This window comes from Echeneis naucrates, chromosome 6 (assembly GCF_900963305.1).
Source record: "Echeneis naucrates chromosome 6, fEcheNa1.1, whole genome shotgun sequence".
Classification (NCBI taxonomy): Eukaryota; Metazoa; Chordata; class Actinopteri; order Carangiformes; family Echeneidae; genus Echeneis; species Echeneis naucrates.
The window spans coordinates 24,298,100-24,425,276 of record NC_042516.1 but is presented as its reverse complement, the minus strand read 5'-3'; the positions used below and the strand labels follow the sequence as shown (position 1 = coordinate 24,425,276).

The 127,177-nt window shown below is 45.9% G+C and overlaps 13 protein-coding genes across 21 annotated transcripts in view; 6 read left to right on the top strand and 7 right to left on the bottom strand.

Moving 5' to 3' along the window:
* Positions 1-12,384: 12,384 nt before the first annotated feature.
* On the bottom strand, positions 12,385-16,822 carry cmtm7 (CKLF-like MARVEL transmembrane domain containing 7). The gene is made up of 5 exons (XM_029504350.1): positions 16,583-16,822; positions 16,088-16,264; positions 15,604-15,702; positions 15,147-15,228; positions 12,385-14,660 (listed from the first exon to the last, which is right to left on the bottom strand). The coding sequence occupies exons 1-5, from the start codon at positions 16,700-16,702 to the stop codon at positions 14,647-14,649; spliced, it is 492 nt and encodes a 163-aa protein (XP_029360210.1). The 5' UTR covers positions 16,703-16,822; the 3' UTR covers positions 12,385-14,646.
* On the top strand, positions 16,701-21,784 carry LOC115044709 (uncharacterized). The gene is made up of 3 exons (XM_029503875.1): positions 16,701-17,331; positions 20,559-20,948; positions 21,225-21,784. Exons 1-3 carry the CDS (start codon positions 16,701-16,703, stop codon positions 21,635-21,637), a joined length of 1,434 nt encoding a protein of 477 aa, XP_029359735.1. The 3' UTR covers positions 21,638-21,784.
* A 212-nt stretch (positions 21,785-21,996) lies between these two features.
* LOC115045379 (IgGFc-binding protein-like) lies at positions 21,997-25,418 on the bottom strand. 2 transcript variants are annotated; one of them, XM_029505028.1, is made up of 4 exons: positions 25,287-25,418; positions 25,035-25,139; positions 23,259-24,374; positions 21,997-22,901 (listed from the first exon to the last, which is right to left on the bottom strand). In XM_029505028.1, exons 2-4 carry the CDS (start codon positions 25,126-25,128, stop codon positions 22,492-22,494), a joined length of 1,620 nt encoding a protein of 539 aa, XP_029360888.1. In that variant the 5' UTR covers positions 25,129-25,139; positions 25,287-25,418; the 3' UTR covers positions 21,997-22,491. The 2 variants fall into 2 exon arrangements, with proteins under 2 accessions (XP_029360888.1, XP_029360886.1); XM_029505026.1 differs by having other exon boundaries at positions 25,035-25,148; positions 25,287-25,398.
* Positions 25,419-31,904: 6,486 nt separating this feature from the next.
* On the top strand, positions 31,905-54,530 carry LOC115045573 (sodium bicarbonate cotransporter 3). 3 transcript variants are annotated; one of them, XM_029505331.1, is made up of 25 exons: positions 31,905-32,107; positions 37,979-38,060; positions 38,277-38,417; positions 38,513-38,651; positions 38,998-39,158; positions 39,229-39,378; positions 42,297-42,406; positions 44,201-44,358; positions 44,491-44,578; positions 44,758-44,904; positions 44,982-45,085; positions 45,261-45,435; positions 45,734-45,867; positions 50,055-50,300; positions 50,373-50,478; positions 50,580-50,741; positions 50,949-51,062; positions 51,367-51,528; positions 51,614-51,865; positions 52,214-52,282; positions 52,360-52,533; positions 52,614-52,745; positions 52,817-52,908; positions 52,982-53,089; positions 53,562-54,530. In XM_029505331.1, the coding sequence occupies exons 1-25, from the start codon at positions 32,063-32,065 to the stop codon at positions 53,641-53,643; spliced, it is 3,333 nt and encodes a 1,110-aa protein (XP_029361191.1). In that variant the 5' UTR covers positions 31,905-32,062; the 3' UTR covers positions 53,644-54,530. The 3 variants fall into 3 exon arrangements, with proteins under 3 accessions (XP_029361191.1, XP_029361190.1, XP_029361189.1); XM_029505330.1 differs by having other exon boundaries at positions 32,063-32,107; positions 39,229-39,417; positions 53,562-53,643; XM_029505329.1 differs by lacking the exon at positions 31,905-32,107 and adding an exon at positions 37,108-37,306 and having other exon boundaries at positions 39,229-39,417.
* A 218-nt stretch (positions 54,531-54,748) lies between these two features.
* Positions 54,749-57,951, bottom strand: LOC115044708 (ectonucleotide pyrophosphatase/phosphodiesterase family member 7). The gene is made up of 5 exons (XM_029503874.1): positions 57,708-57,951; positions 56,617-56,762; positions 55,311-55,934; positions 54,883-55,105; positions 54,749-54,819 (listed from the first exon to the last, which is right to left on the bottom strand). The coding sequence occupies exons 1-5, from the start codon at positions 57,949-57,951 to the stop codon at positions 54,749-54,751; spliced, it is 1,308 nt and encodes a 435-aa protein (XP_029359734.1).
* Positions 57,952-59,011: 1,060 nt separating this feature from the next.
* Positions 59,012-60,221, top strand: mrps12 (mitochondrial ribosomal protein S12). The gene is made up of 3 exons (XM_029504602.1): positions 59,012-59,172; positions 59,313-59,391; positions 59,485-60,221. Exons 2-3 carry the CDS (start codon positions 59,343-59,345, stop codon positions 59,865-59,867), a joined length of 432 nt encoding a protein of 143 aa, XP_029360462.1. The 5' UTR covers positions 59,012-59,172; positions 59,313-59,342; the 3' UTR covers positions 59,868-60,221.
* A 265-nt stretch (positions 60,222-60,486) lies between these two features.
* Positions 60,487-66,527, top strand: LOC115045099 (zinc finger protein 2-like). Of its 3 annotated transcripts, none has more exons than XM_029504598.1 (9): positions 60,487-60,943; positions 61,518-61,627; positions 62,340-63,043; positions 63,270-63,563; positions 63,955-64,012; positions 64,247-64,449; positions 64,521-64,610; positions 64,880-65,006; positions 65,085-66,527. In XM_029504598.1, the coding sequence occupies exons 2-9, from the start codon at positions 61,564-61,566 to the stop codon at positions 65,705-65,707; spliced, it is 2,163 nt and encodes a 720-aa protein (XP_029360458.1). In that variant the 5' UTR covers positions 60,487-60,943; positions 61,518-61,563; the 3' UTR covers positions 65,708-66,527. The 3 variants fall into 3 exon arrangements, with proteins under 3 accessions (XP_029360458.1, XP_029360459.1, XP_029360456.1); XM_029504599.1 differs by having other exon boundaries at positions 60,493-60,943; positions 61,766-63,043; positions 64,850-65,006; positions 65,085-66,526; XM_029504596.1 differs by having other exon boundaries at positions 60,495-60,943; positions 64,850-65,006; positions 65,085-66,524.
* A 4-nt stretch (positions 66,528-66,531) lies between these two features.
* Positions 66,532-70,935, top strand: tmem116 (transmembrane protein 116). 2 transcript variants are annotated; one of them, XM_029504600.1, is made up of 11 exons: positions 66,532-66,667; positions 67,111-67,157; positions 67,271-67,334; positions 67,438-67,569; positions 68,418-68,522; positions 68,598-68,647; positions 68,735-68,818; positions 68,886-69,021; positions 69,100-69,244; positions 69,352-69,431; positions 69,824-70,935. In XM_029504600.1, exons 1-11 carry the CDS (start codon positions 66,587-66,589, stop codon positions 69,992-69,994), a joined length of 1,095 nt encoding a protein of 364 aa, XP_029360460.1. In that variant the 5' UTR covers positions 66,532-66,586; the 3' UTR covers positions 69,995-70,935. The 2 variants fall into 2 exon arrangements, with proteins under 2 accessions (XP_029360460.1, XP_029360461.1); XM_029504601.1 differs by lacking the exon at positions 67,438-67,569.
* A 7,143-nt stretch (positions 70,936-78,078) lies between these two features.
* Positions 78,079-78,940, bottom strand: LOC115044704 (gamma-aminobutyric acid type B receptor subunit 2-like). Its single transcript, XM_029503869.1, has 4 exons — positions 78,824-78,940; positions 78,453-78,543; positions 78,293-78,383; positions 78,079-78,208 (listed from the first exon to the last, which is right to left on the bottom strand). Exons 1-4 carry the CDS (start codon positions 78,938-78,940, stop codon positions 78,079-78,081), a joined length of 429 nt encoding a protein of 142 aa, XP_029359729.1.
* Positions 78,941-79,048: 108 nt separating this feature from the next.
* Positions 79,049-80,841, bottom strand: LOC115045608 (gamma-aminobutyric acid type B receptor subunit 2-like). Its single transcript, XM_029505388.1, has 4 exons — positions 80,764-80,841; positions 79,848-79,973; positions 79,583-79,693; positions 79,049-79,148 (listed from the first exon to the last, which is right to left on the bottom strand). The coding sequence occupies exons 1-4, from the start codon at positions 80,833-80,835 to the stop codon at positions 79,113-79,115; spliced, it is 345 nt and encodes a 114-aa protein (XP_029361248.1). The 5' UTR covers positions 80,836-80,841; the 3' UTR covers positions 79,049-79,112.
* Positions 80,842-84,929: 4,088 nt separating this feature from the next.
* rpp25l (ribonuclease P/MRP 25 subunit-like) lies at positions 84,930-88,003 on the bottom strand. 3 transcript variants are annotated; one of them, XM_029504812.1, is made up of 3 exons: positions 87,928-88,003; positions 86,666-86,728; positions 84,930-86,058 (listed from the first exon to the last, which is right to left on the bottom strand). In XM_029504812.1, exon 3 carries the CDS (start codon positions 86,056-86,058, stop codon positions 85,399-85,401), a length of 660 nt encoding a protein of 219 aa, XP_029360672.1. In that variant the 5' UTR covers positions 86,666-86,728; positions 87,928-88,003; the 3' UTR covers positions 84,930-85,398. The 3 variants fall into 3 exon arrangements, with proteins under 3 accessions (XP_029360672.1, XP_029360670.1, XP_029360671.1); XM_029504810.1 differs by lacking the exon at positions 87,928-88,003 and adding an exon at positions 87,591-87,901; XM_029504811.1 differs by lacking the exons at positions 86,666-86,728; positions 87,928-88,003 and adding an exon at positions 87,591-87,902.
* A 2,487-nt stretch (positions 88,004-90,490) lies between these two features.
* Positions 90,491-110,217, top strand: LOC115044702 (collagen alpha-6(VI) chain-like). The gene is made up of 39 exons (XM_029503868.1): positions 90,491-90,614; positions 90,959-91,534; positions 91,879-92,430; positions 93,391-93,996; positions 94,285-94,845; positions 95,517-96,068; positions 96,379-96,957; positions 97,264-97,827; positions 97,920-98,275; positions 98,368-98,446; positions 100,367-100,512; positions 100,634-100,726; positions 100,894-100,947; positions 101,128-101,199; positions 101,291-101,317; positions 101,409-101,453; positions 101,865-101,918; positions 102,010-102,072; positions 102,615-102,680; positions 103,051-103,104; positions 103,323-103,358; positions 103,434-103,496; positions 104,771-104,833; positions 105,290-105,352; positions 106,026-106,088; positions 106,169-106,219; positions 106,350-106,385; positions 106,487-106,549; positions 106,627-106,689; positions 106,775-106,810; positions 106,893-106,929; positions 107,064-107,075; positions 107,312-107,805; positions 108,249-108,339; positions 108,432-109,085; positions 109,170-109,257; positions 109,433-109,581; positions 109,660-109,719; positions 109,986-110,217. Exons 1-39 carry the CDS (start codon positions 90,491-90,493, stop codon positions 110,204-110,206), a joined length of 7,566 nt encoding a protein of 2,521 aa, XP_029359728.1. The 3' UTR covers positions 110,207-110,217.
* Positions 110,218-116,416: 6,199 nt separating this feature from the next.
* Positions 116,417-127,177, bottom strand: part of kcnv1 (potassium voltage-gated channel modifier subfamily V member 1) — a 15,030-nt gene continuing 4,269 nt past the window's right edge. Inside the window, 1 exon segment of the mRNA XM_029503867.1 lies at positions 116,417-116,943. Coding sequence (XP_029359727.1) covers positions 116,417-116,943 — 527 coding nt within the window.

The following is a 127,177-nucleotide window of genomic DNA, read 5'->3' as shown; positions in this document are numbered from 1 at the left end:
TATTACAGAGATGTGGGACCTGAACCAGTTCAGGGAGATCTGGACTCCAGGTCTGGTCCTGTGCTCGGTGCAGGAGGACCAGCTCCTCTTCTCAGATCAGCTGATCTGAGCAGTTTGTGTGTTTGATGGTTTGATGTGACAAATGATTGAAACCTGTCTGTGAAAATGAGTCAAATAAAGGTGGCTTAGAAATCAAACATCTCTCTCTCCCTCTGTCTGTCTGACCTGCTGTCTCCTGTTTCTGGTTCCTGTGGGCTGGTCCTTATGGCAGTCTGTCGTGGATCCGGTTTGGTCGGATCCTCGTCCCTGATGAACGAGGTTTTGGTGTCGGCATTAATTTGTTTAATCCATCACAGGGAAGCACAGAGATGACCGCCCAGACGTCCTGATGGGGACTAAACTGATGATGAGGATGATAGCTCTTCATACTTTACGCCGCCACCGCCATCCTGTCTGAGCTTTGAAAACAACTCACAGCATCTTCATGCTGCTTTTTTATTCTTTCTACCCAAATTCATGAGAGCAGCTTCAGACAGTGTGGTGATGTAACAAGAGAGCAATGAGGAGCACAGACACACACACACACACTGAGGTCAGATCAGACTGAACCTGATTCCATCAGTGGGACAAACTGAAGATCTATGGAGACAATAATCTTTAATAGACGTGTAAAATCAGGGAGTGATGTATGTGGTAATAAAGTTCAGTCTTCATCCTTCACGTCTCCGTTTCATAAAGATGCAGCAGGGAATATTTTTCACGGCGTAACAGGCTGATGAGACTGAATAAGAGCTGTGATTAAACTTATGAAGAGGTGAAATAATGAAGTTAGCAGTCTGTTGGCAGGCTTTTATTTTGACAGTCTGTTTAAAGTCTTCACTCCAGAGAAGCTGCAGCGAAAACCTCACACACACACACACCTGACCGGTGTTTGTTAATTAAACTCCCCATAACTCACAGGGGAAGAACTCTGATATGAGCTGAAGTTTAATTAGTCTGTGTGTGTGTGTCTTTATGAACAAACATCAGGACGTTATTGGCAACAACAAAAACTACAGGGCGGAGCAAAGATTAACTGTTGCTGAGCATGATGGGAAAATGAGCCTGAGCTGGACCATAAAAACGTTTCCTCAGTCCCCCGCAGAGAGACGTGTTTGTCCATCAGTCCATAAAGGGGTCACCAGGGGTCATGCTCCATGTTGTAATAATTCTAATTATTTCCCATAAAAATGATGATTGTAAAATGTAGCAGGTTCTTGTCCGACTGCTGAATTACACTTTAATCAGTTGTGATGCGTTCAAAAGCGTCTTTAATTCAAAACAGGAATGACACCAGATAATGTTTTAATCCAGCTGATGATTCATGGCAACATCACAAACATCTGCTGAGACGGAGAGGGGGAGCGCACACACACACACACACACACAGCAGCCTGTTTCACTGCCGGATCTCAGCAGGATGTTTTGTCGTGTTGTCAGGAGTCGGATCAGGTCTGTTTCATGTTGTGTTAAAATCAGCAGCTGCAAGATACCAATCTGAGCTTCCTGCTGATTTCATCCAGTTTTTATAGAGCAGCCACAACATTAAGGTGCAGAATCCAAATCCCTCTGATCTCAGTCCAGGTCCACGGCGCTCCACCTCACAGCTTCCCGACCTGGCTGATTATTGAAGAACCCACCGACAGAATGTTTTCAGAGACAGTCAGACTGCCGTCCTGCCTCTGTGACACCGTCCTCATTCTCGCTGCCTGACCTCCTTCAGGTTCTCATACAGCTTCTGGAAAACCTCTGAGCCCAAACGATGACAGGCGCCATCTTTAAAAATGTCTTCAAGTCTCCACATATTCAGAATCAGCCTCTGATGATGTAAATATGTGGTTGTCTGTCACACAATAAACTCAGAAACATACAGGACTGATCCAGAGACACTTGGCTGTGACATCACCCACCAGAGCCAATAGGAGCGTCTGATGTAGAGATGAAATTACATCATTTAAAAATATTTTTACAGATAAAGTTTCTTCAGAAATGTCAAATTTAAACTTCTCCTCATGAAGGTAGGAAAACAGGAATCTGTGTGTACTCCTGGTTGTCAACATGGCAGTTTTGACCTCGAATCTGCTGAATCTCTGATGTGTCTCCTGTTTGACTTCGTCCTGGTGAGCTGCTGTTTCCATCCTGTTTCCTTCCTCAGCCCCACAGGCCCTGTGGGGCCCTGTGGTTCCTGTGGTCCATGTGGGGCCCTGTGGGGCCCTGTGGTCCCTGTGGTCCCTGTGGGTTCCTGTGGGTTCCTGTGGTTCCTGTGGGGCCCTGTGGGTTCCTGTGGTTCCTGTGGGGCCCCGTGGGTTCCTGTGGTTCCTGTGGGGCCCTGTGGTTCCTGTGGGGCCCTGTGGTCCCTGTGGTTCCTGTGGGGCCCTGTGGTTCCTGTGGTTCCTGTGGTTCCTGTGGGTTCCTGTGGTTCCTGTGGTTCCTGTGGTTCCTGTGGGTTCCTGTGGTTCCTGTGGTTCCTGTGGTTCCTGTGGTCCCTGCTGGGCCCTGTGGTTCCTGTGGTTCCTGTGGGTTCCTGTGGTTCCTGTGGTCCCTGCTGGGCCCTGTGGTTCCTGTGGGTTCCTGTGGTCCCTGCTGGGCCCTGTGGTTCCTGTGGTTCCTGTGGTTCCTGTGGATTCCTGTGGTTCCTGTGGTCCCTGCTGGGCCCTGTGGGGCCCTGTGGTCCCTGTGGTTCCTGTGGGGCCCTGTGGTTCCTGTGGTTCCTGTGGTTCCTGTGGTTCCTGTGGTCCCTGTGGGGCCCTGTGGGGCCTCAGGCTCCACTGGGTCTGTGTCAGCAGAACCCCCCAGAGCTCTAATGGGATTATAATGCTGTCAGACTCCAAGCACACACACACAGACACACACAGACACACTAAACGGAAGACATGAACCAAAGTCGCTATGATCTTAAAGTGTCGGCAGGTTGTGAGTCAGAAACTTTGAATCTTAACGAGACTCTTAAAAAAGCCTGAGCTGAAACCTCCAGTTTGTCATTCATATGACGGCCATTTTGTTTTTCAGAGTCCAGGTCCAGGTTTACAGACTCACTCTTTCACTCGGCTGCATGATGAAGCTCCTGAGGAGTTTGGTCACGTCTGCTTTTTCCTTCTACTCATCTTTGCACTTTTCAAACATCTGAGCTGCTGCTGATTTCACGTTCCATTTCGGGGTGTTGCTCCGTTCCTTTGGTCTGAAGCTGAGACTGACCGAGGCTTTTTACCAATCAGGGCGTGAGATCGGAGCGGAGGCTTTATCTGATGACCATCAGGGTGCGACTCTATTGGTCTTAAAAGAAGTCAGACTATGTTGAAGTCTATGGGAAAATGTCCCTCCACCTCCCTTATGTTGAAGTCTACAGTGCAGAGAAGGTCGACTCTACCATCCCTCGCTCTTTATTGACCTGCACAGCTCTTCTTCTCTTCCTGTCATCACTATCTGCGGTGAAAAATAGCTCTCATCTCTCAGCCTCACTCTTTTCTCCGCAGATTGGCCGCTGGTTCAACCCCCCACTATATTGGCTGTAATGGTCTCTGGGTGATGAGCTTGTGTTTCTGTGTGAGTGTTTGTACATGCTGTGTGAGTCTGGACCTGGTTTCAGGCTGAAGTCCAGGTTCAGGGACTGATGACCCAGTTTAAAGTCCTTGAGTTGAATTTCATTTGGACCAAAATCATAAAAAAGACATTTATTTTTGCCCATTTTGTCGGTGAAGGTTTATCAGTTTTATCTTCTGAAGCAGCTTTGTGAACTTGAATTTAAAACACTGGAATAATCAAATTATTATTAGCAGCTGGGGAAAAAGCACAGATGCACTTTATGAATAAATTTCTCTCTCAGCAAATAACATGCATCTTAGTTAACAGGACGCCATGTCCTCATGTGTGTGTGTGAATCTCTCACTGGCTCAGCTCAGTGTGTCAGAATCATATTATGATAATTTGAGCCTCACAACAAACAAAGTTTTATCACATTAAAACACAGAAACCAGCAGCTCCACCATCTAAAGCCTGTTTCATGTTAATCCACATTAATTCACACACACACGTTCTCCAGCAGAGTTAAACATTATAATATTTGGTGATAATGGTGGAGTATGAACCTTCTCCCATCATGCACCACAGTGTCTGTGTGACGGCCAAACAGAGCATCAGTCAGTGTGAACTGGAGGAAGCTGAAAAGATAAAATGATCCCAGAAATCAATCAGTTGTTGTGTTCAGGGCCCGACCGGCTCTGGGGATAAAAGGGTTCTTGTTTTTCCTGTGATTCGAGTCGACAGCTTCTTCAGTGACTGAATCCAACTCACCGGCGGCTCAGACAGGTAAAGTGTCTCTGCAGGGCTCTAACTAACGGTAAACGGTGAAGTCTCAGTCTCAGTCTTTGACTCTGGATGATGATGGATCTGTCGGGATAATTATTCCTGCTAACGAGCTCAGAGAGTCTTTAAGACTGACAATGTTTAATTCATTTCTCTGGGGACTGAGAAACTCTTTCTCTGCCTGCCAATCATATGGCTGGGATCAGACAGAGGGCGGAGCCCTGGGAGCAACAGAGGGATCAGGTGATGATCGGACCCTGGAGGTCGGAGGTCATCCTGACAACTGCTGGTCTCCAGTGTGTGAATACGAATCAGACACCAATAAAGTTTCTACTGAAGTCAACAGTGAAAGAAAACTCAGAAGAAGTGACTTGTTGTATTTATTTTACAGTCAGACAGGAAGTAGCTGTCTGTAAGCTGATTGGTCGAGCTCATCCAGACAGATGTTTCCTGTCTGAAGATCTAAAATCAGATGCTGCCTGAGGAAGATGATGACGACGAAGAACTGGCACCAAAATAAAGTTTGCAGCTGAACAAACAGGCAATTTGTGCCACTCAGAAAACAAACAGCTCAGATAAATCTGAAGCAAATAATGAAGCAAAAGTACGTTTGGAAGCCCAGACAGAACATTTATATTTTTCTTTCTGAATGGAAAAATATGTACAAACACAATTAAAAAGTTTAGTTTGGCGGCTCCTCGGGAGGATTATCATTTCAGTTCCAACTTCTCTGTCTGAGCAGCCGGAAACTGTTTCATCCTGAGCTGAAGAGCTGCTTTCTCTTCTTCTGTGACCTCATCCAGAGTTGGGCTGGTCTGGACCTGGACCTGGATCAGCAGATCTTTCCTGTGATAGCTGGAGGGGAAACAAGCTGACCGACTCAGTTTCTGCAAAATGTCAGCTAAAATATTTAATGAACTCTGGTTCAGAGCTCAAACCAAACTCTGTGTGTCTGTAAACACAACAGGAAGTGATGGATGACGGCAGGAGAAAAACAGGAAGAGGAGGAGTCCTACGTCTTCAAACACAAACCTGTAACACAGAGGACGAAGGCCTGAGGACTTCCTCAGTGAGCAGACACACACATGGAGCGTCTCTGTGGATCCATGATGTCTCCACATCCTCCGCCGTAACATCCCATAATCCCACCATCAGCCTAATGATATTTCACGGGTTACCATGGCAACCAATTCCATAAAAACCCTAATGTTTTTTTTCTCCTCAGGTGGTCATCCACACACAAAAAAATGTGTGTCAGTATTTTTATATCTTGCTCTAATGACTAATAAGCTTAGTGTGTGTGTGTGTGTGTGTGTGTGTGTGTGTGTGTGTGTGTGTATTCAGCCTCTGATCTGCTAACACAGCAAAGTGGTTACACAAAGAAAGACACACAAATCTCACAACAACTTCTCCTTACATATGAAGAAGTCATCTGTCTGTCACTCTTCATCATCACTGAGGATGATGATGATGGTTTGTACAGCAAGCATAAACCATTGTGTGTGTGTGTGTGTGTGTGTGTGTGTGTGTGTGTGTGTGTGTGCGTGTGTGTGTGTGTCCAACCTACATGTGTCCTTCCATGAATTTGGTTCTACAGGAAAAGGTCTGAATGACAACTGTTTCTGTAACGTCCTGACACAGAGAGACAGTTTTGTCCTTTCCATCACATCCAGGACACGCCCCCTGTGACCTCACCACTGATCACAGACCACATCAGCTGGACCACCAGGACCAACAGGACCACATCAGCTGGACCACCAAGACCACCAGGACCACCAGGACCACATCAGCTGGACCACCAAGACCACCAGGACCACCAGGACCACATCAGCTGGACCACCAGGACCACATCAGCTGGACCACCAGGACCACATCAGCTGGACCACCAAGACCACCAAGACCACCAAGACCAACAGGACCACATCAGCTGGACCACCAAGACCACCAAGACCAACAGGACCACATCAGCTGGACCACCAGGACCAACAGGACCACATCAGCTGGACCACCAGTACCAACAGGACCACATCAGCTGGACCACCAAGACCACCAAGACCACCAAGACCAACAGGACCACATCAGCTGGACCACCAAGACCACCAAGACCAACAGGACCACATCAGCTGGACCACCAGGACCAACAGGACCACATCAGCTGGACCACATTGCAGCAGATCTCGAGGAGGGCGGGGCCCTTAAAAGTATTTAAGGTTTTCCCTTTATCTTACTCAGACATTTAAGGAATCACTTAAAATCTTCTAAACCGTTGCACAAACAACCTTAGAGACCAAACTGAGGGAGAAATTAAAGACAGCACTGTCACGTGAGCTCTGTTTGGGGTAATGAAGGAAATCCCAGGTGCGATACTGATGGAAGAAAATCAGCCGTCTCCATGGCAACAGTATAATTTCACTGCTGTAGAAATTCTGTCACTGTTGAAAATGACTTTTTATCCATTAACTAAGGGAAACTTTTGAACTAAGGAGAAATGAATCCTTAATATGGATTTCTGGACACGCTCGGTGTGTGACGGACAAACTGGAGCCTCGTCAGTCTTGGTTGATGTCCAGAGCTGCAGACGGCAGCAGCAGCAACAATCTGCTGAGTTTACAGTCCAGATCGAACCGGCTGGGAGCAAGTCGGCGTCCTGCACGAGAAAAGGCTCATCATTAACTGCTTCTATTTCTGGTCCGTTTTCACAGCTCTTGTTGTTGTCGAGAGAGAAAAATTGCTGAAAACAGCAGGAGAGGATTAACACAAACACACACGTGTTCAACAAGAACTCAAACAAACACGCAGAAGGTCCCATGAGCCTTTGCTGCAGCGGTGAGCGAAACTCACCGATCTTAACAAGGTTTCCTTTCAGGAAGACGCTCTTGGCCTTCAGGTCTCATTCTATATCTGTTAGAGCTTGATTGATTAATTGATCATGTGATTCGCACACACACTGAATCCGTCTGGATCCAGTTCATTACACCAACTGACCGGATGACCTTTGACCTCAAGACGGCCTGAATGGTGCTGAGGAAGGAAATAAAGCTAATTGCTCAGATTCTCACCAAAGTGTGAAAGAGAAAGCTTTTGAACTTCAGGAAGTGGAGGAGGCAGCAATGCGCGTTTCCATGGCGACCGTATCCCCCCACCTGTCATGTATGTAGCGAAGACTGAGCAGCAACCGGACGAGCCAATCGGTACCTGAGTTTCAGGGAGGCTCCGCCCAGCTCTTCTGACCACCTTCAGCTTGCAGTACAGGTCCCAAAGACCACGTCTGACAAAGTCCAGTTGATTCTCTGACCAGCTGAAACAATAACACAAGCTGAATCAGTCAGCTTTAATTCATTTCTATTTTATATCAGATCAGAGTGAATTTGTCCCATTTCACAGTTTTAAACCAAACAAAATTACAACCTTTTTACATTAATACACAAAGATTGATGGAGTGATGAATAACACACAACACAACTGTACACACATGGATTCAAGCCTCCACTGAACATAAACCACAGACATTAAAAGGTCCATATTTTCACTTCTTCATACATGTCTTTTATTTTGAAGGGTCAGTGTCCAACAGAAGACATATTTGTGGTTTAAGAACCGAAAACTCTGGAGCTCAGGAACAACAGGGAGCAGAGAAACCAGGTCCTGAGTGGTGGGCGGGGCTTGGAGGAGTCGCACGACCAGTTTGATGAAGAACTGAACACACAGACTTGTAGGAACTGAGGTCTGCTGCTGATCATGTTCACAACCATCTGATCCTCCTAATCTCTGATTGGCTCAGCAGGTTTCACGTCAGACTGATTCTTATACCAGAGAACAGTTAGAACAGCATGTGAGGACGAAGATAAAATCCTCCTCCCCCTCTTCCCTCTTGTTTGCTTAAACAGATCTGACTGTTCAGTTGTGTTTAATAAGCTGCAGTGAAAGCTCCGAGCCCTCCACAGCTCTGCAGGGGATTGTGGGTAATGATGCGAGTATAAACAAAAGCTCAAAGGCTGTGTGCTGCTGCTCCCTGACGGTGTGAGCTCATACTGGACGAACTGGGCTGAAGACAAAGACTCCAGTTCCCACAGAGACAGGGGGGGCAGTCAGAGATAGCAAGGGAGGGGAGGGGGATCTCCTCCAGATGAACATCACACATCACAAGGGAGAGATGAAGGGAAAGATTCATGAGTGGAGAGCCCAAAGACAGGAAGTACCTGCTATAATGAAGATGGGTAATCCAGTTTGATGGCGTTTCTTCATGTTCAGCAGCTCAGGATGTTCGAGGAGATGAAGAATCTTTGAGCTTCCACTTCTACCTGCAGAAAATGTTCCAGTGGATCTACGGGCCCTCTGCAGGTCCCTCTGGGCCCCTGTAGTTTGGGCCCTCTGCCTGGTGCTTGTTGATATTTGAGTGTTACTGAGTATCAGGCAGGTAACTGAGGTCGTTATCAGGTCATTTATAGTGAAAATCTACAGCAGACTTCCTGTTGGAACGGACCGTCTTGTCAGGTCAAAGGTCACCCAGAAGGATCTACTTTGGCTCCGCCAGCCCGTCAGCAGGATTCTGGTGACTCTGGGTCACCGTCCCTCCGTTGGTTCACTGTGATCTGGGGTTTCTCCTTCCTGGCACGAAGCTCCTCCTGGTCCGGCGCCGCTTCTCTGTTGCTATGCAACTACAGCAAAGACTGTCTTTGCTGTGACACCCAGATTAAAGCCGAGCTTCTGATCAGGGTCAGATCCGTCAGGACCACCGGGTCTGAAGGAGTCACAGCGGTTGTCATGGTTACAATGATAAACATCCCTGTAGGCAGGGAGAGAAGAAACAGCATAAACTCCTGGCTTCACCAACGTCCTCCCCGTCACATGACCTCCTCCTCTTTACCACACCCACTGTCACCTAGCAACACAATGTGGCCATCGTTCCCGATAAGCTGCTGAGGTCGTCATGAGGCAGAGCCAGAAAATGATGCTCCATTTAGAGGGAAACAGATCAGGAAGGAGGGGAGGGGTTAGGGGGCGGGGCCACTGTGTGACTGACAGACTGGACCACCTTCTGGGTCTCCAGAGGTTTGGGGTTCATTTTGAGACGGTCAGGCTGGAAAAATAACCAGCTGCTTCCATCAGAAACCGTCAACGCTCTGGACCCCGAGACCTGGTCTGGAGCTGTTTTCAATAGACACACACACACACACACACACACACTGAATGTGAGCTGAGATTAGCTTCAGCAGAACGCTGTGTGTGTACATTTGTGCTTTATGAGGCTTTGCTGCCACCTAGTGAGGTTTTGGGAAACTCTCTCTGGATCCTGTTCAGGCGTGGAGTTTTGGATTTTCACAGGTCTGTAGCTGCAGCTGCATGTCACCATGTCAAACCTGAACATTAAAACTTCATTTTTATTATGCCAAAGAGAATAAAAATCTTAAATCTTTGCTCAATCTAACAGTCACATTATCCAAAACCAAGTTTTTATTTACTTGTTTACAAATCAATCCAGAATTTAAAATGTTATCTGCTGCTCACTGATTTATTTATTTAGGTGTTGATGTATTTGCCCGATGAAGACTACACTCGACCTCAGACGTGTGAATACCTCCAGGCTGGTCGTTCAGGTCTCATCAGTGTTCTGATAAAATGTGGGGCAGCCCAGGAACTGTAGCTGTGACTCACACTTCCCATCACACCCGGCCCTCCATTAGCCGAGCAAACACACACACAGAGTGCTCAGTTCAGTCCCGTTGAGGATAGAACATTTGACTTTGTGTTGTTGTGTCTGAGATGATGTTGGTTCAGTGTGTCCATTCAGAAATATCCAAGAGTTTGGTCGAACACTGAAGTCTGTCAACAAAGATGGAACCTGTTACTAAAATCACCTGCACAGATCAGCTGTAACATTATGACCACAGGCTACTGTGGATACCTGCCAGTGGGCGGGGTCTATCAGGCGGCAGGTGGACAGAATGGTAACTGTTAAAATATTCGTTACAAGCTGTCATAATGTTAATAATCTGTATTATTTGAACGGTTTTACTGAATCTGTTTGATATATTTGAATATCTTGTGTTATTTCTTGATGCTGACAGTTTGTAGTGTTGTGTTGTGTTGTGATTGTGATCAGTTGTAGCTTGTCTGTTATTTGAGTGTTGTGTTATGGAAGAGTCATCTGATTTGGTGCAATGAGCCTTTAATTTACAACATGCAACAAATCACACATTGTAGTTGAAACTAACTAAAAAAAGTAAAAAAACAAACAACACAATCATGTGAGCTCTTTGTGATGTGATAACAGAGTGGACATCTGAAAATAGGTCGAACTAAATCATTTCATTTCTCCTCCGACACGCCGCCATCTTCCTTCAAACAGCCGCCTCACGTAATGATTTGCACTTCAACACAACGTTAAGGCACTTTGGAAAACATCTACACAACCTAAACCATCAAACAGTCTGAGTCCACTGGGCCTGATCCTGATCTACCATCCGGGCCAGAAACCTCATGAAACCGACATTTAAGTCACTGAGGAGGAAGTTGAAAGTTCCCCAGAGCAGTCGACTAAAGACAAACAGCAGCAAATGAAATCAAAAATAAAAATAAAGAGAAGCAGCAGAAATAAAAACAAGTAAAATTAAATAAAATGAAATCAAAAATAAAAATAAAGAGAAGCAGCAGAACTAAAAACAAGTAAAATTAAATAAAATGAAATCCAAAAAAAAAAAAAGACAGCAGAACAAAAACAAAGTTGCCGTCTTCGATTGAACCTGGATTGGAATGTTGCCATTCAAGCTGCACCATTACTCCAAATATAATAATATTTTGACAGAAGTGCCCAAGTTCAGCTCTACTGATTAATTCTATTGAAATCTATGGGAAATTGTTTGGCTCAAGCCCCAGGTAAAAACCCCATTGTCATAATTTCCTGCGAAAACCAAATTAAATCATTCCAACTGAAATCCCAATATCTGCCAAAATAACCCCACAGTTCTGGATCAGATTCTTCATGTTCCATGAGGTTCCATTGAGGATCCGGACAGATCAGCTGTGTCCCAGTTCAGGTCTTTGAAGGTCTGGTCCTTCGTAGACCATGAAGGCCAAACCCAAAGAACCTGTCATCTATAGATAATTGAATGTTGAGTCTTTTGGGGTATTTGGTGCCTTTAATAGACAGATTGAACTGAACTGGGACAGCTGGACCTGGATCAGGTCTTTAAAACCAGGGAGCAGCGTCCTCTGTCCCAGTGGATGATCATCAGTGATCTGGAGTCAGACTGGCCAAAATGCTCCAAAGACAAAAGTGAGCTGAAGACTGAGCTGTTGTTGATGACGATGATGGAAAAAAAACCTTTATCAAAAGTTCCACCATAGAAATAGAAAATCTAGAAACACATCGAAGCTAAACTGAAACTGAGGAGAAGGTCAAGTGTGTGACATTCAGGTGGGATCGCCGATCAGCTGGGATGGATCAACATTCAGGACAGGACCCTACAGAACTCTGTGGACTATGACATCATCTACTGGAGCCAATAGGAGTGTTTGTGGTTTGGCTTTTTGTCTCATCTACCAGCTGATCGATATGAACTGACTGATTGGACTCTAAGATGATTGTTAGAAAATGATGCTTTCAATTGAAAATAAAATGTATGACCTAAAACTGGAGAATAAAGAATAATCACAGATATTCTTCTCAGAGCAGCAGTGAACCTGTCGGTGTGTTGGGGCCTCGAAGGCAGCACCAGAAGACCAGACAATCCATTTTATCGTCCAACTCCTCCAACGTCAAAGTGTCACTAGACATTCATGGTTCTTTCTGCTTCAGACAAAACGTAACGTCACATTCAGTGCAAAGTCTGAAGCAGCAGTGACATTTTTGGCATCTGATGCAGTTAGGCAGAATTCAGCTTCACATCGTCAAGAAAACAGGAAACGGCAGGAAAGTTTCACACTAAACCACAAAAAAGAACTTCTGCTTCAGCACCAGAGAAGTGACGATTAATTCTACAAACATTTCTCAGAAATAATTCCTCCAACCCAAATGGTCGAAAATAAACTGAAATATTGGTGTGATATGTGTGCATGCTAGTTTAATAGTTCCTCCTCATTAAAAATAATCAGCTTCTTCAACAAAAAATGAATCTGATATTGCCAATAAGGGGGCAAAATTAACTGGGAATTAACTGATGCTGACACAGAATTCAAATGACAAGAATTAAACGTAACACACTAGAAAAGAATTAGCAGAAAAGCTCAACAAAGTCTATTGTTAGCTAATGAAAGTTAACAATCTTATTTCATCTGATTAGCTTCACTGCTTTCAATTCTGATCCGGTCAATTGGTTTTAGTTTTTGCATTTGATCAGTTTTATAAAAGTTTGTGCTTCAACAATTAGTCCGTGAAGTTTCTGACGACATTCATGACGTACGTGTTTGTTAGTTTCAAACTTTGCATCTGCGATAATCTAGTTTGTTTGATCAAATGTATTTTTAGAACTAAAAACAGAAAGCAAATTTAATCCACTTCACAAAACTAATGTTTTACTCAGTGGACTTCAGTTTAATGGTCCAGATTCACTAATTGGTCAGAAAACTACAGATCTGGAGTCACATGATGTGGAAACACACATAGAAGTTGGTTTGATCAATTTAACAGGTATGTAATTTGTTATTTAACCTCTAATCTCACAAAATGAAAGCACAGATTAATAATCTGAGTCAGATTCATAAATCAATTCATATGTTTGTTCATTTGTTAACATGTTTTAATGAGTTTATGTTTTATAACAGCATTTTATTTCAATGTTGCCGTTACAATAATCTCTGTTTATGGAGATATGTTTATATTTACTTTTTTGAATTGGACAGCATAAATAATTATATTTCCATGAACCCTCTCCATGTTTTCATGAGTAATATCTGTAATTTCCACATCAGTAACTGTTGGATGTACCGTAGAAACTCTGACTGAGACGCTGCCGTTTCTCTGTGCTCGCTGACTTCAGGTGTTTTTAAAGCACCAAGGTCGGCCTGTTGTGGAGAAGGTGAGATAAAGGCAGCATCCTCTGAAACTCAAATAAAGAGGCTATTTTCTAAAATGGGCGTTCCTGTCAAGCTCACAGAGAAGAAGTTTAGTTCCCTTCAGGGGAAGTTAGTGCCTCAAATCGATGGCATGTCCTTTCATTTGAAACAGACTGAAGGAGAGAACTGGACTTTTGTTATCGTCCGCAGTGTTTCAGTGGTTTGTTGGCTTAAGAAACAAAAATCACAGATATAAAGTTCTGAAATGAGCTGAGCTCAGGCCTTTTGGGCCAATGTCACTAAAACTTTTCTGTGGCGGATGAAACCATAGGTAGATCAGAGTCCAGATCATCACCAAGCTTAGCTTCCCTTTTTCGTGGTTTTTGTGTGTTTGTGCCACTAGCATGCTAATGTTTTCTTTTTCATTGTGTCAATTCACATCCAGTTTTAGCATGCAGATGTTTTTTAGACCTGTGACCCGGAAACGGATAAGCGGTTGAGGATGAAGGAATGAATGAATGTTTTTCAGTGTTAGCCCCTGAGTAACGTTTGACATGCAAACAAAGCATACAAGCATGATAATGTTTGTTAGCACACCAGGTGATGACACCGAGGCCGTCTCAGTTCACATCTTTCCCTTAGCGCTGACGTTCATGCAAATATTTGAGTGTGCTAGCAAAGATTAGCATAGCAGGCTAACAGGTGATTTTAAAAAGAGCGGAATCTGTTTTTAATCAACTTGAGGAATCTTCAAAGTAGAATCAAAAGATTGGAGTGATGGAATCAAACAAATCAAGTTAGCAAGTGTAAACAACGAAGAAAACACAACAGAGCAGCGACGCAGCGACCTCTGAGGGTTTGAAGGGAAATCAGCAAGATTGTTTTATGGCACACAACAGGAAGCTAACACTGGATAAACACCTTCGACTGGCTGACGGCAAAAAGCTCTGGAAAGAAAAACCTTTGGACTGTTTTCAGAGCTGAAGCAGCAGGAATGATGGGATATGTAGTTGGTTAGTTAAAATGTGACACCAAGTATCTTTAACATGAGAGTCAATAAGGAATAAACACATTTGATTGAGTGATGATGTGACGACCGTCCCTCCCCTCTGGACGTTACCATGACGAGCAGCTGAGGATGTGTGAAGCTTGTTCAGTCGACGGCTGGTCCTGGATCAGCTCTTCTGAGACCTATGCATTGTGAGTTATAATCCAATCAGATTTCATTATCAGTGGTTGCCAGGCAGAAATTTGACCAGGACAGAAAACTGCCAACGCAGCCAATGAGTTCCTTCAGCAGGGGACGCTGCTTTATACTGCTGCACCTGAGGGGGGGGGGCAGAGAGAATTCAGAATTCAGTCGGGGGGGTGCTTGGAGCCCTGTCTATACTCATCTGACTCAGTTCCTGTTGGGGGGGGGGCAGGAAAAGGATAGGAACCCTCAGTCCACCATAAACTACCAGCCCCGCCTGCTGTCCTTTCCTAATCCTGGACTCACTGCGGTGTAGCACTGCCCCCCCCCCCACAAAGGTCATTTCACTCTGTGTCTGTGACCATCAGGGGGCTGCTGATGGTCACAGACACAGGACTAGGAGAGTTTAACCTCATAAACGGTGCACACACCTTGATTTGGAGACACACAAAAGGAGAGTCAGTCTGTCTCTGTTCAGGGAAATCATTTCTGTCATGTGGATCTGAGTCACATGTCCAACTTTCATCAAACACAGTTGGTTCAGTGTTTCCTGGACATGAGCATGTGAGCATTCATAGCATTCCTGTCACCGACACAGGCAGACTGTGTCCATCTTTACCGGTCTGATGAGGACCGCAGGTCACGCTGTAAGACGTCCACAAACTAACGGCCATCAGGAACGTTGTGATGAACCCAAAAACCTGAAAACAAACACAACAGGATCCATTTTAGACTGTGATGTGGGGTTTCTGTGGGACCGACACTTCCTGTGTAATCAGAGGCAGGAAGGCCGGGCTGAGGCCGGTCCACTACAGCTGGGCAGCTTCCTGACTGAAAACTGATCCTGGTCCTGCTTCAGGATCAAAACAGACCACACACTGCTGAGGTCCTCTGGATGGGAGAGTCATTTACCATAAACTCTATAAACTCAGGAAATGTTTACTGAGCTGATAAATCAGGGAGCAGGAGGGACATTTTCCCATAGACTTCAATGCTCTCTGACCTCTGTCACAGTCAGTGGAGTCAGGAAGGGTTACAGCTCTTCAGATCACAGGTGGTCTGTGACGAAAACGTACCGTTGCAACTACCAGTGCAGAAACTCCTTGGCTCTTCACGGCGGCCATGATGGAGGCGATGAGGATGAGGACGGTGCCGACGGAGTAATGGAAGAACTCCTGAAACACACAGCGTTCATCAGCAGGGGGTCACGCACACTCCCACAATTCAACAGTTTGAAGAGCATTTTTGTTCATTTTTAGTTTCAGTGTGTTGATGGATCACAGAATTAATACTGAAACAAATCTAGCTCCATCTACGGAACCGAGCTGAAGTTTCTATCTTTATCTGATCAGGAGTTCTGCTCCTTCATGACGAAACATAAACTCACAAACACGCAGGCCTGATCCAGCCTGCTCTTCAACAACACAGTTTGAAGAGGATCAGATGAGATCCGTCCCTAAACTCTCAATCAGAGGTCTCCAGCTCCAGTCCTGATTGTTTAGATGTTTCAGAGCAGTCAGATCAGCAGGCGTTTAGAAGAAACAGATTTTTCCTGCTCACCGTCAGCGGCCAGTTGATGCACGGCATCTTCGCCTGCAGCCTGAACAGGTGCATGAGGAAGAAGATGAGGAGGGCGATCAGAAACCACAGCGACACCACCTCGAAGTACTGGAAGACGGCCCAGCTGGGCCAGCCCCGGACACAGTGGACACACAGGAAGACGATGAGCAGGGCGAGCTGGGACAGAGACAGGCAGACACAGGGACTAGCTTCAGCAGCGGATGAATACGTGTGTTTATGTAGTGAGCGTCGGGGGAACGGTGTGTTTGTGTGTGTGAGTCAAATAAACAACAGGCCAAGAATCCAAAAATCACAAACATCCTCCAACAGACGGAGAAGTTAAAACACAAACAGGCTGCCAGTTTATCATCATTTTCCCATAGACTTCAACACAGACGAACCAACAGAACATGAATGTGATTTAGATCAAAGATGATAATAAATACAGATTTAAGATGGAACAGGGCAAAAAGTCAGAAGATTAAACTGACTCACCATCTGTCCGATCTTCAGCAGTCCGGGGATGGTCCGGCTGTAGCCGCTGTTCAGGGAGAACCCGTCCCCGGCCGTCCGGGTCCGGGTGGTGGTCGTGGTGCTGATGACGGTGTGAGACATGTCGGAGGAAGGGAGGAGAACCGGAGGAGAACCGGAGGAAGGGCGGGAGGAGAACCGGAGGAGAACCGGAGGAGAACCGGAGGAAGGGCGGAGGAGAACCGGAGGAAGGGCCGGAGGAGAACCGGAGGAGAACCGGAGGAAAACGGGAGGAGAACCGGAGGAAGGGCGGGAGGAGAACCGGAGGAGAACTGGAGGAGAACCGGAGGAGAACCGGAGGAAAACGGGAGGAAGGGCGGGAGGAGAACCGGAGGAGAACCGGAGGAGAACCGGAGGAGAACCGGAGGAAGGGCGGGAGGAGAACCGGAGGAAGGGCGGGAGGAGAACCGGAGGAAGGGCCGGAGGAGAACCGGAGGAGAACCGGAGGAGAACCGGAGGAAGGGCGGGAGGAGAACCGCAGGAAGGGCCGGAGGAGAACCGGAGGAAGGGCCGGAGGAGAACCGGAGGAAGGGCCGGAGGAGAACCGGAGGAGAACCGGAGGAAGGGCCGGAGGAGAACCGGAGGAGAACCGGAGGAGAACCGGAGGAAGGGCCGGAGGAGAACCGGAGGAGAACCGGAGGAGAACCGGAGGAAGGGCCGGAGGAGAACCGGAGGAAGGGCCGGAGGAGAACCGGAGGAGAACCGGAGGAAGGGCCGGAGGAGAACCGGAGGAGAACCGGAGGAGAACCGGAGGAGAACCGGAGGAGAACCGGAGGAAGGGCCGGAGGAGAACCGGAGGAGAACCGGAGGAGAACCGGAGGAAGGGCCGGAGGAGAACCGGAGGAGAACCGGGCTGCTGCGGGATGAACAGTTGCCTGCTGTCGTTCAGACAGTCAAACCCAACCGGAGCAGCAAACACACTTCCGGAGGGGCCTTTCAGAATAAGAGCTGCGACCAGGCGCCGTGGAGGATCAGATTATAACAGGAGAATGGAAAACTGATTAAAAATGATCAGCTTATAACAATGTAATTACTTTTTCACCTTTAACCTTTTCATCAGCACGGTGTCACAGTGGTTCTCTCTGCAGGTCCTGGTTGGGTTCATCAGTGACTCTAAACTGTCCGTAGGTCTGTCTGTCTCTGTGATGGACTAGGATTGGCTCCAGAACCCCCCGTGACCCGGAAACAGATCAGAGGAAGAACGTGAAGATGAAATTTCAGATTTAAGAAACAAAAAGCATCTTCATGCTCTCATGAAGGTTTTTGGTCTCTTCGTGTGATTTGTACTTGTAATGAATAAAAAAATGAGCATTACAGATTCCAGCTGAAGGATCTTCTGCCGACACTGACAGCACCTGTAATAAGTTTCAATTCATTTTATATTTAAAGTGTTTTATGCATAAACTGATGGTGCAGAAAAGAATACAGATGTTCTGTGTCTGCAGATTTTTATTTCTTCATCTGTCCCTCTTCACACCAAGCTGTGTCTACTGGGGCCTTTATTTTGAAATGAAATGCTGTCCTTCCTGGCTGGATGAAGGCAGTGTGTGTGTGTCTGTTTGCTGTGTGTGTTGACTGTGTGGTCTGTGTCAGGAAACACTGCAGCAGCAAAGTGTGAAACCTTCCATGGAAACACACTAGCTCGGTGAACGCACACAATTGTTTAGTGTTAACAGAGTCGGTACGCTTCTCTTCACATCAACACACTGAACACACACACACAGGACAGACTGTTCCAGCTCAGTGTGTGTGTGTTTGTGTTGGTTCAGGCTGTTGGGTTCACCTGATAGATAAAAGTGTCATCGATCAGCTGTGGTTAGTTTGTGCATCGATTCAGACAGTAGAGGTGGTTTGTGTGTCTTTGTGATTATTTTTGTGTCCTTGTGGTTATTAAGTGTGTTTGTGTTTGTTTTGGTGTCTTTGTGGTTGTGTTGATATTTTACAGTTACGTCATTCAGTGGTTTTCATATTAACATGTGACTGACCTTTGACCTTCTCACCCTGGGGGGGCAGCAGGGGGAGGGGTCTTCCAGCCCAGCCAATGAGCTGAGCAGATTTCAAACAGAGAGGAAGAATCTGCTCAGTTGTCATGGAGACGTTTTATCGTGGCGGCTAAGAGTTTTTTATTTTGTTGTTTTGTATATTAGCTATCAAAATAAAAGCCTACAGTGAACTCACCAACCCCTAACCCAGTCCAGTTCAGCTAAAACGCTCTCAGGGGTCGATAGCTTAGCCCCCCACCGACTGTCCTGATCCTGGTCCATCTCTTCTTCATCTCGTCCTCGCTCATTCCCCTTTCACTGGTTTTTACCTCTTCATGGTGAGTTAGCTGAGGAAACAACAGGAAGTTGACGAGCAGGACTTTTCCTCTGCTTCAGCTTTGTTTGTTACCATGGTGATACAGCGGCAGATGCTGGACAACTTCAAGCACACCCCACAGCCACAATGTGGTTAAACACACACCGACACACAAACACACTGAGTCCCAATTGGTTGATATTTTAATCTGAACTTTGATCCTTCAGAATTCAAACAACGATCAGATGCTTCATCTTTGAATCCATTTTCTCAGATTCTTTTTAGTGTGAGCTGAATGTGAGTCCAGAACTCAGACTGAAGCTTTCATGATCCCCAAATCAGCACAGTTATGATTTTATATGAAATACCTGTTTGGACCTTTAATGTCCGTTCAGTTCATAATTAAACTGTGTGACAGAAATCAGGAGCTCATTCTGTTTCATGACTGTTTATTAGAGTGTTTTATGTGGCTGAGCTCTGACCTGAACCACCTAAACCAGGACCTGGTTTTTGGTTACGTTCTGGAAATGAAGGTGGTTTCAATTTAAAGATCTACTTCCTCTTCCTGAACCACCAACCAACCTCCGACACGATGAGAAGGCGCCCCCTGATGGTCATAAGACAGAACGACACAGACCAGAGTCCAGGTCCAGATTTACAGACAGATTGTAGGTCCTGGATCCAGTCTGATTTGGTCAGTTTGTCCAGTGGCTGGATGAGGACATCTGGACTGATGAGAACTTTTGATGATCTTGTTCTCTGGAAACAGAAACAGTTTCTGCTCTTCAGCTTCATTTCAGACAACGCTAATAATAAAAAAGAAGAAGAAGAAGGAAAATTACACACAATGACTGGAGGTACTGAACCTCACCACATCAATGACACACAACACACTGCCACTAGAGTTGTGCTCATATGATGATGGACGTTTCGGTTTTCTCTGCTCTCTGATTTGCTTTGTTCTGCTGCCTGGAGGTAAGTTTACATAAAGGCAGGTTCCCTGGTCTTCATCCCAGGATCCCCGTGGACCTTCATCAGTGGTCCGGCTCTGTCAGATGATTGTCAGTGATGGGCATATGATGTCAGTGATGTCAGATGATGTCAGTGATGTCAGATGATCAGTGATGTCAGATGATTGTCAGGGATGTCAGATGATCTGTGATGTCAGATGATAAGTGATGTCAGATGGTGGTCAGTGATGTCAGATGATCAGTGATGTCAGATGATCTGTGATGTCAGATGGTGGTCAGTGATGTCAGATGGTGGTCAGTGATGTCAGATGATCTGTGATGTCAGATGGTGGTCAGTGATGTCAGATGATCTGTGATGTCAGATGGTGGTCAGTGATGTCAGATGATCAGTGATGTCAGATGATCAGTGATGTCAGATGGTGGTCAGTGATGTCAGATGATCAGTGATGTCAGATGATCTGTGATGTCAGATGGTGGTCTGTGATGTCAGATGGTGGTCAGTGATGTCAGATGATCTGTGATGTCAGATGGTGGTCAGTGATGTCAGATGATCAGTGATGTCAGATGATCAGTGATGTCAGATGATCAGTGATGTCAGATGATCAGTGATGTCAGATGATCAGTGATGTCAGATGGTGGTCAGTGATGTCAGATCTCTGTCTGCCCTCCAGGCCTCGGCTCCAGAGACGATGGCTGGTCCATGATCGTGCAGCCAGAGGTCCGAGCCATGGAGGGCTACCCGGTGGTGCTGCCCTGCACCTTCAGCCACCCACAGCACTCCCAGCATTCCTCCCTGCAGGTGTTGTGGCGTCTGGGCCACGGGCAGGACGCCACCGTCCTGTACCGCTGCATGAGCCGGCCCAGGGCCCCCACCTGCGAGCCGGGCCCCAAGCAGGACCAGCGCTACCGACTGGAGGGAAACCCACGAGAGCACGACCTGTCACTGCGCATCCACAGCGCCGCCCTGCAGGACAGTGGCCGCTACTACTGCAGGGTGGAGGTCCAGGGGCGGGAACACATCAGCTTCGAGGACAAGATGGGAACCAGGCTGAGAGTGGAAGGTAGGGGACCTTCATGATTACTACTCATATCATCCTTTTCTTTCCTCTGTGTCCGTCTTCTCCTGAAAACATTCATTCATTTATTATTTACTTTGTGTTTATATGTGTTGTTTTTGAAGACGTGTGTTGTCATTGTCACAGAATTTCTTTGAAGATGAATAAAGTTTGATCTTTTTATTTTCTTCTGACTTAAGTTCAATGAACAGATTTGAGTTCTTCTGTCATCGGGGGTGTTGTATATTTACTGACTCACCTGCGACCTCATCCATGATGCAGCTCCTCCAAAGATCCTGGCTCTGTCGGTGGAGGGCAGCAAGCAGTCTGGATACCGAGCCCTGTGCCGGGTCCAGGGCTCCCCCCTGCCGGATGTGCAGTGGCTCAGCCCGGACGAGCTGCTGGAGGGTTCGCCGGTGGGGCCGCTGGCCCAGGAGGCCCCTGCCCTCTACCACACCGTCAGCCAGCTGAGGGACGTGGAGCCCGGCCAACACTACACCTGCAGCGCCTCCAACCCGCTTGGCAAGGAGCAGGCCACCCTGTACGTCCTGCCCCCCCGGCCCCCGCCCTCCTCCGGGGCACCACCATCACTCCTGCTGCTCCTCACTCTGTCTGTGGGGGCAAAGGTCATCCTGCTGGTTGGGATGGGGGTGTGGCTGATGCAGGGGGGCAGAGTCAGCTGCTGGAGGAAGTAACAGCCACCGTTTATTAAAATCTATTAGTATTATATGAATTATGATGATAATATTCTACAAATATAAACACAATATCTGATAATCACTGCACATAAATAAATTGTAAGATGATAATATTAACTTGTAGATATATTATTCTATGATAAATCATCTTTTCATTCATTAACCATACTGATTATAAAAGCTTATTATCAAGACTGTGGCGAAAAAAACATTTGATCAGTAAAGTTCTGTTAAAAACATATTTTATATCAGGCTGTGTTTGTTCTCATTGGTTTTTTTATTGAATTATTAATTCATCTTTTTCTTTGTTGGTGAGCTTCCTGAAGACAATGAAGATAAACAACATCAATGTTTCACACAAATGAATTTAATGGTGTCATCATGTTTCACTGACATCACAGATCAAACCGAGTCTATTCTGAAGCTACGACACATTTAAAAGTTTATATCTACAGACATTTATGTCTCAATATAGCTTCTGTTCTGGAGGATCAAAATAAAGTCTGTAAAATGTAGCTATTTTAAACCAAAGCAGGAAGTGAGATCAGGATGAACTTTTTAGAGGCTGCAGGTTAACGAACGTCAGATCACTCATCACATGACCTCTGACCTCTGACCTCGCTCCTCTGGGTTCATGACACTTCATCTGAACGCGACCGTTTGGGAAACAAAAAAGAAAATATTTCAGATGATGCTTCCAAGTCTGTTTCCCAGCGACATGACCATTGTTACATGGAAATCGTGTACGGAAACACTCTATAAATTTGGAGCCAGGTGATGACATCACGTTGACCTGTGCACGTCAGACTCAGAGGAACAGACTTGGACCCAGCAGCTAATTGGTTTGCCCCCTACAGGGGCAGGAGGTCGGCCTCTTGGTAGCAGACAGGATGTGTGGCCTTGCAGCAGTCCTCGTCTCTCCACTCAAAGTTCTTCTTTTCTTCCAGACTCATAACGGCGCACTGGCCGTCGTGTGAGGCGCCGGGCTCCCCGGCCTCCCAGTTGGTGCTGTTCACTGACTTGTTGTTCAGCCAGTACCAGTTTGCGGTCAGGGAGCTGCGGCGCAGGCCGATCCAGACCTCCCTCACCCTCTTGCTCTTGCTCTGGACCATCTTTCTGTGGACGTGGTCCCTGAACTTGGGCTCAGACATGCTGATCAGCTCAAGGTTCTTGTCTTTGCAGTACTTCACGGATTCCTTCCACCCGCCGGCCACTTCTCCGAGCTCTAAGACCTCGGGAGTCAGCGGGCAGCCCCGGAAGTCTGTGAACACACAGGGACAAACTGAGACCAGGTCTGATGAGGAGCCATTTAGGTTTTTCATTACAGTGATGTGTTTGTTTCAGTGTGTTTTACTGTGTGTGTCCTCAACAACATGTCAACACAAACATCTCACCTCAGAAACAAATGTTAAGTTCGTTGAATTAGCTCAATTAGGTGAATTATCTCATTTAGCTAAATTAGCTCAGTTAGCTCCAGCTGATGAGGAGCAGCTTTGTGTTTCTTTGTTGTCGTTGTTTTGCGTAGTTTGTGGCTTTTAGCTGAGCTTCACAGAGCCTTTTGCTGAACTGATGTGTGTCTGTCAGAGACTGAAGGGACTGTGGACTCTAAGGGCCGTACCTGGGGACGCACTGATGATGGAGGCCGGGTTCCCAAACAGAGAATCGTTCTTCCGTCCTGCAAAGTAGACGGCCATTTTGGAGGATGTGTGCCAGATGACATTCTTGTCTTCCACCAACTCAACTGCCGTTGAAACGTATTCGGTCCCTTTGAGCTGCTCCCAGTCTGGACTCTTTGGGGGATCCGTTATGATCCGGACCCCTTCAGTGAAATCTTTGTGGACTGTGATCACAGCGAAGCTCTTCGTGTCAGAGATCTTGTTGACGAGATAGCAGGAGGCGAAGTCTGTCTCTGGGATGAGCGGGAGGAGAAGGCCAGGCCGGTACAGAAGGGCTGGGCCGGTACTCTCCACCAGGGGCGAGTTTGGGTCATATGTTTTTATTTCTGAAGGTCCTGACAGAAGGAGCTTGGTTTTGTCGTTGGCCAGAAAAGGAGGAATGAAGAACCGGAGCTTGGTGTGTCTGGCCGGTGGCAGCAGGGCGGACAGCAGCCTGCAGGTACAGCTGTGTTCGATGGCACAGGGGTGAGTGAGGAGAACTGCCACCGGCTTGTTGGCATTCACGGCCACTGACTGCTCCTTCACCGGGACCCAGAACTTGGCGACTGCGAAGAGATTGAGCTTCACCTGTTCAGTGGCCAGATCTTTGACTGTCACTGTGGTCTCCTGGCCAGTGCTGACGATGAGAAGCTGGAACGGGTTTCTTTCAATCACATCTTTGGTGGACTGGTCGTTGGTTCCAGGGATGGTGGGCACCGGTGGGATGAGGTACTCTGAGCTCAACTTCTCTGCTGGAATGATCAGAGCTGACTGCACGCTGTTGTTTTTCATGCTGACTGCTTGGACTGTGATTTTTTTGTTGCTGTCAATCACCAGAGTTTTCTCACTGATTTCAAACTTCCCCAGCTCCAGCTTGGTCTTGAAGATGAAGGACTCTCCAGCGTGTATGGTCTTTGTTTTAGGTGTTAGGTTGTGCGGTTTGATATTGATGACCGTTTCGTCGTACATGGCTGTGATCCAGACCTTGTTATTGGGAGTGAATGGATAATAATAGGCCATGTTCTCTGGGAAGACAATAATGAACTTCCTTCCGGTTTGGGCTTCTGGCAGACTGGATTCTGGAGAACAAACAAAAAAACCAAACCCTCAAACTTTTTCATTCAGGATTTTCTGTTCATGTTGTCTGAATCTGAGGACCCATGTGAGTCGGACTAACAGCTCAGTCATGAAATTGCACTGACACATTTACACAGTACAGACAGAACCCTTTATTACTGCCTATGACATCAGTCTGAAGGTCTGAAGGTCTAAAGGACCAGACAGTCTGAAGGTCCAGATGGTCTGAAGGATTAAAGGTCCTGAACCTTAAAACCAGCCATCAACAGTTGTGAAGTCTGGTGATTTAGCCACGCCCCTGTTCTCCCAGGTTGTGTTTGCATGGGACCGGGTCAAACGGATCGGATCTGATCAGGCCTAAAACTGACCAGGATCACCACCACTACTTTTCTTTCACTGGTGCAAAATTCAAACTGTAACTATCCTTAATGAAATTATTCATCCTCATTACCAATAAATATGAGATAGTTTGGACCCCTGTGGCTCCAGTGGACATTGAGAGCTCATGAGTTCATGAGGCCTTGGGGGCCCCTGGGGGCCCCTGGGAGACAGTCTCACACTGTTAAACAGTAAATGAAATGTTACCTGCAGCCTGGTGGGTTCCTCCTTGTGTCCAGTTGAATTAGATAAAGTTTGAGTTCTGAGTTGAGTCTGTAACTTACCTGAGCTCAGCGCTGCCAAAACCAAGACCAGGACCAAGACCAGCCCAGGACTCATTGTGAAACCAGGACCAACAGATGAGAGTCTAATCCACATGGAGTCAGCACCTGGAATAACTGACAGTGAGCAAACATCAGCAGTCTGGGGGCGTGAACAGTCTCAGCCTGAAGCTGATCTGAAGTCAGTTCAGCTTTTCCAAAGTACATAACAGACAGAAAAGTCACAGAATTAAAAATGAGACGTCATGAATTCACCTGACGAGGATGAAGAGCAAACACTGCAGTCGTTTAAAGGTTTCTGTTGTGTTGTCTTCAGAGCTGCAGGCGGACCTGAGATCTACGACAAAATCCTAAACCTTCCCTTCGTCCTCATCCTTCAGATATGGAAACACACATTTGTCAGTCAAACAGCAGCAGATTTGCATGAGGTGTGTTCAAGTTGTGGGTCAAAAGTGAAACAGGTTGTGGTTGTATCAGAGATTTAAATGGGACCTGGTTTGGTGGTTTGGGTCTGGGGGCTTTCAGTCCAGATTTAATGTATCCAGCTGAGGTTCTGGTTGTCGGGACCGGGACCAGGTCCAGGGTCTGGTTTTGTTGTGTCCTGGTCTGATCTGGTTTCAGTTTGACTTTCAAATGAGACACAAACAAACACTGAGCTCATTTATGCTCAAAGTGTGACATCACAATAATAACCACCGAACCCCCATCGCCACGGTTACCAGGTGTGATTTGGGTTAAAATCATGACTTCCTGGACATCAGTCGTTCTCTGTTGTCATGGTAACAACAACAAGAGATCACATGGTCGCAAGGGAATCGAACACAGTACACTGTGTCACATCACTTCATATTAAACGACAAAAAATCACAAAAGAAACAAAACACAACTGATGAAGCTCCAGCAAAGGTTGGACACACACATACAGTCATCCTGCTCGCACACCAAACCATTTATGTATTCTGTTTGTTGTCATTGTGTAACAGTCACAGTTGTTATCCGTGTGTCTGTTTAAGATCGTGATAGGCATACTTTAGGGAATGAGGACATCATAGACTCCGCCCCCTGGTGACAACATGGTGAAAGAGGACAAAGTTGGTGACATTCCCAGTCTTAGACCGTCTCTCTGTCTCTGTCTCTCTCTCTCCATGTCTCTCTCTCAGTGTCTCTCTGTCTCTCTCTCTGTCTCTCTCTCCGTGTCTCTCTCTCAGTGTCTCTCTCTCAGTGCCTCTCTCTATCTCTGTCTCTCTCTCTCAGTGTCTCTCTCTCAGTGCCTCTCTCTCTCTTTGTCTCTCTCTCTCTCTCTCTCAGTGTCTCTCTCTTAGTGTCTCTCTGTCTCTGTCTTTGTCCTGCAGCATCCGTCCTCAGCAGCAGCAGAATGGCCATCTTCGTCTCTGTGAGTACTTCCTGTCTCTTCATCAGAAAAATCAATAAATATTTTCTGAGTCTATCAAATCTATGAGAATGATTTTCTGGATTTGGGTCTTTCCTGAACCAAACTCTTCAGGTTCTGGACTAGAAAGGTTTCTTTGTTCTGAGGAACCTACTTTTATTTTGAATTATTTTACCTTTGACAGATTATTGATCCTGAGTCATTTTACCATTGCAGCAGCTTCAGCTGAGATTCTTCAGTGTTTTCCTACAGAACAGAGCAGAAATATAAATCTTTACTGGTATTAAAGAGAACATTCACATTTAAAATTATTATTAGATGATAATAATCAGTTTACTTAATTTTTTATTATGGTGATTCAGTTTTATTTGATGTATTTTGTGATTTCTAAATTGATGTATTTATTTTTTATTAAAAGTCAGTTTAAAAGTTTGAATTAAAGTACATTAAATTATAATCACTTATTAAACTCTCTTGATTTGAATCACTTGCTGGATCTAAAGTTATATTAAATGTAAAGTGGAACAGAGCAGAGAAAGGAGGTCTAATTAAACCAGAAGTAGGTCTGTACGGGGGGCCCTGAGCGGGGGCCCCTGGGAGCCACCCTGCTTCATTTAGACTCAGTGTCCTGAAATACTGAAGTTACTATCCGTCTGAGTGTCGGATCAGTGACCCCCCACTGTGGGTGTGTGAACGCCACACACAAACCCCGATGGTTGGGATCCAGTCTCACTCTGGAAGGGATGTTCTTTACAGTGGATGACTTCAGAACAATTACCGAAGGAAGGAGTGTGACAATGGCTGAATTTATGGGGGTTTTATTAATTACAAGGGGTAAATAAAAACGTGCTCATTATGTACAGGTGCAAATCAAAGCATAAACTAGATGAAACAGGTGAGCTTGGATATGTAAATGGAATGGCATGATATAACAATGATAAGTACAGTTTTCTCTGCTTGTTGTGGTTACTTCGGTGGACATGGTTTTATCTGATTCACTGTAAAACACAATTAAATGGTTATTAGATAATCAGGACAAACAAATGAACTAAGAAAAGAACATTTTCATGCATATTTTGACCGACTGTGGAAAATCAGAAACGTATGAAGTTTCTTTTTACAGAACAGTTATAGGCCCCAACCAAGCACATAGATCACGGTGCTCAGTTCCAGTAGTTCGTCATTCAGTTGCTGTTGTTACGTAACTGGAATAGTTCATTGTCTGGTGTAAATTCTATCTCGGCCAAACAATCTCGTAGAAAAATGGTTCGAACAGCTGTGAAGTCCTCTTCTAACGGGGGAATCAGTTCAGCATGTTTGCAGTTCCTGTTTGATCGGAATATCCAACTTCTTATCATATCAATCTTTGTGTCCTTGTTGGCCTGGATGCATTCCAGAGTGGGAATTTGCCTCCGTTGCCTGATAATGTTATCAGGCCGACCCGAGTGGAGGGTCAGAGAAGGGTACCTCTCTGCAGAGTTAGGCAGGTTTATGCTGATTTGTGGCATGAACTGCAATTTATTGTTTGATAAAGGTCCAGGATGGCACTTAGCAGAGATCTGGGGAATCTCTGTGGAGCCAACAGTCTCTAAAGTCTGAGGGGTGTGGGAGATCGGAATCCAGACCTCACAACACATGGTAACCATGGCAATGAATGTAGGTATGCTGCTGGGGGTACAGCTGACAAATGTAGCCATGATGACCAATGTCCTGAGGTGTGTTCGGCGTTTCGCCTGTGTCCCTGCGCGTAGTGATGACATCATTATACCGTCTGCCTGTCCCTCAGCTGGCGACCTGCCACCACTGTCCCATGGTATCGTCCCGTCGTGGTCTGGTCTACAGGGACTCCCTGTCTGCCCTGTCCAGGAACTTCAGGGGCCCGGGGTATGCCCATCGGCCCGTCAGCCCCCGACTCCACAGCAAACACCCCTGCAGAGGCCCCAGGTAACCATGGCAGTGACATCAGACATCACATTATAATATACACAACAAACACTCAGCAAACACACAATGATTACACTGGACAGACGTCGGACAGAAGAGGGACAGGTGAGGGACACATGGCGCTGTCCAGGTAAGACAGATCATACAGGTTGCCGTGGTAACAGGACTACATTTTTACAGTGTCAGGATTAGTCATGTTTTTCTGATCCGTTTTCTTCCCGCTGCTGCACGCAGACCTGACTTCCCAGAATCCATTGCTCTGGCTCACTCCAAGCCGCCCAGCAACATGAATCACCTGCTCCTGGCTCACCTGAGGAAGCTGCTGACGCTAGGCCACGCCCCCCAGAGACGCTTCCACCTGCTGGTCTAAGGTCAGACCAGCTGCTAGAGCCGAGGTCACCAGGTCTCACATGGATCCTGAATCCAGACTCAGACTCAGAGACGGAAGCTGAAGGAATTTATTCAGGTCTGATCCCCATCCAGTGACCAGGGACCAAGAGCAAGACCGGATCAGGTCTCAGTGACGCTCTGAAGGTTCAGACTGAAACAAGCAGGCTGTCCTCACAGTGATGTTTGGATGAAGTTCAGTTATTATTGTTTCATTCATTCAACTTTCAGGTCATGGGGAGTGCTGGAGCCAATCCCAGCTCACCCGTTTTATGATTGTTTTTAGATATCATTTTAAGGAGGAAACTTTTCACAGAAGAGTTAATGAGGAGTTACTACGTTAATAAGACTCTTTAAATTACGTTATCAATCATTTGTAATCATTGATAGTTTGACGATAATTAACTGTTGTTTTTGTTGTAAATTCTAACTTAGTTGTTTTTAGAATCACTCCATTCAAATCACATCACTTTGGATCAATAACTCAATTAGAAAGTAGCATGTTGAACAAAAACAAACAGGAGCTATCATGCGAATGTGTGCTAACCTTCAGACAGCCAGGCTAGCTGCTCTACCCACTTTCAATTTTTATGCTAAGATAAAATAAACTAAGCTAAGGTATGCTAACTCCAGACAAATGTTGAGCTGTTTCTTTAATTTATAAATAAAATGTGTCTATGAAAACATGACGATGACTCACAGTCAGAACTTCCTGTTTGGCTATCCAACATTCCATAAATAAACTAAAGCATCATGGGAGCTGTAGTTGTTGGATTAGAATAAAGTCCTGAAGAGTAAACACTGGATAAAATCATACATTTGAATTGATGGATGTTGATCAGATCATTAAAACCTGAATATCCAGAACAACCAAAGAAAAGAAGACAGGTTCCAAGTTCCTCACATCTGTTTGGGTTCTTTTTTCATCTTTTGAATTAGAGTGTATTTATCTGCTGCAACAACCCAGCAGTGGTCTGGCTCAGCAGAAACAGGCTGCTGTTCCATCTGAACACAGGCGCTCTGTGCTGAACAGCGAAGGTGATGGAGTTATATAAGGCACAGCAGGTCAAAGGTCGTCTCAAATATTAATTATAGAGCCAGGTCTCCTGCTGACGCCGCCGCTTTAATCTGCTCTGTTAATGAAAACCAGGCAGCTCCAAGCCGTTTTTACCTTCAGAGCAACAAGGAAAATATTTACATGATCACCTTCCATCAGGATTAAAGACTTTATTGGCTCACAACCACACAGCAGGAAATCGAGATAAGTATTTTCAACAGGTTTATACAATCTCCTCATGATTTGAATTGTTATTTCTCATTTTAAAGATGCCAAAGTTGAACTCTTCATCCTACAGGAAGGGTTAGGGTCTCCAGCTGGTCATTTGAGTGTTAGCAAACTTTTCTTTGGTTATTCTGCTTCAGGAAAAGAAGGAAACACTCAGAGTGTGTTTTCAGTTAATCTTGTTTTCTCTGAAATGATCAGACAGAATCAGATGAGTCTGAAGAAGAAAATAGAAAAACCTTAATGTGACTTTATATTGATTAAATATTGTCTTTACAAACTTGTGATAATTTTCCACAGTTTGTCATGATTATTTATAAATGTAATCATGAAACTTCTTAGGTCATAGGTCAAATTCATGATCCAAAAAACAGTTTTAATTCTGAAAAGTAGATTTGAAGTATTGTTTATTGCACAGTGTCGATGTGAAGCCTGGACCTGAGACTCCTGTGGGAACAACAGAGACTTGACTGTAATGAAATAATCTGGATTCCAGCAGCAGGAGGGAAATGCTGCACAAACATGAAGCTGCTGATCCCAGATGAACTTTTTGAAGAGCCGCTCCATCAGGAACCTTGTCATTTAGTTCATCTTTTATGATTCTGTTTTCAACATCACACAAACTTCATCATCAACTGGAGGCCTGCTGCGTTCACAGGCCGCCCTTCAGACTGGGAAAAATTACTTGGTTCACGCACCCTCTACTTCTTAAGTTTCATCTGAACTCTTTTAGTATCAGGAAAAATGACGATTGCACATCGAAGTTCTGTAAAATGTTGCCTCAGTAAAACAAGGCTGAAAGGTGAAGGATGTAAATATTGTATTTTACTGTATTCAAAGTCAAATTGTTTAGAATGGTCTCTCATAATATTTGAATTACAATATTTAAGTGATATGTCTGTTCTGATGAAAACGAGTGGATGATAAAATTTATAATGACAAATGTGGCCAACAAAACAGGTGGACATAATAAAAAGCAGAACAAAATCATTTTAATATGACTTTGTTGTACAAGGTGTCTGTACAATGATAATAAAGAAGATCACTATCTTTATCCAGATCATTTTAAAACCTCACTAACATGATTAACATTCAGATGTAAATTATATAACAAACACATGTTTTTAAAATAATGAAAAACGTGTTTCCATTGCTAAAAAGTCCTCTATGGGCTGCTGTGTCATCCTGTTGCACCACATGTCAGGAAGAAACAGCACATTTCTGCAAAAAACGTTATCTTCCGATTATTATTCATGATGATATTCAAGATATTCCATGGAGAATAAACCATGGGGCACTGTTATTATTTCAACCAGCAGGATGTATATAAAGCATTTATTTAAAGTACTGCTGCTATGAGTGAATCCTCAATACCAATAATTAACTATTATCATCATATACTGGCATGTCTCAAAACTCTCATAAAGACTTTTAGGGATAGACAGATGCATGCAGAAAAATGCATGGATTGACAGATAGATAGAACACTGTACAACATAAAATAGAGTGCAAAAATCTTCATAGGAACAAACCATAGAAAGTAAAAAAAAAAATACAAAGTATATCTAAATGTATATATTTTCAATACACAATATGAAATGAAGTCAGTCTGCTGAAACTGATGTAATGTGAGTAGAAACGACATAAAGCACATTATTCTGTCTTCTGTTCGGTAAATTCAGATTATCGGACTTTAATCGGATTAAATCTAAAGTTTGTTCAACAGGAACAAGTCCCTCAAAGCTCCGCCCACTTCACTCTCACCACGCCGTGATTGGTGCAAATCGAACAGTCACTGCCACGTCGACGGTTTACTGCGCCGTCAATCAAAAGTGGGCGGGTCCCGCAGCTGGAGTTAATAAATTGGGGCAGCTGTGGCGAAGTGGCCCTGTGACCCGAAGACCGGCTGACGGAGGCGGGAACACCGGAGCAGCACCGACCGACCGACCGACCGACCGACCAGAGGGAGGAGGAGGAGCACCGGCCGACCGGGGTAACTCCGAGGAAGCACTCTACTCCCCGAAGTTCATGGCGGAGGACCACAGCGAGCAGATGAGGCCGCTCCTCACCTCGGTAAGTCCCGGTCCCCGGTAAACCTGTTAGCTGGCTGGTTAGCGCGCCCACCGGAGGAGGAGCGGCGGGGCTTCCCAAGATGGAGGCAGCTGTCAGTCAGCTCAAGTCTGTAAAACATCCGTCTGCCGGCGGGAGACCGGAGATGGAGGCTGGAGACGGAGACGGCCCACCGGGGTCCCCCTTAACGGCCCACCGGGGTCCCCCTTAACGGCCCACGTTTGTCCCAGGAAGTGAAGTTATGATGCGCGGCATGTTCGCTCTGCTTCACCGGCCCTCGTTGAAAAACTACGCAATTCTTGACTTGAATCACTGCCGCTGAAGCAGAGAAGGGGACAAAGTGTTGGGAAACTCGAATCCGGCTCACGGTGAAGTGTCCTCTGATTCGGTGTTTTCCACATCCCCCCAGTCCTGCTCATTTTTACATTGTTCGGTGTTTTGGTGTCTGCTCGACGCTCATCATCATCGGTCCGCTTCCCGGCGGTGAACCGTCGGACTGTTTGTTGTGAGTCGTTCAGCTCGTAATCAAACTTAAATCATTTTCCATCACGTGGCCCGATCGAACTCAGGTATATGCGGACAATGAGAGGACGTTCAAGTGTTCAGAGGATCTGTCTCAGATAGCTTTGTTGCCTTTGTAGTTTTGCCGGGAAGCACGGTGTGTTAAAGTAGGTGTTTATCCAATGGAGTTCGGCGTGGACGCGTCACGTGTCGGTGTATCAGCCTCTGTATGACCGGCCTGTTGAAGCACATCACTCACAGTTTTTAAATATACACATCTTAATTAAATACATAGTATTCATGGTAGCAACATTACAGATAGAGTTGCATAATCTTTAACAGAGACAATTGATGTATTTTCTTTATCAGTTAATCAGCTGCTATTTTTAGGAGTTCAGCAGCAGTTTTATTTGTTGCTCTACCTGATTTACATTAATTCATTACTTAAATGATGCTGCATGAGCTCTTTCCAAGGCTGACTGGACTCCACTGTGAAATGTCTCAGTATGACAGCAGCTCAACTCTGTTTCTGATGGAAACACATTCGTAGTATCAGATCGATGTCTTGATGTAGTTCAGCTCAAGAGTTCTGGATCAGGGGTTCCAGCTCCTGGATCACATAGCTCTGATACTGAAACTCCAGGTGAAATGGTTGGGGCTCAGATTTAATGATGAAAGGAACCAAGGAAACGGATAACTGGTTGTTGTTTTGTGTTTGAGGAGACTTGTTGCCGCTCTTCCAGGTGTGTTAATGTTGAGTGTTATTGGCAGGTGAATGTTTGTCTCCCCTCAGGTCTTTGTTCTCCTGCTTCTTGTTTGTTAGTGCCATTGCTGGCCTACAGTCAGTTTATCATGAGCAGGTGTTTGTGTGAACACACAGGATTTCTCTGTATGGCTTTGCTCTTACCTTTAATCTGCAGATGCTCCATGGAAACTGAGGTGAAACTTTTCACCCTGTCCATTCAGGGGCTCTGAGCTGTGAACAATGCTGCCGGCTCAGAGCTGTGAAGCAGACACGCTGGCTGCGGGTCTCTAATGGAGCAGCTCATTGTTGGGTGCAGATGGACGCGGAAGTGGCGGCTCTCTGAGGGATTTCAGCTCCACAGTAATACAGCATTTATTAGGCTGTCTGGTTCAGAGCAGCAGCAGCACATATTCAGAATCAAGTCAACCTCACACATGTTGAATGTCTCCTTATTTTCCTGACAAAAACTATATAAAGCAGAATAACCAAAGAAGCGTTCCTCTCATGTGTTTGAGTCTTTCTAGAGCTGATCTGAAGTTTCTATCTTTATCTGATCAGGAGTTCTGCTCATTCTTTGGAGCAGTAATGATGAAAAATCAGCTCCAAATATCAGATTGTCTTTATTCTCTCAACACAATAAATTCAGAAACATACAGGACTGATCCGGAGACGCTCTGATTGGCTGTGACATCACCCACCGGAGCCAACAGGAAATGTGACTCTCTGAGACTCTCTGTGGATCAGGGCTTTTGAAGCATGTGGACCCTGAACTGGTTCACATTTTGCTGTGATTATCCTGCTCATATTCATTATGCTTATCACTCACTGGTCCATCAGCTGCATGAAGCCTTCCCTCAGTGTTTGATTGACAGATGGTGGTGGGACAGAATCAGTGGGAACATTAAATCTGTGGATCACATTAACAGGCAGTGTTCACTTTGCTCTGTCACACACACAGTCTGTACAGGTTTGTGTTGTGGAGATGTCTCTAGTGACTCATGTTGACGTCAGCAGGCTCTTCCTCTGGTATGCCGCCGCTCTCTGGTGAGGTGTCAAAGATGGAAACAGAAGAAGAACCTCTTCTGAAAGGGAGTTTGTTGTTTTAGTTCTTTGTGTTTTTGTGTTTGCCGCTGAAGGGGTGATCAGACAGGGTTTAGATCATCAGACACAAAGTTCAGCTCTCAGGTGACAATCTAAACTCAAACCTCTGGCTTAACCCTTCTAGACTGCAGACAGTAGATGCTCCAAAACATCAGCTGGTCTTCAGAGCTTTCATTCCTCCTGATGGTTCTTCCTGTTTCCTCCTTAAACTGCAGAATCAGCTCTTTCTAATAGCCTGATCTGTTGTGTGTGTGAAACTGATGAACCAAGTTAATGGATTTTTTTTATAATTCACGCTTTATCTGTTCATTAAAGTTTGCAAACTTTAAAGAAACCAATGTGGATGAAGATGATGAGTCATATGACCGGGCAGAAGTGCCCATGAGCAGGACACAGTGTCCCATCTGGTCTGACATCAGACTCAACGGTTAATGTCTGAATGAATCATCAGAGTTGTACATCATATCAGTAAATGGCATGTACTCCAAACTCCTGAGGTTCATCGTCTGGAGAGCAGGAGCAAGTTCGGAGAACTTCATCACATCTGGTAGATTAAATGAAGAGGTGAGGTCATAAAGGTCATCAGGCGATTCAGGATTCATCCTCTGGGGACCATGAGCTGGCTGTCCATGCTTTCTGGTTGGCTGGTCATAAAGCAAGTCAATTACTGACTTCTTTGTAGGAGTGTGTGTCTGTTGGCTGGTGTGAATTTTCCCACAGTGGCATGTTTTGTGAACCTGCCTGCGGTCCAGATGTGGCTCCATGTGGTTTTAGCCCCACTGATTTTCCTATTAAGGGACCATCTGCACAAACAGGGAGATGAATCTCTGGTCTCTGGAGATGGACTGGTTTTATTATGGCTCTGTGTGTTGTCTTGATGGAAGATTGAACTGCAGCTATCAAAATATTTTAGTAGTTGAGTATTCTACTGAAAATTCCATAAATTAATCAAGTAATCAGATAAAACATTTTTGTTCAGTTAAAGAGCAATTATAAGTATTCATGAGAAAATAAGATATTTTAATAATGAACAATTAGTTTCCTTTTTTGTGTTGTTGTGTCTTTTCTCCATCTTACCGCTGCCTCCTCCTTCCACCCTTCTTCTTCCTTTGCGTGTGTGATGTCAGCGCGTTCTGCCACATTAAAAGTAGTCCAGGCAAAATACCATGCTCTGTAAAAATTCAACGATTCCTTGAGCCAGAGGAAATTCTGCCATCATTTTTTGTAATCGAGGTGCTCAAAATATAGGAGGAATTGTTTCAGCCCTACTGTAGAAGCTGCTGGCTGTTCAGGAAAATTATCTGATTATTTAAATGAATGACTTCTTGTAGAGATAATGTGATTTGTCTGTGGGCTCCATCAATGGATCAGTCTATTTGATAAGTGAATTTTTGTAGGTGTAGTTTTGTGTGTTGTAAAAACAGGAATGTGGAGTTAAACCCTCACTGCCACTGAACTTAGTCTAGTCCAGTTCCAGGCCGTTTATTTTCCCAGCATTCACTATCAATTATCTACTATCAACTATCAATTGACTGTTCTGAGTGATCCAGTGAACATATAGCAGATTTCAGGTAAACACTGCTCAGGGTTCCTTGGATTGGCTGGTGGGTCCGTTTGGATGGGGCTTGGGCACATGCTTGGGGGCGGTGCCTACTGTCTTGTGACATCATAAAGTTCCAGAAGTCTGTTGGCTGGTTTTGAGGTTCAGGTTCTGAATCCAGACTGAACATTTGTCTGTGAGGTGAGACCTTTTAGACTTTGACTGGATTAAAATAGAGCCAGGACCTGATTCAGAATCAGAGACCACATGGAGGTCTACATTTAGATCATGTTTTTAAAGGAAGTTTTATAAAGACAGTATTGTTCCTGGACTGAATCTGTGTTTGGTCATTTGGTTGTGGGTTTAGTGTGTATGCGTTTTGTAAGAGTAGAGGGAACATAAAACCTCACCAGTCGTGTTTTATAAGGTTTGTGTTCATGTTGCAGCTTGCTGTTCCTCAATAAATGACTGAGCTGATAGCTGAGCAGCAGACTGAGGCCTGTTTAGGGAGAGCTTGGAAATCATCTGTTTATGAGAACTAAAACAGGAGACTCAGGAGGATCATGAGAGCCCCTTTTGATTTCATCCATTTATTGCTTCTACTGCTGATGTGCAGATCACAGTAAACCAACGCGACTCCTGGTGTCAGGGTCATCTGGAGAACCAGCTATATGTATCAACTCTCCTGGTCTGGTGATTTCAGACCTGTGGCTGGTCCTGATGTGATGTGGGCCTTGACTTGAGACTTTGCATTTGACCTGTTTTTGTCTTGTTACTAAATTTATAGTTTTCATTTTGACTTGGAGACACATGGATGCCTAAGACTTGACTCAGGACCTGCTGGTCTTGATTGACTCAGAAGTCCTGTTTCCTGACTTAGAAGCTTTTGGTTTAGACTGTAGAAAGTGAAAGTTGCATGAAGTCTGTGAGGAGGAAGAGGAGTCAGATGTTGAAGTAGTTCTGGGTTGTTTCAGTGTTGTTTGTCTCTTTCTGAGCTCGACACTCCGCCCCCTGCCCCCCCTCCCCTTAAATCTTGCAGCGTTAACAGACTCTAGGCTTGGCTGCTCTGACAGGCGCTCAGTGAAGCAACACTCCCTATAAATACATGAATCCCAGCCAAGGCACTCAGTTACTGGACCTGGACCGCAGATCCAGTCCTGTTTACCCACCAGCAGCTGGCTCTTCCAGTACTCAGGTTCTTTTAAGGACCAGGGGGTTTTGGACTTTTCCTGTTTTGTGACTTGGCCCCAGAGCAGCTATGGGAGACTTCTGGGGAGATATTGTCGGTGAGAGAGTGGCCAGAGCGTCGTCTCTGGTATGTGTCTCGGGCCGAGGGGTCGAAAACTGCCTATAGTTTGTGCTGTGGTTGTGGGTTTGTGTTAGAGGAAATGAAACAGTGAAACAGGAAAAGAGCTCAGCGGCAGAAATGAACCGACACATTTTATGATGAAGTGCAAACATGCACATACCAACATCCTGCCTCTGCACGGCAAGCACCTTAAGGAGTCATGAGTCCTCTGATGCCTGATGCAGGATCAGAGCTGGCAGAAGATTTCTTTAGCGTGGATTTTATTTTTAGAGACCAAATTATCTCGTGTCTGTGTGTGGGGCTGTGTGGCTGGCTGGCTAGCGGGCTGTACAAACACACTGAGCTCAGTCACAGTTGAGGTTAGAATCAACCAGCTGTGTGTGTTTTCCTCACAGAATGGGGTCATCTTGGCCCACACCAAAATGTTTGTAAAGAAAAATCGAAGGTTTAGACTTTTGGTGTAGGTCTTACTTCTGGGCCGTTATGCCATGTTTTTGACATATCACTGAAAGTCCTGCTCAGTCCTACTGCTGTCAGTCTACTTCCTGTCATGGTGTTCCCACTGGGTGTGGGCGGAGCCAGATGGTCTGAGTTTGTCATGTGGCGTCACAAAGTCAACTGTGTGTTTTACAGCGAGTCTGTGTGTGTTTCATTGATGAATTGTTGTCTGTGCTGCAGGGGAACGATGAGGAGGCAGTCCTGGACCAGGGCAAGACCAGCTCCACCCTCAACACCAACTTTGAGAAGGAAGAATTGGAAAGTGAGCAGTACACACACACACACACACACACACACACACACACACACACAGTGGGGACCTCAATGCTGAAAGAACACACAAACCCATGTCCATGATGTTATGAATCTAACTGGCATCAATTTAAATATGTATTTTATTTCCATTTGACTGGACCTCCTGGATCCAGACTCAGCAGGACCTTTAGATCATGGTCTGGTTTTCATTTTGCTCCGACAGGTCACAGGGCGGTGTACGTTGGTGTCCACGTCCCTCTGGGCCGACAGAGCCGGAGGCGACACCGCCATCGAGGACACAGACATCACCGCAGGCGACGGGACCGCTCAGACCGGGAGGACGGACGGGAGTCCCCAACAAATGGTCCGGTTCTGGCTCAGGCTCAGTTACAGGATTTAGCACTCGCACATGAGTTGATGTGAGGATGACAAGTGTGTCTGTGCTTTCTGTCCCTTCAGACACACCGTCTCAAAGAGTCCAGTTTATCCTCGGAACAGAAGACGATGACGAGGAGCACATCCCCCATGACCTGTTCACTGAGCTGGACGAACTTGCCTTCAGAGACGGGGAGGCCCAGGTGTGGAAGGAGACGGCCAGGTGAGGATGATTCAGGACCAGACTCCAGACCTGATCTCATTAGATAATCCTTCAGCCTTTTTAATTCACTTTGATTGTAGTCTTTTATAAAATCTTTTGTTATTGATGCAGGAATCAAATAAATCAGTAAACCGGTTGTTGTCAGTTTTTTTTTTTTTTTTTTTTTTTTTTTTTTTTACTCTCCCATACTCAGGACAGACATTTATCATCTTTATCTTTAAATGTCTGACCAGTTTTCAGACCAGTTTTTGGATTTAACCAAACAAAACTTGACAAACATCCAAATCTTTAAATGATTCACTCACCTTTGTGCTGGGGCTCATTAGTTAGGCATGTGTGTGTTCAGGTGGTTGAAGTTTGAGGAGGATGTAGAGGATGGCGGCGAGCGTTGGAGCAAACCGTATGTGGCCACACTGTCTCTGCACAGTCTGTTTGAGCTGCGCTCCTGCATCCTGAACGGCACCGTGCTGCTCGACATGAGAGCCAATACCATCGAAGAGATTGCAGGTGAGTGTTACCATCCGCCACCCTCATGTGCAGGATGGTACAGGGAAGCTCACGTCATTCTCACCTACAGACATGGTGATTGACAGCATGCTGGCGTCGGGGCAGCTGGAGGAAGGCGTTCGAGAGAAGGTGAAGGAAGCCATGTTGAGACGTCACCATCACCAGAATGAGAAGAAGCTAAGCAACCGAATCCCGCTGGTTCGATCCTTCGCCGACATAGGCAAGAAACACTCCGACCCCCATTTACTGGAACGTAATGGTAAGACTGCTAACTCTTGTTATTCTGAGGTCCTGAATTAATTCTGCTTCTTAAAGTCCCATAACTTGATGAGTCCTGATTAGTTCAGTGATGAATTATAAATAATTCATATATATATCAATTCAAATAGTTCAGTTGCTAATGCTCTGATGGGACTGTGTCTTTTGTGTAAGTGACAGAAGGTACCATTCATTCAAAGTCAGTCAGCTTTATTGTAAATTTCTTCACATATGCCAGACATGCAAAGCAATCGAAATTCCGTTTCTCACGATCCCACAGTGAAGACAAGAAATGTAGACAGTAAAGTGCACAGGCACAACAACAAAAAGAAAGTCCTCCACAGCTCCATTTTCTCCTGTTTTAAAAAAATACATGGCCGACAGACCGAGTGAAAAAATATTGTAGAATAAGTTTGCATATGTGTATTTTGATGAGCTTTTAGCTTTTTCTGTAACATTTGAATGTGAACTCCAGGTGTGTGTCTCCTTCAGTGCTACGTGTTTCAGTCAGCTGAGTGAATTTGTCCTGATTGGCTGCGGTAACTAATTGACAAGATGATGGTGCATGGCCTCGTTACCTGGGTGAAATGGTCAAAGACAGGTGTTTGTTGTTTGTGGGTGCATGCATGTGTGTTGTGATGAGCTGTTAAACAAAACTCACAAACATGAACAGTCAACATTTTAATTTTCATGCTCAGAAATCCTGTTTGTGAGGAAGAGAAGATTCTATTTGTGTGTGTCTAACATCGATCTGCACCTTGATGTTAGTCTGAGGAAACACCAAATATTCAAGTTTCCATTTAGAAACATCAGCTGTATTTTTATTTTAATTAATATTATATAAGAGAAGCAAATAAAATCCCAGAGAAAAGACTGGCCCCATAAGACCAGATCCCAGGTGGACCTGGATCAGACTTGGACCAGGCTGTAATTGATGAACGTATTGATCTGATCAGACTGATCAGTGTTTTCTCAGCAGCTGCAGTTTGACTGAGCATCAATCAGACTCTGATGTTTCTGCCTTTTCACGGTTTTCTCTTCTTCCTTCTTCCTCTCCTCCTCTTCCTCCTTCTAGTCCTCCTCCTCCTCTTTTCAGGGGACAGTCTGTCTTCTTCTCATCTCTCGCTCCTCCGTCACTTATGTCTCTGGCGACACCTCCACCCCTGCTCCGTCGCCTCATTTCTCCCATCTGTTTTAACACCGCCTCCTTTCATTCTGTATCCTCATGCCCACTTCCTGTCTGACCCCAGTCCCACCCAGCCCCGCCCTGCTCAACTGTCCTTCCTCCATTGAGGGGCTGCGTGGAGGGATCCCTGTGGTGGCGGTTCACCTGCCAGAAGAAGAGGAGGAGGAGCAGGACCAGGTCTCCTGTCAGGACCTACATGGTCCACTCAGAGGCAAATACCGGCGTGGCGTGGTGTGGAGGGCTGAACTCACACCCGAATGTGAAAGCATGAACCCCAAAAGTGTGTTTGACTGAGGCTTCTCTGAGCTGCTTCCAGCTGCTGTTTGACTTTAACAGCTCAGAGGAACCGTAGATGGTTCAGGTGTTGCTCGTGACTGAAGACCAATTCCAAGGTCCAACTCGCTCTCCTCACTGCTGACGTACCCGCCATAGACTGCCTCTGCTGCTGATGTAACAATCCAGCTCAACATGAAGCTGCTCAGAGCGGATCTGGTTCTCATTGTGGACTCTGTGGATTAGGTCCTAAGTGACCCCATCAGGCAGTGATGATGGGTTTGTTAATGATCTGTGGAGCTGATGAAGGTGTCAACACCTCTTTCAGTTACTGAGTCACTGTCCTCACGCTGAAGTCAGCAGGTTGAGCCCAAAAAGGAAATGGACACAACTGATGGACCGTAGCAGTCTGCTGACTCCCACAAGGCCGGAGCATAAGGTCTAAGGGATCAACCACCTGAGACTGAAAACATCTGGAGTAATAAATGGAGCCAGTCCAGACTTGTTAGGGGAAGAACTTAATTTATTCAGCCTCAGGTTATTTGAATAAACGGAAGTTTATTCAACGGAAGCTGGTGAAAACGCAGACCGACGTTTAACTGTGTGGTGTGTGCGTGTGAGGACAGTCTTCGTTATGGCCTACAAAGTGATGATATTTTGGCTTTAGGTCAGTGTCTGATATTGGGATTTAAACTAGATTCAGGTGGTTTAGTGTGGGGGGGGGGGGGGGGGCCTTGCAGGGGATTTCCTTAGTGATTGCTCTTTGAAATACTTTTTCTTATTATTTAGGAGAAAAAGTTCTTTGCTCCTCGACCTCAGAGCCACAAAACAGGAATGCAAAGTTGTAGGGCTATCAGTGCTGTCTGTTCTGCATCATGTGTTTTTTGGAATCAACAGCTCTGACTCTTTTTTTTTTTTAAACCCGACTTTACCAGAGCAGCTGTCGGACAATCAGCTGATCTGTCTCAGGACAGAAGCGCCTTTGACCATCAGCCATCCATCAGCACAGCTCCAATGTATTTGTAAAACTTGTCCTCATTCCTCAGAATATACAGTACAGGCCAAAAGTTTGGACACATTCTCATTCAAATGAATAGGACAGTGTGTGTCCAAGCTTTTGGCCTGTACTGTATATTTGGATCAGGTGAAACATCACACAATCATTGAATCCACTTTATTTCATGGGAGTGACTCTACCTCCACAGACATTCCAAGGTCCACGTATAAGTGTCCTGCAGCGTTTCTAGTCATTTGAAGCACTCAGCATTTTAATACTGAAAACTCCACTCAGCCTTGAACTGCTCAGGTCTGTGGTCAGTTAGTGGACCACTGACCTGAGTTGTTCTGTAAATAAGAGGACACTGAAGTGACACCGATGTGTAAATGTCCTGTATGACCTGATCTGTCCTCGTGTCCCTCAGGGCTGCTCGCCTCTCCTCAGTCGGCTCCAGGAAACCTTGACAACGGCAAAAATGGAGAGAGTCGTATCAATGGAGGGAGCCGGGAGAACAGCACAGCGGGCTTCAGCAAGGTAATGAGCTAACATGGCTAACATGTTACGCTGTAGGGGATTATTGCCCTCTACATAGCTGCTAATGGTTGCTCGAAGAAAAATCGCCTGTGCTCCTCTACAGCTCCCCCCACTGCTCAGCAGGACACAGCACAAAGAGCACATACATACGAGGGGTGGGAATCCTTTATCATCTCACGATTTGATTCATAATGTTTTCTGCTTCAATCTGTAAGTAAGCAAAGGGTCCTCATGATCTACTCCAGTCTGACAGAATGAAAAATGGAGACATTAAAGTGTCTTTTTCACATTTAAGTTTTAAACATTTATCCATGCTTAGATGGAATTGTTGCATAAAAGCAATATCACATATTGCTTAAGTTACAAAAATAAAACTCTTTATTTAAAAAAAAAAAAATAGTAGAGTTAAACATGGGTTCCTCATTTTGCAAACCTTGTGCACCATGAAGCTCATGTCAAACTGTTGGTGACTAGGGCCCTATAAAATCTGCCATTAAGGAAAAAGAGGAATTCATTATAAACACGGAATAACACGGAACTGGCCGACATTTTACATGAACTTTTTTTTTTCCCCCCGGAATAAAAAGGAACATATCTGTTGAGAAAATTCTCAGAGTGGGTCACTAATAATTCACACCCGCCACCAGTGAAGCGGCTGTCTGAGTGCAACACAAAGAGGTTGACCATGGTGTACTTCAATGGAGATGTCAGTAATCGGTGGAAAACCAAAGAGCATGGGGACAGAAGGAATGAAAAAGCTTACAGTGGATTTGGTATTGACACAAAAGTTGTGGACATATCTTTTATTATGTTTTTGCTTAAATGTGTAGAAGCATTAAAGTTTTCAAGAAGAAAATAATTTTTTAAATTGTCTGTTTCATTACTTAAAACAGTCTTGGGGTTAAATTTGTACAAGATGCTAAAAATGGAATTCTCAAAAATTAAAAACTGGAAAAAAAAAACATATGGGAAAAATGAAACCAAATTCCCTTCGAGGACAGGGCCAGTTCAATCTCTTTTTCCTCCATTATTGTAATTTCCTCCTTGTTCTGGTGCTTACCACACGTTTGTATATTCCAGGACCGGCTCTGTGGTGACGTTGCTGTGGCTTTGTTTAATTTATTGATTTGTTTTTTTGTTTTGTTGGGGGGACATTTTAAATCAATTCTGAATCATGAGAATTGTTTTTTTTTTTTTTTTGGGGGGGGGGGTTGGCACACCCCTTACACATACCATTCTGTGTGAGCACCTACAGCTCCCATGATGCATTTCCCTTGATGTTTCCAGATTCACAGAGCCCATCTTGTTGACTGAACAGGTTTTCCTTCCAGTGAATGGTTTGTGTGTTAGTCGAGTCCAGAGTCTGGAGACTCTGTACCGGGCAGACTGAGAGGCCCTGGTTGGGCAGTGGAAACCTGAAGGAGCCAGTCAGAGGCTGTGTTTGTTTCTGGGTATGACCAGTTTGTTTCTCGGCAGGACTGCGACTGTGTTTGTCTGCTGCTAGGGACCAGCAGGAAACGTGCCGTAAGTCTGTCCGCCTGTCAATCACTGGCTGTTGACCAATTAGTGGTCTGTGTCGTGGCTTGTCATGGTGATGCACAGTGTACATCTGTGCTTTGATTGTGGTGTTGTGGTTTTTTTGCCATTTGCTGGTCTCTGACTGGTTGTTGTTGTTTTCAGCGTGTGATGAGGAATTTTGTTAGTGCCCCCTTCAGGCCTCAGAGGGCATTGCAGCATCCAGGTGGCAGTGAGGTGTGGTGGTCTCGGGTTGATCTGGTGTGTCATGTGTTTCAGGTGGACATGAACTTCATGAAGAAGATTCCTCCCGGCGCCGAGGCCTCAAACGTCCTGGTGGGAGAAGTCGACTTCCTGGAGCGACCGATCATCGCCTTTGTTCGTTTGTCCCCCGCCGTGCTGCTGACTGGCCTTACTGAGGTCCCCGTGCCCACCAGGTTAGCGCACACACGCCCTCACAGGTCTGATCTGGGTCGGCCCCTCCCTATGAGCCAGTCATCTGCTCCCTGACATCTGAAGGGTCGTGTGCGAGTCTGTGTGTGGGGCTGACCATTTTCCTGTCTGTTCAGATTTCTCTTCCTGCTGCTTGGTCCGTTTGGAAAAGGTCCTCAGTACCATGAGATCGGTCGCTCCATCGCCACCCTGATGACCGACGAGGTGAGTCCTCACTGAGGGATGAGTATGGAAGCCCAGAGGGCAAAAGTTTTTCCTTTGTTTCAGTTCAGAAAGAAAACATTTGAATTATCTAGAATTAGAGGATTCTTGAGTGACGATTTCATATGCTGCCTCTCGCTGGCCCAAGCATCATGTGATCTAACTACATGTCTCTCACACAGATCTTCCATGACGTGGCCTACAAGGCGAAGGACAGGAATGACCTGCTGTCAGGGATCGATGAGTTCCTGGACCAGGTTACGGTACTGCCTCCAGGTGAATGGGACCCCAGCATTCGTATTGAGCCTCCAAAGAGCGTCCCGTCTCAGGTAAGACCTGAACCTGCAGCCTGTCAGGTGAACAAACGCATGATGATATCAGCACATCACCACTGTCCTCCCTGCAGGAGAAGAGGAAGATGCCATCTGTCCCTAACGGCTCCGCCCACAGCGCTGACACGGGGAAGGAGGTGGCACATCACACAGGACCAGAGCTGCAGAGGACGGGGAGGTCCGAATACACTCACACACACAGGCTAATAATCAATAGTTGCATTGATCATTTAAAGGAACAAATGACTATAATCTGAATATTTATGATTTTTGGACTGAACATACTTCATGTTGCACTAACACATTAACATTTAGAAAATGAGCGAGTTCACAGCATTCAGTCTGTCTGTCAGGATCTTTGGGGGTCTGGTGAACGACGTGCGTAGGAAACTCCCCCTCCTGTGGAGTGACATCAGGGACGCCTTCAGCCTGCAGTGTTTGGCGTCTGTCCTCTTCCTGTACTGTGCCTGCATGTCCCCCGTCATCACATTCGGAGGTCTTCTAGGGGAGGCCACCAAAGGAAACATCGTAAGAACCTGACTGATGATAAAACATAGATCTATTGTTTTTGTATATGTTTTTATATAAAATAAAATATATAAAATAAATAAATAAATAAATAAATAATATGAATGTTATAAATAATATTTATTTAATATTTAATATTTATTTTATAAATAATAAAATAATATAAAATAATAATAAAAAAAATAAAAAATTATATATATATATATATATATATATATATATATATATATATTTTTTAAATTTTTTTTTTTATGTGTTTTTTTATTTTTACACCCCCTCTTCTCGCTCTCTTCTGTAGAGTGCCATAGAGTCTCTGTTTGGGGCATCTCTGACGGGCGTGGCCTACTCTCTGTTTGCCGGTCAGCCACTCACAATCCTGGGAAGCACCGGTCCAGTTCTGGTCTTTGAGAAGATCCTGTTCAAGTTCTGCAGGTGAGTCAGGTTCAGATTTAATCTAGGATCCACCCAAGTTTCTGCTACTCCCACGTCCTTCCTCTTTGACCACATTTGTCCATTGTTTCCGCTCGTCAGCGTCTCCAGAGTCATTGTTTCATAAGAGAAAAGTGACTGAGTGAGTGTTAACCATCCAGCTGCAGGTGGAGTCACCACAGGGCAGGAATTAAAACTGACCTCACTTGTGACCTTGAATATGAGATGAGCAAGTTTTTGTGAAATTGGTGAAATAAGAGCTCAAACTGACCAATTAGCAGAGTCAGGCCTATGTGAGGCAGTGAGGTCACAGATTATTGTGTTTTATGGGATTTTGGAACCACTCTAATTGGCTTTAGAGAAATTGTGTCTGTACATTTGAGTTTTCTATTGTCTTATGTTCTTTTCATGAGGATTTAAAACGCTTTTTGGCATTATTCAAATCTTTTGTAACGCTTGCATAAAATCCTTACTTACTCCATCTCCCCACTGATTATGTCACATCTCTTCATTATTGGGTCTGAATCTCATGTTTCGGCCTCTGCGGTCTAAAGAATAGAGTTTCAGATGTTTGAATGTGTCTGAGCTGAAACGAGTTGATCAACAGATAATGAAGTCTTATTTATATTAACACTAAATACAGTACAGTACTACAGTTCAGATGGTCATCACTCAGTGCTGCAGGTCAACATTTGAACTGAAGGAGCCTTAAATGGGACAGTCCGTCTCCACCCGTCAGGCTTTGATGTGGTTCTATTTACCAGAACAGCCATAAGAAAGATAGTCTTTTAGTCTTACTCAGTTTTTTATTGGGACATTAAAGCTGAGCAGGTAAATCAAAGTCCGTTTCAGATGATGGTGATGATTAGACATTAGCATTTAAAGTGTCAAAGGCCAAAGATCAGTTCTGGCTCTGCATCGACCTCCACGTGACCAGCCACGACGATCATTCGTGGTCGTCTTCACATGGGAAACAACAGGAAGCCGCTGAAGGTGCTGTGGTGGTTGCTGTTGTCCCAGATCTGAGTGTTGTGCCACAGCTTCAGGGACAGCCTGTCGCCCTCCTCCAGCAGCAGGGCGGCGCCATTGGATGCTGTGTCGCTACCCTCGCCAGATGGCTGCTCGTGGGTGATAAGCTGGACGGCGGCGTCATTTTTGTAGAGCACAGCGCTCATGGTGAAGTCTGTGGGAGCATTGGCTGTGAAGCGAATGTAGTAGACACCACGGATAGGTGCTGTGAACACACCTGGAAGGGGAGGGGTTAAGAAACAGTGAGGTACAGCAGGGGCGAAGGGACAAAATAACTGAAACACTTGGTCTGTCCCTTTGTGTCCTGGAGAGGCTCCTTTTATTTATTACCCCATCTGATCAGAGTCTCTGAAATCTAACTGACCTGTTTCTGAGTTATATGCCTGTCCGATGTTGGTCAGGATGGTCTTGTAGACGAGGTCTTTGTTTCCCGTTGTTGTCTTCTGGAGGCCATTACCGCCGAGAGAGACTGCAAAAGCCACCTTCGGTACGTCTGAGGACAAAAAAGGAAACGTGTTGTAGCTGACAGTGATTAATGATCAAACCCTCTGACATCAATATGCTTTGTTCAGCTATTCCATGAACCAGTACCTTCCAGTATTCAAACCTTTTCAAGACAAATTTTCACTTCTAATAAGATCACTTTGAGACTGACCTCTCATGGCCTTCAGGTCCCTCTCTGTGGACTCCAGCCTCTGTCTAACAACTACAAACACAGGTAAACATCTGGACTGAGCACATTTTAAACACTAAAACTCAAAGACACGGAAGCAGAAGCTGTTATTTTCACTGAAGAATGAAGAAAAATAAATATGCTAAATAGATTTAGTTTGATAAGAACCAGTGAGGAACCAAAAAGAGCCGGAGTCTTACCTGTATTCTCATTCTGAAGAGTCTTCAGTGAATTCTGAAGAGATCTCAGTTCAGTTTCAACATCAGTCACTGCCGGGGCCTCATCCACCCTTCAAACAGAAAAATCTTTATCTACAGCATATCGAGAATAAATCGACTATTCTTGTTTCAGCTGTGGTTAATTGACAGGATCTAGCTTGTAGACACTGGCTCTCGGCAGCTGGGGTCACCATGGCACCAAATAGGAGGTAGGAGGTGACTATTGACCTGAAGAATCAGCCAGCTCCCCTGGATGAATAAATCCAGTCCTAATGGAGGACCACGGAGTCTGTCGGGGCTACAGCCCCCTGGCCCCCTTCTCTTTGACACTAATCAGCCAGAAAATTATGACCACCTGATCCTGGAGGTCTAGAATCTTCAAGACCTCTGAGCTCTGGGATCTGGACCATCACACAGATGCTGGAGTAGATTGAGATCTTGGGACTTGGAGCCAAGTCAAAACCTGCCTGACTGGTCTGAAGCTTCAAAGCCCCAAACACAACAAACTGTGTCGTAATCAGTGTTCATAATGTAATGCCTGGTGATGTCGGTGTCGGTAAATTGCTCACAGAGGAAACAGCAGAAAGCCGCTGAAGGTGCTGTGGTGGTTGCTGTTGTCCCAGATCTGAGTGTTGTGCCACAGAACCATCCTTAGGGTATCGCCCTCCTCCAGCAGCAGGGCGGCGCCATTGGACGCCGTGTCACTACCCTCACCGGATGGCTGCTCGTGGGTAATAAGCTGGATGGCGGCATTGTTTTTATAGAGCACAGCGCTCATGGTGAAGTCTGTGGGAGCATTGGCCGTGAAGCGAATGTAGTAGACGCCACGGATAGGTGCTGTGAACACACCTGGAAGGGGACAAGAGTGAAAACAGGAAATGACATCTGCAAAACGCACAGATAAGCGTTGATCCAGAAAAAGTTGAGTCTTCTACATAAAGTTCGATACACATCTCTTATTTGACTGCAGATCCTCACCTGTCTCAGCGTTGTAAGCCCCACCCACGTTGGTCAGGACCTCCTTGTAAACAAGATCTTTGTTCCCATTGGTCGTCTTCACCAGGCCGTTCCCGCCCAGTGAGGCAGCAAATGCAACTTTGGGAGTTTCTGTAGGAATTTAGGAATTCCAGAACAGTTAAAGTTCTAATCAGACAATAAATATTCTGGATAATCTGTAAAAAGATTAAATGCTAATGACTGTCCTGCATTTTATGTTATTCCAGCTGTTTATCAGCTTCATTAATTTGGCACAAATAATGAAAGGTTCTTACCTTGGACTCTCCTTAGTTCCGTCTCAGCTGCCTCCAGACGCTGACTCATCTCTGCAGAGGTGGAGAAAAAATGGGAAGGAGGTGTGGTTTGGTCAGATGTCATAGGTCTACATTACATTTATCTAAAATGTGGGGAAAAAAAAATTCAGTGGCAACTTTGTTAACTGCTAACGGCTACCACTGGAGTTTAAATCAAATAGAAAAAAAACTAAAACAGTTGGTTTTACCTCGTCTCTCAGCCTTCAGCTCCTCCACGGTGGCCCGGATCTTCATCAGCTCCGCCATGTTGTCAACAGGCTGAGCTGACCCAAACCAGGCCAGACAGGCCAGAGCCAGCAGGGACGGTGGACACACAGACATCGTTGGGGAGAGAGATGGGGGATGCAGGATGAGCTGCATCTTATAGACTCAGGCTCTGGTCCACGGTCTCCTCTGATTGGTGGAGCAGTTTGTCAGGCTGATTACATTAGTGTTACCAGAGGTCATGAGTCCACCTAACTGAACCTGGACTGGTCTGCAGCGCTGCATCTGGTCTCTCCAGAACCAGGAGCTGATGTGGGTCTACTGAGACCAGATCACTGAAATGTGAAGACATTAACAAAGAAATCTACGGCCATCTGAAAGGAGACTGGGCAGACAGGCCGTCCACTGTGCTCTCTGTAGATATTGATCAGGTCAGCGTTCACTCTCTGATCAGGTGCTTCACTGGTCAATACATTTTATCTGCTGGAGTTCACCTGAGTGATAAGACCAGCAGTCTGAGTCCAGGTCAGGAAGTGTTTGTCATGTATTTCATCATCTCTTGAGACAGAACTAACCCAGTGTGGATAATGAGAGCAAATAAACGTGTCCTTGAACACAACATTAGGGGCAAGTCAAGAGAAGATAAGTGTGATCAATCGATCAGCCTGATTGATGATTGACATATGTCCTATGGTTGTTTTTACATGACTTTGATTTACCCCTCTGGCCATCCCATCCTCTCCTGTCCTTCCACAGTGACTACAGTCTGTCCTACCTGTCTCTGAGGACCAGTATTGGACTCTGGACCGCCTTCCTGTGCCTGCTGCTGGTCGCTACTGACGCCAGCTCCCTGGTCTGCTACATCACCCGCTTCACTGAAGAGGCCTTCGCCGCCCTCATCTGCATCATATTCATCTATGAGGCTCTGGAAAAGCTGGTCCACCTCGGGGAGGTCTACCCCATCAACATGCACAACCAGCTGGACAACCTGACCCTCTACACGTAAGACGGGACCTGCTGCTTCTCAGAAGGTCAAAGTTTATTTGGTTCTGACTCACCTGGTCTCCTCCTCAGGTGTCAGTGTTCTCCTCCAGCCAACGCATCCGCTGAAATCCAGAAGGTCTGGAGCAGCAGAAACTTGACCTCAGGGATCATCCAATGGGAGCAGCTGGGTGTGAAGGTTGTGTGTACACACACACACACACAGTCACAGGTGCATCATGTGGTCATCAAACTACAGCTCCACCCTCTGACCGTCCCCACCTGTCCTTCTATCTCCAGGACTGTAAGGATCTACGTGGGGACTTTGTTGGCTCAGCCTGTGGACACAGCGGCCCCTATGTCCCTGATGTCCTCTTCTGGTCCATCATCCTCTTCTTCACCACCTTCTTCCTCTCCTCCTTCCTCAAGCAGTTCAAGACCAAGAGATACTTCCCCACTAAGGTCCGTTGGTCTGTGCTTCTTCACCTCTAAGCTTTCGTTTCTGTGACTTTAGAAAAGTCCAGTCAGACTAGTATATGCTCAGACCCCCTTTTTTTTTTTTTTAAACCTGTTCTCAGTTCTTCAGGTTCTCCTGAACCTCAAGACCAGCAGCTGACGTGGAGCTGTCTGGTCTGAACCTGCTGATGAACATGTTTTGTATTTTCACAGGTTCGAGCCACCATCAGTGACTTCGCTGTCTTCCTAACCATTATGATCATGGTGCTGGTGGATTATCTCGTGGGTGTCCCGTCGCCCAAACTCAATGTCCCCGACCGCTTTGAGGTAACCATGGTGACTTAAATGGCGCATGACTCCGTCCATCAGCTGCTGGGTGATTTTCAGTTCCTTAACAACATAAATACGACAACCTTGACCTTCATCTTGGGTTGTTTCTCTAAATCAATAATCTCGAAAGAAGCTGAGGTGAGAAGCTGAGCCTTAAAACAACCAATCACTGTCCTTAACCAAGCCCCACCCCACATTTGGGTTGCCTGAAAGCTACTGTATTTTGGATCAGTCAGCCAATCAGAAGAGAGGATCAGATCACGAGTCTGTTCTTACACTGTGGCCTTCTGTGTCTCTTCAGCCCACGTCGAACACTCGGGGTTGGCTGATCTCCCCCCTGGGACCGAACCCCTGGTGGACGCTTCTGGCCGCTGCCATCCCCGCCCTCCTCTGCACCATCCTCATCTTCATGGACCAGCAGATCACCGCCGTCATTGTCAACAGGAAGGAAAACAAACTGAAGGTCAGAAAGGCGGAGCATTGGTGCTGACGGGTTGGGGTCTGTTGGAGCCGTAAGGTCTCAACTGCCACCCTTTGTTTGGTTGCAGAAAGGCTGCGGGTACCACCTGGACCTGCTGGTGGTGGCTGTGATGCTGGGCGTCTGCTCCATCATGGGGCTGCCGTGGTTTGTGGCGGCGACCGTGCTCTCCATCTCCCACGTCAACAGCCTGAAGCTGGAGTCGGAGTGTGCGGCGCCCGGTGAGCAACCTAAGTTCTTGGGCATCAGGGAGCAGAGAGTCACCGGTTTCATGATCTTTGTACTGATGGGTTGCTCCGTCTTCATGACCTCCGCCCTCAAGGTGAGTGTCACAGTAACATAGGACACCATGTCAGTCTGCCGAGCGGTGGAAGTCTCACACGTGTCTGTACACCCCAACCATCAGCTGGTCTTCAGAGCTTTGATGGTTTTAAGCGTCCCTCCTTTAACTGGAGAATTGGCTCTTTGTAGCGGACCTGACTTCAGTGATAAACTGAACTCCTGATCAGAAGAAGATAGAAACGACCCGAACACATGAGGAACTTTTCTTTGGAAAAGAAGGAAACATTCAGTGTGTATTTAGAGTTCAGAGTCTGAACTGAGTCAGAATCAGCTGTTTCTGTAAAACACGTCGTCATGCTCCAGTCAGGTTCTTCCTTGTGTCCCTCAGTTCATCCCGATGCCCGTCCTGTATGGTGTCTTCCTCTACATGGGTGTGTCCTCCCTCAAAGGCATTCAGGTGAGCGTTGTGCCCGTTGGTTTTGCAGCAGCATCATCTCAGAGACTCTAACTTTCGAATGACTCGCGACTTTTCAGCTCTTTGACAGGATCAAACTGTTCGGCATGCCGGCCAAACACCAGCCGGACCTCATCTACCTGCGCTATGTGCCCCTGTGGAAGGTCCACGTCTTCACTGTGGTCCAGCTGTCCTGTCTCATCGTCCTCTGGACCATCAAGGCCTCAGCGGCTGCCGTCATCTTCCCCATGATGGTAGGACAAACCCAGACTGCCCGTTGTTTTTCATTCATCAGACGCAGTGGGTGGTCTCCAACCGGTCCTGTCCCCTGCAGGTCCTGGCTCTGGTCTTCATCAGGAAACTCCTGGATTTCTGCTTCACCAAGCGGGAGTTGAGCTGGCTGGACGACTTGATTCCAGAGAGCAAGAAGAAGAAGGACGACGACAAGAAGAAGAAGGAGAATGAGGTAAGATGCTGAAACGGGAGGTTTCTGCTCTCAGGCTCCTGATTGACTGTATCTGGGTTTTTTTTTCCCAGGATGCTCAGCGGATGCTGGAGGAGGCTGAGGACGATCCAGCGTATGACAGAGATGATGTCCTCAAGTTCCCAATCAAACAGCTCAAAGGGCGGTGAGTCACGAACCGACACACTGATTGAAGAACCCTAACATACTGCAGGCATTAATGTGTGTGTTGTGTGCAGCGTGGACCCATCAGAGGTGAACATCTCAGATGAAATGGCCAAAAGCGGCATTTGGAAATCAGTTTCCATGAACTCCGACAACAGCAAAGCTCCAAAACGCTGTAGCAGGTAAAGTCGGGTGATTGGTCCTCTCTCTGTGCCCTTTGATTGGTTCTCTCTCTCTCCCCCTCTCTCCCTCTCTCTGAGTCTGCCCTTTGATTGGTCCTCTCTCTGTGCCCTTTGATTGGTTCTCTCTCTGTCTCTCTCTCTCTGTCTGCCCTTTGATTGGTTCTCTCTCTCTCTCTCTCTCTCTCCCCCTCTCTCCCTCTCTCTGAGTCTGCCCTTTGATTGGTCCTCTCTCTGTGCCCTTTGATTGGTTCTCTCTCTCTCTCTCTCTCTCTCTCTGTCTCTCTCTCTCTGTCTGCCCTTTGATTGGTTCTCTCTCTCTCTCTCTCTCTCTCTCTCTCCCCCTCTCTCCCTCTCTCTGAGTCTGCCCTTTGATTGGTCCTCTCTCTGTGCCCTTTGATTGGTTCTCTCTCTCTCCCCCTCTCTCCCTGTCTCTGAGTCTGCCCTTTGATTGGTCCTCTCTGTTGTCTTCCAGTATGGAAAAGCTGCCCATTGTTGTGATAAATGTGGAGAACGAAGACTGCCAGCGAGTTGTGGACGCGGAGACATCACTATGATGCCCCACAGGGCGGAGTTGCAGCTGTTGCAGCTCTTCCCTTCTCTCTGAACTGAGGTGGAAGGTCATCGGAGGACCAATCAGGCTTCACCTTGTCCTGCTGTGCTTCTCGTGCTGCTTTTCTTCAGAAGAAGGAGAACGTTTTATATTCTCATCGTTTTATGGTGAAACATGGACTCTGCCACTGGGAGCAAATGTGGCTGCCACTAAAAGAAACAGGTTCCTCTGGTTTCTTTGGATTTTTTTTTTTTTTTTTTTCCTGAGTCAACACACAGACTCGACTGATGCCTGAAGTTTGTTTTTATCCTTTGAGAAACAGGCGAGCTCTTCCCCTCCAGCTCCAGCTGTCTGACAAAGGACGCTCTTATTTAATCATGTTGATCTCAGTTGTATATGCGTTGGTGAGTGTGTTTTTATGTTTGTGTGTGGGAGTGTGTCTGTGTGTGCGATCAGTTGTACCTCACCGTGTTGCCTACAGCGGTCGTCTGAATGACATTCCAGTTGTCGTCTTTATTGGAGTAACTTTAATAAACTCACTTTGTGACGAGGATCAGAGTCTCATCCAAATTAAACATGCATGAGAAGTTCATGTTAACCTGGGACAGGTGAGCCCGGTCCACCAGCACCTGTTAGGACCAAGAGGCTCTGCACAATTTCACTGTGAACGTCATCAGACACTGAGGCAGCAACCCGTCACGGCCAATCACAGCCCAGCAGCTGATTCAGCTTCATTCATTTTCCAAATGTGACCAAATCCAGGCTGAAAGCAGACGTAGCTCAGGTTGTATTTGATTTTAAGGTTGGCTATTTAATGACCATAATTATCCAAAAGAAATATTTAATGAACTTTTGTTTGATTGTTGTAATAAATTTATTTTTAATGACTCACTCGGTCATTGTCAGTGGTGGATGTTTTTTCTGTGGGCGGAGTCAGACTAAGTGGATGGATGGATCTGAAGTTGACACTGAGTTCATTTTATTTACAAAATGAACTTTACTCCTCAATTTTCAGTTTAAAAACTAAAACTGGTTTGAATCAGAAAATCACACAAGGTAAAAATATCACCAGCAGAAGAAAGTGAAACCACACGATGACCTGTTGTCCTTTACAGCACGGCGAAAGTGAGCAGCGTCAGCAGCAGAGCAGCCAGAGATGCTGGAGGTCTGTGTGAGCCACCTGAAGCAGAACAGGAAGTGATTAGGATCTAAAGTCTGAGCGATCAGTGACACTGCTCCTCACCTCTGGGCAGCAGCATGTCTTCTGTCATGGCCAGTGAGCCGTTGTGTGGCGCCGGTTTGATTCCCAGAAGTTTACACATCAGGGGGTAGATGTGGATGCTGTCGAACGGTTTGGACAGGAAGTTCCTCCTGAAGTCGGGACCGAAGGCCCTGAAGATGGTCTTCATGTCCATCTCGCCGTTGTGGAAGCCGTGGTCGCCTTTGTTGACGTAGACGATGAATCTCTGGAGGGAAACAAACATCCCCAGCTCACTTCATTTCCTGTTCTAAGCTAAGATAAGCGCCTTTAAATTGTTTCTCAAATCAATAAAACTGATATTAGAACACATCACTGAAACTTTTGACTGGTATTGGAGTCTATGGGAAAACATCACTCCTCCCTGATTTATTAGCTCAGTAAATGTTTCCTGGATGAGTTTATGAACTCACAGAGTTCAGGTTGAAGCCCAAATCTGCGACGACCACGATGGGAGGAAGCCGCTCACTCCTGCCGAGATGGAAGCTCTGTGGGATCTGGTCTTTCTTGTAGACCGTGAGGTTGGGCGCCTTGGACAGGGCGTCGAAAACCTGCTGCTGCTTCCCAGGTCGCGGCGTCAGGATGCCAAACCCGCCATAGTCCAGGATCTCAAAGCTGACAAGCTTGAGTAAGTTCAGATACTTGTTGAGGATGATCTCATCGACCAGCGGTCTCTTCTTGACGGTGGTCATCCCGTGGTCGGAGGTGATGATGACGTTCAGGCTATCCGACAGCTGATGCAGTTCAATGGCTTCCCTCAGGTAACCAATGGTGCGGTCGATCTGCTGGATGATGGTCTTCCTGTCTGGATGGTCCGGGCCTTTGGCGTGGCCCACGTTGTCGGGCTCACCGTAGTACAGCGTCACAAAGTCGAAGTTGTCCTCCGAGAACCAGCTCATCACCGTGTCGATGTTCTGACGCCACTCCGTCTCGTTGTCGTCCTGGTGGTCGAAGGCCTCCACCCTGACCCGGTTCACTGCCTGCCCGCTGTAGTTGGCTCCACCGCCCGGGTAAAAGAAGGACGCAGTTTTCAGACCCTGAAACAAATAGAAAGACAAAGAACTGAGATGAGCCCGATTCCGGTCCTGGTTCACAGGAAGTCTCTCGCTGGTCTTTTAGAACTTCAGTCCAGCTTTAGATGAAGGTCTTGGTGTCAGATCCAGCTGGTTCTTCGTGGTTTCAGGAGAGTTTCAGGAACAGACCAGAGCAGTCTGGACTTAGGTGGTCGTGAATGATTGAGGTCCAGCAGATGCTCCAGAACCGGAGACCATGTAGGTGGACAGGTAACAGTGAAGACCTTGTTGAAGGTCTTTTGTTGGCCCAGGATTCTGGTTCAGCTCCATGTCACTAGGACGCCCTGCTCATTTCCCATGAGCCTCAGTCCCTCTGATCCTGATGTCATGGTGCATTGACCAATCAGAAAACACAACTGGTTCTTCTTAACAAAGAGGCTGACTGTTGTATTTGATCTAAAGAAAGTTTGGTCAAAAGAACTTTATTGAATTAAAACTTGACGACAACAACAAACTACAAATTTTAGATACTCCAGATTTTAACTTCCTGTTCCGCTGCAGAAGAAATAAAACTAACAAACTGGAAAACTGGAGACTTTTTCTTTTGGTGCTTCCTGTTTCCTGGTTTGACTCCAGGATCCGAGAACCTGTTGAACCTTAATGTAGACCACCTTCAGGTCCAGCTGCAGCTCTTCTGAGGACTCACCTGGTTCTGGGCTGTGATCCATAACGGCAGGACTCCGTTGTCCCACCACTCGGATCTGGTCAGCGTCTGTTTGTGAGGAACTTTCAGGTTGGTGGTGGTGTTGAACATCATGTTGTGGACCACTTCGTGATCCTCCACCCACCTGCCTGGTGCACAGGAAGCAACATTTCATTTCAAAGTAAGAGCGCTCAGTTTTTTTGGTGACATGAAGAGAAAAAGATCAGACGGAGACAGAGCTCTTTACGTTTCTCTTTGTCCCTTTAACATCCGTCACATTCATTAGACTTTGCTCAGAGAAAACACCAAGCTGACAACGTCACGCTTTACTTTTCAACGTTTCTCCTGAACTTTATTATGATAATTTTGCTTTGAACCAGATGAATAAGAATCAACTTCAAACTGAATTATACTCCAGTTTATTTATAGAGCGATCAAGGAAATTAAGTGTAAAAATTTGATATTGAAAATATAGTTGTTTTTTTTTCAAGTTTGGAATCAGGTCTCTTGCTTTTTCATTATCAATGAACAATATATCGATCTAAACATATATGTACGTGTGTGTGTACAAATGAAGATCTTTTCTGAAGTCGATTAATTCTGTAAATATTTCATCATAATAAAACTAATCAGCAGTCCTGACCTGCAGCTGTAAAATGCTGGTTTTTATACTCTGATAAGATAAAACATCATGAAACGGCTGCTGGTTGAAGTTTACACTGAAGCACTGGCTTTGAATAACATTCAAGAACAACTTGAATACTTGAAGGACCTTATTTGATGTTGAATGAACTAAATTCCATCTTGATTTAACTTAAAATCATTTGAAAATAAATAACTTTCACAAATTTCTCCAACTTTCATTAGTTAGTCATTTAATAAAAATGTTTTACAAATTCAATGACATTTTTTATTAAGAAAGCAAATAATAATAATAATAATAATAATAAAAAAAGCCAATTTTTCAGTTTAAACTTGAGAAATTTGATTTGAAAATAGAAAACGTGGATCAAGAAAGAGAAGAAGCAGCTTGTTGGAAGAGTTGGTCTCCTCTTCTGTATCATAATATTAATGATGATGCAGCTCTGAGTTACCGGTGATGGTGGTGAAGTGGGACGGGGAGGTCATGGTCAGCATCGGGGGGGTGATGTATTTGGCCTTGACCCCGTCCAGAACCAGCTGGTCCAGGTTCGGCGTGTCCACATCCTGGTCGTAGTCCCACCTGAAGCCGTCAAAAGAGATGAGCAGCAGCTTGTTCCTGGATGGGCCTGCCTTGCTCAGCGGCTTGGCGGCAGCGCAGATCGCTGCCGTGACAACCAGGGAGAGCTCCAGCTTCATCTTCTTCCTCGTCTTCACTCTGACTGTCTGCAGCTCGACTTGGCTGCACCTGAGCAGCTCACCTGCAGGTTAATGAGTAATCAGTGATAGAGATCTGCTGATGTGAAGGACGAGACCTTCGGTTGGATGCCGCGCTCTGATTGGCTCTTATTGGAGATTTGATTAGTTATCACCAATAATCTGTGAAGCCGTCTGATCAACAGACTGAGAGTGATGATGAAGTCACAGCTTCACTGAAGGAAAACCAGACATTTCCAGTTGACTTTCATTTTCAGAAACAAATAGAGTAGTCCTGCAGTGAAATGACCTTTGACCTCAGACAGATTATTGATCCGGTGTCTTATCATTATCAGATTAATAATCCTCAATCATTGCTGCCTCAGCAGCATTTTACTGTTTAACAATCTCACATACCCTCAGTGTAGTCCACCGGTTCCCAACCAAAGACCCTGGCCCTCGGAGGAGTCGTCGCTCTTCAATCTTAGATCAGAAAATAAGATAATGTCCGACGTGTTTCCAAGTTCTTGAAAATTAAACATTTTCAGAAATTGAAAAAAACTCAAATGCTCATAAAGCAACAGGCCAAATGTATTAATTCAAGGTCATCAGCATGTGTCACTCAAACACATCATCATCATCATCAAGTCTCACATCATTTCCATGAAATTATTTTACATGTGACACAAATGTATTGTAAAAATAATTAACAATAAAAACTTGAACCATAAAGAGAACTTTTCAAAATAAAATGCTGGGAGAGATCAAATTAAACTGCAGTTTGATGTCAAAGGCAAAGCGTGAAGCCAACCCATCAACTGTTGGTGATATTTCTGTGATAGATTCTGTCATAATATGTGAATAATAAAGAAACAAGTGAAATTACATTTCTTAGATTTATTTTGATATAGATCTTTAATAAGAATTAGTAAACTTGAAATGTTTAAATTCATGAGAGTATTTTTGTAAGAACTAACAATTAATTTTATACTGAAATATTCGCCTAATTTTTCTTCAAATGTGCGTCTCTTATTTTTGCGGGAAAGGAACTCCGGAAGCACTTCCGTGAATAACTTCCGGGTCGCAGGGGTGACTTCGGCTCACACTGAGATCTGACTCATGTGCTTCGTTCTTCAATAAAATGCGATAATTAGCTTCAGGTTTGGTTTTCTTCCCTTCGGCTTTCTCCGGGACTCTGTCGCTGTTCGCCGGGACTCTGAGCAGGTTTGTGGATAAACTCCTCCGTTAGCTCACGTTAGCATTAGCTCCAGTTTGACGTTTCTTCTGTCATGTTGATTGATCACCATGATCGGACAGCAGCAGGTTGTCAGAAACGGACTGTTTGGTCGTTTTGCTCTTTTCAGGACTGCCTGTTGTCTCCTGTTGTTTGAGAAATGTCTTCATTATGGGGCCTGAGGCCGCTGCTGACGTCACTCTATCAAGGTAAGCTCACTCACCTGCGCATGCTCGCTCTTAGTGAAATGAAAATCAGTTTTCCTGTAATTCGGTGTTTAAATGACCTTTGCCTCTCTGCAGCCTCCCAGCATGCATCTTGCTGGACTGGCCCTCTCCTCCCCAGAACGATGGCCACACTCAACCAGATGCACCGGCAGGGGAAGCCCAAGCCGGCCCCCAAACCTGTGGGTGCCACGTTTGGCCGCCCCCAGCTTAAAGCGGTGATCCTGAAGACCATGATCCGAAAGCCCAAGAAGCCCAACTCTGCAAACAGGAAGTGCGCTCGGGTGCGGCTGTCTAATGGAAAGGAGGCGATAGTGTTCATCCCCGGGGAGGGGCACAACCTGCAGGAGCACAACGTGGTGCTGGTGCAGGGCGGGAGGACGCAGGACCTGCCAGGGGTCAAACTCACCGTGGTCAGAGGGAAATATGACTGTGCCCACGTGGTGAAGAGGAAACAGTAGAGAGACGGACGCTGCTGTGATGGAACCTTCTGTCTGTCACAGCTGGTTCATAAATGTGCTATTCCAACATCTGGGGGCCGCCGGCAGAGATGCTGAAACCTGTTCAGGGTTTGGACCATTTCACTGCTGTTGGATGAAAAACGTGTTTGTGTAACATGGGAGTTATTATCATTATTAAACTTCTCAGTCATTGTTGTGAAGGATATTTCATACATTGGTAAAATAAAACTGCCACTAGTCATATTATTAATGAACCACCCTGCATAGACAGCTGCTGTCTTTCTTCTTTCCCATAGACTTCAATTTGAATATATTAATACATAATATTTTGTAATAAACATAAATCAATGCTCATTTTTTTGGTTGTTTTGCTCTTTTCAGGACTGCCTCTTGTCATATATTAATAAATATATTGATACATAATACTTCAATATAAAGGTAGAGGAGGGACATTTTCCCATAGGCTTCAGTACAGCCTGTAGGCTGAATGAATGTAAAATGCTGCCGCAGGTTTGTCGTCATTATTTTCATTATTTAACAAACTATTTTCAGCTTCACGCCCAAACTACTGAGGTGGCCAAGTTCAGTTTTTCTCCTCCTCCCTGATGAGCTTCTGCCTCAGTCTGAAATACAACATGATGAGGGGTCAAGGGGTCAAGGACGAGCAGTGACCCCTCTCTTCAGGTCAGGGGTCGGTGCAGTTCTCCTCCCCGCCGTTGGCGGCAGCACCGAGCCGCCGTGTGTCCGCCATGTTTGATTTCTGGTTTTTAATTCCATTTAAAGTTGTTATTTCAGCTGAAACATCGTCCGGTCTTCGCCCACAGACTGCTTCTCTCCTCCGGTCGGTGTGTCCAGCGGCGGCCGCAGCGTTCTCCCGGACAGAGTGGCCTGAGGGCGGCCGGAGGATGACGCCATCCCGGCGGCCGGTGAGCCCGAGCGGCCGCTCCGGCAGTCCAGTCACAGCGGGCGGCTCTCGGAGGAGCTGCGGCCTCGGCAGGCGGACAGTTCTGCGGTCATCTCCGGCCTTTTCGGCCTTACAGTCTCCTCCGTCAGCGGAGCATCAGCGGCCGGCCGCGGTACGTTATTTCAGCCGCTGATTCTGTTTTCAGCCGTTTTTGGACCGGTAGTGTTCGGCTACTGACGGTTAGCATGCTAACAGTTAGCTAGCTGCTAACAATAACGGCCGTCGTCTCCGTTAACGTCGTTAAGTTAACATTTACTGAATGCTTTATCCAACAGGGAGCAAAGAACAGCTTTCTGTGGTTATTGACTACACAATTATTTTAAACTCGACAATTCGTTGTTTGTGTTTGATTTTATGTTGAATAAAAATGAAACTGCAGCTGCAGCCTCAGTGAAAGCTTTCTTCACTATTACTGCTCAGGTCTGGACTGTTTCAGTAAATAAAACCTCTCCTGTGTTTGTTCAGCCATGTGCAGACTCTTCATGGGACCATGAAGAGAAATGTCAGCCACATGTCACAGCCTTCTTCAGCCCTTTCTTATCTGATGTCAGTCGTTTCAACGTGGAAATAAAGGCCTATAAAAGGCAAAGCTAGTTTCATAAAGAAATGGTTTCCTCAGTTTGGTGAGAAAGAACTCGACTCATGAGCGAATGAATTGCAGCTTCTCGTGGTTGTTGTTGTTTCAGAGGCTTTGAGGAGAGTCCACCTTCAGAAGCAGCAGACGATGAGGACATGAACGGAGTGAAAGTGGAAGCAGAAGAAAGAGGAGAGGACTGCCAGCAGCCTCCTGCTCCAGGTCAGAGATGAGCCCAGATACATTTATCAAAAGTGTCTTGTTAAAATGTTGAAAGAGCAGAGCTCATATCTCCAGAGCACCTTTTCCACTGCTCCAAAGCTGCTCAGACCTGTTAACATCTGGCTTTTATCCATCCAGACCTGGATCACATTATTCTGCAGCGTCGATGTGAACACACTCTTTTTCAACTTCTCCAGCTGCAACATAACACACACCTGCTGTTAAACCAGCAACTCTGCAGCGTCCCCTCCTCTGAGAGACCTGACCTCTGAAATAACTCCTAAAAACAGACAATCACTGATAATGAAGCTTCATGCTGAGACTCCAACTTTTTCTTCTCAGGGTCAACAACCTGAATGTGAGACGTGACAGATAAGTTTTTATCAGTGAGGACAGACTGGACTTTGGATGATGGGGAAAAGTGTCATTCGGCTTCTATAAGCAAAGAGGTTCAGAGGAGATTCAGTGTCCACAGCCAATATTATCAACATTTACAATAGATTTTCTCAACAGAAGTTACAGTCTCCTGTTCAATGTTTTTCCAACTGCCAGTGACCACAGACACACTGAGTAGTTCAGGGCCAGATTCCAACATTAAATCAGCTCATTTGCAAATTCAAACCCTTGTGGAGCTTCATCAGTGAGTCTATGTTTTACCATTAAACGTCCAAATGATAGTTTGAGATACTGATGTGGGCTTCATTTCCTGCAGGAGAGAACACGACTCCAGATGCCAAGTCGCCAGCTTCACCACAGGAATCTGCATCGAAACAAAGCAGCCACCAGTCAAAACGCTGTCACCGCTGTTCAGTATGTGGCAGGGAGTTCGCTCGCCCTTCCAGGCTGGCTGATCATGTGGCCACGCACACCGGTGATAAACCACACAGCTGCTCAGTGTGCGGGAAGCGCTTCACGAAGAAGATTAATGTGGTGGTGCATCAGCGGGTTCACACCGGGGAGAAACCGTACTCCTGTGCAGACTGCGGGGTCAGCTATGCCCAGCTGGGCTGTCTGCGGAGACACCGCCTCCGGCACGCCCTGCAGAAGCCCCACCAGTGCTCCGTCTGCGGGCGAGGATTCATCCAGCGGCGCCATCTGGTGCAGCATGAACGGATGCATACCGGAGAAAGGCCGTTCTCCTGTCTGCTGTGCCCCAAACGCTTCGCCTCCAGGTCGGGCCTCAATGACCACCAAAAGACCCACAGACAGGAAAGTCCACACAGCTGCTCCATCTGCCAGAAGGCTTTTTCCACGCCGTCGTCCTTCAGAGATCACGTGAGGCTCCACACGGGACAGAAACTCCATCCCTGCTCGCTGTGCAGCAAGAGCTTCAACCGGCCAGGTCTGCTGAGGAAGCACCTGCAGAAACACTCAGAAGAAGGAAACATGCTCACGGCCGAGGGCGCTGAAGGCGGCGTGAGTGATGTCAGAACTTCCTGTGTGTACTTATTTCCTCTCAGCTGAGCCCAAACTGTGGCTCTTGGAGGGTGATGTCTGTTTCTGTCTGACCTCAGACACACTTAGTTTGTCCGTCAATCAGGACTCAGGTTTGAACTCTAATGACCCCTCAAATGTCTGACACATTCAGGAGAAAACTCAACCTGTTCTTGTGTTTTTAGTCACATGTTGTCTCAAACACCAGGGGGATGACTGTCTTCGCTGCTTCCTGTGCCACAAGGGTTTCTCCTCCGCCAAGACACTGCAGCAGCACAAGCAGCTCCACCAGAGGGCGCCACGGTTCGACTGCGACATCTGCGGTCGCAGTTTTGCCAGAAAGGCGCAGCTGAAGGAGCACATGAGGTCTCACACCGGAGAGAGGCCTTTCCAGTGTAACATCTGCAAGAAGCGCTTCTCCATGCAGCGAGTGTTCAGGAGACACCAGGAGATCCACAGCAGGGGGGGTCAGGACCCCGCCACGGCCCCGGACAACATCCAGGTGACGTGACGATTCAGTTATGTGTATTTAAAATAAGACATCAGTACAATCATGACACAAACCAGCTAGCAGGACTTCTGCAACTCTGTCGTCACAACAAAGCAATCACAGCCCCGGTTCAACATCATCACATTTACTTTGTTGGAATGTGCTGTCTTTTTATTGGATCGACAGTCAGCCAATCAGAGGAGAGCTCCTCTCCTCTGATTGGCTGACTGAACTGTTGTTACTGGAGCTCCAGAGAGAGTCTGAGATGGTTTTTGGCTCTTAAATCACAAATAGATCGTTAATGGATCGACCCTTCAAAATAAAAGGACGAGGAGGGGTGAAATCTCCGGTGCAGAGCAGCACGTCTAATCTGTGCTGATGCTGCTGCTGGTCTTTGTTGCAGGAACCTGAAGCTCTGATTGAGGTGAAGATCGAGGACGACAACATGTATTCACTGTCCGGTGAGAAAGACAAGTTGACAATGCTGACATTTTGTCTTCAGTCACAGAAGTGAACAGCCTGATCAGGTAGAAAGGAAGAATTTAATTCACAAGGTAGAGAAACAAAACTGTATCTTCAAATGTTTTTGACAAACAGAGTCAGCCTGACTTCAGCTGTATTTAAAAAAAATCACTATGAAGTCAAACATGAAATGAAGAGCCAGATCCAGAGCTTCATTCCTCTCCATCCTGCAGACAACAAGAAGCTGCACCGCTGCTCAGTGTGCATGAAGATCTTAAGCTCCGCCTCCTGCCTGAGGGCGCACAAGAAGACACACATGGCCAACAAGCCCCACGCCTGCAGCATCTGCCCCAAGAGCTTTGTGAAGCCCTGCTTGCTCCGCAAACACATGAGGGTCCACATCCGGGATGGACTCATCGCAGACCCTGCAGACAAGGTGGGAGTCCTCAGAGTGAACATGAACTAAAGAATGAGCCTTGTGTGTGACAAAAGGACGGTGTGTTTCAGGAGTTCTGGCTCAGTGTGCAGACCGAGGACAGAGAAAAAGGAGGGATGATGATGGAGGAAGAGAAGCAGGGCGAATCCCTTGATGAGCAGGTGAGAAATTTGCTGTGGTCAAAACGCTGCCTTCAAATAAGCCTTGTAACACAAAGGTCAACACAAAGATGATGTTAACTCGAACTGATAAAATGCATGCTGCATAAATGAAGATGTCAGAATAATGTCAGATAAATGTCAGAAACTGGTAATTACCACAACTCTCCTGAGACCTGAAGGCAGCATCAGTGTCCACATGATTAAAGTGACGTCCATATTTCACACTATTGATCCTCCAGGACTCAAATGACCGTTCTACCACCACTCAGTCCTCCACCCACAGGAACCACGGCAACCAGGACAGTTTACCACCGAAGGACGTGGGAGACATTGAAGACGTCAGCGGGCTGATAAACTCTGATGGTGAAGAAGAGGAGTGGAAACCAGCGTCCATCGGTACGTGTCATCAGAAACTGTCCAATTCCATTCAATGTTATCAACTCTAGGAAGGTAACCTCTCTCTCGCTCTCTCAGAGGTGGAGCCCCCCTCAGAGGTTCAGGTGGATGTTGGTGAGGATGGGAAAAAGAAACACTGCTGTCCAGTTTGTGGTCGCAACTGCTTCAAAGCATCAGCGCTGCAGAAGCACCTGAGGGTCCACTCCGGCGAGCGTCCGTTCCAGTGTCCCACCTGCAGGAAGAGCTTCACCCAGCAGGTCCACATGACGGAGCACCTGAGGATCCACACAGGAGAGAAACCCTACACCTGCACCGACTGCGGCAAGAGCTTCACCTTCTCCAGCGCCCTGCGCCGACACCAGCGGCTGCACACCAACGTGCGGCCGTACCAGTGCGCCGTCTGTCAGAAGACCTTCAAACAGCAGAGCTCGCTCAAGAGCCACCAGCTGACGCACACCAGCGTCCGATACCAGTGTCCGATCTGCAGCAAGAGCTTCAGCCGAGCCCTCGAGCTCACCTACCACGTGGACAAGCACTCCAACACTCAGCCCTTCTTCTGCAACATCTGCAAGAAGAACCTGAGCAGCGCCAGGAACTTACGCAACCACATGAAGAAACATGAGTCTACGAGCTCCTCGCCATCACAAGGTGGATGTGAGGAAGCCGAGACAGCCGAACAGTCGGCTAACAGTCTGATTTAAAGCAATGGAAGGAAATAAGAGCTCATGTGGTTAGCCTAAATTAGCCTAGCTCAGCATAAAGCCCAGATGCACAAAGAGCCTGCAGCAGTAGCTTATGCCAAGCTGCACTAACAACGTCCTGACACCATATGGCCATATTACCATGTGAACGGAGCAGCAGCGGTTCAGTCCACTGCCTGAGGCAGTCTGTCTCATATTTATAGAAGGAGACTTTGAACTTCAGCAAAGTTGTTCAGACAAACACACACAGTAAAATAAAAGCTGTAAACCCCAGACTGTTTCCAAACCTGGACCGGGACTTTGGTCTGAAGAGCCTTACCTTCATTCTATTTAATGAACAATGACTGGCTGAAAAGCAGTCAGATTGTGTTGAAGTCTATGGGAAAATGCCCCTCCTTCTCCTCAGTAAACGTTTTCCTGATGAGCTTATGGTCTCAGTCTCTAGTTTTAGGTCTTCAACATGTATGTTAGTTTGTTTTTATTATTATTATTCTTAAAAATGGACCAAAAAACGGTGTTGACTCTTTCCTTTTTTAAACATTACAGATGAGCTCAGTTAAATATTTATTCTTCCTGGTTGTGGTCAGATGAAGGAAGTTTTTCCGTCCCATGTGTGCAGCACACAGAGCTCCATAAATATGAAGTCGAGAATTCAGTGATTAAAGCTGCTCTTCAGGTTTATGTGGCTCATCAGTTTGTCATCGATTTGGCAGTTCCTCTGTTTGTCCTCAGGGTGGCATAAGAAGGACAGGAGTCCTGCTCCATGGGGGGCGGGGCCAGGGACAACCAGTGGGTGGAGTCAGGGGGAATAACTCCAGCCTGGTGTCTGAGCTGCCACCATTTTGATGCTTCAGCTTCATCCTCTGCTGTTTGCCCATCATGGAGGCTCTTCAGAAGCTCCAGGAGGTTTTCACTAACAGCTCGGAGAAGAACACGACTGAGGCCGAGGACTGGACCGAGGTGAGTCCAGAACCAGAGACCCCATTGACGCTCTGACTGCGTTTAATGTTGAGTCGACATCAGGTCATAAAGCCATCAAAAGGAAATCACTGACTTCATAGTATTTTTTTTAAGTATGAAGAAAAATAGAATTTTACATCATCAGGCCTGAAAAACTATGTCTAAGAAAACTGTGTTAGAGATGATGAGATTTTAATTAGTTCATCATCATGACAAGAAGCAGCAGATGTCCCTGATCACGCTTTTATTTTGAAGTTCTCTTCCACTTCAGTTGCTCTGAGCATGTTTGCTCAGAGCATGCTAATAACCAATAATCAATATTCAGTCATCTGTTCGGTTCATCAGAAATCAAGATTAAAGTCAATCGTGATTTTAGAGTGAAGGCTATTGATCACTGTTCAGAGACTCCCTGTCACATGATCAACTGATGATGTCATCTCCAGGTGTATGAGGTCATCAGGTGGATCCAGCTCCTCATGGCTCTGCTCAGGTCAGTTCACACAGTGTAAAGAGGTGAAAGGTCAATGATCCAGTCAACATGAACTAGAGAAACCAGCTCAGACTCATCATGTAATGGCGTCTTTTCTCCCATGTGGTCTGCAGCGTGCTTGGCTCCGCCTCCATCATCATCTGTGTAATGTCACAAAGACTCAGCCGAACGCCGGAGGTCAGTACTTCCTGTCCGTTCAGTCACTGAGCAACCCTCAGAAGTAACAACATCAAAGTAACAACCAACTGCTCTGCGTGTGTGTGTGTGTGTGTGTGTGTAGCTGCAGCCTCTCCTCCTGCTCAGTGTGTCCGACCTGCTGCTCGCTCTCTGCTGGTTGGTCGGAGCTGCTCTTTTCTCCAAACACTTCACCAGCCTGAACACACACTGTTACAACATGCACACAGTGGAGCAGGTACGACAACACAACAACTAAACCACACACGTCCAAAGCCCAACGCTCCTCTGACATGTAGATTCATCCACTGCTGAAAATAGTCCCCCACAGATCCAGAACATATTTACATGAAGCTCAGAGCTGTTGTTCCTCCTGACGCTCCACAGAAAGAGTCCGCTGGAGCTGATCCGATAAAGATCAGCTAAGAAAAGAATTTAGTGTGGATGTGAAATGTGTCTGAAATGTTAATATTCACTGAGACGACAGAAACTTTCTGGTTTTTTCCAGGAAAGTTTTGATTGTTTCTATTTTAAGGATTTCCTCAAAGCTCAGTGAAAAAAGGAACCTTGTTCATCCTCCTGAAGTCGACACCACAGGGTCCGTTTCCTGCTGAGGAATTCACCTGACGGTCTGTTCCCACACCAGGACTCAAAACCGGACACTGTTCTGAAGCATTAGAGCTCAGGGCCTTTGTCATCCTGGTTCTGGTTCAGGACCAGGTCCCATATGGTCTAGTGGTCAGGATTCCTGGGTTTGAGTCCTGGTATGGGAACATCTTTTGTAACAGCAGAATCCTGGAACATGAGCTGAACTGGTCTGGACTGCTGGACCAGGACCAAAGGAAAACCAGAGACACGTCCCAAATGAATCATTAGAACATCCAGGACGAGAACCAGATCGTCCCGTCTGCAAGTTTCTGTCTCCCAAACCCAGAAGACCTGATCCAGAACTGACCCTGAACTGGGTCAGTTGGAGGGGGGAGGGGCAGATCCAGGACAGGCAGAGAGCAGCATTCCTGACCCAGATCCATTGTTTTGGTGTGAGACCTGAAACGGACCGTAATGAACCGTGTCGTCGTTCTGCAGGTTCTCTACTTGGCCTCCTTCTTCTACACGCTCAACTACGTGAGGAACCTCTACACGGGGATCAGGGAGAAGTTCTACAGCTGCCAGGACGGGTACCCCGTACAGGTAGACCCAATCCTCTCTTCTGATTGGCTGACCAACAGTTTTTGGTTTTAAACGGTTGTTTTGGCCTCATGTCAGGTATCCAACAGAGTGAAGACAGCTGATTGGCTCTCTGCTCTGCTGTCGGGGTGAGTTGGACCTAAGGAGGCTGAGAGGCGTTCAGGTTCCTCTGTAAAAACCCGTTAATGAAGTGTTACCTGTTCACCTGTTTCCAGCCTGACTCCTCCCCTGCTGATGATGCCTGTGTTCATCCAGGGAAACATCAGCCAATGTCAGACCAACTTCAGCCAGCCGTACAGGTGAGGAGGCGGAGTCACCTGTCGGTCACCTCCTTTTCTGTCTGCTGATTGTGCTTCGTCCCTGCAGGTGTCTGTTGCTGGACACGGGAGCGCTGTACCTGACATCACAGCAGCAGCAGCCAATCACAGCCTGCGGTCGGCTGCACACCTACAGCATCGCCATCTTCCTCGCCACCTTCATCTTCACGCTCGTCAGCATCACGGTCAGTTTCCACACAGGATGTTTGGACAGAAGGAAACATGGCGACCTCGGTGTGCGTTGACTCCTCCTCCTCCTGCAGGTGTTCGTGGGAAAAGCTCGCCATATTTACAGGCGGGTCGTGACATCAAGCGGTTACCTAGGCAACCAGCAGCGGGCCTCCTTCCGGGTGATGGACCGGCGGATGCTCCTGTACCCGCTGGTCTTCGTCCTCTGCTGGGGCCCAGGTTGGTTCTCTGTCCTGATTCTAATCACCATGGTTACTGTGCGCAGTTCAAAGCCTCCTGATTGGCTGCAGAGTTAACCAATGTCTGCCTCTGTGCTGCTTCCTCAGCTGTCGGTTTGGCGTTTCTGCAGCTGGTGAAGCCGTCGGCGTGTCAGGGCGGGGCCAGAGTCGGCCTCTACGTCACACAGGTCGGACCAATCAGAAAGGCCTCTGTACTGAAGTCTATGGGAAAATGTCCCTCCTCTTTTATATTGAAGTCTATGGGAAAATGTCCCTCCTCCTCCTTTATATTGAAGTCTATGGGAAAATGTCCCTCCTCCTCCCTGATGAGTTTCTGGTCTCAGTCTGAAATACATGATGCTAATTTAGAGGGAAAGTTACTGTGAGATTGACAGATTCACCCCCCAATCAGGAGAGACAACAGAGCAGGTGAGATCCACCTTCTCCTCCTAATCTGGTTTCTACGGGTTTAAAAACAAAGATGGCCGACAGATAAATTCCAAACTGGAGATGTCCCAACAAGCTAGTTAATAAAGATCAAACTTTATATAAAATGTGACCTGAGTTCTTCTGCCTTCAGGCTTTGACCTCGGCCTCTCAGGGTTTCCTCAACTGTCTGGTCTACGGATGGACATGTGCTCGTCTCCGCCGCGCCGGCAGGACAGTTTTGTCTCGGGACATGGACACTCAGACGCCTCTGCTGCGATCACAGAAGAAGAGAAGCTACCAAACGCTCCTCACCATCAGCTGAGAGACTGACAGGTGTCTCCGTCACCTCTGAACTTTCACTTCTACTGGGAGGGAAAACACCAACATGGTCTCTGTACAGAACTCAGACGTCCACCTCCGATCCTCGACCACTGAGGCGAGAAAAAGGGAAGAAGAAGAAGGAGGGGGGATTCACAACAAGAGGAAGAACAATAAAGAAAACAGGATTTGAAAGATGATGATGACATTTAGGCAGCACGGCAGACCTCAGAGCAGCGCTGGTGGTTCAATGGAGGACGATATTAGATCTGACTTCAGCCCAGAAACACAAACAGAACAGAAGAGTTCAGAGCCAGAAAACTCATTTACATTAGATCGAACGTTAGACGTAAGAATTCACTTTCACATCATGTTCACAGTTTTTTCAGTTTCATTGTGTCATGAAGGTTTTATATTAATAATAAAAAGGAGAAGAGTTTCTTCATTGTGAAAATTCAAAGAAGATTTCTGTCCAGAATTGAAACTAAACAAACAACGTACAAACAAATTGTGGTTTATTTTTTATGTCTGGACCCGGGTCTCTCCCTGCTCCTGGTCCTGGTTCTGGCACTGGTCCTGCGTAGCTGCTGACCAACGGTGCAGAAACTTGTTGCATCGTTATGTGATGTTATGTGGCGTTCAGGGGCAGTTGGGCGTCAGAGCCTCCACTCTGGCTTTCAGCCAGAATGCAGAACAAAGAGTTTCAGTCAGCTTCATCACATCACAGCAGGAAACTGAGAGTCCCAACGAAAACCAAATCTCAACATTTGAGTCACAGAACAGAAGAGACAACTTCACTGAACAGCAAAGACTTTTGAGTGAAGTCACAGAAATCTGATTTTATTTCAAATCAGTGTGTGTGTGACTGAAATGAAAACTTAAACTGTCCTCACCGAAAGACCTCAAACTACAAAAACACAAGTTTCAAAAGAGTATGACCTTTAAATTCCCGTGTTGTTGGTGATAATTTAATATATTTTAGATTTTTAAATTAATTAAAACTGATAAATAAAATCAGCTCCAGCTGAAGAAATGTCGAATTCTTGTATTTTAAAACTGTAAAATATTAAACAGGTTAAAGTTTGATGGCCTGAAGGAAAAGAAAAGAGTCACACAATCTTTGTGTACATGTGGTGACATAATCCAACAAAGTGTCATCACAACTGACTGCACACCTTCAAGCAGCTGTGAAAGAACTGAAGGACAACAGAAGGTTTCATTTTATTTTGAAGGTCCACAGATGTTTTCATTTATTCTGTGCTGAGACCTTAAAGCTGGTCCTTGACCCCCCCTGCTGGAGCAGAGACAGATGGACCTCCTGTCCTCGGAGGACGGAGGTCACTGGCTGTTCATGATGCAGTTGGCTGCGTGGTGACAGTTGTCTGACAGGAGACGGTAGATCGTCCCTCCGGTCTCCACCAGTTCAGAGATCGTCTTCTCCCCCTGGAAGTCCCTTCTCACCGGGATCCCGTCCTCCACCACCGGCTGCAGACACAAGAAGGAGGACAACAGTTACCCCTGATGTCTCCGTCTCGCCCGGTGTGTGTCCTGTCCCACCTGCCAGGCTGAGCTCATGTGTCGGGCGGCCGTCACCACCGTCTGGGAAGACTTTCCGTAGTTGGATCCTTTGTGGATGAGCCATCTGTATCCGTTCTGCAGAGTGACTCTGGGAAAGTTAACAGAACATCATCAAACGGGGACGAGCTTTAACGTGAAGAACTCTGAAGGCCAGAAAACCTTCACTGAGCTAATCGATCCATTGAGAAGCAGGGACATTTTCCCATAGACTTCAACCCAATCTGACCACTGCAGTCTAAGTACCGTGGACGGTGGCCGCCGTCCACAGAGATCAGAACCAGAGTCAGAACCAGAGCAGACAGTGGCACCTGGACCGACGCCATGACGGATCAGAATCTGTCTACCAGTCACAGCTCACTGAGGCCGCCACATCAGGTTTTATAGAGTCCTGATGCTCCTCCTCCCAGTCTGGAGCTCCACACTGGCAGTAAACACATTTCATTAAATCAAAGTCCAGAACCTGATCTGAACCCAGAGGGTCCAGGACCTGATCTGATCTGAACTCAGAGAGTCCAGGACCTGATCATCAGAAGTATCTGGAGTTAAACTGCCTCATCTCATATTTAATCTTCACGTTTTCATTTGAATTTCTGTTGAATATTCTACAGTTTGGTTCTGATGAAGGATCTGACAGGTCTCAGTCCACATCAGTCCTGGTGTCTGTGTTTTCCACCATGTTAACAGTAAACACAACACATTTCATCACCAGGGAGCCTCTCAGGACACGGCGGGGGGGCGGTCCGATTAAACTCCCCATATTTATCAATTATTAACTAATTGCTTTGAAAAACATTTGAGTAAACAATCAACAGAGAAGTTCTGATGTTGGAACGTTTCAATGACAAACAAGAAGATCTGACAAAAGAGTTTGAGAATAAAACCTTTAATTAAATCATGACACGTTACAGAAAACCAATCAAGTCACGGCTGAGAACGACCACGAGACATTCATTGACCGCCACGTGACAGGACTCCTGGACCATCCATCCATCTTCTCCTCTGATCTGTTTCCGGGTCACGGGGGGTTCTGGAGCCAATCCCAGTCCATCACAGAGACAGACAGACCTACGGACAGTTTAGAGTCACTGATGAACCCAAACAGGATGTCTTTGGAGGCCCGGGGCCGGGAATCGAACCAGGACCTCCTTGTTGTGGGGCAGCAGAGATAAACACTGCAGGTTGGAAGTTTCTCCTCCAGCCGTTAAAATCCTTTGTGGCCTCCACCTGCAGGAGGCAACACAAAGAAAGGCAGCCTGTAGGTTTGACAAACAGGAAGTGTTGGTGTGGAACCAAACCTGCTGCAGCAGGTCTGAGGATGAACAACTGATCCAGCTGAAGGTAGTTTGACGACTTTTGCTCACTCACACTTGATTATTGTGACGCTCTAACGGACATGTGGCCGTCTGGATGAGTGAGGTTTGATTTGGAGGGAATCGGGTCTTTGTTGTCCCTGAATCTGGCCCTGGTCCCGGTCCAGGTTTCTGGTTGTGTTAAAGGTCTCTGACAGCAGATTAACGTCCTGCGATGACTTCAGACATGATCAGAAAGAACAGAAATCAGATGTGGTGTGCGTCAGTCTGACATCCAGCATTTATTGTGTTGAAACTATAAACAGTTCGGATTCGATTTTGGAGCTTGATCAATAAATATGACTTGATTTGATTTGATCATCTCAAGTTCAGGAGGAAAAGGAAGTGATGAGACAAGAGAGCAGCTGGTCTCACCCTAAATGAAACTGAGCCACTGAGCTCCGTCAGCAGAAGACTGAGGACGAGGACGAGGACAGACTTGTCCTCTGCTCAGGGTGTCTGAGGTCGGTTTCAGACAGGTCGGACTGAATGTGGCTGCTGTCAAAATCATAAAAACCAATACCAGCTTCACAGATTCATTTAACAGACTGGAGAAGTCAGAAAAGGAGGGAACTTCAGACAGGAAGTCCACGGTGGAGAAACACTGACGTTGACATGAGAACAAAGACGGTCCGGAATGGGAGAACAGAGAGGACTCACTCCATTTCATGATATAATCTGGACTGGATCGGCCCAACGAGTCATCAGAACAGATTAGAGAGGGATCTTCTGAGGATCTTCTTCAGGTCTGAAGGTTCTGAAGTGACGACAGGAGAGTACTGAAATATTTGATTCAAGTAAAAGTGTAGAACAACTCTTTCAAACTGGTGTTTGTTTGTTTGTTGAGACTAAAGGAAGACATAAAGTGCTTGAAGAGCTGTCCATGTCCTCCAACCAGCAGGAGCTGGTGGACACCAAACAGGAGATTCATATCAGAAGGTCACATGACAAAAACAACACATTATTCATGAATATTGGTCTGAAAATGATTTTATTGTTCATAAAAAAACAAAAACACCACAGCAGAGTCCTGTCAGAGGTCAGAGGTCAGAGGTCAGTAGGCGGGGCTCATGGGTTCATCATGCGCCGGGAGCCCAGGTGACAGTTGTCCGTGAAGAGGTTGTAGTTGGCGCCTCCAGCTCTCACAAGGTCAGAAACTGTCTTCGAGCCCTGGAAGTCTCTGGAGCTGACCGGCTGCGGAGACAAAAGACAAAGAGACAAACTGCTGACTTTGTCCTCCAGGGTGGACGTCATCACTCAGAGTCCCTGAACCAGCAGCCGATCTCTGCTCTCTGATTGGTTGCTCACCTCCCAGGCCCGGCTCATGTGTCGGGCATCAGTCACCACCGTCTGAGAGCTCCTTCCATATCCGTCTCCTTTATGGATGAGCCACCGAGAGCCGTCCTCCAGTGTCACTCTAGGGGACAGGAAGCAGTTTGAGGACCGTCAACAACACTGATTGTCATTGTCCTCATCGGTGTTGCTTGGCAATCAGATCACACATGTGAGACACAAACATGAGCGGAGGCCGGCCGTCTCATCCTCACACCTGGAAGACGTTTCAGCTAACATCTGTCTTTGTCTTTGAGCTCTGTGTTTGGTCTCCTCCAGGTTCCCCAGATCCCCAGATCTACTGTAACTCATTACTATCTGGATGTCCAAACAAATCTCTGAAAGGCCTTCAGTTGATTCAGAACGCTGCTGCATGAATATTAACAGGAACTAGGAAAAGAGATCATATCTCTCTCCTGTTAGCTGCTCTTCATTGGCTGCCAGTAAAATATAGAGTAGAATTCAAAATCCTTCTTTTAACGTATAAAACTCTTAATGGCCAAACTCCATCATATCTCAGAGAGCTCATAGTTCCTTACTGTCCTAGCAGGCCACTCCGCTCTCTAGATGGAGGTTTACTTGTGGTTCCTAGAGTCTCCAAGAGTAAATCTGGAGGCAGATCGTTCAGTTATCAGGCTCCTCTTCTATGGAACCAACTCCCAGCATCGGTCCGGGGGGCGGACTCTTTAGTAACTTTCAAGACCAGGCTTAAAACTTTCCTGTATGACAGAGCTGATAGTTAAAAAGTCCTCTACTCTTTAGCTATGCTGCTATAGGCCGAGGCTGCTGGGGGAAGGACTGAGCTTCTCTCTCCCCCTCTCCCTCCCTCTCTCTGTCTCTCTCTGTCTCTCCCTGTCACCCTCTTTGCATTTCCTAATCATGTTCTGCCAAAGTCTCTGTCTCTCCCAGGTCCTCTCCTCTCTCTCCCTGTCCTCATCCTGCAGGTGGTGACTCATCTCCATCCCATGTTCCTGCAACACCTGCTGGTCCCATATAGCATGAATTCTGTATTACAGCTCCATGAACTTCATGCAACAACATGTTCCTGCCTACGCCCCCCCCCCTCCAATGCCTATGTCACTCTCTCTCTCTCTCAACCCAACCGGTCGAGGCAGATGCCCCCCCCTGAGCCTGGTTCTGCTCGAGGTTTCTGCCTCTTAAAGGAAGTTTTTCCTGCTCATCAGGGATCTGTTGGGTCTCTTTAAATAAATTTATAAAGAGTTTGGTCCAGACCTGCTCTATATGTAAAGTGCCTTGATGTAACTTTGTTATGATTTGGTGCTATACAAATAAATCGGATTTGATTTGATTTGATCAGATCAGCTGGGTATGTGGACTCACCGGACTCCAGAGTGGCTGAGGGGCCCCACCCAGGACGAAGCTCCCTCCAGAGGCCTCTTCATCCTCTCAGCCTGATGCACCGGAGAGTTATAGAGCCGAGTCAGCGCCGAGCCCGACAAGTCGAAGTTGTGGTTCGGAGGAGAGCCGCCTGTCAGAGCACAAGACCAGTCACATCTATTCACAACACATCGCACAATTCACACCACAACAAGGAGAAGAAGAAGAAGAAGGAGCCACCTCCTCCGGACGAAGACTCCACAGTGAGAGCCAGCACAGTCAGAACCAGAACAGACAGCAGCACCTGAACCGACACCATGATGGACGTCTCTGTCTACCAGTCACAGCTCACTGAGACCGCCACATCAGGTTTTATAGAGTCCTGATGCTTCTCCTCCCAGTCTGGACTGTCCCACCTTACATCAGTCTGTCCTCTGGAGCTGGAATTTCCACACTGACAGTCAACACAACACATTTCATCACCTCAGCTGCGACGGATCAATACAGACACAGAACTGATTTACCAGAAGTCAAAACAATCCCATTTATTTATCAAGCGCCAAATCAAAACAAAGTTGCATCGAGGCACTTTATATACAGAGCAGGATTATTTAAAGAGACCAACATCTTCCTCACCTGAGGTCCTGGTCCAGTTCTGTGTCTGTATTGACCCGTCGCAGCTGAGGTGATGAAATGTGTTGTGTTGACTGTCAGTGTGGAAATTCCAGCTCCAGAGGACAGACTGATGTAAGGTGGGACAGTCCAGACTGGGAGGAGAAGCATCAGGACTCTATAAAACCTGATGTGGCGGTCTCAGTGAGCTGTGACTGGTAGACAGAGACGTCCATCATGGTGTCGGTTCAGGTGCTGCTGTCAGTTCTGGTTCTGACTGTGCTGGCTCTCACTGTGGAGTCTTCGTCCGGAGGAGGTGGCTCCTTCTTCTTCTTCTTCTCCTTGTTGTGGTGTGAATTGTGCGATGTGTTGTGAATAGATGTGACTGGTCTTGTGCTCTGACAGGCGGCTCTCCTCCGAACCACAACTTCGACTTGTCGGGCTCGGCGCTGACTCGGCTCTATAACTCTCCGGTGCATCAGGCTGAGAGGATGAAGAGGCCTCTGGAGGGAGCTTCGTCCTGGGTGGGGCCCCTCAGCCACTCTGGAGTCCGGTGAGTCCACATACCCAGCTGATCTGGGGAACCTGGAGGAGACCAAACACAGAGCTCAAAGACAAAGACAGATGTTAGCTGAAACGTCTTCCAGGTGTGAGGATGAGACGGCCGGCCTCCGCTCATGTTTGTGTCTCACATGTGTGATCTGATTGCCAAGCAACACCGATGAGGACAATGACAATCAGTGTTGTTGACGGTCCTCAAACTGCTTCCTGTCCCCTAGAGTGACACTGGAGGACGGCTCTCGGTGGCTCATCCATAAAGGAGACGGATATGGAAGGAGCTCTCAGACGGTGGTGACTGATGCCCGACACATGAGCTCGGCCTGGGAGGTGAGCAACCAATCAGAGAGCAGAGATCGGCTGCTGGTTCAGGGACTCTGAGTGATGACGTCCACCCTGGAGGACAAAGTCAGCAGTTTGTCTCTTTGTCTTTTGTCTCCGCAGCCGGTCAGCTCCAGAGACTTCCAGGGCTCGAAGACAGTTTCTGACCTTGTGAGAGCTGGAGGCGCCAACTACAACCTCTTCACGGACAACTGTCACCTGGGCTCCCGGCGCATGATGAACCCATGAGCCCCGCCTACTGACCTCTGACCTCTGACCTCTGACAGGACTCTGCTGTGGTGTTTTTGTTTTTTTATGAACAATAAAATCATTTTCAGACCAATATTCATGAATAATGTGTTGTTTTTTCTGAACAGAATTTTCTGCTCGGACTCTGAAAACTACATGAATAATAATAATAATAATAATAATAATAAATGACCACAGCCTGTTGATCCAGTCTACATCATGAGGCTGGAGCCTCAGACCTGATCCTGCTGACCTCAGGACTCAGAGGTCGTCCAGAGACCTGGTCTAGGTCCAAGTCCACCTGAAAACAGAGAAATCCCATCTGGGGCTTTTCTTCACTTTCACTTGTTGTGGTGGAGAGAGTAAAGCAGTATTGGCAGTATTCACTGGAACCAATGGCTACGGCAGAGGACATTATTTTGATGCAAAAAGAATTGGATCAGAGCAAGCAGAACCTCTGGAGACAGAACAGTGGAGGTTGCATGACGGTCTTCTGGTGGCACTTGTGATGCTATTAACCACCAAAACCTCCAACTTTTGAACATGAAGCTCCTGCCGGCCTGACACAGGTCAAAGGTCATGTTTGGATTTTCTCATTTTAGGAAAATCCCAGAGCAAACAGACGTCACAGAGCAGCAGCTCGTTTGTTTTTCAGCTCTGTCCTGTTGTGGCTGCACAGAACGATTATTCACTTCAACACAGACTTTCATTTATTTTCATTTCTAATTAAATATAGAAAATACAAATCATTTCAGAGTGCTGAATCCCAGGTGATGTCATGGCTGCCGAACTGGCTGGAGCTGCTGGACCGGACACCGCCAACGACGGGAAGGTAGGAATGGTGGAGGATGGGCAGCTGCATGGAGAGACGGCGCCGCATGCTGCCAGAAATCACATGACCTACATGGTGAGTCAGAGGAAGTGATGACATCATCGGACAGGTCAACATGTTTGTTTGAACTCACTGCTCAGGAGAGTTGATGTCGTCTGGCCTTGGCGGTTTCCTGTCAGCACAGACCTTATCCTCATGAGTCCAGCTCACAGAACGAACCTCACCTGTCGGGACAGACGCGGTTACAGCAGACGACCAGGAGTCACAGGCTGACTCATCGTGTCTGCTGGTACCGATGTCAGCGGTCCTCATCACATCGTGAAGAATCTCACACTCTGAAGTCTCCGACAGTTTCATGGTGATGGTTTGTATTTCTACATCCAGCTGCAAAGACAACAACAAACACAACGACAGCATTATTACTCCGTTCTGACTGTGGACTCATTCATTCATCTTCTCTGCTGTTTCCACGTCACGGGGGGTTCTGGAGCCAATCCCAGAGGGGCGGGGTCAGCCTGGACAGACCAACAACCACTCAGACCTACAGACAGCTTAGAGTCACCAATGAACCCAAACAGGATGTCTTTGGAGGCTCAAGGGCCGGGAACCCAACCGGGACCTTCTTGTTGTGGGGAAACAGCACACTCCTTATTTCTGTTCTCACCTGTGCAGTCCGACTCTTCAGCTCCTGGTTCAACCTGCTCAGCTGGTCTTCATCATCTTCCTCCTCTGTAGCTTCACCCTGCAGCTCTGATGGCGGCAGCTCGCTGCCGGTCCACATATACCAAACCTACAAACACATTCAAAACACCCTCAGTTAGAGAATTCATATCCTTCAGAACCAAAGTGAAAAACTCTGACCTTCGGCCCAAACAGGAAGCCGAGGATCCAGATGTTACAGCAGAGGACGAGGACGCTGCTCAGACAGAAGTGAAGAGGAGGATCGTGGGACGTCAGCAATGAAGCTGAAGCTCCCGACACACTGAAGGCTGTCACAGCGAACACAGTCAGAGTCAGCTGTTTAATACAAACAGGAAGGTCCACCTGCACAGACCTGATGCTCCAGGACAGGAAGCAGCCCAGACCCTGAGAAGAGACGCAGTTTATCGATTCAACATCAACACCTCTGGCTGAGCGTTATCTGAGACTCTGGATTCAATTCTTCAGTACAACATGATGTTCATTTTTTATATGTATATGCGGTGTTTAGGGGGAAACAGACCAGGAGGCGGAGCTACTATGTGACTGACAGACTGGACCACCCAATCAGGAGAGAGAATGACAGCTTGGAGGTGTTTCCCTGCAGCTGATTAAAGCCTCAGACCTTTATTGGTCAAATCAGACGACATTTTCTGTTTCTCTACGCTGACCCGCCACATTAAGACAGAAAAGCCCCATGCGGAGGCACGGCGTCCTTACTGACCAGCAGGGGGCCTTTGTATCCGTACACCAACGTGAGCCACAGCTCCAGGTTCATGCTGCTGCAGCGCTCTGAGTACGGCCGGAGGACGGCGTCCTGGTCAGCCGGGTCGGTCTGGGAGGAACAAACCAGGTCGCTGAAGGTCAACCTGCTGCTAAAACTCAAAGTGCTGCGCTCCGTTCTCAAACTGACACCACATACATCAGGACTACAGCTCCCATCAGCCCCTCCCACACTCAGAGTTAACTCCATGTCGCTCCTTCGTTACCTCTGAGCGATGCTGCAGCACCTCCCGTCTCAGGGGGTCCAGGATCTGCCAGGAGGATAAAACAAACACATCCAGCAGGAGGATCCAGAGAGCAGTCCGGCCTGGTGGCTGCACACGCCTCCGCTGCTGAAGACAAACGAGTCCACATCAGACCACATCAGAGTCCACATCAGAGTCCACATCAGACCACATCAGAGTCCACATCAGACCACATCAGTCCACATCAGACCACATCAGTCCACATCAGACCACATCAGAGTCCACATCAGACCACATCAGTCCACATCAGACCACATCAGTCCACATCAGTCCACATCAGAGTCCACATCAGAGTCCACATCAGAGTCCACATCAGACCACATCAGACCACATCAGTCCACATCAGACCACATCAGTCCACATCAGTCCACATCAGACCACATCAGAGTCCACATCAGACCACATCAGTCCACATCAGTCCACATCAGAGTCCACATCAGACCACATCAGAGTCCACATCAGACCACATCAGAGTCCACATCAGTCCACATCAGACCGCATCAGTCCACATCAGACCACATCAGTCCACATCAGACCACATCAGTCCACATCAGAGTCCACATCAGACCACATCAGTCCACATCAGACCACATCAATCCACATCAGTCCACATCAGTCCACATCAGACCACATCAGACCACATCAGTCCACATCAGTCCACATTAGACCACATCAGTCCACATCAGACCACATCAGTCCACATCAGTCCACATCAGTCCACATTAGACCACATCAGTCCACATCAGACCACATCAGACCACATCAGTCCACATCAGACCACATCAGACCACATCAGTCCACATCAGACCACATCAGTCCACATCAGACCACATCAGTCCACATCAGACCACATCAGTCCACATCAGACCAGATCCACCTGGACTCCGAGCAGATAAACGGTCCAGGTCCTGCAGAGCAGCAGGCTGACCTCCACAGAGTGTCCCACCATCAGAGTCCACAGCTGGACCTGCAGGACCAGAAGAGTCCACCATGACTGGACTGTCCACACAGAGTCCTACTGATGAGCTGACCTTTGACCTTTGAACTCACAGAGCAGAGAATCTCAAAGGTCCGGTCGGACACCGAGGCTCCGTCCAGACCAGAGATCAGGACCCAGGAGGACGAGAGCAGGACGCCCACCAGGAGCAGCTCGTCCTGTGATCCGCCGGTCGTCCTCAGCCTGGCAGACAGAAAGGAGGGCAAAGGTCACCGCCGAGCGAGCGTCCACAAACAGCAGCCGAGCCACCGCGTACCAGAGCCTGTGGAGCAGGACGAAGCTGAGCACGCTCAGAGTGATGACGATGGTCACAGCTGCCGCTGACGCAGCAGCGACGTACAGACGGAGGCTCACGCCACGACGCTGCTCACGGACCTCGGTCCGGTCTCTGGGCGGTCCGAGACCTGGACGCAGGCTCATTACAAATTAAAGTTTAGCTATGGTTTCTGAATCCTTTCAAAATAAAATGTCAAGGGTCCTGACCTTTGAACTTCAGCAGCTGGTTCAGCAGGCGGAGCTGCAGGGAGGAAGTACTGAAGTGACCCACCAACACACCCCCGCCACCTGAGGACACACACACACACACACACACACACACACAGTCCTCCTCTGTGCTGAAGAAGGTGAATACTGCCTTGAAGGTGAGCGGCTCCATGTGATCACCTTGGAACTGGATCAGCTCGATCGACGTCATTCGTTCTCCGTTACGAAAGAAAACAGGTCCCTAAAAAACACAAGAAATAAAAATCTGCTGCATTTCAGGATCTACAGATGTGATCACGTCTTCTCTGTCTTCTCACTGTGACGCCTTCAAACTGCGTCTTCTTCACGGCCTCCAGCAGCATCTTCTGCAGCTCCTCCTCCCTGACCGCCACGTTCCTGTGGACACCGTACTTCTGTCTGTGCTTCACCGCCTCCATCACCTGACCCAAAGCTTTGGCGGCGACCCAGACGGTGTCATAGGCGAAGGCGTGGAGGGGGCTGAACCGGCCCCCCTCCTGGACCAACTGTCTGAGGTAGGAGTCCTGGTAGTTCTGAGGAGTCTGCAGGAGGAGGTCAGCGTTAGAACACGAGACAGCATCATCAGACAGCTGATGGCGTTTCCTGACCCGTCCAGAGACTCCTGCTGCGTTGGAGCTGCCGAGCTGTCGGACCTGCAGCCTGATGGATCCCTCTGCAGCCACCAGGAGGCTGTCAGCCCTGCAGCCGGTCTCCTGCCAGCCCAGCTGCCACCCTGCCGCCCCCCCATCAACCACCAGCCACTGGTACCGAGCGCCGAAGAGGTTCAGTCTGTAGGCCTGGGGAGGGAACACGCCAACACGACAAACACTGCCACGATTTCACTGAAAATGTCCTGACAGCCGAGCAGAACTTATTCAAACCTGTAGAACTTTATTTATAAACAAAATTCAATGATAATCAAAACATCTGCAATATTTTCCCACCTGATGGAAAAGCAGTTTGTCAGAACTTTTAGATTTTAACAGTCAGGAGAGGATCAAAGCTTTGGTCTCTGGGTTAAACCAAATCCTGCTGGGTTGGATGGTGGACCCAGGTGGGTGTGGCTGTTTTGTTGTGACATCACAAAGTCCCAGGAGTCCTGACAGCGGGTTTTAAGATTCTGTTTCTGAACCCAGACGCTGAGACCTTTGGTCCTAAATCAGCTGTAGGTTCTATAATATTTCAGTGAAAGTATCAGGCCACATGGAAGTCTACCTTCACACCGTGTGGAGCACGAACTTACACAGCAGAAAACATCGGAGGCAGATTCTTCTTCAAACTGTCCGATGAAGATCCGAACATCTTGATCCTGCAGCCAAAACCACAGATCAATGAATCAATCAGTGAAAACTCTGGAGGTCTACTGAGCTCTGCTGGACTCTGCTGGTCCCTCAGCACCTTCAGCCTCCTCATGCTGCTGCAGACGTCTTCAGAGAGACTCTCTGTGTAAACCACCTGGACGTTGGCCTTCAGCAGCTGTCGGAGCAGATCCTTCTTCATCTGGAGGAGCAAACACAAATAACAGGAAAGAGTATTATGTATTGTTTTTGCTGTGAACCTCCCACCACATGAGGGAGCTGAGCTGGGCTGGTGGAGGCTGAGCATGTTGAGCTGATGTTTCAGTATTTTCAGCTTGGTGTGAAGCTGCCGCCCCTGCAGGTATGAGCGACACTATATCACCACTGAAGGTGTGCACACAGCTTTGTACAATAAATCCAAAGCATTGCTGTTGACTGAGTTTCCAGTTTGCATAAGAGTTTTTGCACAGTCATGAGCAAGAAGGCCGAAGCTGAATATTTAAAAGAGACAAACAAAAAGTGAGGACGGAGATCCTTCTGTAACAAAGCACTCTGAAAATGGCAGAAAAGAGAGTTGATTTGAAACCGGAGTTTTGGAAATTGAAACACAACTTCTCTGTTGTTTTCAGTGTGTCAATTCACTCAGAGGAAGACTTTGGAGCGGTGAAATATTTCTTATTTTTGTTGGATGTTGCTGAAAAGGCTCCAGAGGAGCAGTTCGAGCCTTTCTCCCTCACTATGAAGTAGTTCATCCTCAGAAAGGTCACCTGACTGCACCATTTACTGGACAGTCAGCTCCTACGAGGACCAAACCCCTCCGCACCTGTGAGAATCTGGGTGTTTCCTGTGTGAGGATGCTGACTCTGGTCCACCTGTAGCGCTGCAGCAGCTTGACCGTGGCCTGGTTCAGAGCTCTGTCAGACGGCATTGTGCTGAACAAATTCCCATACCACCTCCTGTTCGCCAGGCTGAGGGACGAGGCTGCAAAAGACACCTAAAACATCAGAGGACAAGAAGGCATCAGACCGTTTGGTTTCCAACCAGAGGCCTGCACCTTTAGCATGGAGTTACTGGATCTGTACCTGCACCAGGTTGAGAGCAGGTAGAGAGCGAGCGATGAGCGGCGTCACTGATGGACACACCCCTCCGAGCACCAGCAGGTACTGTGGCCCCGCCCACATGGTGTCAAACAGAGCTTTGAGTGATTTAGCAAGGTCACACTGCAGAACATGACAAAAGACAAATTTAACCAGCAGCATCACATCCTGCTGAGTCTGAGGAGGCAGAGCCAGTCCCACTCTTCATTATTCAGTGATCTCATGTGACATTTGATACAAAAAAATGAGACAAGGATAAACTAAAATGTACATTTCTGTAGTTTTTACATTTGATTATTTCTGCATTTCAACATTAATAACTGCTCTGAGAGATAATGAAGAAAAACCAGAAGAGCATTTTCTTCTGCATCTCTTTATATATGGGTCCTTTTTTATCCCTCCCTGTTGAACCATCCAGCTGCTGCCGGTTAATGAACAAGAACGATTCGGAAGAGGAGACTCTTCCCTGCTTTTATTTTGAAACAGCAGGCAGTTTTATCTGATCACACCTGATTAAAGTGGGAGGAGGAAATATCTGTTGACAGGTAAACATGAGCTACAGCAGTCTGAAGAGGTCTGAGACTAACCTGTGAGTCCAGCAGCTGGAGCTGGATCTCATAGTTCCCCAGGGGTTCTGGTTGTTTCTTCAGGTCCTGCAGAGCCAGTCTGACAGCCGGACCCACGCCAGCTGTCAGGTTCTCCATCCAGAGCACAGGCAGAGGGTGGCGGACCTGAGCCGGCACCGGGCCGACCATCAGCCAGCAGAGCAGCAAGCGGAACACCTCGGCCCGTCCATGACGCTCCATTCTCTGCCTGCTGATCTGAGCCTCCTGCAGGGAAACTAATCCTCAGCTGAGAGGCTGAGCAGATAAAAGGATCAACATCCTGTCAGAGCTCACACTCCTCCACATTCAGACTGACCTCAGACCTTCAGTTGTTTCTCCACAGAATGAATGTGCAGTTTTTCCTAAAATGTCGATTGCACACAAACAGCTTTAGTTTTTTTAATTTTTGGTAAAACAAAGCTTATTTCTTTATGACAATCTGCAAATAAACTGGGAAAGAAATGATTGTTCGTCACAGCCCAGAAGTACGTGAGAATAAAGTTACATGAGCCTGAACTTTGATGGTTCACAAGAAGACAACTGAATAGAAACAAAATCTCTTTAATGCATTTTTCATCTTTTCCAAAAGCCACACAGAGAAAGCCCTCAACAGATGTTGTTCTGGCAAACACTAAAGAGGAAACTGAAACAAAACAGATCCAGGCAGGTTCCTGTCCTGAAGGTGAATTCAGTCACAGCCGACTCGTCCACACTTCACTAATCAGAGTGTTCCACTGCAGGGATCAACATCCACTCAACTGATGAGGAGCTTTTGACTTCATATCGCAGTCTCACTTTTCTCCAGATGAGGTGAAACAAAATAAAATCTGACAGTTTAGTCACTGATGAAGAATCAAAAGCTCCTGAACATGCAGGTGCTGACCAGATTGTTTTGTCAAGTCAAAATAACAACAAAAATAATAATAATATAATCTAAATTAAATGTTCACAGTACAGTGAATCAATCATCTCTCTGGAGCGGATGTTCAGAGTTGACCTGGCATCAACTGTCATTTAGCAGACTCTCCGTCCAGTCTGATGGCCGGGTCCTTTTCCTCTTCCGCCGCCGCCGCCACCGCCACCACCACCACCACGCTTCCGCCTTTGTCCCGGTCTCTGTCTGGGGAAGCCTCCTGCCTCCTCCCTGCTAGCAGATTGAGCCCACAGGGTGTCATACCGGCCTGGTGCCTGGTATCCGGGCTGGCTGATGTCCAGTGGCTCTAGGGAGAGGAGGATCCAGATGGCGGGCAGATTCCTGCTGACCGTCAGGCTGTCGAGGCCAGCGGTGGGCTCCAGCGGCTCCCAGACTTCAACCACAGTGCTGTACAACAGCTTGGTGAGCTGGTGGAGCCCCTTAACCTGCCGCTTCACAATCTCAGCACAGGTGATGGCTTTGGACACGCCCTTACCGCTGGCAGTGAAGATGATCTGTTGGCAGAGCAGGCGGGCCGGTGCTTCCTGTTGTCCCTCCACAGCCACGCCCCCCTCCTCTGGTGCAGGTCGCCCCTCCTCTCTAGCTCGGGGTTTGGCCTCCATGCGGCTCAGAGCGTAGCGCAACAGGTTGCGGATCTTGCTGCCGTCTTTGACACGGACCTCCGGCGTGTCAGGGGGGAGGCCGGGGAATGGACAGACAGATGGCTGCTCTACTGTCCGAGCTTTGCTGTAGTTCTCCATCTGCAGAGATGAGGACAGAAAGTTTCAATCTGCAGTTTCCTTTCTGCACCTTTTAGTTATTGATATCTTATTGATTTATAGTAATGCTGGTGACATGTAAACTGCGTTTTAACTGTGGGGATATTTATTCATTTCTTCTTCAGCTGAGGGAGGGGTCAGCTTGTGTAAGTGTCACGGGCCTGTTGAGGCTTTTCATGTATTTTGTGGTAAAAGCAACATGAAAACCAGATGGTTCACCTCAAGGAGTTTATCCTTCTTGTAAGATGGTGAAAAAGTAAAAGACATGAATTAGTTTAGGATGAATTAGGTGCTTCCACCCTTAACGACTTTACAACTGATGTGAATGTTTTGGGGTTTTAAAATGTCCCTGCCAAGAAAACATTTCAGAGAAAATAATTACATAAATCACAGAATTCAGAAGTGTCGATGAACAGTACAGTGTTTTATAGTCCCACAGTGCCTGACTGAAGAAAATAGAAAAAGGGCAGAAATTATTCCTCAGTGACTCTGGTTATTCAGCTGGTAATGGTCAAAACTAATAAGGAGAGGAGAAAATGTACTGGTTTAAACCCTCACCTTCCTGACACACTCAAATCAGATTACTCACGTATTACCCCCTTGCACTGACACGCCCCCAGTTCAAGAAACACTCAGCTTCAGTTCAGTCCCTCTGCCACAGAGAGAGCCAAATCATGGGATTAGAAACAAACAGATGGTTCCTGATTAATGGAGGAACCGAAAGATCAAACTAAACAGGATGAGCTGGCTCACATTATCAGACAGTTACCCTCTGTGGTAATAATAATAATAATAATAATAATAATGAAAACATTGACATCACTGCAGAAGTTCACAAACTTCATACTTACCTGTTTATAGTTGTATATTTCCTCTTAGTCTTACAGAGTCATAGGCCTACTCACTACAGTGTGACTTTGTAGAGCAGTTTATTATGTTATGATAATTTAGATTCGTATTCTAGAGCAGCTGTAATAAACCTTAACCTTTCCTGACTCAGATGGATAACAGTCACAAAAAGTGATCGAGGTTTTGTTTGTAGACTCTCTCCTGTTTTATATTTACAATCACACGTCCGGCCGGCCTTTTCGACAGACAACATTCACAACAAACTCCATAAAAACACTGAATGTCCCCGCACATCCCAAATTATGTGCAGCCGTAAACATGTTCTAAATGATGAGGAAACAACGCACGGACCTTCACTGCGGTTCCTACCTACAAAGAGGACTCCGTCCTGAAGCCACAGCTCGATTGTGTTTCTGGTACATTAGACTAACGGAGGGTTGAACTAACCTATACAACCACCGAATAAAGCTGACAAAACCGAGTCTGTTTACTGAGTTACAAAATACTGTGTTTAATCCTACTTTGTATTGCGACTAAGCTACAAGCTAACAGTGTTGGTTGGTATCCCGGAAGTTATCTGAATGCAAACCACCGTTACTTCGCTGAACATCTCCTTTGGTGTTATCACAGACTAAATCTTCTGAATTAAAGGTTTGTAGTCTCACCTGAGGGCTGTCTTTTCGGCTAACTGCTCCACATGTTTACCTCACACGGCTCACTTGACGTCACCGTAAAGCGACAAGAAGTGTCGCAAACTGCGGCTGTCTTAAAGGGGCCGCCGGTGAAAGGAGCGAAGACTTTTACAGCGATCAGCAAAGTTTTTCTTTATCTCTATTTTTGTCTGTTTGGGCCGGTTAAGTTTTTAAGATGGGCTTCAGACATTTATTAGTACCGAGTTGTTTCCCTTCTCTCTTCCAGCTCAGACAAAATGGCGGACGGAGACACAACGTCCGTTAACACAGGTGAGATTCTGCTTCTTCTAACGGCGGTTATCGTCCTTACAAGAGAAAACACGTTGACTAAATCCCCAAACTCTTCATTCGGGCCGGTCGGTGGAGCATTGTGACCGCCAGGTGAGGATTCTTGAGCTAGCTGTATTGTTTTAAGATAACCCGCCTTTCCCGCTGATACGTCACTGGGTCGTGATTGGACCAAACTATCCACGTGACACAAGCAGCCGGAAGACGATAGAACAGGTGTGATGTTGTCAGGTGAGCAGGAGAGGCAGCTCACTCACCTGAAACCAAATGTCTTTTCTAATTCAGGAGCCTTACAAGAGCCCAAAGTCAGAGGAGAAGTTATGTGCCGCAGACGCCAAGGTGGGAAGAACTGGTCAAAGGTCATGCTGCCATGGAAGGTAAAACTAATAATTGGTCAATCCATTTATGGATGAAAATGATTTAGAATTAATTGATTAATGATTGATTAATAATGTGTATTAAGTTTAATGCTCTTGTTTAAACTTTAACTTTTTTCAATGATCCACCTGAAGACCCAATAATAATAATAATTAATAGAAATAATGTTTCGTTTTTTGTTTGACTGACCAAACTCAGGCTCTTTCACAAACAAATGGTGAAGAAAATAAATGACAATTAGAAAAGGACAAGGATGATGGTATAAAGGGTTGGACATAAAACACAATATCCTGATGACCAGTAGTGGATAAAACAATTTTTCAAAAATACAATACAATACAAAAATGTAAACCAGAATTATACAGAACTATGGAGTGTGTCAAACATTAGACAAATGGCCTGTAGCATGTACCATTGCTTCAATTTGTTATTTACATCAGACTAGTTTTTTTTGTAAAACATAATATGATGAGTTGGCATCTAATAGACTCAGAGCCAGATGTTACCAGATGTTCAAACATTCCTTTGAAACAGAAGGAATCAATCTTTACTTTTGAGGTACAGTTAGTCTGTTTGTGGGTAAGGGTCCAAAAGTTACAGCTTTCCACTGGGTCTCTAACCAAGTTTAGCCTGAGACTTTTGCCATATGCTATTGTGACATCTAAGGTCTTTTCTTAATGACTTTAGATTTCCTTTTGCCGGAAATATCTTCTCAGTTTCGCTGGAAAATGCGACCACATGTTTCTTCAGATAGGGAGAGATTTCCAGATGAGGCGGTGTGGTGCAGAGAAGCTCCATCATTGTTGACTTCCACTGCTGACACATGCACATTCAGGGGCATCTGGAGTCAATCCTTCAAACGCTTCTTGCTGTGAGGCAACAATGCTAATCACTGCACAGAGACATTGACATCATTGTGAACATGAATCAAAAATGATGCACAAAAGCTTTACTGAGATAAAAGAAAAGGTTAATTGATGGAACAATAAACAACAGTTTGTTCGTAACATTGTCGGTTTTTATATTTCAGTTGTATCATTTTGAAAGTATGTTAACTGGCAACAATTGTTTTAGTTGTGTTGTCTCCAGATGTGGTTGTGCAGAAGAACAGCTGAAACATGGGAACCATAAAAAAAAAAACACAGCAACAACCCTTCCACATTTACAGTCGAAAATATCTTTTTATTTCTTGTGTAGAAAGCGGTGGGAGGAGACGTGTCAGGTCTTATTCCTCCTCCTCTTGCTCTTCATCCTCCAGCAGCCATTCAAGCCTGCAGAATCTCACCAGACAGAGGAACTTCTAAGTTTGGATGCAGAAAAGGCAGATCAGTAAGTTGCTTTGAATCTCTGTTTAATCACTGAAATGTGCAACAGTGCAGAGTTGAACAGCTCTACCATTGGACCTGCAGAGTTCAGGTCCCGAAGAGTTTGAAGTTCTACACAGGTGTCTTTAAAGTGAAGAGGATTTTTTTCTTCTGCTTGATTCTATTTGCATTTAAGTTATAATTCAGTATTACTATGAAGGCTAAAAATGTCATGTTTTGTAGTGATTAGTAGTGCCTGTTTTTCCTTTTTTTCTCTTCCGCTTCCAGGATCAGAGACTAACCCGCTGAGCCAGCTAACATGTATGTGTTTCATTCATCAAAGATACTGCAGCTCTTATGGACACAACTGTCTGTTTGTTAAATGAGTTGCAGCTTCAGGGTCAAGGTCCAGAATTTAAAAAAATAGAAAAACAAAAGCAGAATTGTTTTGTTTCTTTGTTGGAAACTGAAGCAGCGACAAGAAAACCCAGGCTGGATTTAAGGTGTGTTTTGTTTGTTTTTCTCTCCCAGTCCAAATGCAGGGTTAGGGTTAGGCTAAATTCATCTGGCCCATGGGCCTTTGACCAATGACCTGTAGACTGACATGTACCGAACTAATACCACAGAAAGCTGGTGTTTTGACCAAACTCAAAATTCTCTATTCTAATATTTCTAGATACTGGATTTTGATTTCCAAGTGTTGTAAGCCATAATGATCCAAATCCTATTGATATTGAACGGTACGTTAAATTAATAGAATTTTTCACTTTTAAATAAAGTGATATATGATATTCTAATTTTTAGAGAAGCACCTGTACAGCTCCAGTATGAATCCATAAAAGTTCATGTTTCTGTGGTTCAATTGAACAGAAGTTAAAAAGAAAATGACGCTCCAAAGCAACCATGTTATGTGTTTTTAAAGGAGGAGAGCAACTCATTGGTGGTCCAACAATGAAGGGAAGCAAAGGTCTTCTCTTCAGCCTCATCATAGCAGCGTGTTACTGCGGTGTCAATGCTCAGCTCAAAGGTGAGTTCAAGTCCAGTAAACATGAATGGACTGGGATCAGTGAAGTGCTCTGAACACCAGTCCCTTTTAGCTCTTCAGAAATGCATTCTTCGCAGTCTTCCATTTTTCATCTTTTTTTGTTTTTTATTTTTAAAAATGTGTCCACATATTCATACTGAGTCAGCTCAACCTCAGCTAATTCTCTCTGTTACTCAGTAAAGTCTCTGTTCTCTGTAATCGGGGAGAGAAGCTCAGAAAAAAAGGACTAACTAAAAACACAGACGGAATCCCTCCTGATCAAAAACTGTATAGTAATTTAGTTCATTTGATACATAGGTCACTGACTTTATTCCTCCTTCGTCCAGAATGTGAAAATGCCACTGTGGCCGACATCGTCTTCATCATTGTTGGCTCTGACAGCATCAAAAGTCAGAACTTTCAGGAAGTCAGAAATTTTCTGCGGAATGTCATCAAATCTTTAGACATTGGCCCCAAAAAAGTTCAGATAGGCGTGGCACAGTACAGTAATGATCCTCACCAAGAGTTCCTGCTGAAGGATCATGTGGACAAGAAGTCACTGCTGGCTGCTGTGGACAAAATCCCCTACCGAGGAGGGGGAACAGAGACAGGCAAGGCCCTCAGCTTCGCCATGAATCAGTATTTTGCCCCAGCGGCGGGGAGCCGAGCCAGCCAACAGGTGCCACAGATTGCTGTGGTCGTGACTGATGGGGCATCAGCAGATGACGTGAGTGGACCCGCTGAGAGTCTGAGGGCTCAAGGAGTCTATGTATATGCCATCGGGGTCGGAGCGGCAAACAAAAGGGAGCTCGAAACCATCGCCAACGTTCCCCCTGAGCACTTTGTGTTCACCATTGACAACTACCCGGCTCTGGACCAGATCAGGACACGGCTGCTGACAACCGTCTGCAGCTCTGTGGAGGGTGAGGATTCATTGATCATCTGTCAATTTATTCAGTTTGCTATAAAATAAAGAGAAACATCTAGTCATATGAAATGGAAAAGCAGATGGCGTCAGCAGATTACACCGTTTTTGAGATCATAATGGACCTTCATCACCCTTCAGTTAGTTTATTACTGTTGTAATCTGTAGTAATATATTTATTTTTGATTTGTAAAGGTGCAACTACATTTTTGTTGTGTTCACCACAGACTCTTTGGCCCATTTTAACTGACAAAGAACAAGTCGCAGACAGGAACTTTGTGTGTTCCAACATCAGACTGTACTGTACTGCTATAAACTGCTTTTTGTTTTGTCTTATTTCAGCTTTGGAACAGAAGTATGCAGATATTTTCTTCTTGGTGGACAGCACCATACCCCAAGGACCGTTATCAGTGTTGAAATCAGAGCTCATTAAATTCCTCAAGAACATTACGATTGGAGAGTCCACTCACCGCATTGGTTTGGCTCAGTATGCTCAGGATTTCAAAGTTGAGTTTTTTCTAAATGATCTTAAAAACAAGGCGGAAATCATAGAAAGAATAGGAAGTTTCCGCTTACGGCCTGACCAAAAATATCAAGTGAACCTAATCACGGAGGATGCCAAGAATAGGTTTTTTGCCGCTGGGGTTGGAGGCCGTGAACAGCTGGGCTTCAGACAGTTGTTGGTCATCGTTCCTTATGAAGACCCAAATGGGTCTCTGGGTAGGAGCACTAACATGCTTTACAAAGAAGGGCTACAGATTGTGGTAATAAATCCAGGTGCACCAATGGAACTAATAAAACTCCTTGAGGTTAATTTAATACCTGTATTTGAGCATCATGTGGCTGCTAAATTATCCAGAGCTCTCGAGCCTGAAGTGGTGACCATTATTGAAGGTAAGAACAATTTTACTAATGCCATTATGATTATATCATTTTCTGCATCAGCAACCGCAAAGTCAGCCAAACTGTTGTGTTTTTAATTACATGGGAACGTTTTCTTTTTTGTGTAGTGCATTCCTACTACACACACAATCACAGAAAATTGACAAAATGAAATTAGTGATCTATATCTTGCCAAAGGAAGCTGTGTAAAACACTGATCGCCCATAATTACAACAAAAATTTCACCTGCAGCTGGCAAACAGCAACAGATCTCAGTACAGAGCAGACACAAGTTTGACTTGAGTTACAATATTTTAGACATCTTGCTTTAATGCAAAATATAAGAAAAGTTTGACAAAAAAGTTTTTTTCATGACCGTAATTTCCGGACTATAGAAAAACAGTTTTTTACATATCTAGGCCACACTTGTTTATCAACCGCAGGTGTAGGAAATATGGGAGGAAATGGCATACGGCAGGAATTATGTTACACATAAAGATCAAGTTGAATGCTGATCACATTTAACTTGAAGGCTGCATCATATGCATTGCCTCATGTGTTTTCCATGATAAGGATGTGTGCAGCTCTCTTATCACTGGAAATGTTTTCACAAATACCAAGTTATTTCAAGTCTACATTGGTAAGTTTCTCAGGATGTTCTGAAATACAGACAAAATTCTTGAGTATACTTTTGCTTTTCCAATTCCCGTCACTGCTTAGTTTCTTTTAATTTAAACAAATAAATACTTTTTAACTGTAATAGTCTTTCTGATTAAGATAATTTGACATCAAGCAACAAACACTGTTGAGCGCACGCTAAATCTACTCTTAAATATATTCAGTGCACCGAAAGTATAAAAGTATACAGGTCTGTTGGCAGGAAAACAGGTCACAAAGCAGAATGTTTCATTGGGTATATTTGAGCAGGAAAGTGGCTCATAGCTCAGCTATCTGACAACACTCTTTTTACAGATTGCAAAGGAGCCAATGTGGCAGACGTTGTGTTCATTGTGGATGAGTCTGGAAGTATTGAAAAGACAAACTTCCAGCTAGTCCGGGATTTCCTGCACTCGATGGTTGGCAGCCTAGATGTTGGTTTGAACAGAGTCCGAGTTGGCCTTGTTACATATCAAGATTCTACTACAGCCCACATCTACCTCGACACACCCAGAGGCAAAGCTGAAATCCTGCAGTACATCAGCATCCTGCCTTACAGTGGTGGCGGGACACAAACTGGAGCCGCCCTAAACTTCACACGGGAACAAATCTTTATTGAAACGAGGGGGAAAAGGAAAGGCGTCCAGCAGGTGGCAGTGGTGATCACAGACGGTGAATCTCAGGATCGTGTGAGCGAAGCGGCGCTTAATCTTCGACGGGATGGTGTCACCATTTACTGCATAGGAATCAGAGGGGCCAAAATATCTGAACTGGAGGAGATGGCCTCCCACCCCTCCCATGGTCATATTTTTAACGTGGAGAGTTTCACCAAGCTGATGCCTCTGAAGCGTGAGCTGCAGAAGATTCTCTGCACGAACATCATTCATGAAGTGGTCAAAGAGGAGACCGTCATCAAAAAAGGTTTGAACAATTTTATTTTTTTATAGTTGTTTGGTTACACAAGTTCAAATTTAAAGCTTTTATATGTATTTAGCAAATGAATAATGAAAGTCAGAAGTCCCTGTCAGTATCCAAGTGATAGTCACTTCTTGGCGGCCTGTCCGTCCTTCCTATCATTTGCTTGTTTTTGTCTTTGAGATGTAACATTGTGATTCCTGCCTCTATTTCAAAGTGTCTGTTCATTTCTTACCTTCCCCGTCTCTGAGTTCATGGAAATAACTAACCTCTGTGGCTGCCATTCTTCTCCAGCATGTGGACAAAAGGATGACGCAGACATCTTCTTTCTGATGGACGATTCGGGAAGTATTGGACATGAAGACTTCAATGACATGAAAAAGTTCATCATTCAGCTTCTGAAAACCTTCCGTATTGGGAAAAATCATGTCCGCATTGGGCTTGTGAAATACTCCGATTCTCCAACTCTGGAATTTGAGCCGACAACATATTCGGACGTAAGGGCCCTGGAGAAAGCTGTGAATGGTATTAGTCATAAGGGAGGTGGAACAAAGACGGGAGGTGCACTGAATGACATGATTGGTCACTTTGATAAAGCCGAGGCCTCTCGTGGGTACAAAGTCCCAAAATACCTGATCGTCATCACAGATGGAAAATCTCAGGATGAAGTCAAAGATCCTGCAGACAAAATAAGGGCTAAAGATGTCATCATCCATGCCATCGGAGTGAAAGATTCAAACAAGAAGGAGCTGGAGGAAATCGCTGGTGACCCTAGCAGGTCTCACTTTGTCCACAATTTTGATGCCCTGCCTTCCCTCAGTATTGACATCACCAGTGACATCTGCTCTTCTGACGGTAAGGAAAACTGGACTACCTCGACTTTGAAATATACATCTATCTTCTGTGGAGTTCAGTTTAAAGCAGCACTGGTAAAATGTAGGCATGAAACACCATCTGCCATGAGCCCCAAACACCAGAGAAGGACCAATCAAGTGGCTTAAACAGCAGAGATCACAGCTAGAGAGTTCGAAAAATGATGTTTTCCGTGGACATTGGTGAACATCATGGATCTGGAAGAAGACACCAGACTGGTTAGTTGGTACCAGTAACCAGTAACACAAATGGGGTGAAACTGGTGATGAATGAACTGAATTGATGAATTACTGAGCAGGGTCATATTTTTAGTCACAGACATTTTGAATGCTTGATCACTTTTGAAACAGCAGCTGGAAGTTCCAGTTCCACATATTCTCTGCTGCCTGAGGTGAAGGTAACGTAGCCAGCTTAGCCGAGGTGAGCTAGACCATTCAGTTATTCGTGGATTCTGCCCTTCAATGTGCAAACAGATTCACATGGCTCTTTTGGAAAGATGATGATCTTACTTTCATTTTTTAAACAAGTAAAAAGACACACCCTGAGTTGATTTTTCTGTTGCCTTAATCCTTTGACACACAAACTACCGGGCCATGAGCTAAAAAAGGGGAAAGAGAGCATCACACTAACATTTTTGTGTTCTGTGTCCACAGCTTGCAAATACGTGCCACTCGACATCATTTTCTTAGTTGACAGCTCTAGGAGCATCTCTGAGAAAAGCTACAAGACAATGAAAGATTTCATAAAATCTCTTGTCAGTAAGTCTGCCATTGGGAAGAACGATATGCACATCGCTGTCATGCAGTTCAGCTCTGAACCAAAAATGGAGTTTTCCCTTGACACCTACTACAGCCAAGATGAAATTTTGAAGGCCATCGATGCAATGCAGCAAATGGACCAAAACACTTACACAGGAAAAGCCATCAAAGAGGTGTCACAGTATTTTTCTCAATCCCGAGGAGGACGCCCTGGCATAGGGCAGAGGCTGCTAATTATAACGGACGGAAAAGCCCAAGATGACGTCAAAGTGCCTGCTGCAGAGCTTAGAGCAAAGAATGTGGTGATATATGCCATTGGAGTGGACAGGGCTGAGACCAGCCAACTGAAGGACCTCAGCGGTTCACAGGAAAGGGTCTTTTATGAGAAGGACTTTGATGAACTGAAGCAACTGGAGAACCAGTTGGTCGTAAAGCTCTGTGAACAAGGTAAGAGCTTGACAAGGCTATTCTGGAAAGTAATTTAGAGAAGGTCACAGTTCATAGTGTCAATATCATATACATATTGAAAGACAAGACTCCAGATTCTGATTATGCAGCTACTAAGTACTGACTTAGGAAGGCGCCAGACATCATGTGTTTTTTTCTCTAACTATGTTCATGAAATCCAAAAACTTAATACAGATTTTTACTGTTTATTATCTTGTGTTTTAACATTTATGAACAAATTATGTCCTAAAATATTTTATCTTGCTTTTTGAGTTCCATTGTAACGACTGTCCTTTTCTTCTTCTAATAGATTGCAAGAAGACAGAAAGAGCTGACATTATTTTCCTTGTGGATGGCTCCACGAGCATAAGTCAGACAGACTTTGGCAGCATGCAGATTTTTATGAAGTCATTTGTAGAAAAAGCCACAGTTGGAAAGGACCAGACCCGTTTTGGAGTCATTCTTTATGCAACGACACCAGCGTCTTATTTTGTTTTAAAAGATTTTGAGTCCAAACGCGATGTTCTTACAGCAATTTCAAATATAACTGCACCAGCAGGAGATACTTACACAAGCGCAGCCTTGAAATTCTCATCACAGTACTTTGGGGCTGTACATGGTGGCCGAAAAGCTCTCAAGGTGCCACAGATCCTCATGGTGATCACAGACGGGGAAGCCACCGACCCTAATGATCTGAAGCCAGCATCTGACAAGCTGAGAGAAGACGGGGTTACTGTCTTCAGTATTGGAGTGAAAGGGGCAAAAATGGAAGAGCTGAAAACCATGGCTGGTGGCGACACATCCAAAGTCTTCTATGTAGATGATTTTGTGGCCCTAGAAACCCTACACAAGAATATTTCTTCTGTTCTCTGCAATTCTACTAAACCAGGTAAGATGTGTACTAAACCAGGAAGGACACTTGTAGTTCAGCCACTTTCAGTAGCGTAGTGGCGGGACAAAATACAAACATTACATTTGTCAGCATGTTCGGATGCAGCTAAAATGTAGTAGTTTATTGATTGCAAAGTGCTACATAGAACTTGAGTCCTATCTTTTTTTTTTGGGGAATGTTAATTAACTCTGCTGAAAATTTTGCCCCCATCAATCTTCATCGACAGTGCAAGTACCCTGACTTACAGCAAAGTTGTTTGTTGTCAGTGTGGACTTATACCTGTCTTTTGTTTTTCTTTGGCAGCTTGTGAGAAAGAGAAGGCCGACGTTATCTTTCTACTTGATCAATCAGGTAGCATCAGCGTAGAAAGCTACACCTTGATGATAAACTTCACAGCACAACTCGTGAAGAGCCTTGACGTCAGGGAATACTCTATACGTGTTGGAGTGGCTCAGTTCAGTGATGACCCTAAGCACGAGTTTTATCTTGACAAGTACTCCAGTAAGGAGGATGTGATTAGACACCTTCAGAGCATCAAACAAACTGGTGGAAACACCTACATTGGAAAGGCCTTGGGTTACATCAAGAAGTACTTTGAGGTGTCACATGGCAGCCGCAGAAATGACCGGGTCCCCCAGAATCTGGTCTTGATCACAGATGGCGTTTCTCATGATAAAGTGGAGAAAGAAGCGCGTGAACTCAGGTCTCTGGGGATTGTGGTGTCTGCCATTGGTGTGGGAAATGCGTCGATGCCACAGCTCAAGCAGATCACTGGCACCAAAGAGAAGGTTTTCAATGTGCTTAACTTCGAGGGCTTGGAAACTATCAAAGAGAAGGTGGTTAACGACATATGTCGAAATGAGTCTGGTGAGTTGAATAGTGTGACTGTCTGTCTTTCCCACCATGTTTTTCGGTGTCTCAAACCGTCACAGGTAAAACCATGTTTCCATTTGCTGCAGGCTGCACTATTGATGTCGCCATGGGATTTGATATTTCTCGGAGGCCCAGGGCTCCTGGTGAGATGCCGATCAGCGGCCACACCAAGCTACAGACCTTCCTGCCAGAGATCGCCCGTTACCTTTCCTCAGTACAAGGCCTGTGCTGCGTTCACCCCAAAGATGTGGAAACCAGAATGTCCTACCATGTGTTCAATCGCAACGGACAGTCTCTGTATGACACAAACTTTGAAGACTACAGTGAAGATGCAGTGAAGAAAGTCATGACCCATCTGTTGTCAGAACCGACCTACTTCAACACCGCTCTGCTGAATGCCTTCAAGGAGATGTTCCTAACCAAGTCAGGTGCTAATGTGAAGGTAGGATTGATAATCCAGTCCATTTGCACTTTGAAATACATCCAGTAGAATTCATTGACAACAGTATAACTAGAAATTAATTTACCATTTAGGTGCTGGTGATCTTCTCAGATGGACTCGATGAAGATGTGATGAAACTGGAGCAAGAATCCGAGCTGCTGAGACAGTCTGGTAAAAAGTGGCATGCTGAGTTGTTTCAAAAGTAGAACTGTGGATCACTGAATTCCTCCCCTCAGTGATTTCTTTATTATTAACTATTCATTCCACAATTCTACGTTTAGATTCTGTCTTCTCCTTCACCTTCACTTACTGCTCATTGCTAAATGTTTGACGTCATCCCTCCCGAGTGGGTTGGTGTGATATGTTAAGCAGCAGAACTCAGGAAAATGGTCAGGGACCCACGGAAGAAGGTGGTCTGATCTGATGGAGCAGATTTTTTTTCCCGTCATGTGGCTGGTCGGGTCTGAGTGTCTGCAGTGCCTCTTATCTGGAGAAGACGGACACCAGACCAGCTGGTGAAGAATTTCCTGCTGGGACTTCCTGCAGGTCCTCATGGAAACAGCGGCGTCTTTCAGCAGGATAACGCTCCCTGCCTCAGTGAAACTCCGGTTCAGGAATGATGTTGGGAACTTGGCTGCATATTCTCCAGCTCTCAATCCAGCCCAGCATCTGTGCGATGAGCAACAAATTCAGATCCATGCAGGCTCAACCTCAAACTTCCAGGAGGATCTGATGCTGAAGTCGTGGTCCAGATCCCACAGCTCAGCTCCAAAGGTCTAAAGGAGTCTCAGAGTCTCTGTCCTAACATCACATTCTTCTAATGCACGAGCATCGCCCCCATCAGAGGTTGTTCTTGTGGACTGACTTTTCTCCCGTAGATCTAAATGCAGATGTCCCTTTAGTCAGTGTTCCTGTGGCCACACCAACCGATTCGTTTATGTTTCTTCATTCATTCATTTATTTGGGTTTTCCTTTAGTTTGTCTGCCTCTGTACCTCCCACGTTTGGACCAGTAACTCTAATCTCTTGGTAGAGTACCAGTCAAAGGTTCGGACTCTCTTTGCCATGTTGTTGGTTGGATAGACTGTATGTGCAGAAACTGTGATGTTGTTGGTATTTTGTTATACTCGTACATCATCCATCCTCATGAACACATCACACTCACTAACGCATAGAGTATGCGTTATCAACATGTGACACACACACACACACACACACACACACACACACACACACACAGTATCTCCCTCCCTCTTCCATTGATCTCACTAACGTTGGTCCGGTTAGCTGGTTCTAACCAACCACCTGCTACAGCTAACCATGCTAACTTCACTCACCGGCTAACTTAGCGGCAGCGCCGGGCTCGTTCTCGGTCACCTTCTTCCGGTCAGCCGCCTCACCTGGCTGTTCTCGGTCACCTTCTTCCGGTCAGCCGCCTCACCTGGCTGTTCTCGGTCACCTTCTTCCGGTCAGCCGCCTCACCTGGCTGTTCTCGGTCACCTTCTTCCGGTCAGCCGCCTCACCTGGCTGTTCTCGGTCACCTTCTTCCGGTCAGCCGCCTCACCTGGCTGTTCTCGGCCACCTTCTTCCGGTCAGCCGCCTCACCTGGCTGTTCTCGGTCACCTTCTTCCGGTCAGCCGCCTCACCTGGCTGTTCTCGGTCACCTGACTGTTCTCGGTCACCTTCTTCCGGTCAGCCGCCTCACCTGACTGTTCTCGGTCACCTTCTTCCGGTCAGCCGCCTCACCTGGCTGTTCTCGGTCACCTGACTGTTCTCGGTCACCTTCTTCCGGTCAGCCGCCTCACCTGGCTGTTCTCGGTCACCTTCTTCCGGTCAGCCGCCTCACCTGGCTCGGCAGACTGATCGAACTGACAGAGAGAATAATTTCGCGGCTTTCGGCTTTGAGCCGAACAGGTGTGTTGCCGTTGCTTAGCAACAGGTCACAGGCCACAGGCGACGGAAGCCCCAGAGGGCCAAAAGGGAATAACACAGAAAGAGTCAGTCACAAAATGATTTTTAAGAAGGTATACAGCGTATGCCAGCGTATCACGTAGACATTTATTTATTCCAATCTGTGTGTTCCCGCCTGCAGGGGTCAGCGCTCTGCTCACTGTAGCCCTGGAGAAAGCCCGTGACCCCGCCCAGCTGCAGATGGTGGAGTTTGGCCGCGGGTTCAACTACCATCTTCCTCTGAGCATCGGCATGCCAAATGTGGCCAGCACCATCTTCAAGCAGATTGTAAGTCTGGTTGGAGTCTGTTAAGACCTCTGTGGAAGCTGAATGACGCTGATGGATTTACAGACTGTCAGCGTCCACCCAGGAGATGTAGGCGGTTATCATTTCCTCTGTCTGTCTGCAGAATTCAGTGTCAGACAGGGAGTGCTGCGGCATCACGTGCAAATGTTCCGGACATGAAGGCGTCCGCGGTTCACCAGGAACTCCGGGGTCAAAGGTGACTGAAATACAAACATCTATACACTTTGTACATGACGTTCTCTCTGTGTCCACACTCACATGGGGGATAAGTTTTACTCCCCCCACTTATCTGTCGACCTCATCAGATTCAGAAACATTGGCCGTCCAGGCCCAGTCGTCTGACTTGGTGTGTTTTATATACAGGGCTCACGTGGACAGAAGGGTCAGTCAGGCTTCCCAGGAGAGGAGGGAGTCAGTGTAAGTCAATCCACACATCTAAGATCACAACGGGGTGAAACTGGGAGGAGGGGCTTGTTCTGATAATGATGATGGATGCTTGCTGGCCTGCTGCTGAAATCAGTGTGACACAGAGAAGAACACAGTCTTCAGACTTGTGTTGTCTGTTGTGTCACCGTTGGTTAAGCTGGGTTTCTGCAGGGCGAGCGAGGACCTCCAGGACAGAGTGGATCTCCGGGCCCTCAGGGCTGTCCTGGAGTCGGTGGACTGAAGGTACAGTACGACTCAGACATAGTGAAGAAAACTTGGAATGATTTGCCCGTTGGATATTGTTCATGTGTTAAAATTGTGCTTGTGTCTGCAGGGCTACCGAGGAATCTCAGGCAACAGGGTGAGTGACTCAGGCCCGTTTCCATGTAAAGTCAAAGTGCATCATTTAGTTTGGACTTTCACTAAAAGAGGACTGTCCTCCAACGCTGCAGGGAGAGAGCGGAGAGAACGGACTGGACGGAATCAACGGAGAGCAGGTACGAAAACCTGCAAATGTTAACAGTCCATCTGGTCTACAGGTAGACCTCCATGTGGGCTCTGATTCTAAATCAGGTCCAGGTTCTACATTAACCCAGTGAAAGGGTCAAAGGTCTCCATCACACATTAAAAGCAGCAGTCTAAACTGCCCTTCCTGATTGGCTGACTGACCTGCTGGTCCGAGAGCTCCAAAGAGAAGAATGAGAGAAGAGATGTACAACTACACAGAGATGGCTTTTGGTTGTTAAAACCACAAAGAAATCCTCTTCAGATTAACAAATCAGAAGTTTTAGATTTAGATCATTAAAATAAATTATGGAACTTTAATTCAAAACATGGACTTTTAAATGACTTGTGGGAACGAGCATCAATGTGTTTCAGGCTCTGAGCTTTGTCTGCTGTGTTTGCAGGGAGAGACGGGACCAGGCGGAGGGAGAGGAGAGAGAGGACACCCAGGAAACCCTGTAAAAACACTTTATGTTGATTTTCATTTTGCTGCATAGTTAAGTGTCTGTTTACTTTAAGCTCTTCACACTGTCATGATGTCCTCCTCAGGGTATCCCAGGTATCAGAGGGGGAGCCGGGCTGAAAGGACAGCGAGGACTGAGAGGAGATCCGGTGAGTACCAGATAAACACACCGAGCGCAGACACACCCAGTGGGGCAACTTCAGCAGCCACAACATGATTTGATGATGATTGTTGCACAAACACACTTCAGTCCTGAATATCAGACAGAAAGAGGTAAAGTGGAAACCAGATGTTCTTGTGCTTGGCAGAGTCAGTCATGCACAGACATACTTAAACCTCAGTTCACTTCATTTCTGCTGTCTTTGTTGTGCCAAAAAACTGCACTGCCTTCTGATCGATTGATTGATTGTCTTGTCTGTTTTTTTTTTTTTTACTTAACTCAGATTGAATCAGTCACTCGTGGTTTCTACAAGTAGACAATACATTGAGTCGTTGCCTAAAATGTTAAATTCCCACCAAAGGAAATTGTGAGGTCGGTCTGTTTTCTTGTAGAGAGCAGTTAATAACTGATGGGGACGTTTTTAATAAACCACAGCACAAAGAGGTTAGACTGAGAACAGACCCAAATATAAATATTAATGTATGAATAAACTCTTATTTTTTAACTGAAATCTCTGTGTCTGTGTGATAGGGAGAATCAGGTATTGACAACAACATCCCAGGAGCCAAAGGAGACCCAGGGAACCCAGGTTTACCGGTAAGAGACATCACACAATCCAGTAAAGGATTATAAAGTATACAAAGTTTTCACACAGCCAGGGAAATGTGCCATTTCTCTGTTCTATGAAAAAATGCTAAAAGAACAAATAGTGAGTGTAAAGCAGTTTTAGGCCAAAAGCCAAACCACCAGAATTTTTTTTGTTTGAACACATTGGTTCATGTACAGTTTCATATACAAGTGATTTAATTTAGTCCATAGTGCCTCTGTTTTTAGTTCATTGGATTGGACATTTTAATGAGATTCAAGTTTTGACCTTCTTTTTCATTTGCATACCCACAGTTTTATAAGGAAACCTGAAATGACTGGGCAAAATACTTTTATTAATCAAAAGTCCTTGAACCCCCAGGGTTCACCTGGACCAGATGCGCGGCCAGGAGAGGGTGGGGTCCCTGGAAACCCAGTAAGAGATTTACTATGTTTCAGTAGACTGTACAGTATGTAACTTATGACAGTTTTGTCACTCAGTTATTGCTGAATTAAAATATCTGACGTCAACTCATCAGAAGAAGCCATACTAGAAGGAGAGGCGCATTGATCCTCAGTGTGATGATGTATTATAAAATCCTGTCAAGAAATTATCACAACCACTCTTTTTTTTTTTTTTTTTTGGCTGCTTAGGGTCCAGATGGAAGAAGGGGTGCTGCTGGTGTGAAGGTAGGAGTAACTTGATGCTGTTGGTGAAACTTTATGACTATTGTTTTATTGTACTCTTTCACCTCATTTTTGCAGGGATCATCTGGTGAACCAGGAGCTCCAGGAGTCCGAGGCAGCCCCGGTGCTGCTGGTCCTCAGGTGAGCAACTTTTAAAACTTAACCTCGCTCTATCCTCCAGCTCTTATTGTAACATTGGTTGCTTTTTACTCCATTTATATCAATAAAAACTAAATGGAAAAAAACAACAATATACAGTCAATTTTGGTAGAGCAGTGCTGTTGTTCATGGTGATTTATTATGTGTGCTGCACTTTTAAAGTTACAATGGAGGACGATATGAGAAGTTTTTTTTTTTTTTGCTAGTTGTTTTTCTGTGAGTTGTCAACATCTAAAGCTCTGACAGACTGAAGGCGAAGAAGGCGAACATAATGTTCATATTGTTTTCACTGCCATATTCAGGTGCGGATAATGTTTGTCGATTAGGAAAGTACAACTGAGGCTTATGGGACACTTACTAGAATAACTTAGCCCATATTAGCCAGTTCGCAACCTCAGACCCTTCTCCAGACCTGGTCCAGAGTTCAGCCTCATCTCACTGTGACCAAGCAAATCATTTTTATTTAGTCTGGTTTGCGTGTTCATGTGTAGTATCTGGATGACTATCTGTAAATGTTTGCCATGGGGTTTCAAAATAGCTATAAAAAACATGAAAATTCCATTTAATACCCAGACCAATAAACTCTAAACATGTTGAGCAGATTCACTCTCACAATCTTTGTCCCATTTTACCAGATGGACTCTGCAGCAGCTGTAAATAGTCCTCCCCTGGCGAACATGTGTCAGAGAAGTGTCACTGAAGAGGTTTTGTTGTGGTGGTTTGGCAGATGAACAGACACAAAACTGCAAAGAGAAGCCACATGTCTCTGTGGGATTATGTTTCCATGGAAATAACATTTATTTCTACTCTTATTACATCCCTACTTCCTTCAAAGCTGCATATGGGTTCTTCTCAAGAATTGCACCATCAAATGTGGAGCATTACATAATGGGTTGAATTCTGCATGTGAGAAAATTCAGCTGGATTTCACCTGGAGACCAGGTTTTGTAACCTGCTTTCTGAGGACATATGCAGAAAACAATGACCACAAAAGAAACTGACACAAGTCCCGATAAGTTTCACTGAAGACATCTGAACAACCTTCTGCATTCATTCATGTACACAATCTGTCTCATCTGATCCTGTTTTATGGAGTAAAAGGGTCACCTGTGTGTCTTGAATGATTGTGAGATGACATGAGCGAGGAGACAAGTCAGGAGGGGTTGGGATGGACAGTCGGACACAGTGTGACTTTGATGTGGATGATGTCTTGATGCTCTGTCTTAAACCCTAATCCTGACCCTGAATCTCTGCAGGGACGCAGAGGAGCCAATGGTCAACCAGGTCCAAAAGGAATCTCTGGACTTCCTGGACCTCAGGTCAGTGCATCACCTAATGATTGTTACAATACCTCTGACTTGGATTTTAGAACTATTTTATTTATTTATTCATTCATTCCTTCATTCATTCTATATGCATCCACCCCGTCTAGGTTTAGAATGCAAAAGGCTTTATTGCTGATACACAAGTACAGAAAAATTTGGACTGGCATCTCTTTGTACTGTATGATAAATACCTCTTATGTCAATTTAAAAATGAAACAATAGACAAGTGAAGAGATAATTCAACTCCAGGAAAACCTTTGATGCTGATGAAATTTAGAATTGGATGCACTCGTGTCCACCCACTAACCTAAACTCTGTCCTGAGTATTCATCTGTTCCTCAATCAGAAACAAGTTGCACTGTCTGCTTTAAACAGTGAAGCTGATCTTCAGGCTCAGTGTTTCTATGATGGGACATTTTAGCTCGGACTGTGACTGACGCTTTCCTGCAGGGTCCACATGGAGCAGCTGGAAGCCCGGGATCAGCAGGACGCCGTGGCCGTAATGGACAGAAGGTGTGCAACACCTGTAATCTCCTGTTTCTCCCGTCAACAGAGTTCAAGGTCCACACATGTCGGTGGTATTTCTGTTGAAGATGCTAAAATTGCTGTTCTATTTCCAATAAGTCAATATCTTGACTGATGTCATTATGGTTCATCTTGAGATCATGAAAAGAAACCCATCCAATAATTGTTGTGATATCCCAGATATCAAAAGACATCTATCCTTTATCGGGCCAGAAGAAAGTCTTGTGCTCCAAGTCTGGCTCATTTACATTATAATGGTCAGATGCTCGTTCCGTATCTGGATAAGCAGAAAATCATAAATTGTCAACCAATATTGGAGGATAACAGCCAGAATCTACCATTAAGTGGAAGTATATGTGCAAACCGTACTGCTTCAGTTTGCTATCTGGGATTTCACCCTCACAACACACTAGATGAGGAGTCAGAGGTTTCAGCAAGATCCAAAGAATTCACCACTTTATTAGTGTGACTACAAAACTGTGGGAAGACTGAACCGTGAAGGGTTCAAATTAAGAGATTATAAATCATTTCAATTCAGATTCAGGAAAGTAACAATAATTCAAATGTTATCATTTTTAAATCTTGTTTGGTTGGTGGATCAATGTGTCACGTGTGGTTAGGTAGGTCCAAGGTCAAAGATTTCTGTTACTGTTGTTTTAAGGGTCAACCAGGAGACCCGGGTATAAAAGGCTCTCCAGGATCACCAGGTCCCAGAGGAGCACCGGTAGGAAACAGAAATTGTGTAAATGTTGTCATATAAATTTTATATTCATCCTCAGACTGACTGACTGCCGTCTGTTTCAGGGTCAGGATGGTAGTGATGGTCCTGGAGGTGAAGGGCCCAAAGGCACTAAGGTAGACCCAACATGAAGGACCTAAAATATCTCAGAATTTATTCCCAGCATCCTCACAGACTGGTGAAAACAATGCAGTCAGAAAAACCTTTAACCCAGAGACATTATAAACTCTGGCCTTCTCTGAACAGGGGGATCCTGGTTTTCCTGGATACCCTGGAGTACCGGTGAGTCTGTGAAATCTAAATAATCCTTAACCCTGAAAACAAGGCCCAGACTTTTCAGGTGTGAGCGACCACTTCCTGTTGCTGTGTTTCCTGGTTCTCAGGGTGAAGCTGGTCTGAAGGGAGCCAAAGGATATCCAGGACGCAGAGGGAACCGCGGTCGAGGGGTGAGTGACAGCAGATCTGTTTTTCTACTGCCTGAGCTTTTACATCACGTCTTCTGTTTCTGCTCTGACCGACCCAGGGGAACTCCGGCAGGCCGGGAGAGTCAGGCGTGCCCGGAGAGCCGGGTTATTCGGGACACAGGGTAAGAGTCGGACCTCGCCGCCGTCTGAATATCCGGTTGGTGATATGATGTCAGCACGCGTCTGAACTGTTTTTCCTCCATCCAGGGCTCCAGAGGGCCCCCAGGAGACAGCAGCCATCTCGTAAGTCCACCTTAAATTCTCTTCACCTGCCAACACTGAGAGTTAAGAAACTGTTGACCAAACATCTCTGGTGTCGTCTCAGGGCTGTGAGCTGACCAGCTTCATCAAAGACAACTGTGGTAAGTCCTGACAACGCACAAGATACAGCCACTTCAGCCCAGGAGACGTTTGTTTTAAGTGTCTTGACTAAAAACCTGAAATTTATCAGCACAATGTCCTAAAAGTCTAAAGATGATTTCCCTCCTCCACACAGCTTGTTCCTCTGGTACGTATGTCTCCACTCTGTGATGGTGGTGAGTAAAGCAGAGTTTTAAATATGATTTCTGTTCTGTTGACCTCAAGTGACAGTCATCGGGCCGGCCTCGTGGTCCAAACTTCACCCTTAGACAGCAGGATTATAAAATTCTACTTCGACGTCGCAGAAAGCCAGACTCCGCCCAGACGTGGAAGCATGCGGACCAGAAATTTCCTTTTGTGCTGTAGTTTTACTTTCTTCTCCAGGTAGGTCAGAGTGCCCGGCCTTCCCCACCGAGCTGGTGTTCGGTCTGGACATGTCCAAGGACGTGACCCCAGCCGTCTTCCAGAGACAGCGGGACGCTCTCCTGTCCCTGCTGGAGGACGTCACCGTCAGTGAGAGCAACTGTCCGACAGGCGCCCGGGTGGCTGTGGTGGGATACAGCTCCCACAGCAGGCACCTGATCCGCTTCCACGACTATCACAGCAAGAAGCAACTGACGGAGGCTGTGAAGAACATCGCCCTGGAGCGCTCGGACAACCTGCGCTATCTTGGGGCCGCCATGCACTTTGTGGCTCATAGCACGTTTAAACGTGTCAGAGGAGGACTGACCACAAGGAAGGTGGCGGTGTTTTTCTCCGGCGGTCAGTCCCAGGATGTGGATGACGTGGTTCCCGTCATGATGGGGTACCGGGCTTTTAAGATATTCCCAGTGGTCCTCTCTCTGAGAAACGCTCCAGCCATCAGTCGAGCGATGGAGGTAGGTTTGTTTCAGCAGTCTGTCCTGTCTGACCTCATCTGTATTAATGCGGCAGCTAAACCGGTACAGGCCTTCTTTGGCCATTGCCAGATAACCATCCCAGGATGCACTGAGCACAGCCAGTCTGAAGATCCCTTCAGAGTTCACTTCACCGGCCTGAAAACACCAAGTCAACATTTTCGGACAGCAGGCAGCCCCTACAGTTCGCTGTTTGAACATCGCAGACGATCTTCCAGCAAATCCTGGAAGATAACAGCCAGAGTAGGACCAGATGTGGAAGCATGTAGAGCAGAGTAGGGCCAAGAAGCCAGATGTGGAAGTATCTGGGCCAGTTTTCAGCACAGGATGGATCTCAGTTTATCATTGTGGTCTATCTGAAGTGACTACAGTGGGCTGAAGGCATTATTCACATCAACACTGTGTTGTTGTTGTTTTCGTTTCAGGTTGATGACTCTGGAAACTACGTCTTCACGGTGCTGGGGAAGGACGTGGCTGCTGACCTGAGGAAGGTCAAGAACTGCGCCATCTGTTACGGTGAGCAGATTCAGTTCACCTCAAGCAGGTTCCTTCAGATATATTAATATTTTATACTGATGGTGTTTCTGGATGATGGCTGCTGTTTTCAGACCCCTGCAAGCGTTCAGAGGAGTGCGCCTTCATCCAGGAGCAGCTGCAGCCCCAGGAGGTCGACGTGGACCTGGTCATGGTGGTGGACAGCTCCAGGGAGATGCAGGCCGACGAGTACGCTGGTGCCCAGCAGCTGCTGAGCTCTGTGGTGGAGCAGCTGGCCGTGACCTCGCAGCCCCGCCGAGGCAGCAACCGGGCCCGGGTGGCCGTAGTCCAGCAGAGCGGCACCGGGACCCCCAAGGTGGAGTTTTCCCTGCAGACCTACCAGGACCAAGACAGGATGAGGGAACACCTGATCCAGACCATGCAGCAACAGGGCGGCTCCTCCGCACTGGGACAGACGCTGGAGTTCACCCTGAGGGAGGTGCTCCTGAAGGCCACCCAGCCCCGCAGGAAGAAGGCCCTCCTGGTCCTGGTGGGCACAGAGACGGCTTACTCAGACCGGACCAAGCTGCAGTACATCTCCCAGAAGGCCAAGTGCGAGGGGGTGGCGCTCTTTGTGGTGACGGTCGGTGACCGCTACAGCCGGGCTCAGGTGGAGGAGCTGGCCAGTCTGCCAGTACAGCAGCACCTGATCCACGTGGACCGACTGAAGGCCGATGAGCAGGGCTTCACCCAGCGCTTCTTCAGAGTCTTCCTCTCTGCCCTCAGCAGTAAGACACCAGTCCACATTTAGTTAGTGCCATGTTGCCTTCAGATAGCAGCCAGTTCACTTTCACTTCCTGTGGTCGTTTCAGAGGGAGTCAACACGTATCCTCCGCCTTCGTTAAAACAGACCTGCAGCCGACTGATTGGCCAACAGGACACACTGCTTTACATCAATGGGTAACTTTTTTCTCCTCAGTTTAGGACGGAAACATTCAACATAATGATGTTTGGGTTGTTTTACCTTAAATCCAGTGTTCTGAATTCAAGGCCAAGAAAGCTGACAAAAAAATAACAGCCAAGGAGACTATGATGATACTATTCATTTTCCCATCGACTTCAATGCTGTGTCCAGTCAGGGGTCAGTGGAGCCAGACTATTTCTCGGCAGATGATCCAGATCAGAGGATTCAGGCAGAGGAGGGAGGGCGGAGTCAGACCAGACTCATCGACAGTCTGACCACAAGTTTCAGCCCAAGTTCATTCGTAGGAGCAGAATTCAACGGTAACACACTTCAGTCTACACAATGTGTACACACACACAGACTTAGTTCAGAGTTTGAACCTGACACTGTTCTCTCAGGTACGAACATCCTGGTGAAGACCCAGCTGACCAGCTCAGTCACCAAAAGTAAAGGAAAAGGTAAAGAGGGAAACACACACACAGCAGATTCCTTTAAATGATTCCTCGTCAGGATGGAAAGAAAACCCTTTTATCCGTTATCATTATCAATCAGTAGGTATAGTTGGTTTATTCGCCCTGTGACTAAAGTGAGGCCGAGCACCTTCTACTGTCCACATCCATAAGAACGTGGAGGTGATGTGAAGCAGGCCGGTCCTGAAACTGTCAGAACCGGAGCGATGAGCAGCGTCCTGAATGAATCTTCTGTCTCTCCTGCCTTCACCCAGAGTCCTGCTCCCTCAGGCAGGAACCGGGCCGCTGCAGGAACTTCGCCCTGAGGTGGTTCTTCGACAGCGGCCGGGGCAGATGTTCTCCCTTCTGGTACAGCGGCTGTGGTGGCAACGACAACCGCTTCATGACTCAGAGGGAGTGTGAGAGCTTCTGTGGGACGAAGAGGCTTGAAGGAAGACCAAGAGCTGTCGTCAGACGTCAGAACAAGACAGGCTGAAGGAAAATGGACCAAATCAGGAAAACTTGGTTGAGGGGGAAAACAGGGATCATGGTCTAAACATATCAGGGAATCTTCAAACTGTCCGAACTCTTTCTTTATAAGATCAGGTCCCCTCTGAGCAGCTTGACTGACTGAAAATAATTTTTTTTTTTTTTCATCTAAGTAATGTTTTCATAGCAATATGTGATGTTGTGTATAAACTTCTCAATAAAAATACTAGATCTGAAAATAATCATAAAATAATCATTTCATAACCACTTTACAGGATTTGAATTTGGTGTGAAGGAATTTAAACCATGAGGATCCCGGTTGATGGTTGTATGGCAGACCAGGATCGTGCCTCGGAGCTGATTTCTGACTCATTTTGACGTCACACTTTCGTCTCGTCTTCACTTTTGACCATTTTTCTGCTTCAACATCAACCCGCTGACTGACACGTATCCATGGTGACCAGTAATAAGCTTTATTCTCTTCTTTCAGTGTCGTGTTCTGGCTAATCAGTGACATGGTGTGTCCTGTGGATGGCAGCACTGTACCACCATCTGTTCACTTTCTGTTGGCTGAATTGGACCGCAGACCTGGCTCGGTGTGTGTGAGTATAAGAACACTCAAAGGCCAATGGTTGGGGGATCGAACCATGTCTTAAAATAATGTCCATAAAGTTTTACTTATTCTGAATCTGTCAGGCTTTAAATATGACTTTATAATTCCAATAAAAATGACCAATTTAATATAAGCTCTAATCATTACAGTAAGTCTGTGACATAATACTTAATTTTCATGGTGATTGTTGAATTCAGATGACAGATTTATAATCTACTGAAGGTTTTTGCCAACATAGACCTGGTGGCTGTATAGAGGATTATGTGTGAAATGTTTTTTAATGATAATTTTAATATTGACATAAGCTTCTTCCTGCAGGCTGAGTCCCCATCGGAGAGAAGCTCAGACCTTTGATGCTGTTAAGAATCGCATCCAAGATTTTCCTTTTAACTCAGAGAAAACTGGAGGGAAGACACTTTCAAATGTCTCCTCACACTGAATGTCATCAAATTAAAACAGTGATGGGAAGTGGCTCATATAGACACCAAAAGCAAAGAATCTGTGTGTTTCCTCCATGTCAGAATCCATCCACTTTAACACAGCTGACAGCACTGAGTATGTCTGTTATCATAGCCAGACTGCTGCGTTAAACACATCATCATCGTCACCCTCCGTCCTTCTTTGTCTTATCTTGATTTTCCTTCTCAGCCTCATTAAGTTGTATTCATCCTCTTTGGTGACAGTGTGATGCCAGCGCTGCTCTCTGAGTGTCATCACTATTAGTTGTTGCTGCTTCATGCTCTGATGTTTCCACTGCTGTGAGCTGCTGCTCACAATGGAGGATAATTCACTCCAAACTGGGGAAACACAGGAGCAGAGCGCATGCTGCTTTCCAACACAGCTCTGTGGTGGACCATTGTATCATTAATGAAAATAACACGGCAAAACCCAACAACAGAGCCCGACGGTTAAACTGTTGATGTTAGTGTTGTATTTCAGCTAACTGTCTCATTGCAGGTTGATGAACCTCACCTTTAATCCAGAGTTAACACGTCAGTCTGTCAGCTGCTGCTGTGAAAACTCCAGGTTGTCATCTGTCTGTCAGCCATCTTGGTTTTTCAAACCAATAGAAACCACCTTTGCAGGAGAAGGTAGATCTAGTCTGGCCTGGACAGTCAGTCCGTAGCTCCGCCCCCCCCAACCCCTCCCCTCCTTCGTGGTCTGTTTGCCTCTAAATGGAGCTTCATTTAAAAAATGAACATCATGTTGTATTTCAGACTGAGACCAGAAACTCATCAAGAAAACGTTTACTGAGGAGGAGCAGGGAAATTTTCCCATAGACTTCAGTACAGTCTGCCTTCTTTTGTTTATTTATTGTCTGCAAAAGAGTGTGTAGACAGAAGAATAAACAGATGCTTTTGTATGTGATTGGTTGTTGAGCTGCAGGAAATGATTGGTTAACTCAAGTCGACCTGAAGGAGTTGTGTGGAACATGAAGGCAGGATGTCAAAAATAGAATCAACATGTTCTGTCTGAAGTCGGGCCTGGTTCATGATACTTTGGCTCTTTTTTCCTTTTTCCCTGTGTGTGTGACAACACAAAAGGATGAAGCCGTCAGACCAGAGGGGCGCTCACACGCAGCTGATGAAGAGTGTCTCCTCGGCTTCATCAGCAGAGTCCTGAGGCCTGAAGAAGGGCATCATCATCATCATCACTGCTTCATGGCTCACGTGTCACACACCTGATGGAGTAGAAGCAGCTGAGGAGCCTGAAGTGATGACTCGTTTAGAACGAGTTGTTTCAAAAGGAAAAAAAAGAGGTCAAATTAATTGACTAGGGACTAAAAACCACCATGAAGTAAAATCCAAACTGAAGCGTATTCCTCCTGGAAGGAGACCAGGATGTGATCCTGGCCTCGTTCCCCTTCCCCTCGCCTGCCGATACAGCTGGGAATATCTGCTGCTGCTTCGCCCTTGAACGAGCTCCGTCCACCTCCAGCAGCTTCTCTCTGAGCAGAAATGGGTTAATGAGGCGTCCCAGACCGGGAATTCTGGGAAAGCAGGAGAGAGATGGAGCGAGCGGTCGTTATTTCTGAGGAGCTGACAGCTAAATGAAGCCGTTTCCCTGTAAACACAGCGGAGGAGATGATCTGTGACCACACCAGACTGAGACTGATGACTGTTCCTCAGTCAGCTGAAGATCCGGCCCTGATGTGTCGGTTCATTTAAACAGCCCAGGGGTGAGCTCAGACCTTATCCTTATCATCACAGGATAAACCGTAGAATACATTTATGAGCCTGAGCATCTCTGACCTGTGACCTTTAGCCCCGCCTGACTTAAACTTTGTCACCAACCCACTCAGACACCAGAAGTTCCTCCAGAGATGGAAAACTACACTGAGATGGTTTTTGGCTCCTAAAACCACAAACATATCTTATAATGGAAATCACCCCTTCAAAATAAAAGACTGGTAGTAGTTCAAATGTTGAGCTTTAATATAAAACATAGATCCTCAACATCCTGATTTCCACCTAACAGGCCGGTTACCACCATTTTCTTTACACCCATATTTAACATCTCAGGTCCTCAATTAAACAGACTGTGACTCTGTGGGAGTTCAGCAGGAAGGAAGTTCTATAAAAGGATTTTGATGCTTTTTTTAAAGGTTGTCTTTTGCTGCCTTCCGACTGAACGAGGGAAAAAGGAGGAGGAGCAGTGAGTCGAGCTGTAACCTGGTGGAATGAGACGGTTCTCTGGGGAACCAGCCTGTCTCAGCTGAGACGGCTCTAAGTAGGACAGACGGGAAGCTCAGTGTGACACGGTGTGTCCTGGACGGCTCCTCTGTGACAAAGAGCTACGTTTGAATCATCTCCAGTTCAGTACGAAGCTCGTTAATGAAGTCCTCCTGTTTCTTCTTTCTGCAGAAATAAGAGGACCAATCAGGCAACAGATGGCAACACCTGCACTGTAACAACACCATTTAAACATTCCCACCTTTTGTTGATTTTGTGTATAAACCTGGACTGATCTGACTGAACTGTGCTTCATTTTAAAGCAGCTGTTGGAATCTGACCTGTTTTCACTCTGCGTCAGAAAAACTGGAATCCTGAAACAGGATCTCCTGCTCCTTGTCCTGTTTCTGAGAACTTCAGGTACATCAGATGATCTGCTGCCGTCATGACTGACCTGAATTCACCATTTGATGCTTGCGGCTACACAGCAGGTAAGAAACTGGAACATCACATTTGCATTTTACTTATCTAAGGAGAAAAAAAGAGGCTGTTACCCAGAGCATGTAGACAGGAGGTCAAAGGTCACAACACCCAGTTTGTTCAAGGAAGATAAGGCAGAACACGTTTATTCCATCCAGGGATTTAAAGGGCCGTGTTTTACGGGGACTTTAATCAAACCTCAGCAGGTTTTCAATCAGCTCGGTGCTCAGAGGGGAAACTGATGCATCAGCACAATGCACATTTTAAATGTGTTCTTTTGAAGCTTAATATTCTGCACAGGCAGCTGACAGGAGGGATCTCTGTTAGAACAGGGAGCAGACACTCTGCTGCTCCTGCTTTAGTGAAACTAAAAATAAACAGATGCCATGATTAGAAAATAGAAGATAGAGTATCAGGTTTAATGGACAAACTATATTTTTCAGTTAGTTTTTTTTTTCAGTGAATCTCAGCATCACATAACGTTTTTTTGTGTGTCAGAGGTAAATGCATGTGAACAGTTGTGTTACTCAGAGAGACACACACACACTCACAGTTCAGAGCTGTGAAAGACATTTAGGTGAAGTCACGGCTGTTTCCTGATCAGACAACACCTGAAGTCAATAGGAGACGTGTCTGTTAACACCGGAAACAAACGGATGCTAACCAGGCTAAAAATAGGTGTGTGTGTGTGTGCGTGCATGAACATACTTCACAACTTGCTCACAAAATGTTACAAATTTAGATTTGCCCACTGGTCATTAAATATGGCTGACATGTTTTGCGTTGTGATCAGGACCAAAGACAAACTAAAGTCAGAGCAGCAGACTGGGTGAATGATTTGTTAGTTTAGTTATGAATGATCATTTCTGTGATGTGCCAAAAATGTGTCTCTGCTTTTCTGTTTTGTTTTGGTTTTTTTTTTTATTTGAGCTATGATTAAATGAAATGACCTGAAATCACATCTGATCTGCAGGAACGGCGAAGAAGAAGCTGCCAGGTTGGGTTTTTCCCTTCTGTCCACGAGGCCGATGCTGTGATATTTAAAAAGGTCACTCTGGCCCACAAGACGAGGCTTTTGTTGCACGACTGAGTCTTGGAGGTTCAAGTGGTGCCTGGAGCTGGGCATTATGGGTAAATGTCAGCTGCAACGTGTCACAGAGTTCGGTCTGGATCTGGGTCTAAGTGTTAAAGAGCCTTCAGGGGGCAACTCCACTGATTGTAAGAGGAAATATTTTGTTGTTTTGAAGTCTATGGGAAAATGTCCCTTCTTCCTCCTTGATTTGTTAGAGCAGTTTCGTCTTAATGAAAGTTTAAAGTTAAAATGTGACACTGAGTGTGTTTATTGACATTTCTATTTGTACTGATGCTGATGGTTTAATCAGGGCCTGAGTCCTGATGGATCCTATAGTTATTATTTTTCTTCCACTTCCGCTTCGTTGGCCAAACAAACACCCTAACTCGTGATATTTGGACTGTGTGAAATTTCAATATTTCAGTAGTTGCAGAAAGGTACGTCAAAAAATAGCTGTGCCATCTTTTGTTGGAGGAAGGTTGGTCCATGTACGAATCATGGTGAGGCCAAGTCAGCCATTTTGTTTGGAATTTAGTTTTCTGGCTGTTTGGCGGATTCCCAGGCGTCATAGTTTTCATCCAAATGACTTCATACTGGTTTAGGATCATCTCCACACCATGATGATGTAAAACTGTAACATCTGTTGGATCATTTCTAGCTGCTTGGCATGGTGCTGTTCAGTCAGGTCTAAATTCACCACACATAATCAGACTCCTGTTTGTGTCAATACTGAGTCGCACGGAGCGCCACCTGCTGGACACAGGATAACACCAACATCATCAGATTTACATGATATTTACAGGCTGTGCTCTCCACATCCTACACTACCACATGGCATTACATCAGATTGGTGGAAGTCTTCTAGCGCCACTTATTGGACACTCACAACAAAACGTTTCAAGCAGGCGTTAGGGTGGCGGCGCGTCCGGGGGGGCCTCCAAGGGGTGTAGGTGTGCGATGGCCCATTCATCACTGCTTGCAGCTTTAAGTTGACTAAAATACTTCATTGAGGTTCTTGATCCTCAAAATCACATGATGCTGCAGCTGACTTTCATTTTCAAATGTGATAATAGTGTTGTCATGGCGGACTGGAGACTCGGCTTTCAGTCGTTTCATCAGCTCTGGAAGTCTCAGTGTGCCATTTGTTCACATTATTTACACACAGTTTTGTCAGAAGTCATACAAAAACACACACAAATGGATGAATGATCAGCAGCTGGAAATGTTTGAATTCAGGAACCTTTAACTGTTTTCATGAGCAAAGACTTCAGGTTAGGGTCACTGGATGGACGGGAACATCAGCTCTAAAACCCGATGTGTTTCTGTATCTTCCTCATCTGTGACCTCCGACAAGTCTGGTCCCGCTGTCAGCTGCTGCTTCTACCACCACAGCTCTTCTCCTCCGCTGCTCCGGGTGCTCGCCCTCTCCCGCCCCTGTAGCCTCAACATCTCCAGGATGCTCCTGGCGTAGACGTCCCTCAGGTTTACGCCTTTCCCTCCCCCTCCTTCCCCCGTCTCTGCCACTGAGCCGCGAGCCAGCCTCTTCAGCATCTCACCATGGCGCATCGCTGCCTCCCTCACCTTCAGGGTGAAGTAGCAGGCGGAGAAACGGTCGTTGATGATGGCGATGGGCAGCGACAGGATGAGGATTCCAGACAGGATGCAGAGGAAGGCCAGCATCTTCCCTACGGCCGTGTCAGGACGGATGTCCCCGTAACCAACCGTGGTCATGGAGGTGGTCGCCCACCACCAAGCTGCTGGCACGCTGGTGAAGGTGGTAGCAGGGAAGTCGTGCTCTAGAGCGAAGACCACCATGGCAAAGATAGAGATGCCGACACCCAGGAAGAGGAGCAGGAGGCCGACTTCCTCGTAGCACTGAGCAATGGTCATACCCAGACACTTCAGGCCTAAACAGAAAGGAGGACAAAGGGGTTAAAGGTCAATTCAACGGTTTCCTCGTTTCCTTCAACTGTCTGGAATCAGGAATATCAGGAAAACTGTCTGTCTGTCCCACCTCAGGGTCTCATCCCTCAGACGGATCGATGGCGTTAGATTCAGGCAGATCCTTCGCAGCCCAACATATCCCAGGATACATTAAAATAATATGAAGCAACAACCACCAACACAGTCTGAGGAGGACACGTTAATGTTTCAGCGGTTCAGCCTTCAGTCACAGAAAAATAATGAGATGATGTAACACGAGTCCCTCCTGAATGGGAAACATGGTGGACTGAACCAAAAGGTGCAAACCTGAAAACCCAGATGAACTGATGCTGAACCTATTCCTGCTCCCCAGAGGATAACCCCGCCTGATGACATCACCGATTCACACTGAAGCTCCTAAATAAAGAGGCTTCCTGAGAGTTATCAGGATTGTGGCTTTAATGAATGGTGCAGCCTGCAGGGACTCCGACTTTCATCTCCTCATAAAAGGAATGAGATTAAATGTGTAATTTAGGAGTGTGAGCTGCTGCCAACAGTTTCCACCTCTTATTTTTAAATACTGCAAGGTTGAGTCAACAAAATTGCACTCTGTGCTGAAGATGACGAGTCTTCTAATTTTAAACCATAATTAGAGGAAGTCAAAAGAAAACAGCTGATCCTCAAGTCTGTTTGTCTTCTCACAGCTTTTGTCCACATTGTCGTCATCTGATCTGGGTTTTTTTCTTTTGAGTCCGAGACCGAAGCTGCTCAGTGAGGAAATAACGAGCAGCACAGAGGAAATACACTGACGTTCACACCCAGAAGCCCTCACCGGCTCTCCGTTCTCCTCTGAGAGGGGAAGGATGATTTTGTGGAGTTTGTGGAGGATTTGAAATGAGCTCAGGGAGGACAGAGTCAGACTTTTACTTTGAAATATCATTGTGGACACATTCAAGAGTTCTGGTTTGTGACATAAAGACATGAAGCATCATCACACTCAAACAATAAGGATTTAAGAACGGGCTGCTCCTGAACCTGGACCTGGACTCTGGTTTTAAGAGCCTTAAACCTGCATCTTCAAGTCAGATTGTATTGAAGTCTATGGGAAATACGTTAAATGATGGTCTCATTGAGAGGAAGTCACTGTTCAGACTGCTGTCTGAACTTCAGATTGGCCGACTGAACGTCCTCCATGATGTCACCATATTAAGCACACTAAGATGGTTTTGGTTCTTAAAACTACAAATATATCTTCTTATGGATGCTGATCTGTCAAAATAAAAGACTGGAGAAGTTTAAAATATTGCGTATTGTGTAAAATGAGAGAGTTCATCTTATCACATATCAGCCAAAATTCCTTCCTTTCCTTTTTGAGCACCAAAGAATTTAGTAAATGTCCTTCTCTTGTTAAGACCATGTCTGTTTGTAACCTCTTTTCTCATTCACACTTCCTCTGTCATTTCTTTCCTCTCCTTCTTTCACACAACTCTCCTTTCACATCCTGTTCTTTAATTCATGAGCAGAGCCCAAGGATCATCATCTACATCAAAGCACTCCATCATGGCAGTCTCACACACATCCTGCCTCTTCCCTCCAACTCCTTGGAAAAAAAGTATGAATCAGTTTTTTTTTTCCTTTCTGTCTCTCGTCTATGTTGTCCTCAGAAGTTCTTTAAACGATATAGATTCACTCACCTCTCTTTAATATGACTGTCAATGCTTAGTGACGTCACATCAGTCTGAGCTTCAACTTTGTCATTTCTGTATTGGCCAGCTTGGTTTTTTTTAAGCCAGTAGAAACCAGATTTTGAGGAGAGGGTAGATCTGACCTGCTCTGGACTCTCTCCTGATTGGGAGGAGGAGGGACATTTTCCCATTTACTTCAATATAAAGGAGGAAGAGGGACGTTTTCCCATAGACTACAATATAAAGGAGGAGGAGGGACGTTTTCCCATAGACTACAATATAAAGGAGGAGGAGGGACGTTTTCCCATAGACTACAATATAAAGGAGGAAGAGGGACGTTTTCCCATAGACTACAATATAAAGGAGGAGGAGGGACGTTTTCCCATAGACTACAATATAAAGGAGGAGGAGGGACATTTTCCCATAGACTACAATAAAGTGAGGAGGAGGGACGTTTTCCCATAGACTTCAATATAAGTGAGGAGGAGGGACGCTTTTCCCATAGACTACAATAAAGTGAGGAGGAGGGACGTTTTCCCATAGACTACAATATAAAGGAGGAGGAGGGACGTTTTCCCATAGACTTCAATATAAGTGAGGAGGCCAAAATTCCTTCCTTTCCTTTTTGAGCACCAAAGAATTTAGTAAATGTCCTTCTCTTGTTAAGACCATGTCTGTTTGTAACCTCTTTTCTCATTCACACTTCCTCTGTCATTTCTTTCCCATAGACTACAATATAAAGGAGGAGGAGGGACGTTTTCCCATAGACTACAATATAAAGGAGGAGGAGGGACATTTTCCCATAGACTACAATATAAAGGAGGAGGAGGGACGTTTTCCCATAGACTACAATAAAGTGAGGAGGAGGGACGTTTTCCCATAGACTACAATAAAGTGAGGAGGAGGGACGTTTTCCCATAGACTACAATATAAAGGAGGAGGAGGGACGTTTTCCCATAGACTTCAATATAAAGGAGGAGGAGGGACGTTTTCCCATAGACTACAATATAAAGGAGGAGGAGGGACGTTTTCCCATAGACTTCAATATAAGTGAGGAGGAGGGACGTTTTCCCATAGACTACAATAAAGTGAGGAGGAGGGACGTTTTCCCATAGACTTCAATATAAAGGAGGAGGGACGTTTTCCCATAGACTTCAATATAAGTGAGGAGGAGGGACGTTTTCCCATAGACTACAATAAAGTGAGGAGGAGGGACGTTTTCCCATAGACTACAATAAAGTGAGGAGGAGGGACGTTTTCCCATAGACCACAATAAAGTGAGGAGGAGGGACGTTTTCCCATAGACTACAATATAAAGGAGGAGGAGGGACGTTTTCCCATAGACTTCAATATAAAGGAGGAGGAGGGACGTTTTCCCATAGACTTCAATAAAGTGAGGAGGAGGGACGCTTTTCCCATAGACTACAATAAAGTGAGGAGGAGGGACGGTTTCCCATAGACTACAATAAAGGTGAGGAGGAGGGACGTTTTCCCATAGACTACAATAAAGTGAGGAGGAGGGACGTTTTCCCATAGACTTCAATATAAAGGAGGAGGAGGGACGTTTTCCCATAGACTACAATATAAAGGAGGAGGAGGGACGTTTTCCCATAGACTACAATAAAGTGAAGAGGAGGGACGTTTTCCCATAGACTACAATAAAGTGAGGAGGAGGGACGTTTTCCCATAGACTTCAATATAAAGGAGGAGGAGGGACGTTTTCCCATAGACTACAATATAAAGGAGGAGGAGGGACGTTTTCCCATAGACTACAATAAAGTGAGGAGGAGGGACGTTTTCCCATAGACTACAATAAAGTGAGGAGGAGGGACGTTTTCCCATAGACTTCAATATAAAGGAGGAGGAGGGACGTTTTCCCATAGACTACAATATAAAGGAGGAGGAGGGACGTTTTCCCATAGACTTCAATAAAGTGAGGAGGAGGGACGTTTTCCCATAGACTTCAATATAAAGGAGGAGGAGGGACGTTTTCCCATAGACTTCAATAAAGTGAGGAGGAGGGACGTTTTCCCATAGACTTCAATATAAAGGAGGAGGGACGTTTTCCCATAGACTTCAATAAAGTGAGGAGGAGGGACGTTTTCCCATAGACTTCAATATAAAGGAGGAGGGACGTTTTCCCATAGACTTCAATAAAGTGAGGAGGAGGGACGTTTTCCCATAGACTTCAATAAAGTGAGGAGGAGGGACGTTTTCCCATAGACTACAATATAAAGGAGGAGGAGGGACGTTTTCCCATAGACTTCAACATAAGTGAGGAGGAGGGACGTTTTCCCATAGACTACAATATAAGTGAGGAGGAGGGACGTTTCCCATAGACTTCAATAAAGTGAGGAGGAGGGACGTTTTCCCATAGACTTCAATATAAGTGAGGAGGAGGGACGCTTTTCCCATAGACTACAATAAAGTGAGGAGGAGGGACGTTTTCCCATAGACTACAATATAAAGGAGGAGGAGGGACGTTTTCCCATAGACTTCAATATAAGTGAGGAGGAGGGACGTTTTCCCATAGACTACAATAAAGTGAGGAGGAGGGACGTTTTCCCATAGACTTCAATAAAGTGAGGAGGAGGGACGTTTTCCCATAGACTACAATATAAAGGAGGAGGAGGGACGTTTTCCCATAGACTACAATATAAAGGAGGAGGATGGACGTTTTCCCATAGACTACAATATAAGTGAGGAGGAGGGACGTTTTCCCATAGACTTCAATATAAGTGAGGAGGAGGGACGCTTTTCCCATAGACTACAATAAAGTGAGGAGGAGGGACGTTTTCCCATAGACTACAATATAAAGGAGGAGGAGGGACGTTTTCCCATAGACTTCAATATAAGTGAGGAGGAGGGACGTTTTCCCATAGACTACAATAAAGTGAGGAGGAGGGACGTTTTCCCATAGACTACAATATAAAGGAGGAGGAGGGACGTTTTCCCATAGACTTCAATATAAGTGAGGAGGAGGGACGTTTTCCCATAGACTACAATAAAGTGAGGAGGAGGGACGTTTTCCATAGACTTCAATAAAGTGAGGAGGAGGGACATTTTCCCATAGACTACAATATAAAGGAGGAGGAGGGACGTTTTCCCCATAGACTACAATATAAAGGAGGAGGATGGACGTTTTCCCATAGACTACAATATAAGTGAGGAGGAGGGACGTTTTCCCATAGACTTCAATATAAAGGAGGAGGAGGGACGTTTTCCCATAGACTACAATAAAGTGAGGAGGAGGGACGTTTTCCCATAGACTTCAATATAAAGGAGGAGGGACGTTTTCCCATAGACTACAATAAAGTGAGGAGGAGGGACGTTTTCCCATAGACTTCAATAAAGTGAGGAGGAGGGACGTTTTCCCATAGACTACAATATAAAGGAGGAGGAGGGACGTTTTCCCATAGACTACAATAAAGTGAGGAGGAGGGACGTTTTCCCATAGACTACAATATAAGTGAGGAGGAGGGACGTTTTCCCATAGACTACAATATAAGTGAGGAGGAGGGACGTTTTCCCATAGACTACAATAAAGTGAGGAGGAGGGACGTTTTCCCATAGACTTCAATATAAAGGGAGGAGGAGGGACGTTTTCCCATAGACTACAATATAAAGGAGGAGGAGGGACGTTTTCCCATAGACTTCAATAAAGTGAGGAGGAGGGATGTTTTCCCATAGACTTCAATATAAAGGAGGAGGAGGGACGTTTTCCCATAGACTTCAATAAAGTGAGGAGGAGGGACGTTTTCCCATAGACTTCAATATAAAGGAGGAGGGACGTTTTCCCATAGACTTCAATAAAGTGAGGAGGAGGGACGTTTTCCCATAGACTTCAATATAAGGAGGAGGGACGTTTCCCATAGACTTCAATAAAGTGAGGAGGAGGGACGTTTTCCCATAGACTTCAATAAAGTGAGGAGGAGGGACGTTTTCCCATAGACTACAATATAAAGGAGGAGGAGGGACGTTTTCCCATAGACTTCAACATAAGTGAGGAGGAGGGACGTTTTCCCATAGACTACAATATAAGTGAGGAGGAGGGACGTTTTCCCATAGACTTCAATAAAGTGAGGAGGAGGGACGTTTTCCCATAGACTTCAATATAAGTGAGGAGGAGGGACGCTTTTCCCATAGACTACAATATAAAGGAGGAGGAGGGACGTTTTCCCATAGACTACAATAAAGTGAGGAGGAGGGACGTTTTTCCCATAGACTACAATAAAGTGAGGAGGAGGGACGTTTTCCCATAGACTTCAATAAAGTGAGGAGGAGGGACGTTTTCCCATAGACTACAATATAAAGGAGGAGGAGGGACGTTTTCCCATAGACTTCAATATAAGTGAGGAGGAGGGACGTTTTCCCATAGACTACAATAAAGTGAGGAGGAGGGACGTTTTCCCATAGACTTCAATAAAGTGAGGAGGAGGGACGTTTTCCCATAGACTACAATATAAAGGAGGAGGAGGGACGTTTTCCCATAGACTACAATATAAAGGAGGAGGATGGACGTTTTCCCATAGACTACAATATAAGTGAGGAGGAGGGACGTTTTCCCATAGACTTCAATATAAGTGAGGAGGAGGGACGCTTTTCCCATAGACTACAATAAAGTGAGGGGAGGGACGTTTTCCCATAGACTACAATATAAAGGAGGAGGAGGGACGTTTTCCCATAGACTTCAATATAAGTGAGGAGGAGGGACGTTTTTCCCATAGACTACAATAAAGTGAGGAGGAGGGACGTTTTCCCATAGACTACAATATAAAGGAGGAGGAGGGACTTTTTCCCATAGACTTCAATATAAGTGAGGAGGAGGGACGTTTTCCCATAGACTACAATAAAGTGAGGAGGAGGGACGTTTTCCCATAGACTTCAATAAAGTGAGGAGGAGGGACATTTTCCCATAGACTACAATATAAAGGAGGAGGAGGGACGTTTTCCCATAGACTACAATATAAAGGAGGAGGATGGACGTTTTCCCATAGACTACAATATAAAGTGAGGAGGAGGGACGTTTTCCCATAGACTTCAATATAAAGGAGGAGGAGGGACGTCTTTCCCATAGACTACAATAAGTGAGGAGGAGGGACGTTTTTCCCATAGACTTCAATATAAAGGAGGAGGGACGTTTTCCCATAGACTACAATAAAGTGAGGAGGAGGGACGTTTTCCCATAGACTTCAATATAAAGGAGGAGGAGGGACGTTTTCCCATAGACTACAGATATAAGGAGGAGGAGGGACGTTTTACCATAGACTACAATAAAGTGAGGAGGAGGGACGTTTTCCATAGACTACAATAAAGTGAGGAGGAGGGACGTTTTCCCATAGACTTCAATATAAAGGAGGAGGAGGGACGTTTTCCCATAGACTACAATATAAAGGAGGAGGAGGGACGTTTTCCCATAGACTTCAATAAAGTGAGGAGGAGGGACGTTTTTTCCCCTAGACTTCAATATAAAGGAGGAGAGGACGTTTTCAATAGACTTCAATAAAGTGAGGAGGAGGACGTTTTCCATAGACTTAATATTAAAGGAGGAGGACGTTTTCCCCATAGACTTCAATAAAGTGAGGAGGAGGGACGTTTTCCCATAGTACCTTCAATATAAAGGAGGAGGGACGTTTTCCATAGACTTCATAAAGTGAGGAGGAGGGACGTTTCCCATTAGACTTCAATAAAGTGAGGAGGAGGGACGGTTTTCCATAGACACAATATAAAGGAGGAGGAGGGACGTTTTCCCATAGACTTCAACATAAGTGAGGAGGAGGGACGTTTTCCCATAGACTACAATATAAGGGAGGAGGAGGGACTTTTCCCATAGACTTCCAATAAAGTGAGAGGAGGGACGTTTTTCCCATAGACTTCAATATAAGTGAGGAGGAGGGACGCTTTTCCCATAGACTACAATAACAGTGAGGAGGAGGGACGTTTTCCCAATAGACTTACAATATAAAGGAGGAGGAGGGACGTTTTCCCATAGACTTCAATATAAGTGAGGAGGAGGGACGTTTCCCATAGACTACAATAAAGTGAGGAGGAGGGACGTTTTCCCATAGACTTCAATAAAGTGAGGAGGAGGGACGTTTTCCCATAGACTACAATATAAAGGAGGAGGGACGTTTTCCCATAGACTACAATATAAAGGAGGAGGATGGACGTTTTCCCATAGACTACAATATAAGTGAGGAGGAGGGACGTTTTCCCATAGACTTCAATATAAGTGAGGAGGAGGGACGCTTTCCCATAGACTACAATAAAGTGAGGAGGAGGGACGTTTTCCCATAGACTACAATATAAAGGAGGAGGAGGGACGTTTTCCCATAGACTTCAATATAAGTGAGGAGGAGGGACGTTTTCCCATAGACTACAATAAAGTGAGGAGGAGGGACGTTTTCCCATAGACTACAATATAAAGGAGGAGGAGGGACGTTTTCCCAATAGACTTCAATATAAGTGAGGAGGAGGGACGTTTTCCCATAGACTACAATAAAGTGAGAGAGGAGGGACGTTTTCCCATAGACTTCAATAAAGTGAGGAGGAGGGACATTTTCCCATAGACTACAATATAAAGGAGGAGGAGGGACGTTTTCCCATAGACTACAATATAAAGGAGGAGGATGGACGTTTTCCCATAGACTACAATATAAGTGAGGAGGAGGGACGTTTTCCATAGACTACAATATAAAGGAGGAGGAGGGACGTTTTCCCATAGACTACAATAAAGTGAGGAGGAGGGACGTTTTCCATAGACTTCAATATAAAGGAGGAGGGACGTTTTCCCATAGACTACAATAAAGTGAGGAGGAGGGACGTTTTCCCATAGACTTCAATAAAGTGAGGAGGAGGGACGTTTTCCCATAGACTACAATATAAAGGAGGAGGAGGGACGTTTTCCCATAGACTACAATAAAGTGAGGAGGGGGACCGTTTCCCATAGACTACAATATAAGTGAGGAGGAGGGACGTTTTCCCATAGACTACAATATAAGTGAGGAGGAGGGACGTTTTCCCATAGACTACAATAAAGTGAGGAGGAGGGACGTTTTCCCATAGACTTCAATATAAAGGAGGAGGAGGGACGTTTTCCCATAGACTACAATATAAAGGAGGAGGAGGGACGTTTTCCCATCACGACTTCAATAAAGTGAGGAGGAGGGATGTTTTCCCATAGACTTCAATATAAAGGAGGAGGAGGGACGTTTTCCATAGACTTCAATAAAGTGAGGAGGAGGGACGTTTTCCCATAGACTTCAATATAAAGGAGGAGGGACGTTTTCCCATAGACTTCAATAAAGTGAGGAGGAGGGACGTTTTCCCATAGACTTCAATATAAAGGAGGAGGGACGTTTTCCCATAGACTTCAATAAAGTGAGGAGGAGGGACGTTTTCCCATAGACTTCAATAAAGTGAGGAGGAGGGACGTTTTCCCATAGACTACAATATAAAGGAGGAGGAGGGACGTTTTCCCATAGACTTCAACATAAGTGAGGAGGAGGGACGTTTTCCCATAGACTACAATATAAGTGAGGAGGAGGGACGTTTTCCCATAGACTTCAATAAAGTGAGGAGGAGGGACGTTTTCCCATAGACTTCAATATAAGTGAGGAGGAGGGACGCTTTTCCCATAGACTACAATATAAAGGAGGAGGAGGGACGTTTTCCCATAGACTACAATAAAGTGAGGAGGAGGGACGTTTTCCCATAGACTACAATAAAGTGAGGAGGAGGGACGTTTTCCCATAGACTTCAATAAAGTGAGGAGGAGGGACGTTTTCCCATAGACTACAATATAAAGGAGGAGGAGGGACGTTTTCCCATAGACTTCAATATAAGTGAGGAGGAGGGACGTTTTCCCATAGACTACAATAAAGTGAGGAGAGGGACGTTTTCCCATAGACTACAATAAAGTGAGGAGGAGGGACGTTTTCCCATAGACTACATATAAAGGAGGAGGAGGGACGTTTTCCCATAGACTACAATATAAAGGAGGAGGATGGACGTTTTCCCATAGACTACAATATAAGTGAGGAGGGAGGGACGTTTTCCCATAGACTTCATATAAGTGAGAGGAGGGGACGCTTTTCCCATAGACTACAATAAAGTGAGGAGGAGGGACGTTTTCCCATAGACTACAATATAAAGGAGGAGGAGGGACGTTTCCCATAGACTTCAATATAAGTGAGGAGGAGGGACGTTTTCCCATAGACTACAATAAAGTGAGGAGGAGGGACGTTTTCCCATAGACTACAATATAAAGGAGGAGGAGGGACGTTTTCCCATAGACTTCAATATAAGTGAGGAGGAGGGACGTTTTCCCATAGACTACAATAAAGTGAGGAGGAGGGACGTTTTCCCATAGACTTCAATAAAGTGAGGAGGAGGGACATTTTCCCATAGACTACAATATAAGGAGGAGGAGGGACGTTTTCCCATAGACTACAATATAAAGGAGGAGGATGGACGTTTTCCCATAGACTACAATATAAGTGAGGAGGAGGGACGTCTTTCCCCATAGACTTCA

What these genes read in the sequence shown, in the direction of transcription:
- LOC115044709 (XM_029503875.1), top strand. Translation starts at nt 16,701, where the DNA reads ATGTCGGAGGAAGGGAGGAGAACCGGAGGAGAACCGGAGGAAGGGCGG. An exon ending in GGAGGAGAACCGGAGGAAGG is followed by an intron (nt 17,332 to 20,558) that starts GCCGGAGGAGAA and finishes TCTGCCCTCCAG; the next exon opens with GCCTCGGCTCCAGAGACGAT. An exon ending in AACCAGGCTGAGAGTGGAAG is followed by an intron (nt 20,949 to 21,224) that starts GTAGGGGACCTT and finishes TCCATGATGCAG; the next exon opens with CTCCTCCAAAGATCCTGGCT.
- cmtm7 (XM_029504350.1), bottom strand. Translation starts at nt 16,702, where the DNA reads ATGTCTCACACCGTCATCAGCACCACGACCACCACCCGGACCCGGACG. An exon ending in TGCTGAAGATCGGACAGATG is followed by an intron (nt 16,265 to 16,582) that starts GTGAGTCAGTTT and finishes TCTCTGTCCCAG; the next exon opens with CTCGCCCTGCTCATCGTCTT. An exon ending in GCATCAACTGGCCGCTGACG is followed by an intron (nt 15,703 to 16,087) that starts GTGAGCAGGAAA and finishes TGTGTGTTTCAG; the next exon opens with GAGTTCTTCCATTACTCCGT.
- LOC115045379 (XM_029505028.1), bottom strand. Translation starts at nt 25,128, where the DNA reads ATGTGGATTAGACTCTCATCTGTTGGTCCTGGTTTCACAATGAGTCCT. An exon ending in TTTGGCAGCGCTGAGCTCAG is followed by an intron (nt 24,375 to 25,034) that starts GTAAGTTACAGA and finishes TTTGTTCTCCAG; the next exon opens with AATCCAGTCTGCCAGAAGCC. An exon ending in CATCATCAGTGCGTCCCCAG is followed by an intron (nt 22,902 to 23,258) that starts GTACGGCCCTTA and finishes GTGTGTTCACAG; the next exon opens with ACTTCCGGGGCTGCCCGCTG.
- LOC115045573 (XM_029505329.1), top strand. Translation starts at nt 37,250, where the DNA reads ATGGGAGACTTCTGGGGAGATATTGTCGGTGAGAGAGTGGCCAGAGCG. An exon ending in ATCCTGTTCAAGTTCTGCAG is followed by an intron (nt 45,868 to 50,054) that starts GTGAGTCAGGTT and finishes GTCCTTCCACAG; the next exon opens with TGACTACAGTCTGTCCTACC. An exon ending in GCTCCAAAACGCTGTAGCAG is followed by an intron (nt 53,090 to 53,561) that starts GTAAAGTCGGGT and finishes GTTGTCTTCCAG; the next exon opens with TATGGAAAAGCTGCCCATTG.
- LOC115044708 (XM_029503874.1), bottom strand. Translation starts at nt 57,951, where the DNA reads ATGAAGCTGGAGCTCTCCCTGGTTGTCACGGCAGCGATCTGCGCTGCC. An exon ending in TGGGCTTCAACCTGAACTCT is followed by an intron (nt 55,106 to 55,310) that starts GTGAGTTCATAA and finishes GTTTCCCTCCAG; the next exon opens with AGATTCATCGTCTACGTCAA. An exon ending in AGACATGCTGCTGCCCAGAG is followed by an intron (nt 54,820 to 54,882) that starts GTGAGGAGCAGT and finishes GTTCTGCTTCAG; the next exon opens with GTGGCTCACACAGACCTCCA.
- mrps12 (XM_029504602.1), top strand. Translation starts at nt 59,343, where the DNA reads ATGTCTTCATTATGGGGCCTGAGGCCGCTGCTGACGTCACTCTATCAA. An exon ending in GCTGACGTCACTCTATCAAG is followed by an intron (nt 59,392 to 59,484) that starts GTAAGCTCACTC and finishes GCCTCTCTGCAG; the next exon opens with CCTCCCAGCATGCATCTTGC.
- LOC115045099 (XM_029504596.1), top strand. Translation starts at nt 61,564, where the DNA reads ATGAACGGAGTGAAAGTGGAAGCAGAAGAAAGAGGAGAGGACTGCCAG. An exon ending in TCGCAGACCCTGCAGACAAG is followed by an intron (nt 64,450 to 64,520) that starts GTGGGAGTCCTC and finishes GGTGTGTTTCAG; the next exon opens with GAGTTCTGGCTCAGTGTGCA. An exon ending in GTGGAAACCAGCGTCCATCG is followed by an intron (nt 65,007 to 65,084) that starts GTACGTGTCATC and finishes TCGCTCTCTCAG; the next exon opens with AGGTGGAGCCCCCCTCAGAG.
- tmem116 (XM_029504600.1), top strand. Translation starts at nt 66,587, where the DNA reads ATGGAGGCTCTTCAGAAGCTCCAGGAGGTTTTCACTAACAGCTCGGAG. An exon ending in CGTCCTCTGCTGGGGCCCAG is followed by an intron (nt 69,245 to 69,351) that starts GTTGGTTCTCTG and finishes CTGCTTCCTCAG; the next exon opens with CTGTCGGTTTGGCGTTTCTG. An exon ending in TCGGCCTCTACGTCACACAG is followed by an intron (nt 69,432 to 69,823) that starts GTCGGACCAATC and finishes TTCTGCCTTCAG; the next exon opens with GCTTTGACCTCGGCCTCTCA.
- LOC115044704 (XM_029503869.1), bottom strand. Translation starts at nt 78,940, where the DNA reads ATGTGGACCGGCAGCGAGCTGCCGCCATCAGAGCTGCAGGGTGAAGCT. An exon ending in TGAAGAGTCGGACTGCACAG is followed by an intron (nt 78,544 to 78,823) that starts GTGAGAACAGAA and finishes TTGTCTTTGCAG; the next exon opens with CTGGATGTAGAAATACAAAC. An exon ending in GATGAGGACCGCTGACATCG is followed by an intron (nt 78,384 to 78,452) that starts GTACCAGCAGAC and finishes CTGTCCCGACAG; the next exon opens with GTGAGGTTCGTTCTGTGAGC.
- LOC115045608 (XM_029505388.1), bottom strand. Translation starts at nt 80,835, where the DNA reads ATGGTGGGACACTCTGTGGAGGTCAGCCTGCTGCTCTGCAGGACCTGG. An exon ending in TTTATCTGCTCGGAGTCCAG is followed by an intron (nt 79,974 to 80,763) that starts GTGGATCTGGTC and finishes GTTTGTCTTCAG; the next exon opens with CAGCGGAGGCGTGTGCAGCC. An exon ending in GATACAAAGGCCCCCTGCTG is followed by an intron (nt 79,149 to 79,582) that starts GTCAGTAAGGAC and finishes TCGCTGTGACAG; the next exon opens with CCTTCAGTGTGTCGGGAGCT.
- rpp25l (XM_029504812.1), bottom strand. Translation starts at nt 86,058, where the DNA reads ATGGAGAACTACAGCAAAGCTCGGACAGTAGAGCAGCCATCTGTCTGT.
- LOC115044702 (XM_029503868.1), top strand. Translation starts at nt 90,491, where the DNA reads ATGTTATGTGTTTTTAAAGGAGGAGAGCAACTCATTGGTGGTCCAACA. An exon ending in CAGGAGAGGAGGGAGTCAGT is followed by an intron (nt 100,948 to 101,127) that starts GTAAGTCAATCC and finishes GGGTTTCTGCAG; the next exon opens with GGCGAGCGAGGACCTCCAGG. An exon ending in ACGGAATCAACGGAGAGCAG is followed by an intron (nt 101,454 to 101,864) that starts GTACGAAAACCT and finishes CTGTGTTTGCAG; the next exon opens with GGAGAGACGGGACCAGGCGG.